Genomic DNA, 141,601 nt, shown 5'->3' on the forward strand with positions numbered 1-141,601 from the left:
ACTCGCTCTTCATTGGGCTCTTACAGCCTACCGGGAACATCCCTTACAAAGGGCTGTGAAACGCAGTTTCTTTGCAGGCCTGATCTGGCTGAAGTAGAACTTCTGCTCTGGGTGTGCTACATTGCTCTAGAGCTTCAAGGCACAAACTGCTGAATTGTTTCCAAAGACAGAGATAGGCCCCAAAGCATCTTGCTTCCAGCTCTATGGGAAGCTATGAAACAACTCGCTCTGCACAGTGTTCTTACAGCCTATGGGGAACATCCCTTACAAAGTCCTGTTGAACGCAGTTTCTTGTCAGGCCTGATCTGGCTGAAGTAGAACTTCTGCTGTGGGTGTGCTACATTGCCCTAGAGCTTCAAGGCACAAAGTGCTGAATTGTTTCCAAAGACAGAGATAGTCCCCAAAGCATCTTGCTTCCAGCTCTTTGGGAAGCTAAGAAACAACTCGCTCTGCATTGGGCTCTTACAGCCTACCGGGAACATCCCTTACAAAGGGCTGTGAAACGCAGTTTCTTTGCAGGCCTGATCTGGCTGAAGTAGAACTTCTGCTCTGGGTGTGCTACATTGCTCTAGAGCTTCAAGGCACAAACTGCTGAATTGTTTCCAAAGACAGAGATAGGCCCCAAAGCATCTTGCTTCCAGCTCTTTGGGAAGCTAAGAAACAACTCGCTCTGCATTGGGCTCTTACAGCCTACCGGGAACATCCCTTACAAAGGGCTGTGAAACGCAGTTTCTTTGCAGGCCTGATCTGGCTGAAGTAGAACTTCTGCTCTGGGTGTGCTACATTGCTCTAGAGCTTCAAGGCACAAACTGCTGAATTGTTTCCAAAGACAGAGATAGGCCCCAAAGCATCTTGCTTCCAGCTCTATGGGAAGCTATGAAACAACTCGCTCTGCACAGTGTTCTTACAGCCTATGGGGAACATCCCTTACAAAGTCCTGTTGAACGCAGTTTCTTGTCAGGCCTGATCTGGCTGAAGTAGAACTTCTGCTGTGGGTGTGCTACATTGCCCTAGAGCTTCAAGGCACAAAGTGCTGAATTGTTTCCAAAGACAGAGATAGTCCCCAAAGCATCTTGCTTCCAGCTCTTTGGGAAGCTAAGAAACAACTCGCTCTGCATTGGGCTCTTACAGCCTACCGGGAACATCCCTTACAAAGGGCTGTGAAACGCAGTTTCTTTGCAGGCCTGATCTGGCTGAAGTAGAACTTCGGCTCTGGGTGTGCTACATTGCTCTAGAGCTTCAAGGCACAAACTGCTGAATTGTTTCCAAAGACAGAGATAGGCCCCAAAGCATCTTGCTTCCAGCTCTATGGGAAGCTATGAAACAACTCGCTCTGCACAGTGTTCTTACAGCCTATGGGGAACATCCCTTACAAAGTCCTGTTGAACGCAGTTTCTTGTCAGGCCTGATCTGGCTGAAGTAGAACTTCTGCTGTGGGTGTGCTACATTGCCCTAGAGCTTCAAGGCACAAAGTGCTGAATTGTTTCCAAAGACAGAGATAGTCCCCAAAGCATCTTGCTTCCAGCTCTTTGGGAAGCTAAGAAACAACTCGCTCTGCATTGGGCTCTTACAGCCTACCGGGAACATCCCTTACAAAGGGCTGTGAAACGCAGTTTCTTTGCAGGCCTGATCTGGCTGAAGTAGAACTTCTGCTCTGGGTGTGCTACATTGCTCTAGAGCTTCAAGGCACAAACTGCTGAATTGTTTCCAAAGACAGAGATAGGCCCCAAAGCATCTTGCTTCCAGCTCTATGGGAAGCTATGAAACAACTCGCTCTGCACAGTGTTCTTACAGCCTATGGGGAACATCTCTTACAAAGTCCTGTTGAACGCAGTTTCTTGGCAGGCCTGATCTGGCTGAAGTAGAACTTCTGCTGTGGGTGTGCTACATTGCCCTAGAGCTTCAAGGCACAAAGTGCTGAATTGTTTCCAAAGACAGAGATAGTCCCCAAAGCATCTTGCTTCCAGCTCTTTGGGAAGCTAAGAAACAACTCGCTCTGCATTGGGCTCTTACAGCCTACCGGGAACATCCCTTACAAAAGGCTGTGAAACGCAGTTTCTTTGCAGGCCTGATGTGGCTGAAGTAGAACTTCTGCTGTGGGTGTGCTACATTGCCCTAGAGCTTCAAGGCACAAAGTGCTGAATTGTTTCCAAAGACAGAGATAGTCCCCAAAGCATCTTGCTTCCAGCTCTTTGGGAAGCTAAGAAACAACTCGCTCTGCATTGGGCTCTTACAGCCTACCGGGAACATCCCTTACAAAGGGCTGTGAAACGCAGTTTCTTTGCAGGCCTGATCTGGCTGAAGTAGAACTTCTGCTCTGGGTGTGCTACATTGCTCTAGAGCTTCAAGGCACAAACTGCTAAATTGTTTCCAAAGACAGAGATAGGCCCCAAAGCATCTTGCTTCCAGCTCTATGGGAAGCTATGAAACAACTCGCTCTGCACAGTGTTCTTACAGCCTATGGGGAACATCCCTTACAAAGTCCTGTTGAACGCAGTTTCTTGGCAGGCCTGATCTGGCTGAAGTAGAACTTCTGCTGTGGGTGTGCTACATTGCCCTAGAGCTTCAAGGCACAAAGTGCTGAATTGTTTCCAAAGACAGAGATAGTCCCCAAAGCATCTTGCTTCCAGCTCTTTGGGAAGCTAAGAAACAACTCGCTCTGCATTGGGCTCTTACAGCCTACCGGGAACATCCCTTACAAAGGGCTGTGAAACGCAGTTTCTTTGCAGGCCTGATCTGGCTGAAGTAGAACTTCTGCTCTGGGTGTGCTACATTGCTCTAGAGCTTCAAGGCACAAACTGCTGAATTGTTTCCAAAGACAGAGATAGGCCCCAAAGCATCTTGCTTCCAGCTCTATGGGAAGCTATGAAACAACTCGCTCTGCACAGTGTTCTTACAGCCTATGGGGAACATCCCTTACAAAGTCCTGTTGAACGCAGTTTCTTGTCAGGCCTGATCTGGCTGAAGTAGAACTTCTGCTGTGGGTGTGCTACATTGCCCTAGAGCTTCAAGGCACAAAGTGCTGAATTGTTTCCAAAGACAGAGATAGTCCCCAAAGCATCTTGCTTCCAGCTCTTTGGGAAGCTAAGAAACAACTCGCTCTGCATTGGGCTCTTACAGCCTACCGGGAACATCCCTTACAAAGGGCTGTGAAACGCAGTTTCTTTGCAGGCCTGATCTGGCTGAAGTAGAACTTCTGCTCTGGGTGTGCTACATTGCTCTAGAGCTTCAAGGCACAAACTGCTGAATTGTTTCCAAAGACAGAGATAGGCCCCAAAGCATCTTGCTTCCAGCTCTATGGGAAGCTATGAAACAACTCGCTCTGCACAGTGTTCTTACAGCCTATGGGGAACATCTCTTACAAAGTCCTGTTGAACGCAGTTTCTTGGCAGGCCTGATCTGGCTGAAGTAGAACTTCTGCTGTGGGTGTGCTACATTGCCCTAGAGCTTCAAGGCACAAAGTGCTGAATTGTTTCCAAAGACAGAGATAGTCCCCAAAGCATCTTGCTTCCAGCTCTTTGGGAAGCTAAGAAACAACTCGCTCTGCATTGGGCTCTTACAGCCTACCGGGAACATCCCTTACAAAAGGCTGTGAAACGCAGTTTCTTTGCAGGCCTGATGTGGCTGAAGTAGAACTTCTGCTGTGGGTGTGCTACATTGCCCTAGAGCTTCAAGGCACAAAGTGCTGAATTGTTTCCAAAGACAGAGATAGTCCCCAAAGCATCTTGCTTCCAGCTCTTTGGGAAGCTAAGAAACAACTCGCTCTGCATTGGGCTCTTACAGCCTACCGGGAACATCCCTTACAAAGGGCTGTGAAACGCAGTTTCTTTGCAGGCCTGATCTGGCTGAAGTAGAACTTCTGCTGTGGGTGTGCTACATTGCCCTAGAGCTTCAAGGCACAAAGTGCTGAATTGTTTCCAAAGACAGAGATAGTCCCCAAAGCATCTTGCTTCCAGCTCTTTGGGAAGCTAAGAAACAACTCGCTCTGCATTGGGCTCTTACAGCCTACCGGGAACATCCCTTACAAAGGGCTGTGAAACGGACTTTCTTTGCAGGCCTGATCTGGCTGAAGTAGAACTTCTGCTGTGGGTGTGCTACATTGCCCTAGAGCTTCAAGGCACAAAGTGCTGAATTGTTTCCAAAGACAGAGATAGTCCCCAAAGCATCTTGCTTCCAGCTCTTTGGGAAGCTAAGAAACAACTCGCTCTGCATTGGGCTCTTACAGCCTACCGGGAACATCCCTTACAAAGGGCTGTGAAACGCAGTTTCTTTGCAGGCCTGATCTGGCTGAAGTAGAACTTCTGCTCTGGGTGTGCTACATTGCTCTAGAGCTTCAAGGCACAAACTGCTGAATTGTTTCCAAAGACAGAGATAGGCCCCAAAACATCTTGCTTCCAGCTCTATGGGAAGCTATGAAACAACTCGCTCTGCACAGTGTTCTTACAGCCTATGGGGAACATCTCTTACAAAGTCCTGTTGAACGCAGTTTCTTGGCAGGCCTGATCTGGCTGAAGTAGAACTTCTGCTGTGGGTGTGCTACATTGCCCTAGAGCTTCAAGGCACAAAGTGCTGAATTGTTTCCAAAGACAGAGATAGTCCCCAAAGCATCTTGCTTCCAGCTCTTTGGGAAGCTAAGAAACAACTCGTTCTGCATTGGGCTCTTACAGCCTACCGGGAACATCCCTTACAAAGGGCTGTGAAACGCAGTTTCTTTGCAGGCCTGATCTGGCTGAAGTAGAACTTCTGCTGTGGGTGTGCTACATTGCCCTAGAGCTTCAAGGCACAAAGTGCTGAATTGTTTCCAAAGACAGAGATAGTCCCCAAAGCATCTTGCTTCCAGCTCTTTGGGAAGCTAAGAAACAACTCTCTCTGCATTGGGCTCTTACAGCCTACCGGGAACATCCCTTACAAAGGGCTGTGAAACACAGTTTCTTTGCAGGCCTGATCTGGCTGAAGTGGAACTTCTGCTGTGGGTGTGCTACATTGCCCTAGAGCTTCAAGGCACAAAGTGCTGAATTGTTTCCAAAGACAGAGATAGGCCCCAAAACATCTTGCTTCCAGCTCTATGGGAAGCTATGAAACAACTCGCTCTGCACAGTGTTCTTACAGCCTATGGGGAACATCTCTTACAAAGTCCTGTTGAACGCAGTTTCTTGGCAGGCCTGATCTGGCTGAAGTAGAACTTCTGCTATGGGTGTGCTACATTGCCCTAGAGCTTCAAGGCACAAAGTGCTGAATTGTTTCCAAAGACAGAGATAGTCCCCAAAGCATGTTGCTTCCAGCTCTTTGGGAAGCTAAGAAACAACTCGTTCTGCATTGGGCTCTTACAGCCTACCGGGAACATCCCTTACAAAGGGCTGTGAAACGCAGTTTCTTTGCAGGCCTGATCTGGCTGATGTAGAACTTCTGCTGTGGGTGTGCTACATTGCCCTAGAGCTTCAAGGCACAAAGTGCTGAATTGTTTCCAAAGACAGAGATAGTCCCCAAAGCATCTTGCTTCCAGCTCTTTGGGAAGCTAAGAAACAACTCGTTCTGCATTGGGCTCTTACAGCCTACCGGGAACATCCCTTACAAAGGGCTGTGAAACGCAGTTTCTTTGCCGGCCTGATCTGGCTGAAGTGGAACTTCTGCTGTGGGTGTGCTACATTGCCCTAGAGCTTCAAGGCACAAAGTGCTGAATTGTTTCCAAAGACAGAGATAGTCCCCAAAGCATCTTGCTTCCAGCTCTTTGGGAAGCTAAGAAACAACTCGCTCTGCATTGGGCTCTTACAGCCTACCGGGAACATCCCTTACAAAGGGCTGTGAAACGCAGTTTCTTTGCAGGCCTGATCTGGCTGAAGTAGAACTTCTGCTCTGGGTGTGCTACATTGCTCTAGAGCTTCAAGGCACAAACTGCTGAATTGTTTCCAAAGACAGAGATAGGCCCCAAAGCATCTTGCTTCCAGCTCTATGGGAAGCTATGAAACAACTCGCTCTGCACAGTGTTCTTACAGCCTATGGGGAACATCTCTTACAAAGTCCTGTTGAACGCAGTTTCTTGGCAGGCCTGATCTGGCTGAAGTAGAACTTCTGCTCTGGGTGTGCTACATTGCTCTAGCGCTTCAAGGCACAAAGTGCTGAATTGTTTCCAAAGACAGAGATAGTCCCCAAAGAATCTTGCTTCCAGCTCTTTGGGAAGCTAAGAAACAACTCGCTCTGCATTGGGCTCTTACAGCCTACCGGGAACATCCCTTACAAAGGGCTGTGAAACGCAGTTTCTTTGCAGGCCTGATGTGGCTGAAGTAGAACTTCTGCTGTGGGTGTGCTACATTGCCCTAGAGCTTCAAGGCACAAAGTGCTGAATTGTTTCCAAAGACAGAGATAGTCCCCAAAGCATCTTGCTTCCAGCTCTTTGGGAAGCTAAGAAACAACTCGCTCTGCATTGGGCTCTTACAGCCTACCGGGAACATCCCTTACAAAGGGCTGTGAAACGCAGTTTCTTTGCAGGCCTGATCTGGCTGAAGTAGAACTTCTGCTGTGGGTGTGCTACATTGCCCTAGAGCTTCAAGGCACAAAGTGCTGAATTGTTTCCAAAGACAGAGATAGTCCCCAAAGCATCTTGCTTCCAGCTCTTTGGGAAGCTAAGAAACAACTCGCTCTGCATTGGGCTCTTACAGCCTACCGGGAACATCCCTTACAAAGGGCTGTGAAACGGACTTTCTTTGCAGGCCTGATCTGGCTGAAGTAGAACTTCTGCTGTGGGTGTGCTACATTGCCCTAGAGCTTCAAGGCACAAAGTGCTGAATTGTTTCCAAAGACAGAGATAGTCCCCAAAGCATCTTGCTTCCAGCTCTTTGGGAAGCTAAGAAACAACTCGCTCTGCATTGGGCTCTTACAGCCTACCGGGAACATCCCTTACAAAGGGCTGTGAAACGCAGTTTCTTTGCAGGCCTGATCTGGCTGAAGTAGAACTTCTGCTCTGGGTGTGCTACATTGCTCTAGAGCTTCAAGGCACAAACTGCTGAATTGTTTCCAAAGACAGAGATAGGCCCCAAAACATCTTGCTTCCAGCTCTATGGGAAGCTATGAAACAACTCGCTCTGCACAGTGTTCTTACAGCCTATGGGGAACATCTCTTACAAAGTCCTGTTGAACGCAGTTTCTTGGCAGGCCTGATCTGGCTGAAGTAGAACTTCTGCTGTGGGTGTGCTACATTGCCCTAGAGCTTCAAGGCACAAAGTGCTGAATTGTTTCCAAAGACAGAGATAGTCCCCAAAGCATCTTGCTTCCAGCTCTTTGGGAAGCTAAGAAACAACTCGTTCTGCATTGGGCTCTTACAGCCTACCGGGAACATCCCTTACAAAGGGCTGTGAAACGCAGTTTCTTTGCAGGCCTGATCTGGCTGAAGTAGAACTTCTGCTGTGGGTGTGCTACATTGCCCTAGAGCTTCAAGGCACAAAGTGCTGAATTGTTTCCAAAGACAGAGATAGTCCCCAAAGCATCTTGCTTCCAGCTCTTTGGGAAGCTAAGAAACAACTCTCTCTGCATTGGGCTCTTACAGCCTACCGGGAACATCCCTTACAAAGGGCTGTGAAACACAGTTTCTTTGCAGGCCTGATCTGGCTGAAGTGGAACTTCTGCTGTGGGTGTGCTACATTGCCCTAGAGCTTCAAGGCACAAAGTGCTGAATTGTTTCCAAAGACAGAGATAGGCCCCAAAACATCTTGCTTCCAGCTCTATGGGAAGCTATGAAACAACTCGCTCTGCACAGTGTTCTTACAGCCTATGGGGAACATCTCTTACAAAGTCCTGTTGAACGCAGTTTCTTGGCAGGCCTGATCTGGCTGAAGTAGAACTTCTGCTATGGGTGTGCTACATTGCCCTAGAGCTTCAAGGCACAAAGTGCTGAATTGTTTCCAAAGACAGAGATAGTCCCCAAAGCATGTTGCTTCCAGCTCTTTGGGAAGCTAAGAAACAACTCGTTCTGCATTGGGCTCTTACAGCCTACCGGGAACATCCCTTACAAAGGGCTGTGAAACGCAGTTTCTTTGCAGGCCTGATCTGGCTGATGTAGAACTTCTGCTGTGGGTGTGCTACATTGCCCTAGAGCTTCAAGGCACAAAGTGCTGAATTGTTTCCAAAGACAGAGATAGTCCCCAAAGCATCTTGCTTCCAGCTCTTTGGGAAGCTAAGAAACAACTCGTTCTGCATTGGGCTCTTACAGCCTACCGGGAACATCCCTTACAAAGGGCTGTGAAACGCAGTTTCTTTGCCGGCCTGATCTGGCTGAAGTGGAACTTCTGCTGTGGGTGTGCTACATTGCCCTAGAGCTTCAAGGCACAAAGTGCTGAATTGTTTCCAAAGACAGAGATAGTCCCCAAAGCATCTTGCTTCCAGCTCTTTGGGAAGCTAAGAAACAACTCGCTCTGCATTGGGCTCTTACAGCCTACCGGGAACATCCCTTACAAAGGGCTGTGAAACGCAGTTTCTTTGCAGGCCTGATCTGGCTGAAGTAGAACTTCTGCTCTGGGTGTGCTACATTGCTCTAGAGCTTCAAGGCACAAACTGCTGAATTGTTTCCAAAGACAGAGATAGGCCCCAAAGCATCTTGCTTCCAGCTCTATGGGAAGCTATGAAACAACTCGCTCTGCACAGTGTTCTTACAGCCTATGGGGAACATCTCTTACAAAGTCCTGTTGAACGCAGTTTCTTGGCAGGCCTGATCTGGCTGAAGTAGAACTTCTGCTCTGGGTGTGCTACATTGCTCTAGAGCTTCAAGGCACAAACTGCTGAATTGTTTCCAAAGACAGAGATAGGCCCCAAAGCATCTTGCTTCCAGCTCTATGGGAAGCTATGAAACAACTCGCTCTGCACAGTGTTCTTACAGCCTATGGGGAACATCCCTTACAAAGTCCTGTTGAACGCAGTTTCTTGTCAGGCCTGATCTGGCTGAAGTAGAACTTCTGCTGTGGGTGTGCTACATTGCCCTAGAGCTTCAAGGCACAAAGTGCTGAATTGTTTCCAAAGACAGAGATAGTCCCCAAAGCATCTTGCTTCCAGCTCTTTGGGAAGCTAAGAAACAACTCGCTCTGCATTGGGCTCTTACAGCCTACCGGGAACATCCCTTACAAAGGGCTGTGAAACGCAGTTTCTTTGCAGGCCTGATCTGGCTGAAGTAGAACTTCTGCTCTGGGTGTGCTACATTGCTCTAGAGCTTCAAGGCACAAACTGCTGAATTGTTTCCAAAGACAGAGATAGGCCCCAAAGCATCTTGCTTCCAGCTCTTTGGGAAGCTAAGAAACAACTCGCTCTGCATTGGGCTCTTACAGCCTACCGGGAACATCCCTTACAAAGGGCTGTGAAACGCAGTTTCTTTGCAGGCCTGATCTGGCTGAAGTAGAACTTCTGCTCTGGGTGTGCTACATTGCTCTAGAGCTTCAAGGCACAAACTGCTGAATTGTTTCCAAAGACAGAGATAGGCCCCAAAGCATCTTGCTTCCAGCTCTATGGGAAGCTATGAAACAACTCGCTCTGCACAGTGTTCTTACAGCCTATGGGGAACATCCCTTACAAAGTCCTGTTGAACGCAGTTTCTTGTCAGGCCTGATCTGGCTGAAGTGGAACTTCTGCTGTGGGTGTGCTACATTGCCCTAGAGCTTCAAGGCACAAAGTGCTGAATTGTTTCCAAAGACAGAGATAGTCCCCAAAGCATCTTGCTTCCAGCTCTTTGGGAAGCTAAGAAACAACTCGCTCTGCATTGGGCTCTTACAGCCTACCGGGAACATCCCTTACAAAGGGCTGTGAAACGCAGTTTCTTTGCAGGCCTGATCTGGCTGAAGTAGAACTTCTGCTCTGGGTGTGCTACATTGCTCTAGAGCTTCAAGGCACAAACTGCTGAATTGTTTCCAAAGACAGAGATAGGCCCCAAAGCATCTTGCTTCCAGCTCTATGGGAAGCTATGAAACAACTCGCTCTGCACAGTGTTCTTACAGCCTATGGGGAACATCTCTTACAAAGTCCTGTTGAACGCAGTTTCTTGGCAGGCCTGATCTGGCTGAAGTAGAACTTCTGCTGTGGGTGTGCTACATTGCCCTAGAGCTTCAAGGCACAAAGTGCTGAATTGTTTCCAAAGACAGAGATAGTCCCCAAAGCATCTTGCTTCCAGCTCTTTGGGAAGCTAAGAAACAACTCGCTCTGCATTGGGCTCTTACAGCCTACCGGGAACATCCCTTACAAAGGGCTGTGAAACGCAGTTTCTTTGCAGGCCTGATCTGGCTGAAGTAGAACTTCTGCTCTGGGTGTGCTACATTGCTCTAGAGCTTCAAGGCACAAACTGCTGAATTGTTTCCAAAGACAGAGATAGGCCCCAAAGCATCTTGCTTCCAGCTCTTTGGGAAGCTAAGAAACAACTCGCTCTGCATTGGGCTCTTACAGCCTACCGGGAACATCCCTTACAAAGGGCTGTGAAACGCAGTTTCTTTGCAGGCCTGATCTGGCTGAAGTAGAACTTCTGCTCTGGGTGTGCTACATTGCTCTAGAGCTTCAAGGCACAAACTGCTGAATTGTTTCCAAAGACAGAGATAGGCCCCAAAACATCTTGCTTCCAGCTCTATGGGAAGCTATGAAACAACTCGCTCTGCACAGTGTTCTTACAGCCTATGGGGAACATCTCTTACAAAGTCCTGTTGAACGCAGTTTCTTGGCAGGCCTGATCTGGCTGAAGTAGAACTTCTGCTATGGGTGTGCTACATTGCCCTAGAGCTTCAAGGCACAAAGTGCTGAATTGTTTCCAAAGACAGAGATAGTCCCCAAAGCATGTTGCTTCCAGCTCTTTGGGAAGCTAAGAAACAACTCGTTCTGCATTGGGCTCTTACAGCCTACCGGGAACATCCCTTACAAAGGGCTGTGAAACGCAGTTTCTTTGCAGGCCTGATCTGGCTGATGTAGAACTTCTGCTGTGGGTGTGCTACATTGCCCTAGAGCTTCAAGGCACAAAGTGCTGAATTGTTTCCAAAGACAGAGATAGTCCCCAAAGCATCTTGCTTCCAGCTCTTTGGGAAGCTAAGAAACAACTCGTTCTGCATTGGGCTCTTACAGCCTACCGGGAACATCCCTTACAAAGGGCTGTGAAACGCAGTTTCTTTGCCGGCCTGATCTGGCTGAAGTGGAACTTCTGCTGTGGGTGTGCTACATTGCCCTAGAGCTTCAAGGCACAAAGTGCTGAATTGTTTCCAAAGACAGAGATAGTCCCCAAAGCATGTTGCTTCCAGCTCTTTGGGAAGCTAAGAAACAACTCGTTCTGCATTGGGCTCTTACAGCCTACCGGGAACATCCCTTACAAAGGGCTGTGAAACGCAGTTTCTTTGCAGGCCTGATCTGGCTGATGTAGAACTTCTGCTGTGGGTGTGCTACATTGCCCTAGAGCTTCAAGGCACAAAGTGCTGAATTGTTTCCAAAGACAGAGATAGTCCCCAAAGCATCTTGCTTCCAGCTCTTTGGGAAGCTAAGAAACAACTCGTTCTGCATTGGGCTCTTACAGCCTACCGGGAACATCCCTTACAAAGGGCTGTGAAACGCAGTTTCTTTGCCGGCCTGATCTGGCTGAAGTGGAACTTCTGCTGTGGGTGTGCTACATTGCCCTAGAGCTTCAAGGCACAAAGTGCTGAATTGTTTCCAAAGACAGAGATAGTCCCCAAAGCATCTTGCTTCCAGCTCTTTGGGAAGCTAAGAAACAACTCGCTCTGCATTGGGCTCTTACAGCCTACCGGGAACATCCCTTACAAAGGGCTGTGAAACGCAGTTTCTTTGCAGGCCTGATCTGGCTGAAGTAGAACTTCTGCTCTGGGTGTGCTACATTGCTCTAGAGCTTCAAGGCACAAACTGCTGAATTGTTTCCAAAGACAGAGATAGGCCCCAAAGCATCCTGCTTCCAGCTCTATGGGAAGCTATGAAACAACTCGCTCTGCACAGTGTTCTTACAGCCTATGGGGAACATCTCTTACAAAGTCCTGTTGAACGCAGTTTCTTGGCAGGCCTGATCTGGCTGAAGTAGAACTTCTGCTCTGGGTGTGCTACATTGCTCTAGAGCTTCAAGGCACAAACTGCTGAATTGTTTCCAAAGACAGAGATAGGCCCCAAAGCATCTTGCTTCCAGCTCTATGGGAAGCTATGAAACAACTCGCTCTGCACAGTGTTCTTACAGCCTATGGGGAACATCCCTTACAAAGTCCTGTTGAACGCAGTTTCTTGTCAGGCCTGATCTGGCTGAAGTAGAACTTCTGCTGTGGGTGTGCTACATTGCCCTAGAGCTTCAAGGCACAAAGTGCTGAATTGTTTCCAAAGACAGAGATAGTCCCCAAAGCATCTTGCTTCCAGCTCTTTGGGAAGCTAAGAAACAACTCGCTCTGCATTGGGCTCTTACAGCCTACCGGGAACATCCCTTACAAAGGGCTGTGAAACGCAGTTTCTTTGCAGGCCTGATCTGGCTGAAGTAGAACTTCTGCTCTGGGTGTGCTACATTGCTCTAGAGCTTCAAGGCACAAACTGCTGAATTGTTTCCAAAGACAGAGATAGGCCCCAAAGCATCTTGCTTCCAGCTCTTTGGGAAGCTAAGAAACAACTCGCTCTGCATTGGGCTCTTACAGCCTACCGGGAACATCCCTTACAAAGGGCTGTGAAACGCAGTTTCTTTGCAGGCCTGATCTGGCTGAAGTAGAACTTCTGCTCTGGGTGTTCTACATTGCTCTAGAGCTTCAAGGCACAAACTGCTGAATTGTTTCCAAAGACAGAGATAGGCCCCAAAGCATCTTGCTTCCAGCTCTATGGGAAGCTATGAAACAACTCGCTCTGCACAGTGTTCTTACAGCCTATGGGGAACATCCCTTACAAAGTCCTGTTGAACGCAGTTTCTTGTCAGGCCTGATCTGGCTGAAGTGGAACTTCTGCTGTGGGTGTGCTACATTGCCCTAGAGCTTCAAGGCACAAAGTGCTGAATTGTTTCCAAAGACAGAGATAGTCCCCAAAGCATCTTGCTTCCAGCTCTTTGGGAAGCTAAGAAACAACTCGCTCTGCATTGGGCTCTTACAGCCTACCGGGAACATCCCTTACAAAGGGCTGTGAAACGCAGTTTCTTTGCAGGCCTGATCTGGCTGAAGTAGAACTTCTGCTCTGGGTGTGCTACATTGCTCTAGAGCTTCAAGGCACAAACTGCTGAATTGTTTCCAAAGACAGAGATAGGCCCCAAAGCATCTTGCTTCCAGCTCTATGGGAAGCTATGAAACAACTCGCTCTGCACAGTGTTCTTACAGCCTATGGGGAACATCTCTTACAAAGTCCTGTTGAACGCAGTTTCTTGGCAGGCCTGATCTGGCTGAAGTAGAACTTCTGCTGTGGGTGTGCTACATTGCCCTAGAGCTTCAAGGCACAAAGTGCTGAATTGTTTCCAAAGACAGAGATAGTCCCCAAAGCATCTTGCTTCCAGCTCTTTGGGAAGCTAAGAAACAACTCGCTCTGCATTGGGCTCTTACAGCCTACCGGGAACATCCCTTACAAAGGGCTGTGAAACGCAGTTTCTTTGCAGGCCTGATCTGGCTGAAGTAGAACTTCTGCTCTGGGTGTGCTACATTGCTCTAGAGCTTCAAGGCACAAACTGCTGAATTGTTTCCAAAGACAGAGATAGGCCCCAAAGCATCTTGCTTCCAGCTCTTTGGGAAGCTAAGAAACAACTCGCTCTGCATTGGGCTCTTACAGCCTACCGGGAACATCCCTTACAAAGGGCTGTGAAACGCAGTTTCTTTGCAGGCCTGATCTGGCTGAAGTAGAACTTCTGCTCTGGGTGTGCTACATTGCTCTAGAGCTTCAAGGCACAAACTGCTGAATTGTTTCCAAAGACAGAGATAGGCCCCAAAGCATCTTGCTTCCAGCTCTATGGGAAGCTATGAAACAACTCGCTCTGCACAGTGTTCTTACAGCCTATGGGGAACATCCCTTACAAAGTCCTGTTGAACGCAGTTTCTTGTCAGGCCTGATCTGGCTGAAGTAGAACTTCTGCTGTGGGTGTGCTACATTGCCCTAGAGCTTCAAGGCACAAAGTGCTGAATTGTTTCCAAAGACAGAGATAGTCCCCAAAGCATCTTGCTTCCAGCTCTTTGGGAAGCTAAGAAACAACTCGCTCTGCATTGGGCTCTTACAGCCTACCGGGAACATCCCTTACAAAGGGCTGTGAAACGCAGTTTCTTTGCAGGCCTGATCTGGCTGAAGTAGAACTTCTGCTCTGGGTGTGCTACATTGCTCTAGAGCTTCAAGGCACAAACTGCTGAATTGTTTCCAAAGACAGAGATAGGCCCCAAATCATCTTGCTTCCAGCTCTATGGGAAGCTATGAAACAACTCGCTCTGCACAGTGTTCTTACAGCCTATGGGGAACATCTCTTACAAAGTCCTGTTGAACGCAGTTTCTTGGCAGGCCTGATCTGGCTGAAGTAGAACTTCTGCTGTGGGTGTGCTACATTGCCCTAGAGCTTCAAGGCACAAAGTGCTGAATTGTTTCCAAAGACAGAGATAGTCCCCAAAGCATCTTGCTTCCAGCTCTTTGGGAAGCTAAGAAACAACTCGCTCTGCATTGGGCTCTTACAGCCTACCGGGAACATCCCTTACAAAAGGCTGTGAAACGCAGTTTCTTTGCAGGCCTGATGTGGCTGAAGTAGAACTTCTGCTGTGGGTGTGCTACATTGCCCTAGAGCTTCAAGGCACAAAGTGCTGAATTGTTTCCAAAGACAGAGATAGTCCCCAAAGCATCTTGCTTCCAGCTCTTTGGGAAGCTAAGAAACAACTCGCTCTGCATTGGGCTCTTACAGCCTACCGGGAACATCCCTTACAAAGGGCTGTGAAACGCAGTTTCTTTGCAGGCCTGATCTGGCTGAAGTAGAACTTCTGCTCTGGGTGTGCTACATTGCTCTAGAGCTTCAAGGCACAAACTGCTGAATTGTTTCCAAAGACAGAGATAGGCCCCAAAGCATCTTGCTTCCAGCTCTATGGGAAGCTATGAAACAACTCGCTCTGCACAGTGTTCTTACAGCCTATGGGGAACATCCCTTACAAAGTCCTGTTGAACGCAGTTTCTTGGCAGGCCTGATCTGGCTGAAGTAGAACTTCTGCTGTGGGTGTGCTACATTGCCCTAGAGCTTCAAGGCACAAAGTGCTGAATTGTTTCCAAAGACAGAGATAGTCCCCAAAGCATCTTGCTTCCAGCTCTTTGGGAAGCTAAGAAACAACTCGCTCTGCATTGGGCTCTTACAGCCTACCGGGAACATCCCTTACAAAGGGCTGTGAAACGCAGTTTCTTTGCAGGCCTGATCTGGCTGAAGTAGAACTTCTGCTCTGGGTGTGCTACATTGCTCTAGAGCTTCAAGGCACAAACTGCTGAATTGTTTCCAAAGACAGAGATAGGCCCCAAAGCATCTTGCTTCCAGCTCTATGGGAAGCTATGAAACAACTCGCTCTGCACAGTGTTCTTACAGCCTATGGGGAACATCCCTTACAAAGTCCTGTTGAACGCAGTTTCTTGTCAGGCCTGATCTGGCTGAAGTAGAACTTCTGCTGTGGGTGTGCTACATTGCCCTAGAGCTTCAAGGCACAAAGTGCTGAATTGTTTCCAAAGACAGAGATAGTCCCCAAAGCATCTTGCTTCCAGCTCTTTGGGAAGCTAAGAAACAACTCGCTCTGCATTGGGCTCTTACAGCCTACCGGGAACATCCCTTACAAAGGGCTGTGAAACGCAGTTTCTTTGCAGGCCTGATCTGGCTGAAGTAGAACTTCTGCTCTGGGTGTGCTACATTGCTCTAGAGCTTCAAGGCACAAACTGCTGAATTGTTTCCAAAGACAGAGATAGGCCCCAAAGCATCTTGCTTCCAGCTCTATGGGAAGCTATGAAACAACTCGCTCTGCACAGTGTTCTTACAGCCTATGGGGAACATCTCTTACAAAGTCCTGTTGAACGCAGTTTCTTGGCAGGCCTGATCTGGCTGAAGTAGAACTTCTGCTGTGGGTGTGCTACATTGCCCTAGAGCTTCAAGGCACAAAGTGCTGAATTGTTTCCAAAGACAGAGATAGTCCCCAAAGCATCTTGCTTCCAGCTCTTTGGGAAGCTAAGAAACAACTCGCTCTGCATTGGGCTCTTACAGCCTACCGGGAACATCCCTTACAAAAGGCTGTGAAACGCAGTTTCTTTGCAGGCCTGATGTGGCTGAAGTAGAACTTCTGCTGTGGGTGTGCTACATTGCCCTAGAGCTTCAAGGCACAAAGTGCTGAATTGTTTCCAAAGACAGAGATAGTCCCCAAAGCATCTTGCTTCCAGCTCTTTGGGAAGCTAAGAAACAACTCGCTCTGCATTGGGCTCTTACAGCCTACCGGGAACATCCCTTACAAAGGGCTGTGAAACGCAGTTTCTTTGCAGGCCTGATCTGGCTGAAGTAGAACTTCTGCTGTGGGTGTGCTACATTGCCCTAGAGCTTCAAGGCACAAAGTGCTGAATTGTTTCCAAAGACAGAGATAGTCCCCAAAGCATCTTGCTTCCAGCTCTTTGGGAAGCTAAGAAACAACTCGCTCTGCATTGGGCTCTTACAGCCTACCGGGAACATCCCTTACAAAGGGCTGTGAAACGGACTTTCTTTGCAGGCCTGATCTGGCTGAAGTAGAACTTCTGCTGTGGGTGTGCTACATTGCCCTAGAGCTTCAAGGCACAAAGTGCTGAATTGTTTCCAAAGACAGAGATAGTCCCCAAAGCATCTTGCTTCCAGCTCTTTGGGAAGCTAAGAAACAACTCGCTCTGCATTGGGCTCTTACAGCCTACCGGGAACATCCCTTACAAAGGGCTGTGAAACGCAGTTTCTTTGCAGGCCTGATCTGGCTGAAGTAGAACTTCTGCTCTGGGTGTGCTACATTGCTCTAGAGCTTCAAGGCACAAACTGCTGAATTGTTTCCAAAGACAGAGATAGGCCCCAAAGCATCTTGCTTCCAGCTCTATGGGAAGCTATGAAACAACTCGCTCTGCACAGTGTTCTTACAGCCTATGGGGAACATCTCTTACAAAGTCCTGTTGAACGCAGTTTCTTGGCAGGCCTGATCTGGCTGAAGTAGAACTTCTGCTGTGGGTGTGCTACATTGCCCTAGAGCTTCAAGGCACAAAGTGCTGAATTGTTTCCAAAGACAGAGATAGTCCCCAAAGCATCTTGCTTCCAGCTCTTTGGGAAGCTAAGAAACAACTCGCTCTGCATTGGGCTCTTACAGCCTACCGGGAACATCCCTTACAAAAGGCTGTGAAACGCAGTTTCTTTGCAGGCCTGATGTGGCTGAAGTAGAACTTCTGCTGTGGGTGTGCTACATTGCCCTAGAGCTTCAAGGCACAAAGTGCTGAATTGTTTCCAAAGACAGAGATAGTCCCCAAAGCATCTTGCTTCCAGCTCTTTGGGAAGCTAAGAAACAACTCGCTCTGCATTGGGCTCTTACAGCCTACCGGGAACATCCCTTACAAAGGGCTGTGAAACGCAGTTTCTTTGCAGGCCTGATCTGGCTGAAGTAGAACTTCTGCTGTGGGTGTGCTACATTGCCCTAGAGCTTCAAGGCACAAAGTGCTGAATTGTTTCCAAAGACAGAGATAGTCCCCAAAGCATCTTGCTTCCAGCTCTTTGGGAAGCTAAGAAACAACTCGCTCTGCATTGGGCTCTTACAGCCTACCGGGAACATCCCTTACAAAGGGCTGTGAAACGGACTTTCTTTGCAGGCCTGATCTGGCTGAAGTAGAACTTCTGCTGTGGGTGTGCTACATTGCCCTAGAGCTTCAAGGCACAAAGTGCTGAATTGTTTCCAAAGACAGAGATAGTCCCCAAAGCATCTTGCTTCCAGCTCTTTGGGAAGCTAAGAAACAACTCGCTCTGCACAGTGTTCTTACAGCCTATGGGGAACATCTCTTACAAAGTCCTGTTGAACGCAGTTTCTTGGCAGGCCTGATCTGGCTGAAGTAGAACTTCTGCTGTGGGTGTGCTACATTGCCCTAGAGCTTCAAGGCACAAAGTGCTGAATTGTTTCCAAAGACAGAGATAGTCCCCAAAGCATCTTGCTTCCAGCTCTTTGGGAAGCTAAGAAACAACTCGTTCTGCATTGGGCTCTTACAGCCTACCGGGAACATCCCTTACAAAGGGCTGTGAAACACAGTTTCTTTGCAGGCCTGATCTGGCTGAAGTGGAACTTCTGCTGTGGGTGTGCTACATTGCCCTAGAGCTTCAAGGCACAAACTGCTGAATTGTTTCCAAAGACAGAGATAGGCCCCAAAACATCTTGCTTCCAGCTCTATGGGAAGCTATGAAACAACTCGCTCTGCACAGTGTTCTTACAGCCTATGGGGAACATCTCTTACAAAGTCCTGTTGAACGCAGTTTCTTGGCAGGCCTGATCTGGCTGAAGTAGAACTTCTGCTGTGGGTGTGCTACATTGCCCTAGAGCTTCAAGGCACAAAGTGCTGAATTGTTTCCAAAGACAGAGATAGTCCCCAAAGCATCTTGCTTCCAGCTCTTTGGGAAGCTAAGAAACAACTCGTTCTGCATTGGGCTCTTACAGCCTACCGGGAACATCCCTTACAAAGGGCTGTGAAACACAGTTTCTTTGCAGGCCTGATCTGGCTGAAGTGGAACTTCTGCTGTGGGTGTGCTACATTGCCCTAGAGCTTCAAGGCACAAAGTGCTGAATTGTTTCCAAAGACAGAGATAGGCCCCAAAACATCTTCCTTCCAGCTCTATGGGAAGCTATGAAACAACTCGCTCTGCACAGTGTTCTTACAGCCTATGGGGAACATCTCTTACAAAGTCCTGTTGAACGCAGTTTCTTGGCAGGCCTGACCTTGCTGAAGTAGAACTTCTGCTGTGGGTGTGCTACATTGCCCTAGAGCTTCAAGGCACAAAGTGCTGAATTGTTTCCAAAGACAGAGATAGTCCCCAAAGCATCTTGCTTCCAGCTCTTTGGGAAGCTAAGAAACAACTCGTTCTGCATTGGGCTCTTACAGCCTACCGGGAACATCCCTTACAAAGGGCTGTGAAACGCAGTTTCTTTGCAGGCCTGATCTGGCTGAAGTAGAACTTCTGCTGTGGGTGTGCTACATTGCCCTAGAGCTTCAAGGCACAAAGTGCTGAATTGTTTCCAAAGACAGAGATAGTCCCCAAAGCATCTTGCTTCCAGCTCTTTGGGAAGCTAAGAAACAACTCGCTCTGCATTGGGCTCTTACAGCCTACCGGGAACATCCCTTACAAAGGGCTGTGAAACGCAGTTTCTTTGCAGGCCTGATCTGGCTGAAGTGGAACTTCTGCTGTGGGTGTGCTACATTGCCCTAGAGCTTCAAGGCACAAAGTGCTGAATTGTTTCCAAAGACAGAGATAGTCCCCAAAGCATCTTGCTTCCAGCTCTTTGGGAAGCTAAGAAACAACTCGCTCTGCATTGGGCTCTTACAGCCTACCGGGAACATCCCTTACAAAGGGCTGTGAAACGCAGTTTCTTTGCAGGCCTGATCTGGCTGAAGTGGAACTTCTGCTGTGGGTGTGCTACATTGCCCTAGAGCTTCAAGGCACAAAGTGCTGAATTGTTTCCAAAGACAGAGATAGGCCCCAAAACATCTTGCTTCCAGCTCTATGGGAAGCTATGAAACAACTCGCTCTGCACAGTGTTCTTACAGCCTATGGGGAACATCTCTTACAAAGTCCTGTTGAACGCAGTTTCTTGGCAGGCCTGATCTGGCTGAAGTAGAACTTCTGCTATGGGTGTGCTACATTGCCCTAGAGCTTCAAGGCACAAAGTGCTGAATTGTTTCCAAAGACAGAGATAGTCCCCAAAGCATGTTGCTTCCAGCTCTTTGGGAAGCTAAGAAACAACTCGTTCTGCATTGGGCTCTTACAGCCTACCGGGAACATCCCTTACAAAGGGCTGTGAAACGCAGTTTCTTTGCAGGCCTGATCTGGCTGATGTAGAACTTCTGCTGTGGGTGTGCTACATTGCCCTAGAGCTTCAAGGCACAAAGTGCTGAATTGTTTCCAAAGACAGAGATAGTCCCCAAAGCATCTTGCTTCCAGCTCTTTGGGAAGCTAAGAAACAACTCGTTCTGCATTGGGCTCTTACAGCCTACCGGGAACATCCCTTACAAAGGGCTGTGAAACGCAGTTTCTTTGCCGGCCTGATCTGGCTGAAGTGGAACTTCTGCTGTGGGTGTGCTACATTGCCCTAGAGCTTCAAGGCACAAAGTGCTGAATTGTTTCCAAAGACAGAGATAGTCCCCAAAGCATCTTGCTTCCAGCTCTTTGGGAAGCTAAGAAACAACTCGCTCTGCATTGGGCTCTTACAGCCTACCGGGAACATCCCTTACAAAGGGCTGTGAAACGCAGTTTCTTTGCAGGCCTGATCTGGCTGAAGTAGAACTTCTGCTCTGGGTGTGCTACATTGCTCTAGAGCTTCAAGGCACAAACTGCTGAATTGTTTCCAAAGACAGAGATAGGCCCCAAAGCATCTTGCTTCCAGCTCTATGGGAAGCTATGAAACAACTCACTCTGCACAGTGTTCTTACAGCCTATGGGGAACATCTCTTACAAAGTCCTGTTGAACGCAGTTTCTTGGCAGGCCTGATCTGGCTGAAGTAGAACTTCTGCTCTGGGTGTGCTACATTGCTCTAGAGCTTCAAGGCACAAACTGCTGAATTGTTTCCAAAGACAGAGATAGGCCCCAAAGCATCTTGCTTCCAGCTCTATGGGAAGCTATGAAACAACTCGCTCTGCACAGTGTTCTTACAGCCTATGGGGAACATCTCTTACAAAGTCCTGTTGAACGCAGTTTCTTGGCAGGCCTGATCTGGCTGAAGTAGAACTTCTGCTCTGGATGTGCTACATTGCTCTAGCGCTTCAAGGCACAAAGTGCTGAATTGTTTCCAAAGACAGAGATAGTCCCCAAAGAATCTTGCTTCCAGCTCTTTGGGAAGCTAAGAAACAACTCGCTCTGCATTGGGCTCTTACAGCCTACCGGGAACATCCCTTACAAAGGGCTGTGAAACGCAGTTTCTTTGCAGGCCTCATCTGGCTGAAGTAGAACTTCTGCTCTGGGTGTGCTACATTGCCCTAGAGCTTCAAGGCACAAAGTGCTGAATTGTTTCCAAAGACAGAGATAGTCCCCAAAGCATCTTGCTTCCAGCTCTTTGGGAAGCTAAGAAACAACTCGCTCTGCATTGGGCTCTTACAGCCTACCGGGAACATCCCTTACAAAGGGCTGTGAAACGCAGTTTCTTTGCAGGCCTGTCTGGCTGAAGTGGAACTTCTGCTGTGGGTGTGCTACATTGCCCTAGAGCTTCAAGGCACAAAGTGCTGAATTGTTTCCAAAGACCGAGATAGTCCCCAAAGCATCTTGCTTCCAGCTCTTTGGGAAGCTAAGAAACAACTCGCTCTGCATTGGGCTCTTACAGCCTACCGGGAACATCCCTTACAAAGGGCTGTGAAACGCAGTTTCTTTGCAGGCCTGATCTGGCTGAAGTAGAACTTCTGCTCTGGGTGTGCTACATTGCTCTAGAGCTTCAAGGCACAAACTGCTGAATTGTTTCCAAAGACAGAGATAGGCCCCAAAGCATCTTGCTTCCAGCTCTATGGGAAGCTATGAAACAACTCGCTCTGCACAGTGTTCTTACAGCCTATGGGGAACATCTCTTACAAAGTCCTGTTGAACGCAGTTTCTTGGCAGGCCTGATCTGGCTGAAGTAGAACTTCTGCTGTGGGTGTGCTACATTGCCCTAGAGCTTCAAGGCACAAAGTGCTGAATTGTTTCCAAAGACAGAGATAGTCCCCAAAGCATCTTGCTTCCAGCTCTTTGGGAAGCTAAGAAACAACTCGCTCTGCATTGGGCTCTTACAGCCTACCGGGAACATCCCTTACAAAGGGCTGTGAAACGCAGTTTCTTTGCAGGCCTGATGTGGCTGAAGTAGAACTTCTGCTGTGGGTGTGCTACATTGCCCTAGAGCTTCAAGGCACAAAGTGCTGAATTGTTTCCAAAGACAGAGATAGTCCCCAAAGCATCTTGCTTCCAGCTCTTTGGGAAGCTAAGAAACAACTCGTTCTGCATTGGGCTCTTACAGCCTACCGGGAACATCCCTTACAAAGGGCTGTGAAACGCAGTTTCTTTGCAGGCCTGATCTGGCTGAAGTAGAACTTCTGCTGTGGGTGTGCTACATTGCCCTAGAGCTTCAAGGCACAAAGTGCTGAATTGTTTCCAAAGACAGAGATAGTCCCCAAAGCATCTTGCTTCCAGCTCTTTGGGAAGCTAAGAAACAACTCGCTCTGCATTGGGCTCTTACAGCCTACCGGGAACATCCCTTACAAAGGGCTGTGAAACGCAGTTTCTTTGCAGGCCTGATCTGGCTGAAGTAGAACTTCTGCTGTGGGTGTGCTACATTGCCCTAGAGCTTCAAGGCACAAAGTGCTGAATTGTTTCCAAAGACAGAGATAGTCCCCAAAGCATCTTGCTTCCAGCTCTTTGGGAAGCTAAGAAACAACTCGCTCTGCATTGGGCTCTTACAGCCTACCGGGAACATCCCTTACAAAGGGCTGTGAAACGCAGTTTCTTTGCAGGCCTGATCTGGCTGAAGTAGAACTTCTGCTGTGGGTGTGCTACATTGCCCTAGAGCTTCAAGGCACAAAGTGCTGAAATGTTTCCAAAGACAGAGATAGGCCCCAAATCATCTTGCTTCCAGCTCTATGCGAAGCTATGAAACAACTCGCTCTGCACAGTGTTCTTACAGCCTATGGGGAACATCTCTTACAAAGTCCTGTTGAACGCAGTTTCTTGGCAGGCCTGATCTGGCTGAAGTAGAACTTCTGCTGTGGGTGTGCTACATTGCCCTAGAGCTTCAAGGCACAAAGTGCTGAATTGTTTCCAAAGACACAGATAGTCCCCAAAGCATCTTGCTTCCAGCTCTTTGGGAAGCTAAGAAACAACTCGCTCTGCATTGGGCTCTTACAGCCTACCGGGAACATCCCTTACAAAGGGCTGTGAAACGCAGTTTCTTTGCAGGCCTGATCTGGCTGAAGTAGAACTTCTGCTGTGGGTGTGCTACATTGCCCTAGAGCTTCAAGGCACAAAGTGCTGAATTGTTTCCAAAGACAGAGATAGTCCCCAAAGCATCTTGCTTCCAGCTCTTTGGGAAGCTAAGAAACAACTCGCTCTGCATTGGGCTCTTACAGCCTACCGGGAACATCCCTTACAAAGGGCTGTGAAACGCAGTTTCTTTGCAGGCCTGATCTGGCTGAAGTAGAACTTCTGCTGTGGGTGTGCTACATTGCCCTAGAGCTTCAAGGCACAAAGTGCTGAATTGTTTCCAAAGACAGAGATAGTCCCCAAAGCATCTTGCTTCCAGCTCTTTGGGAAGCTAAGAAACAACTCGCTCTGCATTGGGCTCTTACAGCCTACCGGGAACATCCCTTACAAAGGGCTGTGAAACGCAGTTTCTTTGCAGGCCTGATCTGGCTGAAGTAGAACTTCTGCTGTGGGTGTGCTACATTGCCCTAGAGCTTCAAGGCACAAAGTGCTGAAATGTTTCCAAAGACAGAGATAGGCCCCAAATCATCTTGCTTCCAGCTCTATGGGAAGCTATGAAACAACTCGCTCTGCACAGTGTTCTTACAGCCTATGGGGAACATCTCTTACAAAGTCCTGTTGAACGCAGTTTCTTGGCAGGCCTGATCTGGCTGAAGTAGAACTTCTGCTGTGGGTGTGCTACATTGCCCTAGAGCTTCAAGGCACAAAGTGCTGAATTGTTTCCAAAGACAGAGATAGTCCCCAAAGCATCTTGCTTCCAGCTCTTTGGGAAGCTAAGAAACAACTCACTCTGCATTGGGCTCTTACAGCCTACCGGGAACATCCCTTACAAAGGGCTGTGAAACGCAGTTTCTTTGCAGGCCTCATCTGGCTGAAGTAGAACTTCTGCTGTGGGTGTGCTACATTGCCCTAGAGCTTCAAGGCACAAAGTGCTGAATTGTTTCCAAAGACAGAGATAGTCCCCAAAGCATCTTGCTTCCAGCTCTTTGGGAAGCTAAGAAACAACTCGTTCTGCATTGGGCTCTTACAGCCTACCGGGAACATCCCTTACAAAGGGCTGTGAAACGCAGTTTCTTTGCAGGCCTGATCTGGCTGAAGTAGAACTTCTGCTCTGGGTGTGCTACATTGCCCTAGAGCTTCAAGGCACAAAGTGCTGAATTGTTTCCAAAGACAGAGATAGTCCCCAAAGCATCTTGCTTCCAGCTCTTTGGGAAGCTAAGAAACAACTCGCTCTGCATTGGGCTCTTACAGCCTACCGGGAACATCCCTTACAAAGGGCTGTGAAACGCAGTTTCTTTGCAGGCCTGATCTGGCTGAAGTGGAAGTTCTGCTGTGGGTGTGCTACATTGCCCTAGAGCTTCAACGCACAAAGTGCTGAATTGTTTCCAAAGACAGAGATAGTCCCCAAAGCATCTTGCTTCCAGCTCTTTGGGAAGCTAAGAAACAACTCGCTCTGCATTGGGCTCTTACAGCCTACCGGGAACATCCCTTACAAAGGGCTGTGAAACGCAGTTTCTTTGCAGGCCTGATCTGGCTGAAGTGGAACTTCTGCTGTGGGTGTGCTACATTGCCCTAGAGCTTCAAGGCACAAAGTGCTGAATTGTTTCCAAAGACAGAGATAGTCCCCAAAGCATCTTGCTTCCAGCTCTTTGGGAAGCTAAGAAACAACTCGCTCTGCATTGGGCTCTTACAGCCTACCGGGAACATCCCTTACAAAGGGCTGTGAAACGCAGTTTCTTTGCAGGCCTGATCTGGCTGAAGTAGAACTTCTGCTCTGGGTGTGCTACATTGCCCTAGAGCTTCAAGGCACAAAGTGCTGAATTGTTTCCAAAGACAGAGATAGTCCCCAAAGCATCTTGCTTCCAGCTCTTTGGGAAGCTAAGAAACAACTCGCTGTGCATTGGGCTCTTACAGCCTACCGGGAACATCCCTTACAAAGGGCTGTGAAACGCAGTTTCTTTGCAGGCCTGATCTGGCTGAAGTAGAACTTCTGCTGTGGGTGTGCTACATTGCCCTAGAGCTTCAAGGCACAAAGTGCTGAATTGTTTCCAAAGACACAGATAGTCCCCAAAGCATCTTGCTTCCAGCTCTTTGGGAAGCTCAGAAAAAACTCGCTCTGCATTGGGCTCTTACAGCCTACCGGGAACATCCCTTACAAAGGGCTGTGAAACGCAGTTTCTTTGCAGGCCTGATCTGGCTGAAGTAGAACTTCTGCTCTGGGTGTGCTACATTGCCCTAGAGCTTCAAGGCACAAAGTGCTGAATTGTTTCCAAAGACAGAGATAGTCCCCAAAGCATCTTGCTTCCAGCTCTTTGGGAAGCTAAGAAGCAACTCGTTCTGCATTGGGCTCTTACAGCCTACCGGGAACATCCCTTACAAAGGGCTGTGAGACGCAGTTTCTTTGCAGGCCTGATCTGGCTGAAGTAGAACTTCTGCTGTGGGTGTGCTACATTGCCCTAGAGCTTCAAGGCACAAAGTGCTGAAATGTTTCCAAAGACAGAGATAGGCCCCAAATCATCTTGCTTCCAGCTCTATGGGAAGCTATGAAACAACTCGCTCTGCACAGTGTTCTTACAGCCTATGGGGAACATCTCTTACAAAGTCCTGTTGAACGCAGTTTCTTGGCAGGCCTGATCTGGCTGAAGTAGAACTTCTGCTGTGGGTGTGCTACATTGCCCTAGAGCTTCAAGGCACAAAGTGCTGAATTTTTTCCAAAGACAGAGATAGTCCCCAAAGCATCTTGCTTCCAGCTCTTTGGGAAGCTAAGAAACAACTCGTTCTGCATTGGGCTCTTACAGCCTACCGGGAACATCCCTTACAAAGGGCTGTGAAACGCAGTTTCTTTGCAGGCCTGATCTGGCTGAAGTAGAACTTCTGCTCTGGGTGTGCTACATTGCCCTACAGCTTCAAGGCACAAAGTGCTGAATTGTTTCCAAAGACAGAGATAGTCCCCAAAGCATCTTGCTTCCAGCTCTTTGGGAAGCTAAGAAACAACTCGTTCTGCATTGGGCTCTTACAGCCTACCGGGAACATCCCTTACAAAGGGCTGTGAAACGCAGTTTCTTTGCAGGGCTGATCTGGCTGAAGTAGAACTTTTGCTCTGGGTGTGCTACATTGCCCTAGAGCTTCAAAGCACAAACTGCTGAATTGTTTCCAAAGACAGAGATAGGCCCCAAAGCATCTTGCTTCCAGCTCTATGGGAAGCTATGAAACAACTCGCTCTGCACAGTGTTCTTACAGCCTATGGGGAACATCTCTTAAAAAGTCCTGTTGAACGCAATTTCTTGGCAGGCCTGATCTGGCTGAAGTAGAACTTCTGCTGTGGGTGTGCTACATTGCCCTAGAGCTTCAAGGCACAAAGTGCTGAATTGTTTCCAAAGACAGAGATAGTCCCCAAAGCATCTTGCTTCCAGCTCTTTGGGAAGCTAAGAAACAACTCGCTCTGCATTGGGCTCTTACAGCCTACCGGGAACATCCCTTACAAAGGGCTGTGAAACGCAGTTTCTTTGCAGGCCTGATCTGGCTGAAGTAGAACTTCTGCTCTGGGTGTGCTACATTGCCCTAGAGCTTCAAGGCACAAAGTGCTGAATTGTTTCCAAAGACAGAGATAGTCCCCAAAGCATCTTGCTTCCAGCTCTTTGGGAAGCTAAGAAACAACTCGCTGTGCATTGGGCTCTTACAGCCTACCGGGAACATCCCTTACAAAGGGCTGTGAAACGCAGTTTCTTTGCAGGCCTGATCTGGCTGAAGTAGAACTTCTGCTGTGGGTGTGCTACATTGCCCTAGAGCTTCAAGGCACAAAGTGCTGAATTGTTTCCAAAGACACAGATAGTCCCCAAAGCATCTTGCTTCCAGCTCTTTGGGAAGCTCAGAAAAAACTCGCTCTGCATTGGGCTCTTACAGCCTACCGGGAACATCCCTTACAAAGGGCTGTGAAACGCAGTTTCTTTGCAGGCCTGATCTGGCTGAAGTAGAACTTCTGCTCTGGGTGTGCTACATTGCCCTAGAGCTTCAAGGCACAAAGTGCTGAATTGTTTCCAAACACAGAGATAGTCCCCAAAGCATCTTGCTTCCAGCTCTTTGGGAAGCTAAGAAGCAACTCGTTCTGCATTGGGCTCTTACAGCCTACCGGGAACATCCCTTACAAAGGGCTGTGAGACGCAGTTTCTTTGCAGGCCTGATCTGGCTGAAGTAGAACTTCTGCTGTGGGTGTGCTACATTGCCCTAGAGCTTCAAGGCACAAAGTGCTGAAATGTTTCCAAAGACAGAGATAGGCCCCAAATCATCTTGCTTCCAGCTCTATGGGAAGCTATGAAACAACTCGCTCTGCACAGTGTTCTTACAGCCTATGGGGAACATCTCTTACAAAGTCCTGTTGAACGCAGTTTCTTGGCAGGCCTGATCTGGCTGAAGTAGAACTTCTGCTGTGGGTGTGCTACATTGCCCTAGAGCTTCAAGGCACAAAGTGCTCAATTTTTTCCAAAGACAGAGATAGTCCCCAAAGCATCTTGCTTCCAGCTCTTTGGGAAGCTAAGAAACAACTCGTTCTGCATTGGGCTCTTACAGCCTACCGGGAACATCCCTTACAAAGGGCTGTGAAACGCAGTTTCTTTGCAGGCCTGATCTGGCTGAAGTAGAACTTCTGCTCTGGGTGTGCTACATTGCCCTACAGCTTCAAGGCACAAAGTGCTGAATTGTTTCCAAAGACAGAGATAGTCCCCAAAGCATCTTGCTTCCAGCTCTTTGGGAAGCTAAGAAACAACTCGTTCTGCATTGGGCTCTTACAGCCTACCGGGAACATCCCTTACAAAGGGCTGTGAAACGCAGTTTCTTTGCAGGGCTGATCTGGCTGAAGTAGAACTTTTGCTCTGGGTGTGCTACATTGCCCTAGAGCTTCAAAGCACAAACTGCTGAATTGTTTCCAAAGACAGAGATAGGCCCCAAAGCATCTTGCTTCCAGCTCTATGGGAAGCTATGAAACAACTCGCTCTGCACAGTGTTCTTACAGCCTATGGGGAACATCTCTTAAAAAGTCCTGTTGAACGCAATTTCTTGGCAGGCCTGATCTGGCTGAAGTAGAACTTCTGCTGTGGGTGTGCTACATTGCCCTAGAGCTTCAAGGCACAAAGTGCTGAATTGTTTCCAAAGACAGAGATAGTCCCCAAAGCATCTTGCTTCCAGCTCTTTGGGAAGCTAAGAAACAACTCGTTCTGCATTGGGCTCTTACAGCCTACCGGGAACATCCCTTACAAAGGGCTGTGAAACGCAGTTTCTTTGCAGGCCTGATCTGGCTGAAGTAGAACTTCTGCTCTGGGTGTGCTACATTGCCCTAGAGCTTCAAGGCACAAAGTGCTGAATTGTTTCCAAAGACAGAGATAGTCCCCAAAGCATCTTGCTTCCAGCTCTTTGGGAAGCTAAGAAACAACTCGCTCTGCATTGGGCTCTTACAGCCTACCGGGAACATCCCTTACAAAGGGCTGTGAAACGCAGTTTCTTTGCAGGCCTGATCTGGCTGAAGTAGAACTTCTGCTCTGGGTGTGCTACATTGCCCTAGAGCTTCAAGGCACAAAGTTCTGAATTGTTTCCAAAGACAGAGATAGTCCCCAAAGCATCTTGCTTCCAGCTCTTTGGGAAGCTAAGAAACAACTCGTTCTGCATTGGGCTCTTACAGCCTACCGGGAACATCCCTTACAAAGGGCTGTGAAACGCAGTTTCTTTGCAGGCCTGATCTGGCTGAAGTAGAACTTCTGCTCTGGGTGTGCTACATTGCCCTAGAGCTTCAAGGCACAAAGTGCTGAATTGTTTCCAAAGACAGAGATAGTCCCCAAAGCATCTTGCTTCCAGCTCTTTGGGAAGCTAAGAAACAACTCGCTCTGCATTGGGCTCTTACAGCCTACCGGGAACATCCCTTACAAAGGGCTGTGAAACGCAGTTTCTTTGCAGGCCTGATCTGGCTGAAGTGGAACTTCTGCTGTGGGTGTGCTACATTGCCCTAGAGCTTCAAGGCACAAAGTGCTGAATTGTTTCCAAAGACAGAGATAGTCCCCAAAGCATCTTGCTTCCAGCTCTTTGGGAAGCTAAGAAACAACTCGCTCTGCATTGGGCTCTTACAGCCTACCGGGAACATCCCTTACAAAGGGCTGTGAAACGCAGTTTCTTTGCAGGCCTGATCTGGCTGAAGTAGAACTTCTGCTGTGGGTGTGCTACATTGCTCTAGAGCTTCAAGGCACAAACTGCTGAATTGTTTCCAAAGACAGAGATAGGCCCCAAAGCATCTTGCTTCCAGCTCTATGGGAAGCTATGAAACAACTCGCTCTGCACAGTGTTCTTACAGCCTATGGGGAACATCCCTTACAAAGGGCTGTGAAACGCAGTTTCTTTGCAGGCCTGATCTGGCTGAAGTGGAACTTCTGCTGTGGGTGTGCTACATTGCCCTAGAGCTTCAAGGCACAAAGTGCTGAATTGTTTCCAAAGACAGAGATAGTCCCCAAAGCATCTTGCTTCCAGCTCTTTGGGAAGCTAAGAAACAACTCGCTCTTCATTGGGCTCTTACAGCCTACCGGGAACATCCCTTACAAAGGGCTGTGAAACGCAGTTTCTTTGCAGGCCTGATCTGGCTGAAGTAGAACTTCTGCTCTGGGTGTGCTACATTGCTCTAGAGCTTCAAGGCACAAACTGCTGAATTGTTTCCAAAGACAGAGATAGGCCCCAAAGCATCTTGCTTCCAGCTCTATGGGAAGCTATGAAACAACTCGCTCTGCACAGTGTTCTTACAGCCTATGGGGAACATCCCTTACAAAGTCCTGTTGAACGCAGTTTCTTGTCAGGCCTGATCTGGCTGAAGTAGAACTTCTGCTGTGGGTGTGCTACATTGCCCTAGAGCTTCAAGGCACAAAGTGCTGAATTGTTTCCAAAGACAGAGATAGTCCCCAAAGCATCTTGCTTCCAGCTCTTTGGGAAGCTAAGAAACAACTCGCTCTGCATTGGGCTCTTACAGCCTACCGGGAACATCCCTTACAAAGGGCTGTGAAACGCAGTTTCTTTGCAGGCCTGATCTGGCTGAAGTAGAACTTCTGCTCTGGGTGTGCTACATTGCTCTAGAGCTTCAAGGCACAAACTGCTGAATTGTTTCCAAAGACAGAGATAGGCCCCAAAGCATCTTGCTTCCAGCTCTTTGGGAAGCTAAGAAACAACTCGCTCTGCATTGGGCTCTTACAGCCTACCGGGAACATCCCTTACAAAGGGCTGTGAAACGCAGTTTCTTTGCAGGCCTGATCTGGCTGAAGTAGAACTTCTGCTCTGGGTGTGCTACATTGCTCTAGAGCTTCAAGGCACAAACTGCTGAATTGTTTCCAAAGACAGAGATAGGCCCCAAAGCATCTTGCTTCCAGCTCTATGGGAAGCTATGAAACAACTCGCTCTGCACAGTGTTCTTACAGCCTATGGGGAACATCCCTTACAAAGTCCTGTTGAACGCAGTTTCTTGTCAGGCCTGATCTGGCTGAAGTAGAACTTCTGCTGTGGGTGTGCTACATTGCCCTAGAGCTTCAAGGCACAAAGTGCTGAATTGTTTCCAAAGACAGAGATAGTCCCCAAAGCATCTTGCTTCCAGCTCTTTGGGAAGCTAAGAAACAACTCGCTCTGCATTGGGCTCTTACAGCCTACCGGGAACATCCCTTACAAAGGGCTGTGAAACGCAGTTTCTTTGCAGGCCTGATCTGGCTGAAGTAGAACTTCTGCTCTGGGTGTGCTACATTGCTCTAGAGCTTCAAGGCACAAACTGCTGAATTGTTTCCAAAGACAGAGATAGGCCCCAAAGCATCTTGCTTCCAGCTCTTTGGGAAGCTAAGAAACAACTCGCTCTGCATTGGGCTCTTACAGCCTACCGGGAACATCCCTTACAAAGGGCTGTGAAACGCAGTTTCTTTGCAGGCCTGATCTGGCTGAAGTAGAACTTCTGCTCTGGGTGTGCTACATTGCTCTAGAGCTTCAAGGCACAAACTGCTGAATTGTTTCCAAAGACAGAGATAGGCCCCAAAGCATCTTGCTTCCAGCTCTATGGGAAGCTATGAAACAACTCGCTCTGCACAGTGTTCTTACAGCCTATGGGGAACATCCCTTACAAAGTCCTGTTGAACGCAGTTTCTTGTCAGGCCTGATCTGGCTGAAGTAGAACTTCTGCTGTGGGTGTGCTACATTGCCCTAGAGCTTCAAGGCACAAAGTGCTGAATTGTTTCCAAAGACAGAGATAGTCCCCAAAGCATCTTGCTTCCAGCTCTTTGGGAAGCTAAGAAACAACTCGCTCTGCATTGGGCTCTTACAGCCTACCGGGAACATCCCTTACAAAGGGCTGTGAAACGCAGTTTCTTTGCAGGCCTGATCTGGCTGAAGTAGAACTTCTGCTCTGGGTGTGCTACATTGCTCTAGAGCTTCAAGGCACAAACTGCTGAATTGTTTCCAAAGACAGAGATAGGCCCCAAAGCATCTTGCTTCCAGCTCTATGGGAAGCTATGAAACAACTCGCTCTGCACAGTGTTCTTACAGCCTATGGGGAACATCCCTTACAAAGTCCTGTTGAACGCAGTTTCTTGTCAGGCCTGATCTGGCTGAAGTAGAACTTCTGCTGTGGGTGTGCTACATTGCCCTAGAGCTTCAAGGCACAAAGTGCTGAATTGTTTCCAAAGACAGAGATAGTCCCCAAAGCATCTTGCTTCCAGCTCTTTGGGAAGCTAAGAAACAACTCGCTCTGCATTGGGCTCTTACAGCCTACCGGGAACATCCCTTACAAAGGGCTGTGAAACGCAGTTTCTTTGCAGGCCTGATCTGGCTGAAGTAGAACTTCTGCTCTGGGTGTGCTACATTGCTCTAGAGCTTCAAGGCACAAACTGCTGAATTGTTTCCAAAGACAGAGATAGGCCCCAAAGCATCTTGCTTCCAGCTCTATGGGAAGCTATGAAACAACTCGCTCTGCACAGTGTTCTTACAGCCTATGGGGAACATCCCTTACAAAGTCCTGTTGAACGCAGTTTCTTGGCAGGCCTGATCTGGCTGAAGTAGAACTTCTGCTGTGGGTGTGCTACATTGCCCTAGAGCTTCAAGGCACAAAGTGCTGAATTGTTTCCAAAGACAGAGATAGTCCCCAAAGCATCTTGCTTCCAGCTCTTTGGGAAGCTAAGAAACAACTCGCTCTGCATTGGGCTCTTACAGCCTACCGGGAACATCCCTTACAAAGGGCTGTGAAACGCAGTTTCTTTGCAGGCCTGATCTGGCTGAAGTAGAACTTCTGCTCTGGGTGTGCTACATTGCTCTAGAGCTTCAAGGCACAAACTGCTGAATTGTTTCCAAAGACAGAGATAGGCCCCAAAGCATCTTGCTTCCAGCTCTTTGGGAAGCTAAGAAACAACTCGCTCTGCATTGGGCTCTTACAGCCTACCGGGAACATCCCTTACAAAGGGCTGTGAAACGCAGTTTCTTTGCAGGCCTGATCTGGCTGAAGTAGAACTTCTGCTCTGGGTGTGCTACATTGCTCTAGAGCTTCAAGGCACAAACTGCTGAATTGTTTCCAAAGACAGAGATAGTCCCCAAAGCATCTTGCTTCCAGCTCTTTGGGAAGCTAAGAAACAACTCGCTCTGCATTGGGCTCTTACAGCCTACCGGGAACATCCCTTACAAAGGGCTGTGAAACGCAGTTTCTTTGCAGGCCTGATCTGGCTGAAGTAGAACTTCTGCTCTGGGTGTGCTACATTGCTCTAGAGCTTCAAGGCACAAACTGCTGAATTGTTTCCAAAGACAGAGATAGGCCCCAAAGCATCTTGCTTCCAGCTCTATGGGAAGCTATGAAACAACTCGCTCTGCACAGTGTTCTTACAGCCTATGGGGAACATCCCTTACAAAGTCCTGTTGAACGCAGTTTCTTGTCAGGCCTGATCTGGCTGAAGTAGAACTTCTGCTGTGGGTGTGCTACATTGCCCTAGAGCTTCAAGGCACAAAGTGCTGAATTGTTTCCAAAGACAGAGATAGTCCCCAAAGCATCTTGCTTCCAGCTCTTTGGGAAGCTAAGAAACAACTCGCTCTGCATTGGGCTCTTACAGCCTACCGGGAACATCCCTTACAAAGGGCTGTGAAACGCAGTTTCTTTGCAGGCCTGATCTGGCTGAAGTAGAACTTCTGCTCTGGGTGTGCTACATTGCTCTAGAGCTTCAAGGCACAAACTGCTGAATTGTTTCCAAAGACAGAGATAGGCCCCAAAGCATCTTGCTTCCAGCTCTTTGGGAAGCTAAGAAACAACTCGCTCTGCATTGGGCTCTTACAGCCTACCGGGAACATCCCTTACAAAGGGCTGTGAAACGCAGTTTCTTTGCAGGCCTGATCTGGCTGAAGTAGAACTTCTGCTCTGGGTGTGCTACATTGCTCTAGAGCTTCAAGGCACAAACTGCTGAATTGTTTCCAAAGACAGAGATAGGCCCCAAAGCATCTTGCTTCCAGCTCTTTGGGAAGCTAAGAAACAACTCGCTCTGCATTGGGCTCTTACAGCCTACCGGGAACATCCCTTACAAAGGGCTGTGAAACGCAGTTTCTTTGCAGGCCTGATCTGGCTGAAGTAGAACTTCTGCTCTGGGTGTGCTACATTGCTCTAGAGCTTCAAGGCACAAACTGCTGAATTGTTTCCAAAGACAGAGATAGGCCCCAAAGCATCTTGCTTCCAGCTCTATGGGAAGCTATGAAACAACTCGCTCTGCACAGTGTTCTTACAGCCTATGGGGAACATCCCTTACAAAGTCCTGTTGAACGCAGTTTCTTGTCAGGCCTGATCTGGCTGAAGTAGAACTTCTGCTGTGGGTGTGCTACATTGCCCTAGAGCTTCAAGGCACAAAGTGCTGAATTGTTTCCAAAGACAGAGATAGTCCCCAAAGCATCTTGCTTCCAGCTCTTTGGGAAGCTAAGAAACAACTCGCTCTGCATTGGGCTCTTACAGCCTACCGGGAACATCCCTTACAAAGGGCTGTGAAACGCAGTTTCTTTGCAGGCCTGATCTGGCTGAAGTAGAACTTCTGCTCTGGGTGTGCTACATTGCTCTAGAGCTTCAAGGCACAAACTGCTGAATTGTTTCCAAAGACAGAGATAGGCCCCAAAGCATCTTGCTTCCAGCTCTTTGGGAAGCTAAGAAACAACTCGCTCTGCATTGGGCTCTTACAGCCTACCGGGAACATCCCTTACAAAGGGCTGTGAAACGCAGTTTCTTTGCAGGCCTGATCTGGCTGAAGTAGAACTTCTGCTCTGGGTGTGCTACATTGCTCTAGAGCTTCAAGGCACAAACTGCTGAATTGTTTCCAAAGACAGAGATAGGCCCCAAAGCATCTTGCTTCCAGCTCTATGGGAAGCTATGAAACAACTCGCTCTGCACAGTGTTCTTACAGCCTATGGGGAACATCCCTTACAAAGTCCTGTTGAACGCAGTTTCTTGTCAGGCCTGATCTGGCTGAAGTAGAACTTCTGCTGTGGGTGTGCTACATTGCCCTAGAGCTTCAAGGCACAAAGTGCTGAATTGTTTCCAAAGACAGAGATAGTCCCCAAAGCATCTTGCTTCCAGCTCTTTGGGAAGCTAAGAAACAACTCGCTCTGCATTGGGCTCTTACAGCCTACCGGGAACATCCCTTACAAAGGGCTGTGAAACGCAGTTTCTTTGCAGGCCTGATCTGGCTGAAGTAGAACTTCTGCTCTGGGTGTGCTACATTGCTCTAGAGCTTCAAGGCACAAACTGCTGAATTGTTTCCAAAGACAGAGATAGGCCCCAAAGCATCTTGCTTCCAGCTCTTTGGGAAGCTAAGAAACAACTCGCTCTGCATTGGGCTCTTACAGCCTACCGGGAACATCCCTTACAAAGGGCTGTGAAACGCAGTTTCTTTGCAGGCCTGATCTGGCTGAAGTAGAACTTCTGCTCTGGGTGTGCTACATTGCTCTAGAGCTTCAAGGCACAAACTGCTGAATTGTTTCCAAAGACAGAGATAGGCCCCAAAGCATCTTGCTTCCAGCTCTATGGGAAGCTATGAAACAACTCGCTCTGCACAGTGTTCTTACAGCCTATGGGGAACATCCCTTACAAAGTCCTGTTGAACGCAGTTTCTTGTCAGGCCTGATCTGGCTGAAGTAGAACTTCTGCTGTGGGTGTGCTACATTGCCCTAGAGCTTCAAGGCACAAAGTGCTGAATTGTTTCCAAAGACAGAGATAGTCCCCAAAGCATCTTGCTTCCAGCTCTTTGGGAAGCTAAGAAACAACTCGCTCTGCATTGGGCTCTTACAGCCTACCGGGAACATCCCTTACAAAGGGCTGTGAAACGCAGTTTCTTTGCAGGCCTGATCTGGCTGAAGTAGAACTTCGGCTCTGGGTGTGCTACATTGCTCTAGAGCTTCAAGGCACAAACTGCTGAATTGTTTCCAAAGACAGAGATAGGCCCCAAAGCATCTTGCTTCCAGCTCTATGGGAAGCTATGAAACAACTCGCTCTGCACAGTGTTCTTACAGCCTATGGGGAACATCCCTTACAAAGTCCTGTTGAACGCAGTTTCTTGTCAGGCCTGATCTGGCTGAAGTAGAACTTCTGCTGTGGGTGTGCTACATTGCCCTAGAGCTTCAAGGCACAAAGTGCTGAATTGTTTCCAAAGACAGAGATAGTCCCCAAAGCATCTTGCTTCCAGCTCTTTGGGAAGCTAAGAAACAACTCGCTCTGCATTGGGCTCTTACAGCCTACCGGGAACATCCCTTACAAAGGGCTGTGAAACGCAGTTTCTTTGCAGGCCTGATCTGGCTGAAGTAGAACTTCTGCTCTGGGTGTGCTACATTGCTCTAGAGCTTCAAGGCACAAACTGCTGAATTGTTTCCAAAGACAGAGATAGGCCCCAAAGCATCTTGCTTCCAGCTCTATGGGAAGCTATGAAACAACTCGCTCTGCACAGTGTTCTTACAGCCTATGGGGAACATCCCTTACAAAGTCCTGTTGAACGCAGTTTCTTGGCAGGCCTGATCTGGCTGAAGTAGAACTTCTGCTGTGGGTGTGCTACATTGCCCTAGAGCTTCAAGGCACAAAGTGCTGAATTGTTTCCAAAGACAGAGATAGTCCCCAAAGCATCTTGCTTCCAGCTCTTTGGGAAGCTAAGAAACAACTCGCTCTGCATTGGGCTCTTACAGCCTACCGGGAACATCCCTTACAAAGGGCTGTGAAACGCAGTTTCTTTGCAGGCCTGATCTGGCTGAAGTAGAACTTCTGCTCTGGGTGTGCTACATTGCTCTAGAGCTTCAAGGCACAAACTGCTGAATTGTTTCCAAAGACAGAGATAGGCCCCAAAGCATCTTGCTTCCAGCTCTATGGGAAGCTATGAAACAACTCGCTCTGCACAGTGTTCTTACAGCCTATGGGGAACATCCCTTACAAAGTCCTGTTGAACGCAGTTTCTTGTCAGGCCTGATCTGGCTGAAGTAGAACTTCTGCTGTGGGTGTGCTACATTGCCCTAGAGCTTCAAGGCACAAAGTGCTGAATTGTTTCCAAAGACAGAGATAGTCCCCAAAGCATCTTGCTTCCAGCTCTTTGGGAAGCTAAGAAACAACTCGCTCTGCATTGGGCTCTTACAGCCTACCGGGAACATCCCTTACAAAGGGCTGTGAAACGCAGTTTCTTTGCAGGCCTGATCTGGCTGAAGTAGAACTTCTGCTCTGGGTGTGCTACATTGCTCTAGAGCTTCAAGGCACAAACTGCTGAATTGTTTCCAAAGACAGAGATAGGCCCCAAAGCATCTTGCTTCCAGCTCTATGGGAAGCTATGAAACAACTCGCTCTGCACAGTGTTCTTACAGCCTATGGGGAACATCTCTTACAAAGTCCTGTTGAACGCAGTTTCTTGGCAGGCCTGATCTGGCTGAAGTAGAACTTCTGCTGTGGGTGTGCTACATTGCCCTAGAGCTTCAAGGCACAAAGTGCTGAATTGTTTCCAAAGACAGAGATAGTCCCCAAAGCATCTTGCTTCCAGCTCTTTGGGAAGCTAAGAAACAACTCGCTCTGCATTGGGCTCTTACAGCCTACCGGGAACATCCCTTACAAAAGGCTGTGAAACGCAGTTTCTTTGCAGGCCTGATGTGGCTGAAGTAGAACTTCTGCTGTGGGTGTGCTACATTGCCCTAGAGCTTCAAGGCACAAAGTGCTGAATTGTTTCCAAAGACAGAGATAGTCCCCAAAGCATCTTGCTTCCAGCTCTTTGGGAAGCTAAGAAACAACTCGCTCTGCATTGGGCTCTTACAGCCTACCGGGAACATCCCTTACAAAGGGCTGTGAAACGCAGTTTCTTTGCAGGCCTGATCTGGCTGAAGTAGAACTTCTGCTGTGGGTGTGCTACATTGCCCTAGAGCTTCAAGGCACAAAGTGCTGAATTGTTTCCAAAGACAGAGATAGTCCCCAAAGCATCTTGCTTCCAGCTCTTTGGGAAGCTAAGAAACAACTCGCTCTGCATTGGGCTCTTACAGCCTACCGGGAACATCCCTTACAAAGGGCTGTGAAACGGACTTTCTTTGCAGGCCTGATCTGGCTGAAGTAGAACTTCTGCTGTGGGTGTGCTACATTGCCCTAGAGCTTCAAGGCACAAAGTGCTGAATTGTTTCCAAAGACAGAGATAGTCCCCAAAGCATCTTGCTTCCAGCTCTTTGGGAAGCTAAGAAACAACTCGCTCTGCATTGGGCTCTTACAGCCTACCGGGAACATCCCTTACAAAGGGCTGTGAAACGCAGTTTCTTTGCAGGCCTGATCTGGCTGAAGTAGAACTTCTGCTCTGGGTGTGCTACATTGCTCTAGAGCTTCAAGGCACAAACTGCTGAATTGTTTCCAAAGACAGAGATAGGCCCCAAAACATCTTGCTTCCAGCTCTATGGGAAGCTATGAAACAACTCGCTCTGCACAGTGTTCTTACAGCCTATGGGGAACATCTCTTACAAAGTCCTGTTGAACGCAGTTTCTTGGCAGGCCTGATCTGGCTGAAGTAGAACTTCTGCTGTGGGTGTGCTACATTGCCCTAGAGCTTCAAGGCACAAAGTGCTGAATTGTTTCCAAAGACAGAGATAGTCCCCAAAGCATCTTGCTTCCAGCTCTTTGGGAAGCTAAGAAACAACTCGTTCTGCATTGGGCTCTTACAGCCTACCGGGAACATCCCTTACAGAGGGCTGTGAAACGCAGTTTCTTTGCAGGCCTGATCTGGCTGAAGTAGAACTTCTGCTGTGGGTGTGCTACATTGCCCTAGAGCTTCAAGGCACAAAGTGCTGAATTGTTTCCAAAGACAGAGATAGTCCCCAAAGCATCTTGCTTCCAGCTCTTTGGGAAGCTAAGAAACAACTCTCTCTGCATTGGGCTCTTACAGCCTACCGGGAACATCCCTTACAAAGGGCTGTGAAACACAGTTTCTTTGCAGGCCTGATCTGGCTGAAGTGGAACTTCTGCTGTGGGTGTGCTACATTGCCCTAGAGCTTCAAGGCACAAAGTGCTGAATTGTTTCCAAAGACAGAGATAGGCCCCAAAACATCTTGCTTCCAGCTCTATGGGAAGCTATGAAACAACTCGCTCTGCACAGTGTTCTTACAGCCCATGGGGAACATCTCTTACAAAGTCCTGTTGAACGCAGTTTCTTGGCAGGCCTGACCTTGCTGAAGTAGAACTTCTGCTGTGGGTGTGCTACATTGCCCTAGAGCTTCAAGGCACAAAGTGCTGAATTGTTTCCAAAGACAGAGATAGTCCCCAAAGCATCTTGCTTCCAGCTCTTTGGGAAGCTAAGAAACAACTCGTTCTGCATTGGGCTCTTACAGCCTACCGGGAACATCCCTTACAAAGGGCTGTGAAACGCAGTTTCTTTGCAGGCCTGATCTGGCTGAAGTAGAACTTCTGCTGTGGGTGTGCTACATTGCCCTAGAGCTTCAAGGCACAAAGTGCTGAATTGTTTCCAAAGACAGAGATAGTCCCCAAAGCATCTTGCTTCCAGCTCTTTGGGAAGCTAAGAAACAACTCGCTCTGCATTGGGCTCTTACAGCCTACCGGGAACATCCCTTACAAAGGGCTGTGAAACGCAGTTTCTTTGCAGGCCTGATCTGGCTGAAGTGGAACTTCTGCTGTGGGTGTGCTACATTGCCCTAGAGCTTCAAGGCACAAAGTGCTGAATTGTTTCCAAAGACAGAGATAGTCCCCAAAGCATCTTGCTTCCAGCTCTTTGGGAAGCTAAGAAACAACTCGCTCTGCATTGGGCTCTTACAGCCTACCGGGAACATCCCTTACAAAGGGCTGTGAAATGCAGTTTCTTTGCAGGCCTGATCTGGCTGAAGTGGAACTTCTGCTGTGGGTGTGCTACATTGCCCTAGAGCTTCAAGGCACAAAGTGCTGAATTGTTTCCAAAGACAGAGATAGGCCCCAAAACATCTTGCTTCCAGCTCTATGGGAAGCTATGAAACAACTCGCTCTGCACAGTGTTCTTACAGCCTATGGGGAACATCTCTTACAAAGTCCTGTTGAACGCAGTTTCTTGGCAGGCCTGATCTGGCTGAAGTAGAACTTCTGCTATGGGTGTGCTACATTGCCCTAGAGCTTCAAGGCACAAAGTGCTGAATTGTTTCCAAAGACAGAGATAGTCAGCAAAGCATGTTGCTTCCAGCTCTTTGGGAAGCTAAGAAACAACTCGTTCTGCATTGGGCTCTTACAGCCTACCGGGAACATCCCTTACAAAGGGCTGTGAAACGCAGTTTCTTTGCAGGCCTGATCTGGCTGATGTAGAACTTCTGCTGTGGGTGTGCTACATTGCCCTAGAGCTTCAAGGCACAAAGTGCTGAATTGTTTCCAAAGACAGAGATAGTCCCCAAAGCATCTTGCTTCCAGCTCTTTGGGAAGCTAAGAAACAACTCGTTCTGCATTGGGCTCTTACAGCCTACCGGGAACATCCCTTACAAAGGGCTGTGAAACGCAGTTTCTTTGCCGGCCTGATCTGGCTGAAGTGGAACTTCTGCTGTGGGTGTGCTACATTGCCCTAGAGCTTCAAGGCACAAAGTGCTGAATTGTTTCCAAAGACAGAGATAGTCCCCAAAGCATCTTGCTTCCAGCTCTTTGGGAAGCTAAGAAACAACTCGCTCTGCATTGGGCTCTTACAGCCTACCGGGAACATCCCTTACAAAGGGCTGTGAAACGCAGTTTCTTTGCAGGCCTGATCTGGCTGAAGTAGAACTTCTGCTCTGGGTGTGCTACATTGCTCTAGAGCTTCAAGGCACAAACTGCTGAATTGTTTCCAAAGACAGAGATAGGCCCCAAAGCATCTTGCTTCCAGCTCTATGGGAAGCTATGAAACAACTCGCTCTGCACAGTGTTCTTACAGCCTATGGGGAACATCTCTTACAAAGTCCTGTTGAACGCAGTTTCTTGGCAGGCCTGATCTGGCTGAAGTAGAACTTCTGCTCTGGGTGTGCTACATTGCTCTAGAGCTTCAAGGCACAAACTGCTGAATTGTTTCCAAAGACAGAGATAGGCCCCAAAGCATCTTGCTTCCAGCTCTATGGGAAGCTATGAAACAACTCGCTCTGCACAGTGTTCTTACAGCCTATGGGGAACATCTCTTACAAAGTCCTGTTGAACGCAGTTTCTTGGCAGGCCTGATCTGGCTGAAGTAGAACTTCTGCTCTGGATGTGCTACATTGCTCTAGCGCTTCAAGGCACAAAGTGCTGAATTGTTTCCAAAGACAGAGATAGTCCCCAAAGAATCTTGCTTCCAGCTCTTTGGGAAGCTAAGAAACAACTCGCTCTGCATTGGGCTCTTACAGCCTACCGGGAACATCCCTTACAAAGGGCTGTGAAACGCAGTTTCTTTGCAGGCCTGATCTGGCTGATGTAGAACTTCTGCTGTGGGTGTGCTACATTGCCCTAGAGCTTCAAGGCACAAAGTGCTGAATTGTTTCCAAAGACAGAGATAGTCCCCAAAGCATCTTGCTTCCAGCTCTTTGGGAAGCTAAGAAACAACTCGTTCTGCATTGGGCTCTTACAGCCTACCGGGAACATCCCTTACAAAGGGCTGTGAAACGCAGTTTCTTTGCCGGCCTGATCTGGCTGAAGTGGAACTTCTGCTGTGGGTGTGCTACATTGCCCTAGAGCTTCAAGGCACAAAGTGCTGAATTGTTTCCAAAGACAGAGATAGTCCCCAAAGCATCTTGCTTCCAGCTCTTTGGGAAGCTAAGAAACAACTCGCTCTGCATTGGGCTCTTACAGCCTACCGGGAACATCCCTTACAAAGGGCTGTGAAACGCAGTTTCTTTGCAGGCCTGATCTGGCTGAAGTAGAACTTCTGCTCTGGGTGTGCTACATTGCTCTAGAGCTTCAAGGCACAAACTGCTGAATTGTTTCCAAAGACAGAGATAGGCCCCAAAGCATCTTGCTTCCAGCTCTATGGGAAGCTATGAAACAACTCGCTCTGCACAGTGTTCTTACAGCCTATGGGGAACATCTCTTACAAAGTCCTGTTGAACGCAGTTTCTTGGCAGGCCTGATCTGGCTGAAGTAGAACTTCTGCTCTGGGTGTGCTACATTGCTCTAGAGCTTCAAGGCACAAACTGCTGAATTGTTTCCAAAGACAGAGATAGGCCCCAAAGCATCTTGCTTCCAGCTCTATGGGAAGCTATGAAACAACTCGCTCTGCACAGTGTTCTTACAGCCTATGGGGAACATCTCTTACAAAGTCCTGTTGAACGCAGTTTCTTGGCAGGCCTGATCTGGCTGAAGTAGAACTTCTGCTCTGGATGTGCTACATTGCTCTAGCGCTTCAAGGCACAAAGTGCTGAATTGTTTCCAAAGACAGAGATAGTCCCCAAAGCATCTTGCTTCCAGCTCTTTGGGAAGCTAAGAAACAACTCGTTCTGCATTGGGCTCTTACAGCCTACCGGGAACATCCCTTACAAAGGGCTGTGAAACGCAGTTTCTTTGCCGGCCTGATCTGGCTGAAGTGGAACTTCTGCTGTGGGTGTGCTACATTGCCCTAGAGCTTCAAGGCACAAAGTGCTGAATTGTTTCCAAAGACAGAGATAGTCCCCAAAGCATCTTGCTTCCAGCTCTTTGGGAAGCTAAGAAACAACTCGCTCTGCATTGGGCTCTTACAGCCTACCGGGAACATCCCTTACAAAGGGCTGTGAAACGCAGTTTCTTTGCAGGCCTGATCTGGCTGAAGTAGAACTTCTGCTCTGGGTGTGCTACATTGCTCTAGAGCTTCAAGGCACAAACTGCTGAATTGTTTCCAAAGACAGAGATAGGCCCCAAAGCATCTTGCTTCCAGCTCTATGGGAAGCTATGAAACAACTCGCTCTGCACAGTGTTCTTACAGCCTATGGGGAACATCTCTTACAAAGTCCTGTTGAACGCAGTTTCTTGGCAGGCCTGATCTGGCTGAAGTAGAACTTCTGCTCTGGGTGTGCTACATTGCTCTAGAGCTTCAAGGCACAAACTGCTGAATTGTTTCCAAAGACAGAGATAGGCCCCAAAGCATCTTGCTTCCAGCTCTATGGGAAGCTATGAAACAACTCGCTCTGCACAGTGTTCTTACAGCCTATGGGGAACATCTCTTACAAAGTCCTGTTGAACGCAGTTTCTTGGCAGGCCTGATCTGGCTGAAGTAGAACTTCTGCTCTGGATGTGCTACATTGCTCTAGCGCTTCAAGGCACAAAGTGCTGAATTGTTTCCAAAGACAGAGATAGTCCCCAAAGAATCTTGCTTCCAGCTCTTTGGGAAGCTAAGAAACAACTCGCTCTGCATTGGGCTCTTACAGCCTACCGGGAACATCCCTTACAAAGGGCTGTGAAACGCAGTTTCTTTGCAGGCCTGATCTGGCTGAAGTAGAACTTCTGCTCTGGGTGTGCTACATTGCCCTAGAGCTTCAAGGCACAAAGTGCTGAATTGTTTCCAAAGACAGAGATAGTCCCCAAAGCATCTTGCTTCCAGCTCTTTGGGAAGCTAAGAAACAACTCGCTCTGCATTGGGCTCTTACAGCCTACCGGGAACATCCCTTACAAAGGGCTGTGAAACGCAGTTTCTTTGCAGGCCTGATCTGGCTGAAGTGGAACTTCTGCTGTGGGTGTGCTACATTGCCCTAGAGCTTCAAGGCACAAAGTGCTGAATTGTTTCCAAAGACAGAGATAGTCCCCAAAGCATCTTGCTTCCAGCTCTTTGGGAAGCTAAGAAACAACTCGCTCTGCATTGGGCTCTTACAGCCTACCGGGAACATCCCTTACAAAGGGCTGTGAAACGCAGTTTCTTTGCAGGCCTGATCTGGCTGAAGTAGAACTTCTGCTCTGGGTGTGCTACATTGCTCTAGAGCTTCAAGGCACAAACTGCTGAATTGTTTCCAAAGACAGAGATAGGCCCCAAAGCATCTTGCTTCCAGCTCTATGGGAAGCTATGAAACAACTCGCTCTGCACAGTGTTCTTACAGCCTATGGGGAACATCCCTTACAAAGTCCTGTTGAACGCAGTTTCTTGTCAGGCCTGATCTGGCTGAAGTAGAACTTCTGCTGTGGGTGTGCTACATTGCCCTAGAGCTTCAAGGCACAAAGTGCTGAATTGTTTCCAAAGACAGAGATAGTCCCCAAAGCATCTTGCTTCCAGCTCTTTGGGAAGCTAAGAAACAACTCGCTCTGCATTGGGCTCTTACAGCCTACCGGGAACATCCCTTACAAAGGGCTGTGAAACGCAGTTTCTTTGCAGGCCTGATCTGGCTGAAGTAGAACTTCTGCTCTGGGTGTGCTACATTGCTCTAGAGCTTCAAGGCACAAACTGCTGAATTGTTTCCAAAGACAGAGATAGGCCCCAAAGCATCTTGCTTCCAGCTCTATGGGAAGCTATGAAACAACTCGCTCTGCACAGTGTTCTTACAGCCTATGGGGAACATCTCTTACAAAGTCCTGTTGAACGCAGTTTCTTGGCAGGCCTGATCTGGCTGAAGTAGAACTTCTGCTGTGGGTGTGCTACATTGCCCTAGAGCTTCAAGGCACAAAGTGCTGAATTGTTTCCAAAGACAGAGATAGTCCCCAAAGCATCTTGCTTCCAGCTCTTTGGGAAGCTAAGAAACAACTCGCTCTGCATTGGGCTCTTACAGCCTACCGGGAACATCCCTTACAAAGGGCTGTGAAACGCAGTTTCTTTGCAGGCCTGATGTGGCTGAAGTAGAACTTCTGCTGTGGGTGTGCTACATTGCCCTAGAGCTTCAAGGCACAAAGTGCTGAATTGTTTCCAAAGACAGAGATAGTCCCCAAAGCATCTTGCTTCCAGCTCTTTGGGAAGCTAAGAAACAACTCGCTCTGCATTGGGCTCTCACAGCCTACCGGGAACATCCCTTACAAAGGGCTGTGAAACGCAGTTTCTTTGCAGGCCTGATCTGGCTGAAGTCGAACTTCTGCTGTGGGTGTGCTACATTGCCCTAGAGCTTCAAGGCACAAAGTGCTGAATTGTTTCCAAAGACAGAGATAGTCCCCAAAGCATCTTGCTTCCAGCTCTTTGGGAAGCTAAGAAACAACTCGCTCTGCATTGGGCTCTTACAGCCTACCGGGAACATCCCTTACAAAGGGCTGTGAAACGCAGTTTCTTTGCAGGCCTGATCTGGCTGAAGTGGAACTTCTGCTGTGGGTGTGCTACATTGCCCTAGAGCTTCAAGGCACAAAGTGCTGAATTGTTTCCAAAGACAGAGATAGTCCCCAAAGCATCTTGCTTCCAGCTCTTTGGGAAGCTAAGAAACAACTCGCTCTGCATTGGGCTCTTACAGCCTACCGGGAACATCCCTTACAAAGGGCTGTGAAACGCAGTTTCTTTGCAGGCCTGATCTGGCTGAAGTAGAACTTCTGCTGTGGGTGTGCTACATTGCCCTAGAGCTTCAAGGCACAAAGTGCTGAATTGTTTCCAAAGACAGAGATAGTCCCCAAAGCATCTTGCTTCCAGCTCTTTGGGAAGCTAAGAAACAACTCGCTCTGCATTGGGCTCTTACAGCCTACCGGGAACATCCCTTACAAAGGGCTGTGAAACGCAGTTTCTTTGCAGGCCTGATCTGGCTGAAGTAGAACTTCTGCTCTGGGTGTGCTACATTGCTCTAGAGCTTCAAGGCACAAACTGCTGAATTGTTTCCAAAGACAGAGATAGGCCCCAAAGCATCTTGCTTCCAGCTCTATGGGAAGCTATGAAACAACTCGCTCTGCACAGTGTTCTTACAGCCTATGGGGAACATCTCTTACAAAGTCCTGTTGAACGCAGTTTCTTGGCAGGCCTGATCTGGCTGAAGTAGAACTTCTGCTCTGGGTGTGCTACATTGCTCTAGAGCTTCAAGGCACAAACTGCTGAATTGTTTCCAAAGACAGAGATAGGCCCCAAAGCATCTTGCTTCCAGCTCTATGGGAAGCTATGAAACAACTCGCTCTGCACAGTGTTCTTACAGCCTATGGGGAACATCTCTTACAAAGTCCTGTTGAACGCAGTTTCTTGGCAGGCCTGATCTGGCTGAAGTAGAACTTCTGCTCTGGATGTGCTACATTGCTCTAGCGCTTCAAGGCACAAAGTGCTGAATTGTTTCCAAAGACAGAGATAGTCCCCAAAGAATCTTGCTTCCAGCTCTTTGGGAAGCTAAGAAACAACTCGCTCTGCATTGGGCTCTTACAGCCTACCGGGAACATCCCTTACAAAGGGCTGTGAAACGCAGTTTCTTTGCAGGCCTGATCTGGCTGAAGTAGAACTTCTGCTCTGGGTGTGCTACATTGCCCTAGAGCTTCAAGGCACAAAGTGCTGAATTGTTTCCAAAGACAGAGATAGTCCCCAAAGCATCTTGCTTCCAGCTCTTTGGGAAGCTAAGAAACAACTCGCTCTGCATTGGGCTCTTACAGCCTACCGGGAACATCCCTTACAAAGGGCTGTGAAACGCAGTTTCTTTGCAGGCCTGATCTGGCTGAAGTGGAACTTCTGCTGTGGGTGTGCTACATTGCCCTAGAGCTTCAAGGCACAAAGTGCTGAATTGTTTCCAAAGACAGAGATAGTCCCCAAAGCATCTTGCTTCCAGCTCTTTGGGAAGCTAAGAAACAACTCGCTCTGCATTGGGCTCTTACAGCCTACCGGGAACATCCCTTACAAAGGGCTGTGAAACGCAGTTTCTTTGCAGGCCTGATCTGGCTGAAGTAGAACTTCTGCTCTGGGTGTGCTACATTGCTCTAGAGCTTCAAGGCACAAACTGCTGAATTGTTTCCAAAGACAGAGATAGGCCCCAAAGCATCTTGCTTCCAGCTCTATGGGAAGCTATGAAACAACTCGCTCTGCACAGTGTTCTTACAGCCTATGGGGAACATCCCTTACAAAGTCCTGTTGAACGCAGTTTCTTGTCAGGCCTGATCTGGCTGAAGTAGAACTTCTGCTGTGGGTGTGCTACATTGCCCTAGAGCTTCAAGGCACAAAGTGCTGAATTGTTTCCAAAGACAGAGATAGTCCCCAAAGCATCTTGCTTCCAGCTCTTTGGGAAGCTAAGAAACAACTCGCTCTGCATTGGGCTCTTACAGCCTACCGGGAACATCCCTTACAAAGGGCTGTGAAACGCAGTTTCTTTGCAGGCCTGATCTGGCTGAAGTAGAACTTCTGCTCTGGGTGTGCTACATTGCTCTAGAGCTTCAAGGCACAAACTGCTGAATTGTTTCCAAAGACAGAGATAGGCCCCAAAGCATCTTGCTTCCAGCTCTATGGGAAGCTATGAAACAACTCGCTCTGCACAGTGTTCTTACAGCCTATGGGGAACATCTCTTACAAAGTCCTGTTGAACGCAGTTTCTTGGCAGGCCTGATCTGGCTGAAGTAGAACTTCTGCTGTGGGTGTGCTACATTGCCCTAGAGCTTCAAGGCACAAAGTGCTGAATTGTTTCCAAAGACAGAGATAGTCCCCAAAGCATCTTGCTTCCAGCTCTTTGGGAAGCTAAGAAACAACTCGCTCTGCATTGGGCTCTTACAGCCTACCGGGAACATCCCTTACAAAGGGCTGTGAAACGCAGTTTCTTTGCAGGCCTGATGTGGCTGAAGTAGAACTTCTGCTGTGGGTGTGCTACATTGCCCTAGAGCTTCAAGGCACAAAGTGCTGAATTGTTTCCAAAGACAGAGATAGTCCCCAAAGCATCTTGCTTCCAGCTCTTTGGGAAGCTAAGAAACAACTCGCTCTGCATTGGGCTCTCACAGCCTACCGGGAACATCCCTTACAAAGGGCTGTGAAACGCAGTTTCTTTGCAGGCCTGATCTGGCTGAAGTAGAACTTCTGCTGTGGGTGTGCTACATTGCCCTAGAGCTTCAAGGCACAAAGTGCTGAATTGTTTCCAAAGACAGAGATAGTCCCCAAAGCATCTTGCTTCCAGCTCTTTGGGAAGCTAAGAAACAACTCGCTCTGCATTGGGCTCTTACAGCCTACCGGGAACATCCCTTACAAAGGGCTGTGAAACGCAGTTTCTTTGCAGGCCTGATCTGGCTGAAGTGGAACTTCTGCTGTGGGTGTGCTACATTGCCCTAGAGCTTCAAGGCACAAAGTGCTGAATTGTTTCCAAAGACAGAGATAGTCCCCAAAGCATCTTGCTTCCAGCTCTTTGGGAAGCTAAGAAACAACTCGCTCTGCATTGGGCTCTTACAGCCTACCGGGAACATCCCTTACAAAGGGCTGTGAAACGCAGTTTCTTTGCAGGCCTGATCTGGCTGAAGTAGAACTTCTGCTGTGGGTGTGCTACATTGCCCTAGAGCTTCAAGGCACAAAGTGCTGAATTGTTTCCAAAGACAGAGATAGTCCCCAAAGCATCTTGCTTCCAGCTCTTTGGGAAGCTAAGAAACAACTCGCTCTGCATTGGGCTCTTACAGCCTACCGGGAACATCCCTTACAAAGGGCTGTGAAACGCAGTTTCTTTGCAGGCCTGATCTGGCTGAAGTAGAACTTCTGCTCTGGGTGTGCTACATTGCTCTAGAGCTTCAAGGCACAAACTGCTGAATTGTTTCCAAAGACAGAGATAGGCCCCAAAACATCTTGCTTCCAGCTCTATGGGAAGCTATGAAACAACTCGCTCTGCACAGTGTTCTTACAGCCTATGGGGAACATCTCTTACAAAGTCCTGTTGAACGCAGTTTCCTGGCAGGCCTGATCTGGCTGAAGTAGAACTTCTGCTGTGGGTGTGCTACATTGCCCTAGAGCTTCAAGGCACAAAGTGCTGAATTGTTTCCAAAGACAGAGATAGTCCCCAAAGCATCTTGCTTCCAGCTCTTTGGGAAGCTAAGAAACAACTCGTTCTGCATTGGGCTCTTACAGCCTACCGGGAACATCCCTTACAAAGGGCTGTGAAACGCAGTTTCTTTGCAGGCCTGATCTGGCTGAAGTAGAACTTCTGCTGTGGGTGTGCTACATTGCCCTAGAGCTTCAAGGCACAAAGTGCTGAATTGTTTCCAAAGACAGAGATAGTCCCCAAAGCATCTTGCTTCCAGCTCTTTGGGAAGCTAAGAAACAACTCGCTCTGCATTGGGCTCTTACAGCCTACCGGGAACATCCCTTACAAAGGGCTGTGAAACACAGTTTCTTTGCAGGCCTGATCTGGCTGAAGTGGAACTTCTGCTGTGGGTGTGCTACATTGCCCTAGAGCTTCAAGGCACAAAGTGCTGAATTGTTTCCAAAGACAGAGATAGGCCCCAAAACATCTTGCTTCCAGCTCTATGGGAAGCTATGAAACAACTCGCTATGCACAGTGTTCTTACAGCCTATGGGGAACATCTCTTACAAAGTCCTGTTGAACGCAGTGTCTTGGCAGGCCTGACCTGGCTGAAGTAGAACTTCTGCTGTGGGTGTGCTACATTGCCCTAGAGCTTCAAGGCACAAAGTGCTGAATTGTTTCCAAAGACAGAGATAGTCCCCAAAGCATCTTGCTTCCAGCTCTTTGGGAAGCTAAGAAACAACTCGTTCTGCATTGGGCTCTTACAGCCTACCGGGAACATCCCTTACAAAGGGCTGTGAAACGCAGTTTCTTTGCAGGCCTGATCTGGCTGAAGTAGAACTTCTGCTGTGGGTGTGCTACATTGCCCTAGAGCTTCAAGGCACAAAGTGCTGAATTGTTTCCAAAGACAGAGATAGTCCCCAAAGCATCTTGCTTCCAGCTCTTTGGGAAGCTAAGAAACAACTCGCTCTGCATTGGGCTCTTACAGCCTACCGGGAACATCCCTTACAAAGGGCTGTGAAACGCAGTTTCTTTGCAGGCCTGATCTGGCTGAAGTGGAACTTCTGCTGTGGGTGTGCTACATTGCCCTAGAGCTTCAAGGCACAAAGTGCTGAATTGTTTCCAAAGACAGAGATAGGCCCCAAAACATCTTGCTTCCAGCTCTATGGGAAGCTATGAAACAACTCGCTCTGCACAGTGTTCTTACAGCCTATGGGGAACATCTCTTACAAAGTCCTGTTGAACGCAGTTTCTTGGCAGGCCTGATCTGGCTGAAGTAGAACTTCTGCTCTGGATGTGCTACATTGCTCTAGCGCTTCAAGGCACAAAGTGCTGAATTGTTTCCAAAGACAGAGATAGTCCCCAAAGAATCTTGCTTCCAGCTCTTTGGGAAGCTAAGAAACAACTCGCTCTGCATTGGGCTCTTACAGCCTACCGGGAACATCCCTTACAAAGGGCTGTGAAACGCAGTTTCTTTGCAGGCCTGATCTGGCTGAAGTAGAACTTCTGCTCTGGGTGTGCTACATTGCCCTAGAGCTTCAAGGCACAAAGTGCTGAATTGTTTCCAAAGACAGAGATAGTCCCCAAAGCATCTTGCTTCCAGCTCTTTGGGAAGCTAAGAAACAACTCGCTCTGCATTGGGCTCTTACAGCCTACCGGGAACATCCCTTACAAAGGGCTGTGAAACGCAGTTTCTTTGCAGGCCTGATCTGGCTGAAGTGGAACTTCTGCTGTGGGTGTGCTACATTGCCCTAGAGCTTCAAGGCACAAAGTGCTGAATTGTTTCCAAAGACAGAGATAGTCCCCAAAGCATCTTGCTTCCAGCTCTTTGGGAAGCTAAGAAACAACTCGCTCTGCATTGGGCTCTTACAGCCTACCGGGAACATCCCTTACAAAGGGCTGTGAAACGCAGTTTCTTTGCAGGCCTGATCTGGCTGAAGTAGAACTTCTGCTCTGGGTGTGCTACATTGCTCTAGAGCTTCAAGGCACAAACTGCTGAATTGTTTCCAAAGACAGAGATAGGCCCCAAAGCATCTTGCTTCCAGCTCTATGGGAAGCTATGAAACAACTCGCTCTGCACAGTGTTCTTACAGCCTATGGGGAACATCCCTTACAAAGTCCTGTTGAACGCAGTTTCTTGTCAGGCCTGATCTGGCTGAAGTAGAACTTCTGCTGTGGGTGTGCTACATTGCCCTAGAGCTTCAAGGCACAAAGTGCTGAATTGTTTCCAAAGACAGAGATAGTCCCCAAAGCATCTTGCTTCCAGCTCTTTGGGAAGCTAAGAAACAACTCGCTCTGCATTGGGCTCTTACAGCCTACCGGGAACATCCCTTACAAAGGGCTGTGAAACGCAGTTTCTTTGCAGGCCTGATCTGGCTGAAGTAGAACTTCTGCTCTGGGTGTGCTACATTGCTCTAGAGCTTCAAGGCACAAACTGCTGAATTGTTTCCAAAGACAGAGATAGGCCCCAAAGCATCTTGCTTCCAGCTCTATGGGAAGCTATGAAACAACTCGCTCTGCACAGTGTTCTTACAGCCTATGGGGAACATCTCTTACAAAGTCCTGTTGAACGCAGTTTCTTGGCAGGCCTGATCTGGCTGAAGTAGAACTTCTGCTGTGGGTGTGCTACATTGCCCTAGAGCTTCAAGGCACAAAGTGCTGAATTGTTTCCAAAGACAGAGATAGTCCCCAAAGCATCTTGCTTCCAGCTCTTTGGGAAGCTAAGAAACAACTCGCTCTGCATTGGGCTCTTACAGCCTACCGGGAACATCCCTTACAAAGGGCTGTGAAACGCAGTTTCTTTGCAGGCCTGATCTGGCTGAAGTAGAACTTCTGCTCTGGGTGTGCTACATTGCCCTAGAGCTTCAAGGCACAAAGTGCTGAATTGTTTCCAAAGACAGAGATAGTCCCCAAAGCATCTTGCTTCCAGCTCTTTGGGAAGCTAAGAAACAACTCGCTCTGCATTGGGCTCTTACAGCCTACCGGGAACATCCCTTACAAAGGGCTGTGAAACGCAGTTTCTTTGCAGGCCTGATCTGGCTGAAGTGGAACTTCTGCTGTGGGTGTGCTACATTGCCCTAGAGCTTCAAGGCACAAAGTGCTGAATTGTTTCCAAAGACAGAGATAGGCCCCAAAACATCTTGCTTCCAGCTCTATGGGAAGCTATGAAACAACTCGCTATGCACAGTGTTCTTACAGCCTATGGGGAACATCTCTTACAAAGTCCTGTTGAACGCAGTGTCTTGGCAGGCCTGACCTGGCTGAAGTAGAACTTCTGCTGTGGGTGTGCTACATTGCCCTAGAGCTTCAAGGCACAAAGTGCTGAATTGTTTCCAAAGACAGAGATAGTCCCCAAAGCATCTTGCTTCCAGCTCTTTGGGAAGCTAAGAAACAACTCGTTCTGCATTGGGCTCTTACAGCCTACCGGGAACATCCCTTACAAAGGGCTGTGAAACGCAGTTTCTTTGCAGGCCTGATCTGGCTGAAGTAGAACTTCTGCTGTGGGTGTGCTACATTGCCCTAGAGCTTCAAGGCACAAAGTGCTGAATTGTTTCCAAAGACAGAGATAGTCCCCAAAGCATCTTGCTTCCAGCTCTTTGGGAAGCTAAGAAACAACTCGCTCTGCATTGGGCTCTTACAGCCTACCGGGAACATCCCTTACAAAGGGCTGTGAAACGCAGTTTCTTTGCAGGCCTGATCTGGCTGAAGTGGAACTTCTGCTGTGGGTGTGCTACATTGCCCTAGAGCTTCAAGGCACAAAGTGCTGAATTGTTTCCAAAGACAGAGATAGGCCCCAAAACATCTTGCTTCCAGCTCTATGGGAAGCTATGAAACAACTCGCTCTGCACAGTGTTCTTACAGCCTATGGGGAACATCTCTTACAAAGTCCTGTTGAACGCAGTTTCTTGGCAGGCCTGATCTGGCTGAAGTAGAACTTCTGCTCTGGATGTGCTACATTGCTCTAGCGCTTCAAGGCACAAAGTGCTGAATTGTTTCCAAAGACAGAGATAGTCCCCAAAGAATCTTGCTTCCAGCTCTTTGGGAAGCTAAGAAACAACTCGCTCTGCATTGGGCTCTTACAGCCTACCGGGAACATCCCTTACAAAGGGCTGTGAAACGCAGTTTCTTTGCAGGCCTGATCTGGCTGAAGTAGAACTTCTGCTCTGGGTGTGCTACATTGCCCTAGAGCTTCAAGGCACAAAGTGCTGAATTGTTTCCAAAGACAGAGATAGTCCCCAAAGCATCTTGCTTCCAGCTCTTTGGGAAGCTAAGAAACAACTCGCTCTGCATTGGGCTCTTACAGCCTACCGGGAACATCCCTTACAAAGGGCTGTGAAACGCAGTTTCTTTGCAGGCCTGATCTGGCTGAAGTGGAACTTCTGCTGTGGGTGTGCTACATTGCCCTAGAGCTTCAAGGCACAAAGTGCTGAATTGTTTCCAAAGACAGAGATAGTCCCCAAAGCATCTTGCTTCCAGCTCTTTGGGAAGCTAAGAAACAACTCGCTCTGCATTGGGCTCTTACAGCCTACCGGGAACATCCCTTACAAAGGGCTGTGAAACGCAGTTTCTTTGCAGGCCTGATCTGGCTGAAGTAGAACTTCTGCTCTGGGTGTGCTACATTGCTCTAGAGCTTCAAGGCACAAACTGCTGAATTGTTTCCAAAGACAGAGATAGGCCCCAAAGCATCTTGCTTCCAGCTCTATGGGAAGCTATGAAACAACTCGCTCTGCACAGTGTTCTTACAGCCTATGGGGAACATCCCTTACAAAGTCCTGTTGAACGCAGTTTCTTGTCAGGCCTGATCTGGCTGAAGTAGAACTTCTGCTGTGGGTGTGCTACATTGCCCTAGAGCTTCAAGGCACAAAGTGCTGAATTGTTTCCAAAGACAGAGATAGTCCCCAAAGCATCTTGCTTCCAGCTCTTTGGGAAGCTAAGAAACAACTCGCTCTGCATTGGGCTCTTACAGCCTACCGGGAACATCCCTTACAAAGGGCTGTGAAACGCAGTTTCTTTGCAGGCCTGATCTGGCTGAAGTAGAACTTCTGCTCTGGGTGTGCTACATTGCTCTAGAGCTTCAAGGCACAAACTGCTGAATTGTTTCCAAAGACAGAGATAGGCCCCAAAGCATCTTGCTTCCAGCTCTATGGGAAGCTATGAAACAACTCGCTCTGCACAGTGTTCTTACAGCCTATGGGGAACATCTCTTACAAAGTCCTGTTGAACGCAGTTTCTTGGCAGGCCTGATCTGGCTGAAGTAGAACTTCTGCTGTGGGTGTGCTACATTGCCCTAGAGCTTCAAGGCACAAAGTGCTGAATTGTTTCCAAAGACAGAGATAGTCCCCAAAGCATCTTGCTTCCAGCTCTTTGGGAAGCTAAGAAACAACTCGCTCTGCATTGGGCTCTTACAGCCTACCGGGAACATCCCTTACAAAGGGCTGTGAAACGCAGTTTCTTTGCAGGCCTGATCTGGCTGAAGTAGAACTTCTGCTCTGGGTGTGCTACATTGCCCTAGAGCTTCAAGGCACAAAGTGCTGAATTGTTTCCAAAGACAGAGATAGTCCCCAAAGCATCTTGCTTCCAGCTCTTTGGGAAGCTAAGAAACAACTCGCTCTGCATTGGGCTCTTACAGCCTACCGGGAACATCCCTTACAAAGGGCTGTGAAACGCAGTTTCTTTGCAGGCCTGATCTGGCTGAAGTGGAACTTCTGCTGTGGGTGTGCTACATTGCCCTAGAGCTTCAAGGCACAAAGTGCTGAATTGTTTCCAAAGACAGAGATAGTCCCCAAAGCATCTTGCTTCCAGCTCTTTGGGAAGCTAAGAAACAACTCGCTCTGCATTGGGCTCTTACAGCCTACCGGGAACATCCCTTACAAAGGGCTGTGAAACGGACTTTCTTTGCAGGCCTGATCTGGCTGAAGTAGAACTTCTGCTGTGGGTGTGCTACATTGCCCTAGAGCTTCAAGGCACAAAGTGCTGAATTGTTTCCAAAGACAGAGATAGTCCCCAAAGCATCTTGCTTCCAGCTCTTTGGGAAGCTAAGAAACAACTCGCTCTGCATTGGGCTCTTACAGCCTACCGGGAACATCCCTTACAAAGGGCTGTGAAACGCAGTTTCTTTGCAGGCCTGATCTGGCTGAAGTAGAACTTCTGCTCTGGGTGTGCTACATTGCTCTAGAGCTTCAAGGCACAAACTGCTGAATTGTTTCCAAAGACAGAGATAGGCCCCAAAACATCTTGCTTCCAGCTCTATGGGAAGCTATGAAACAACTCGCTCTGCACAGTGTTCTTACAGCCTATGGGGAACATCTCTTACAAAGTCCTGTTGAACGCAGTTTCTTGGCAGGCCTGATCTGGCTGAAGTAGAACTTCTGCTGTGGGTGTGCTACATTGCCCTAGAGCTTCAAGGCACAAAGTGCTGAATTGTTTCCAAAGACAGAGATAGTCCCCAAAGCATCTTGCTTCCAGCTCTTTGGGAAGCTAAGAAACAACTCGTTCTGCATTGGGCTCTTACAGCCTACCGGGAACATCCCTTACAAAGGGCTGTGAAACGCAGTTTCTTTGCAGGCCTGATCTGGCTGAAGTAGAACTTCTGCTGTGGGTGTGCTACATTGCCCTAGAGCTTCAAGGCACAAAGTGCTGAATTGTTTCCAAAGACAGAGATAGTCCCCAAAGCATCTTGCTTCCAGCTCTTTGGGAAGCTAAGAAACAACTCGCTCTGCATTGGGCTCTTACAGCCTACCGGGAACATCCCTTACAAAGGGCTGTGAAACGCAGTTTCTTTGCAGGCCTGATCTGGCTGAAGTGGAACTTCTGCTGTGGGTGTGCTACATTGCCCTAGAGCTTCAAGGCACAAAGTGCTGAATTGTTTCCAAAGACAGAGATAGTCCCCAAAGAATCTTGCTTCCAGCTCTTTGGGAAGCTAAGAAACAACTCGCTCTGCACAGTGTTCTTACAGCCTATGGGGAACATCTCTTACAAAGTCCTGTTGAACGCAGTTTCTTGGCAGGCCTGATCTGGCTGAAGTAGAACTTCTGCTCTGGGTGTGCTACATTGCTCTAGCGCTTCAAGGCACAAAGTGCTGAATTGTTTCCAAAGACAGAGATAGTCCCCAAAGAATCTTGCTTCCAGCTCTTTGGGAAGCTAAGAAACAACTCGCTCTGCATTGGGCTCTTACAGCCTACCGGGAACATCCCTTACAAAGGGCTGTGAAACGCAGTTTCTTTGCAGGCCTGATCTGGCTGAAGTAGAACTTCTGCTCTGGGTGTGCTACAAGGCTCTACAGCTTCAAGGCACAAACTGCTGAATTGTTTCCAAAGACAGAGATAGGCCCCAAAGCATCTTGCTTCCAGCTCTATGGGAAGCTATGAAACAACTCGCTCTGCACAGTGTTCTTACAGCCTATGGGGAACATCCCTTACAAAGTCCTGTTGAACGCAGTTTCTTGTCAGGCCTGATCTGGCTGAAGTAGAACTTCTGCTGTGGGTGTGCTACATTGCCCTAGAGCTTCAAGGCACAAAGTGCTGAATTGTTTCCAAAGACAGAGATAGTCCCCAAAGCATCTTGCTTCCAGCTCTTTGGGAAGCTAAGAAACAACTCGCTCTGCATTGGGCTCTTACAGCCTACCGGGAACATCCCTTACAAAGGGCTGTGAAACGCAGTTTCTTTGCAGGCCTGATCTGGCTGAAGTGGAACTTCTGCTGTGGGTGTGCTACATTGCCCTAGAGCTTCAAGGCACAAACTGCTGAATTGTTTCCAAAGACAGAGATAGGCCCCAAAGCATCTTGCTTCCAGCTCTATGGGAAGCTATGAAACAACTCGCTCTGCACAGTGTTCTTACAGCCTATGGGGAACATCCCTTACAAAGTCCTGTTGAACGCAGTTTCTTGTCAGGCCTGATCTGGCTGAAGTAGAACTTCTGCTGTGGGTGTGCTACATTGCCCTACAGCTTCAAGGCACAAAGTGCTGAATTGTTTCCAAAGACAGAGATAGTCCCCAAAGCATCTTGCTTCCAGCTCTTTGGGAAGCTAAGAAACAACTCGCTCTGCATTGGGCTCTTACAGCCTACCGGGAACATCCCTTACAAAGGGCTGTGAAACGCAGTTTCTTTGCAGGCCTGATCTGGCTGAAGTAGAACTTCTGCTCTGGGTGTGCTACATTGCTCTAGAGCTTCAAGGCACAAACTGCTGAATTGTTTCCAAAGACAGAGATAGGCCCCAAAGCATCTTGCTTCCAGCTCTATGGGAAGCTATGAAACAACTCGCTCTGCACAGTGTTCTTACAGCCTATGGGGAACATCTCTTACAAAGTCCTGTTGAACGCAGTTTCTTGGCAGGCCTGATCTGGCTGAAGTAGAACTTCTGCTGTGGGTGTGCTACATTGCCCTAGAGCTTCAAGGCACAAAGTGCTGAATTGTTTCCAAAGACAGAGATAGTCCCCAAAGCATCTTGCTTCCAGCTCTTTGGGAAGCTAAGAAACAACTCGCTCTGCATTGGGCTCTTACAGCCTACCGGGAACATCCCTTACAAAGGGCTGTGAAACGGACTTTCTTTGCAGGCCTGATCTGGCTGAAGTAGAACTTCTGCTGTGGGTGTGCTACATTGCCCTAGAGCTTCAAGGCACAAAGTGCTGAATTGTTTCCAAAGACAGAGATAGTCCCCAAAGCATCTTGCTTCCAGCTCTTTGGGAAGCTAAGAAACAACTCGCTCTGCATTGGGCTCTTACAGCCTACCGGGAACATCCCTTACAAAGGGCTGTGAAACGCAGTTTCTTTGCAGGCCTGATCTGGCTGAAGTAGAACTTCTGCTCTGGGTGTGCTACATTGCTCTAGAGCTTCAAGGCACAAACTGCTGAATTGTTTCCAAAGACAGAGATAGGCCCCAAAACATCTTGCTTCCAGCTCTATGGGAAGCTATGAAACAACTCACTCTGCACAGTGTTCTTACAGCCTATGGGGAACATCTCTTACAAAGTCCTGTTGAACGCAGTTTCTTGGCAGGCCTGATCTGGCTGAAGTAGAACTTCTGCTGTGGGTGTGCTACATTGCCCTAGAGCTTCAAGGCACAAAGTGCTGAATTGTTTCCAAAGACAGAGATAGTCCCCAAAGCATCTTGCTTCCAGCTCTTTGGGAAGCTAAGAAACAACTCGTTCTGCATTGGGCTCTTACAGCCTACCGGGAACATCCCTTACAAAGGGCTGTGAAACGCAGTTTCTTTGCAGGCCTGATCTGGCTGAAGTAGAACTTCTGCTGTGGGTGTGCTACATTGCCCTAGAGCTTCAAGGCACAAAGTGCTGAATTGTTTCCAAAGACAGAGATAGTCCCCAAAGCATCTTGCTTCCAGCTCTTTGGGAAGCTAAGAAACAACTCGCTCTGCATTGGGCTCTTACAGCCTACCGGGAACATCCCTTACAAAGGGCTGTTGAACGCAGTTTCTTGGCAGGCCTGATCTGGCTGAAGTAGAACTTCTGCTCTGGGTGTGCTACATTGCTCTAGCGCTTCAAGGCACAAAGTGCTGAATTGTTTCCAAAGACAGAGATAGTCCCCAAAGAATCTTGCTTCCAGCTCTTTGGGAAGCTAAGAAACAACTCGCTCTGCATTGGGCTCTTACAGCCTACCGGGAACATCCCTTACAAAGGGCTGTGAAACGCAGTTTCTTTGCAGGCCTGATCTGGCTGAAGTAGAACTTCTGCTCTGGGTGTGCTACAAGGCTCTACAGCTTCAAGGCACAAAGTGCTGAATTGTTTCCAAAGACAGAGATAGGCCCCAAAGCATCTTGCTTCCAGCTCTATGGGAAGCTATGAAACAACTCGCTCTGCACAGTGTTCTTACAGCCTATGGGGAACATCCCTTACAAAGTCCTGTTGAACGCAGTTTCTTGTCAGGCCTGATCTGGCTGAAGTAGAACTTCTGCTGTGGGTGTGCTACATTGCCCTAGAGCTTCAAGGCACAAAGTGCTGAATTGTTTCCAAAGACAGAGATAGTCCCCAAAGCATCTTGCTTCCAGCTCTTTGGGAAGCTAAGAAACAACTCGCTCTGCATTGGGCTCTTACAGCCTACCGGGAACATCCCTTACAAAGGGCTGTGAAACGCAGTTTCTTTGCAGGCCTGATCTGGCTGAAGTGGAACTTCTGCTGTGGGTGTGCTACATTGCCCTAGAGCTTCAAGGCACAAACTGCTGAATTGTTTCCAAAGACAGAGATAGGCCCCAAAGCATCTTGCTTCCAGCTCTATGGGAAGCTATGAAACAACTCGCTCTGCACAGTGTTCTTACAGCCTATGGGGAACATCCCTTACAAAGTCCTGTTGAACGCAGTTTCTTGTCAGGCCTGATCTGGCTGAAGTAGAACTTCTGCTGTGGGTGTGCTACATTGCCCTACAGCTTCAAGGCACAAAGTGCTGAATTGTTTCCAAAGACAGAGATAGTCCCCAAAGCATCTTGCTTCCAGCTCTTTGGGAAGCTAAGAAACAACTCGCTCTGCATTGGGCTCTTACAGCCTACCGGGAACATCCCTTACAAAGGGCTGTGAAACGCAGTTTCTTTGCAGGCCTGATCTGGCTGAAGTAGAACTTCTGCTCTGGGTGTGCTACATTGCTCTAGAGCTTCAAGGCACAAACTGCTGAATTGTTTCCAAAGACACAGATAGGCCCCAAAGCATCTTGCTTCCAGCTCTATGGGAAGCTATGAAACAACTCGCTCTGCACAGTGTTCTTACAGCCTATGGGGAACATCTCTTACAAAGTCCTGTTGAACGCAGTTTCTTGGCAGGCCTGATCTGGCTGAAGTAGAACTTCTGCTGTGGGTGTGCTACATTGCCCTAGAGCTTCAAGGCACAAAGTGCTGAATTGTTTCCAAAGACAGAGATAGTCCCCAAAGCATCTTGCTTCCAGCTCTTTGGGAAGCTAAGAAACAACTCGCTCTGCATTGGGCTCTTACAGCCTACCGGGAACATCCCTTACAAAAGGCTGTGAAACGCAGTTTCTTTGCAGGCCTGATGTGGCTGAAGTAGAACTTCTGCTGTGGGTGTTCTACATTGCCCTAGAGCTTCAAGGCACAAAGTGCTGAATTGTTTCCAAAGACAGAGATAGTCCCCAAAGCATCTTGCTTCCAGCTCTTTGGGAAGCTAAGAAACAACTCGCTCTGCATTGGGCTCTTACAGCCTACCGGGAACATCCCTTACAAAGGGCTGTGAAACGCAGTTTCTTTGCAGGCCTGATCTGGCTGAAGTAGAACTTCTGCTGTGGGTGTGCTACATTGCCCTAGAGCTTCAAGGCACAAAGTGCTGAATTGTTTCCAAAGACAGAGATAGTCCCCAAAGCATCTTGCTTCCAGCTCTTTGGGAAGCTAAGAAACAACTCGCTCTGCATTGGGCTCTTACAGCCTACCGGGAACATCCCTTACAAAGGGCTGTGAAACGGACTTTCTTTGCAGGCCTGATCTGGCTGAAGTAGAACTTCTGCTGTGGGTGTGCTACATTGCCCTAGAGCTTCAAGGCACAAAGTGCTGAATTGTTTCCAAAGACAGAGATAGTCCCCAAAGCATCTTGCTTCCAGCTCTTTGGGAAGCTAAGAAACAACTCGCTCTGCATTGGGCTCTTACAGCCTACCGGGAACATCCCTTACAAAGGGCTGTGAAACGCAGTTTCTTTGCAGGCCTGATCTGGCTGAAGTAGAACTTCTGCTCTGGGTGTGCTACATTGCTCTAGAGCTTCAAGGCACAAACTGCTGAATTGTTTCCAAAGACAGAGATAGGCCCCAAAACATCTTGCTTCCAGCTCTATGGGAAGCTATGAAACAACTCGCTCTGCACAGTGTTCTTACAGCCTATGGGGAACATCTCTTACAAAGTCCTGTTGAACGCAGTTTCTTGGCAGGCCTGATCTGGCTGAAGTAGAACTTCTGCTGTGGGTGTGCTACATTGCCCTAGAGCTTCAAGGCACAAAGTGCTGAATTGTTTCCAAAGACAGAGATAGTCCCCAAAGCATCTTGCTTCCAGCTCTTTGGGAAGCTAAGAAACAACTCGCTCTGCATTGGGCTCTTACAGCCTACCGGGAACATCCCTTACAAAGGGCTGTGAAACGCAGTTTCTTTGCAGGCCTGATCTGGCTGAAGTAGAACTTCTGCTGTGGGTGTGCTACATTGCCCTAGAGCTTCAAGGCACAAAGTGCTGAATTGTTTCCAAAGACAGAGATAGTCCCCAAAGCATCTTGCTTCCAGCTCTTTGGGAAGCTAAGAAACAACTCGCTCTGCATTGGGCTCTTACAGCCTACCGGGAACATCAATTACAAAGGGCTGTGAAACGCAGTTTCTTTGCAGGCCTGATCTGGCTGAAGTAGAACTTCTGCTCTGGGTGTGCTACATTGCTCTAGAGCTTCAAGGCACAAACTGCTGAATTGTTTCCAAAGACAGAGATAGGCCCCAAAACATCTTGCTTCCAGCTCTATGGGAAGCTATGAAACAACTCGCTCTGCACAGTGTTCTTACAGCCTATGGGGAACATCTCTTACAAAGTCCTGTTGAACGCAGTTTCTTGGCAGGCCTGATCTGGCTGAAGTAGAACTTCTGCTGTGGGTGTGCTACATTGCCCTAGAGCTTCAAGGCACAAAGTGCTGAATTGTTTCCAAAGACAGAGATAGTCCCCAAAGCATCTTGCTTCCAGCTCTTTGGGAAGCTAAGAAACAACTCGTTCTGCATTGGGCTCTTACAGCCTACCGGGAACATCCCTTACAAAGGGCTGTGAAACGCAGTTTCTTTGCAGGCCTGATCTGGCTGAAGTAGAACTTCTGCTGTGGGTGTGCTACATTGCCCTAGAGCTTCAAGGCACAAAGTGCTGAATTGTTTCCAAAGACAGAGATAGTCCCCAAAGCATCTTGCTTCCAGCTCTTTGGGAAGCTAAGAAACAACTCGCTCTGCATTGGGCTCTTACAGCCTACCGGGAACATCCCTTACAAAGGGCTGTGAAACGCAGTTTCTTTGCAGGCCTGATCTGGCTGAAGTGGAACTTCTGCTGTGGGTGTGCTACATTGCCCTAGAGCTTCAAGGCACAAAGTGCTGAATTGTTTCCAAAGACAGAGATAGGCCCCACAACATCTTGCTTCCAGCTCTATGGGAAGCTGTGAAACAACTCGCTCTGCACAGTGTTCTTACAGCCTATGGGGAACATCTCTTACAAAGTCCTGTTGAACGCAGTTTCTTGGCAGGCCTGACCTGGCTGAAGTAGAACTTCTGCTGTGGGTGTGCTACATTGCCCTAGAGCTTCAAGGCACAAAGTGCTGAATTGTTTCCAAAGACAGAGATAGTCCCCAAAGCATCTTGCTTCCAGCTCTTTGGGAAGCTAAGAAACAACTCGCTCTGCATTGGGCTCTTACAGCCTACCGGGAACATCCCTTACAAAGGGCTGTGAAACGCAGTTTCTTTGCAGGCCTGATCTGGCTGAAGTAGAACTTCTGCTCTGGGTGTGCTACATTGCTCTAGAGCTTCAAGGCACAAACTGCTGAATTGTTTCCAAAGACACAGATAGGCCCCAAAGCATCTTGCTTCCAGCTCTATGGGAAGATATGAAACAACTCGCTCTGCACAGTGTTCTTACAGCCTATGGGGAACATCCCTTACAAAGTCCTGTTGAACGCAGTTTCTTGGCAGGCCTGATCTGGCTGAAGTAGAACTTCTGCTGTGGGTGTGCTACATTGCCCTAGAGCTTCAAGGCACAAAGTGCTGAATTGTTTCCAAAGACAGAGATAGTCCCCAAAGCATCTTGCTTCCAGCTCTTTGGGAAGCTAAGAAACAACTCGCTCTGCATTGGGCTCTTACAGCCTACCGGGAACATCCCTTACAAAGGGCTGTGAAACGCAGTTTCTTTGCAGGCCTGATCTGGCTGAAGTAGAACTTCTGCTGTGGGTGTGCTACATTGCCCTAGAGCTTCAAGGCACAAAGTGCTGAATTGTTTCCAAAGACAGAGATAGTCCCCAAAGCATCTTGCTTCCAGCTCTTTGGGAAGCTAAGAAACAACTCGCTCTGCATTGGGCTCTTACAGCCTACCGGGAACATCAATTACAAAGGGCTGTGAAACGCAGTTTCTTTGCAGGCCTGATCTGGCTGAAGTAGAACTTCTGCTCTGGGTGTGCTACATTGCTCTAGAGCTTCAAGGCACAAACTGCTGAATTGTTTCCAAAGACAGAGATAGGCCCCAAAACATCTTGCTTCCAGCTCTATGGGAAGCTATGAAACAACTCGCTCTGCACAGTGTTCTTACAGCCTATGGGGAACATCTCTTACAAAGTCCTGTTGAACGCAGTTTCTTGGCAGGCCTGATCTGGCTGAAGTAGAACTTCTGCTGTGGGTGTGCTACATTGCCCTAGAGCTTCAAGGCACAAAGTGCTGAATTGTTTCCAAAGACAGAGATAGTCCCCAAAGCATCTTGCTTCCAGCTCTTTGGGAAGCTAAGAAACAACTCGTTCTGCATTGGGCTCTTACAGCCTACCGGGAACATCCCTTACAAAGGGCTGTGAAACGCAGTTTCTTTGCAGGCCTGATCTGGCTGAAGTAGAACTTCTGCTGTGGGTGTGCTACATTGCCCTAGAGCTTCAAGGCACAAAGTGCTGAATTGTTTCCAAAGACAGAGTCCCCAAAGCATCTTGCTTCCAGCTCTTTGGGAAGCTAAGAAACAACTCGCTCTGCATTGGGCTCTTACAGCCTACCGGGAACATCCCTTACAAAGGGCTGTGAAACGCAGTTTCTTTGCAGGCCTGATCTGGCTGAAGTGGAACTTCTGCTGTGGGTGTGCTACATTGCCCTAGAGCTTCAAGGCACAAAGTGCTGAATTGTTTCCAAAGACAGAGATAGGCCCCACAACATCTTGCTTCCAGCTCTATGGGAAGCTGTGAAACAACTCGCTCTGCACAGTGTTCTTACAGCCTATGGGGAACATCTCTTACAAAGTCCTGTTGAACGCAGTTTCTTGGCAGGCCTGACCTGGCTGAAGTAGAACTTCTGCTGTGGGTGTGCTACATTGCCCTAGAGCTTCAAGGCACAAAGTGCTGAATTGTTTCCAAAGACAGAGATAGTCCCCAAAGCATCTTGCTTCCAGCTCTTTGGGAAGCTAAGAAACAACTCGCTCTGCATTGGGCTCTTACAGCCTACCGGGAACATCCCTTACAAAGGGCTGTGAAACGCAGTTTCTTTGCAGGCCTGATCTGGCTGAAGTAGAACTTCTGCTCTGGGTGTGCTACATTGCTCTAGAGCTTCAAGGCACAAACTGCTGAATTGTTTCCAAAGACACAGATAGGCCCCAAAGCATCTTGCTTCCAGCTCTATGGGAAGATATGAAACAACTCGCTCTGCACAGTGTTCTTACAGCCTATGGGGAACATCCCTTACAAAGTCCTGTTGAACGCAGTTTCTTGGCAGGCCTGATCTGGCTGAAGTAGAACTTCTGCTGTGGGTGTGCTACATTGCCCTAGAGCTTCAAGGCACAAAGTGCTGAATTGTTTCCAAAGACAGAGATAGTCCCCAAAGCATCTTGCTTCCAGCTCTTTGGGAAGCTAAGAAACAACTCGCTCTGCATTGGGCTCTTACAGCCTACCGGGAACATCCCTTACAAAGGGCTGTGAAACGCAGTTTCTTTGCAGGCCTGATCTGGCTGAAGTAGAACTTCTGCTGTGGGTGTGCTACATTGCCCTAGAGCTTCAAGGCACAAAGTGCTGAATTGTTTCCAAAGACAGAGATAGTCCCCAAAGCATCTTGCTTCCAGCTCTTTGGGAAGCTAAGAAACAACTCGCTCTGCATTGGGCTCTTACAGCCTACCGGGAACATCAATTACAAAGGGCTGTGAAACGCAGTTTCTTTGCAGGCCTGATCTGGCTGAAGTAGAACTTCTGCTCTGGGTGTGCTACATTGCTCTAGAGCTTCAAGGCACAAACTGCTGAATTGTTTCCAAAGACAGAGATAGGCCCCAAAACATCTTGCTTCCAGCTCTATGGGAAGCTATGAAACAACTCGCTCTGCACAGTGTTCTTACAGCCTATGGGGAACATCTCTTACAAAGTCCTGTTGAACGCAGTTTCTTGGCAGGCCTGATCTGGCTGAAGTAGAACTTCTGCTGTGGGTGTGCTACATTGCCCTAGAGCTTCAAGGCACAAAGTGCTGAATTGTTTCCAAAGACAGAGATAGTCCCCAAAGCATCTTGCTTCCAGCTCTTTGGGAAGCTAAGAAACAACTCGTTCTGCATTGGGCTCTTACAGCCTACCGGGAACATCCCTTACAAAGGGCTGTGAAACGCAGTTTCTTTGCAGGCCTGATCTGGCTGAAGTAGAACTTCTGCTGTGGGTGTGCTACATTGCCCTAGAGCTTCAAGGCACAAAGTGCTGAATTGTTTCCAAAGACAGAGATAGTCCCCAAAGCATCTTGCTTCCAGCTCTTTGGGAAGCTAAGAAACAACTCGCTCTGCATTGGGCTCTTACAGCCTACCGGGAACATCCCTTACAAAGGGCTGTGAAACGCAGTTTCTTTGCAGGCCTGATCTGGCTGAAGTGGAACTTCTGCTGTGGGTGTGCTACATTGCCCTAGAGCTTCAAGGCACAAAGTGCTGAATTGTTTCCAAAGACAGAGATAGGCCCCACAACATCTTGCTTCCAGCTCTATGGGAAGCTGTGAAACAACTCGCTCTGCACAGTGTTCTTACAGCCTATGGGGAACATCTCTTACAAAGTCCTGTTGAACGCAGTTTCTTGGCAGGCCTGACCTGGCTGAAGTAGAACTTCTGCTGTGGGTGTGCTACATTGCCCTAGAGCTTCAAGGCACAAAGTGCTGAATTGTTTCCAAAGACAGAGATAGTCCCCAAAGCATCTTGCTTCCAGCTCTTTGGGAAGCTAAGAAACAACTCGCTCTGCATTGGGCTCTTACAGCCTACCGGGAACATCCCTTACAAAGGGCTGTGAAACGCAGTTTCTTTGCAGGCCTGATCTGGCTGAAGTAGAACTTCTGCTCTGGGTGTGCTACATTGCTCTAGAGCTTCAAGGCACAAACTGCTGAATTGTTTCCAAAGACACAGATAGGCCCCAAAGCATCTTGCTTCCAGCTCTATGGGAAGATATGAAACAACTCGCTCTGCACAGTGTTCTTACAGCCTATGGGGAACATCCCTTACAAAGTCCTGTTGAACGCAGTTTCTTGGCAGGCCTGATCTGGCTGAAGTAGAACTTCTGCTGTGGGTGTGCTACATTGCCCTAGAGCTTCAAGGCACAAAGTGCTGAATTGTTTCCAAAGACAGAGATAGTCCCCAAAGCATCTTGCTTCCAGCTCTTTGGGAAGCTAAGAAACAACTCGCTCTGCATTGGGCTCTTACAGCCTACCGGGAACATCCCTTACAAAGGGCTGTGAAACGCAGTTTCTTTGCAGGCCTGATCTGGCTGAAGTAGAACTTCTGCTGTGGGTGTGCTACATTGCCCTAGAGCTTCAAGGCACAAAGTGCTGAATTGTTTCCAAAGACAGAGATAGTCCCCAAAGCATCTTGCTTCCAGCTCTTTGGGAAGCTAAGAAACAACTCGCTCTGCATTGGGCTCTTACAGCCTACCGGGAACATCAATTACAAAGGGCTGTGAAACGCAGTTTCTTTGCAGGCCTGATCTGGCTGAAGTAGAACTTCTGCTCTGGGTGTGCTACATTGCTCTAGAGCTTCAAGGCACAAACTGCTGAATTGTTTCCAAAGACAGAGATAGGCCCCAAAACATCTTGCTTCCAGCTCTATGGGAAGCTATGAAACAACTCGCTCTGCACAGTGTTCTTACAGCCTATGGGGAACATCTCTTACAAAGTCCTGTTGAACGCAGTTTCTTTGCAGGCCTGATCTGGCTGAAGTAGAACTTCTGCTGTGGGTGTGCTACATTGCCCTAGAGCTTCAAGGCACAAAGTGCTGAATTGTTTCCAAAGACAGAGATAGTCCCCAAAGCATCTTGCTTCCAGCTCTTTGGTAAGCTAAGAAACAACTCGTTCTGCATTGGGCTCTTACAGCCTACCGGGAACATCCCTTACAAAGGGCTGTGAAACGCAGTTTCTTTGCAGGCCTGATCTGGCTGAAGTAGAACTTCTGCTGTGGGTGTGCTACATTGCCCTAGAGCTTCAAGGCACAAAGTGCTGAATTGTTTCCAAAGACAGAGATAGTCCCCAAAGCATCTTGCTTCCAGCTCTTTGGGAAGCTAAGAAACAACTCGCTCTGCATTGGGCTCTTACAGCCTACCGGGAACATCCCTTACAAAGGGCTGTGAAACGCAGTTTCTTTGCAGGCCTGATCTGGCTGAAGTGGAACTTCTGCTGTGGGTGTGCTACATTGCCCTAGAGCTTCAAGGCACAAAGTGCTGAATTGTTTCCAAAGACAGAGATAGGCCCTAAAACATCTTGCTTCCAGCTCTATGGGAAGCTATGAAACAACTCGCTCTGCACAGTGTTCTTACAGCCTATGGGGAACATCTCTTACAAAGTCCTGTTGAACGCAGTTTCTTGGCAGGCCTGACCTGGCTGAAGTAGAACTTCTGCTGTGGGTGTGCTACATTGCCCTAGAGCTTCAAGGCACAAAGTGCTGAATTGTTTCCAAAGACAGAGATAGTCCCCAAAGCATCTTGCTTCCAGCTCTTTGGGAAGCTAAGAAACAACTCGTTCTGCATTGGGCTCTTACAGCCTACCGGGAACATCCCTTACAAAGGGCTGTGAAACGCAGTTTCTTTGCAGGCCTGATCTGGCTGAAGTAGAACTTCTGCTGTGGGTGTGCTACATTGCCCTAGAGCTTCAAGGCACAAAGTGCTGAATTGTTTCCAAAGACAGAGATAGTCCCCAAAGCATCTTGCTTCCAGCTCTTTGGGAAGCTAAGAAACAACTCGCTCTGCATTGGGCTCTTACAGCCTACCGGGAACATCCCTTACAAAGGGCTGTGAAACGCAGTTTCTTTGCAGGACTGATCTGGCTGAAGTGGAACTTCTGCTGTGGGTGTGCTACATTGCCCTAGAGCTTCAAGGCACAAAGTGCTGAATTGTTTCCAAAGACAGAGATAGTCCCCAAAGCATCTTGCTTCCAGCTCTTTGGGAAGCTAAGAAACAACTCGCTCTGCATTGGGCTCTTACAGCCTACCGGGAACATCCCTTACAAAGGGCTGTGAAACGCAGTTTCTTTGCAGGCCTGATCTGGCTGAAGTGGAACTTCTGCTGTGGGTGTGCTACATTGCCCTAGAGCTTCAAGGCACAAAGTGCTGAATTGTTTCCAAAGACAGAGATAGGCCCCAAAACATCTTGCTTCCAGCTCTATGGGAAGCTATGAAACAACTCGCTCTGCACAGTGTTCTTACAGCCTATGGGGAACATCTCTTACAAAGTCCTGTTGAACGCAGTTTCTTGGCAGGCCTGATCTGGCTGAAGTAGAACTTCTGCTATGGGTGTGCTACATTGCCCTAGAGCTTCAAGGCACAAAGTGCTGAATTGTTTCCAAAGACAGAGATAGTCCCCAAAGCATCTTGCTTCCAGCTCTTTGGGAAGCTAAGAAACAACTCGCTCTGCATTGGGCTCTTAGCGCCTACCGGGAACATCCCTTACAAAGGGCTGTGAAACGCAGTTTCTTTGCAGGCCTGATCTGGCTGAAGTGGAACTTCTGCTGTGGGTGTGCTACATTGCCCTAGAGCTTCAAGGCACAAAGTGCTGAATTGTTTCCAAAGACAGAGATAGTCCCCAAAGCATCTTGCTTCCAGCTCTTTGGGAAGCTAAGAAACAACTCGCTCTGCATTGGGCTCTTACAGCCTACCGGGAACATCCCTTACAAAGGGCTGTGAAACGCAGTTTCTTGGCAGGCCTGATCTGGCTGAAGTAGAACTTCTGCTCTGGGTGTGCTACATTGCTCTAGAGCTTCAAGGCACAAACTGCTGAATTGTTTCCAAAGACAGAGATAGTCCCCAAAGCATCTTGCTTCCAGCTCTATGGGAAGCTATGAAACAACTCGCTCTGCACAGTGTTCTTACAGCCTATGGGGAACATCTCTTACAAAGTCCTGTTGAACGCAGTTTCTTGGCAGGCCTGATCTGGCTGAAGTAGAACTTCTGCTCTGGATGTGCTACATTGCTCTAGCGCTTCAAGGCACAAAGTGCTGAATTGTTTCCAAAGACAGAGATAGTCCCCAAAGAATCTTGCTTCCAGCTCTTTGGGAAGCTAAGAAACAACTCGCTCTGCATTGGGCTCTTACAGCCTACCGGGAACATCCCTTACAAAGGGCTGTGAAACGCAGTTTCTTTGCAGGCCTGATCTGGCTGAAGTAGAACTTCTGCTCTGGGTGTGCTACATTGCCCTAGAGCTTCAAGGCACAAAGTGCTGAATTGTTTCCAAAGACAGAGATAGTCCCCAAAGCATCTTGCTTCCAGCTCTTTGGGAAGCTAAGAAACAACTCGCTCTGAATTGGGCTCTTACAGCCTACCGGGAACATCCCTTACAAAGGGCTGTGAAACGCAGTTTCTTTGCAGGCCTGATCTGGCTGAAGTGGAACTTCTGCTGTGGGTGTGCTACATTGCCCTAGAGCTTCAAGGCACAAAGTGCTGAATTGTTTCCAAAGACAGAGATAGTCCCCAAAGCATCTTGCTTCCAGCTCTTTGGGAAGCTAAGAAACAACTCGCTCTGCATTGGGCTCTTACAGCCTACCGGGAACATCCCTTACAAAGGGCTGTGAAACGCAGTTTCTTTGCAGGCCTGATCTGGCTGAAGTAGAACTTCTGCTCTGGGTGTGCTACATTGCTCTAGAGCTTCAAGGCACAAACTGCTGAATTGTTTCCAAAGACAGAGATAGGCCCCAAAGCATCTTGCTTCCAGCTCTATGGGAAGCTATGAAACAACTCGCTCTGCACAGTGTTCTTACAGCCTATGGGGAACATCCCTTACAAAGTCCTGTTGAACGCAGTTTCTTGTCAGGCCTGATCTGGCTGAAGTAGAACTTCTGCTGTGGGTGTGCTACATTGCCCTAGAGCTTCAAGGCACAAAGTGCTGAATTGTTTCCAAAGACAGAGATAGTCCCCAAAGCATCTTGCTTCCAGCTCTTTGGGAAGCTAAGAAACAACTCGCTCTGCATTGGGCTCTTACAGCCTACCGGGAACATCTCTTACAAAGGGCTGTGAAACGCAGTTTCTTTGCAGGCCTGATCTGGCTGAAGTAGAACTTCTGCTCTGGGTGTGCTACATTGCTCTAGAGCTTCAAGGCACAAACTGCTGAATTGTTTCCAAAGACAGAGATAGGCCCCAAAGCATCTTGCTTCCAGCTCTATGGGAAGCTATGAAACAACTCGCTCTGCACAGTGTTCTTACAGCCTATGGGGAACATCTCTTACAAAGTCCTGTTGAACGCAGTTTCTTGGCAGGCCTGATCTGGCTGAAGTAGAACTTCTGCTGTGGGTGTGCTACATTGCCCTAGAGCTTCAAGGCACAAAGTGCTGAATTGTTTCCAAAGACAGAGATAGTCCCCAAAGCATCTTGCTTCCAGCTCTTTGGGAAGCTAAGAAACAACTCGCTCTGCATTGGGCTCTTACAGCCTACCGGGAACATCCCTTACAAAGGGCTGTGAAACGCAGTTTCTTTGCAGGCCTGATGTGGCTGAAGTAGAACTTCTGCTGTGGGTGTGCTACATTGCCCTAGAGCTTCAAGGCACAAACTGCTGAATTGTTTCCAAAGACAGAGATAGGCCCCAAAGCATCTTGCTTCCAGCTCTATGGGAAGCTATGAAACAACTCGCTCTGCACAGTGTTCTTACAGCCTATGGGGAACATCCCTTACAAAGTCCTGTTGAACGCAGTTTCTTGTCAGGCCTGATCTGGCTGAAGTAGAACTTCTGCTGTGGGTGTGCTACATTGCCCTAGAGCTTCAAGGCACAAAGTGCTGAATTGTTTCCAAAGACAGAGATAGTCCCCAAAGCATCTTGCTTCCAGCTCTTTGGGAAGCTAAGAAACAACTCGCTCTGCATTGGGCTCTTACAGCCTACCGGGAACATCCCTTACAAAGGGCTGTGAAACGCAGTTTCTTTGCAGGCCTGATCTGGCTGAAGTAGAACTTCTGCTCTGGGTGTGCTACATTGCTCTAGAGCTTCAAGGCACAAACTGCTGAATTGTTTCCAAAGACAGAGATAGGCCCCAAAGCATCTTGCTTCCAGCTCTATGGGAAGCTATGAAACAACTCGCTCTGCACAGTGTTCTTACAGCCTATGGGGAACATCCCTTACAAAGTCCTGTTGAACGCAGTTTCTTGTCAGGCCTGATCTGGCTGAAGTAGAACTTCTGCTGTGGGTGTGCTACATTGCCCTAGAGCTTCAAGGCACAAAGTGCTGAATTGTTTCCAAAGACAGAGATAGTCTCCAAAGCATCTCGCTTCCAGCTCTTTGGGAAGCTAAGAAACAACTCGCTCTGCATTGGGCTCTTACAGCCTACCGGGAACATCCCTTACAAAGGGCTGTGAAACGCAGTTTCTTTGCAGGCCTGATCTGGCTGAAGTAGAACTTCTGCTCTGGGTGTGCTACATTGCTCTAGAGCTTCAAGGCACAAACTGCTGAATTGTTTCCAAAGACAGAGATAGTCCCCAAAGCATCTTGCTTCCAGCTCTGTGGGAAGCTATGAAACAACTCGCTCTGCACAGTGTTCTTACAGCCTATGGGGAACATCTCTTACAAAGTCCTGTTGAACGCAGTTTCTTGGCAGGCCTGATCTGGCTGAAGTAGAACTTCTGCTCTGGGTGTGCTACATTGCCCTAGAGCTTCAAGGCACAAAGTGCTGAATTGTTTCCAAAGACAGAGATAGTCCCCAAAGCATCTTGCTTCCAGCTCTTTGGGAAGCTAAGAAACAACTCGCTCTGCATTGGGCTCTTACAGCCTACCGGGAACATCCCTTACAAAGGGCTGTGAAACGCAGTTTCTTTGCAGGCCTGATCTGGCTGAAGTAGAACTTCTGCTCTGGGTGTGCTACATTGCTCTAGAGCCTCAAGGCACAAACTGCTGAATTGTTTCCAAAGACAGAGATAGGCCCCAAAGCATCTTGCTTCCAGCTCTATGGGAAGCTATGAAACAACTCGCTCTGCACAGTGTTCTTACAGCCTATGGGGAACATCCCTTACAAAGTCCTGTTGAACGCAGTTTCTTGTCAGGCCTGATCTGGCTGAAGTAGAACTTCTGCTGTGGGTGTGCTACATTGCCCTAGAGCTTCAAGGCACAAAGTGCTGAATTGTTTCCAAAGACAGAGATAGTCCCCAAAGCATCTTGCTTCCAGCTCTTTGGGAAGCTAAGAAACAACTCGCTCTGCATTGGGCTCTTACAGCCTACCGGGTACATCCCTTACAAAGGGCTGTGAAACGCAGTTTCTTTGCAGGCCTGATCTGGCTGAAGTAGAACTTCTGCTCTGGGTGTGCTACATTGCTCTAGAGCTTCAAGGCACAAACTGCTGAATTGTTTCCAAAGACAGAGATAGGCCCCAAAGCATCTTGCTTCCAGCTCTATGGGAAGCTATGAAACAACTCGCTCTGCACAGTGTTCTTACAGCCTATGGGGAACATCCCTTACAAAGTCCTGTTGAACGCAGTTTCTTGTCAGGCCTGATCTGGCTGAAGTAGAACTTCTGCTGTGGGTGTGCTACATTGCCCTAGAGCTTCAAGGCACAAAGTGCTGAATTGTTTCCAAAGACAGAGATAGTCCCCAAAGCATCTTGCTTCCAGCTCTTTGGGAAGCTAAGAAACAACTCGCTCTGCATTGGGCTCTTACAGCCTACCGGGAACATCCCTTACAAAGGGCTGTGAAACGCAGTTTCTTTGCAGGCCTGATCTGGCTGAAGTAGAACTTCTGCTCTGGGTGTGCTACATTGCTCTAGAGCCTCAAGGCACAAACTGCTGAATTGTTTCCAAAGACAGAGATAGGCCCCAAAGCATCTTGCTTCCAGCTCTATGGGAAGCTATGAAACAACTCGCTCTGCACAGTGTTCTTACAGCCTATGGGGAACATCCCTTACAAAGTCCTGTTGAACGCAGTTTCTTGTCAGGCCTGATCTGGCTGAAGTAGAACTTCTGCTGTGGGTGTGCTACATTGCCCTAGAGCTTCAAGGCACAAAGTGCTGAATTGTTTCCAAAGACAGAGATAGTCCCCAAAGCATCTTGCTTCCAGCTCTTTGGGAAGCTAAGAAACAACTCGCTCTGCATTGGGCTCTTACAGCCTACCGGGTACATCCCTTACAAAGGGCTGTGAAACGCAGTTTCTTTGCAGGCCTGATCTGGCTGAAGTAGAACTTCTGCTCTGGGTGTGCTACATTGCTCTAGAGCTTCAAGGCACAAACTGCTGAATTGTTTCCAAAGACAGAGATAGGCCCCAAAGCATGTTGCTTCCAGCTCTATGGGAAGCTATGAAACAACTCGCTCTGCACAGTGTTCTTACAGCCTATGGGGAACATCCCTTACAAAGTCCTGTTGAACGCAGTTTCTTGTCAGGCCTGATCTGGCTGAAGTAGAACTTCTGCTGTGGGTGTGCTACATTGCCCTAGAGCTTCAAGGCACAAAGTGCTGAATTGTTTCCAAAGACAGAGATAGTCCCCAAAGCATCTTGCTTCCAGCTCTTTGGGAAGCTAAGAAACAACTCGCTCTGCATTGGGCTCTTACAGCCTACCGGGAACATCCCTTACAAAGGGCTGTGAAACGCAGTTTCTTTGCAGGCCTGATCTGGCTGAAGTAGAACTTCTGCTGTGGGTGTGCTACATTGCCCTAGAGCTTCAAGGCACAAAGTGCTGAATTGTTTCCAAAGACAGAGATAGTCCCCAAAGCATCTTGCTTCCAGCTCTTTGGGAAGCTAAGAAACAACTCGCTCTGCATTGGGCTCTTACAGCCTACCGGGAACATCCCTTACAAAGGGCTGTGAAACGCAGTTTCTTTGCAGGCCTGATCTGGCTGAAGTGGAACTTCTGCTGTGGGTGTGCTACATTGCCCTAGAGCTTCAAGGCACAAAGTGCTGAATTGTTTCCAAAGACAGAGATAGTCCCCAAAGCATCTTGCTTCCAGCTCTTTGGGAAGCTAAGAAACAACTCGCTCTGCATTGGGCTCTTACAGCCTACCGGGAACATCCCTTACAAAGGGCTGTGAAACGCAGTTTCTTTGCAGGCCTGATCTGGCTGAAGTAGAACTTCTGCTCTGGGTGTGCTACATTGCTCTAGAGCTTCAAGGCACAAACTGCTGAATTGTTTCCAAAGACAGAGATAGGCCCCAAAGCATCTTGCTTCCAGCTCTATGGGAAGCTATGAAACAACTCGCTCTGCACAGTGTTCTTACAGCCTATGGGGAACATCCCTTACAAAGTCCTGTTGAACGCAGTTTCTTGGCAGGCCTGATCTGGCTGAAGTAGAACTTCTGCTGTGGGTGTGCTACATTGCCCTAGAGCTTCAAGGCACAAAGTGCTGAATTGTTTCCAAAGACAGAGATAGTCCCCAAAGCATCTTGCTTCCAGCTCTTTGGGAAGCTAAGAAACAACTCGCTCTGCATTGGGCTCTTACAGCCTACCGGGAACATCCCTTACAAAGGGCTGTGAAACGCAGTTTCTTTGCAGGCCTGATCTGGCTGAAGTAGAACTTCTGCTGTGGGTGTGCTACATTGCTCTAGAGCTTCAAGGCACAAACTGCTGAATTGTTTCCAAAGACAGAGATAGGCCCCAAAGCATCTTGCTTCCAGCTCTATGGGAAGCTATGAAACAACTCGCTCTGCACAGTGTTCTTACAGCCTATGGGGAACATCCCTTACAAAGTCCTGTTGAACGCAGTTTCTTGTCAGGCCTGATCTGGCTGAAGTAGAACTTCTGCTGTGGGTGTGCTACATTGCCCTAGAGCTTCAAGGCACAAAGTGCTGAATTGTTTCCAAAGACAGAGATAGTCCCCAAAGCATCTTGCTTCCAGCTCTTTGGGAAGCTAAGAAACAACTCGCTCTGCATTGGGCTCTTACAGCCTACCGGGGACATCCCTTACAAAGGGCTGTGAAACGCAGTTTCTTTGCAGGCCTGATCTGGCTGAAGTAGAACTTCTGCTCTGGGTGTGCTACATTGCTCTAGAGCTTCAAGGCACAAACTGCTGAATTGTTTCCAAAGACAGAGATAGGCCCCAAAGCATCTTGCTTCCAGCTCTATGGGAAGCTATGAAACAACTCGCTCTGCACAGTGTTCTTACAGCCTATGGGGAACATCCCTTACAAAGTCCTGTTGAACGCAGTTTCTTGTCAGGCCTGATCTGGCTGAAGTAGAACTTCTGCTGTGGGTGTGCTACATTGCCCTAGAGCTTCAAGGCACAAAGTGCTGAATTGTTTCCAAAGACAGAGATAGTCCCCAAAGCATCTTGCTTCCAGCTCTTTGGGAAGCTAAGAAACAACTCGCTCTGCATTGGGCTCTTACAGCCTACCGGGAACATCCCTTACAAAGGGCTGTGAAACGCAGTTTCTTTGCAGGCCTGATCTGGCTGAAGTAGAACTTCTGCTCTGGGTGTGCTACATTGCTCTAGAGCTTCAAGGCACAAACTGCTGAATTGTTTCCAAAGACAGAGATAGGCCCCAAAGCATCTTGCTTCCAGCTCTTTGGGAAGCTAAGAAACAACTCGCTCTGCATTGGGCTCTTACAGCCTACCGGGAACATCCCTTACAAAGGGCTGTGAAACGCAGTTTCTTTGCAGGCCTGATCTGGCTGAAGTAGAACTTCTGCTCTGGGTGTGCTACATTGCTCTAGAGCTTCAAGGCACAAACTGCTGAATTGTTTCCAAAGACAGAGATAGGTCCCAAAGCATCTTGCTTCCAGCTCTATGGGAAGCTATGAAACAACTCGCTCTGCACAGTGTTCTTACAGCCTATGGGGAACATCCCTTACAAAGTCCTGTTGAACGCAGTTTCTTGTCAGGCCTGATCTGGCTGAAGTAGAACTTCTGCTGTGGGTGTGCTACATTGCCCTAGAGCTTCAAGGCACAAAGTGCTGAATTGTTTCCAAAGACAGAGATAGTCCCCAAAGCATCTTGCTTCCAGCTCTTTGGGAAGCTAAGAAACAACTCGCTCTGCATTGGGCTCTTACAGCCTACCGGGAACATCCCTTACAAAGGGCTGTGAAACGCAGTTTCTTTGCAGGCCTGATCTGGCTGAAGTAGAACTTCTGCTCTGGGTGTGCTACATTGCTCTAGAGCTTCAAGGCACAAACTGCTGAATTGTTTCCAAAGACAGAGATAGGCCCCAAAGCAGCTTGCTTCCAGCTCTATGGGAAGCTATGAAACAACTCGCTCTGCACAGTGTTCTTACAGCCTATGGGGAACATCTCTTACAAAGTCCTGTTGAACGCAGTTTCTTGGCAGGCCTGATCTGGCTGAAGTAGAACTTCTGCTCTGGGTGTGCTACATTGCCCTAGAGCTTCAAGGCACAAAGTGCTGAATTGTTTCCAAAGACAGAGATAGTCCCCAAAGCATCTTGCTTCCAGCTCTTTGGGAAGCTAAGAAACAACTCGCTCTGCATTGGGCTCTTACAGCCTACCGGGAACATCCCTTACAAAGGGCTGTGAAACGCAGTTTCTTTGCAGGCCTGATCTGGCTGAAGTAGAACTTCTGCTCTGGGTGTGCTACATTGCTCTAGAGCTTCAAGGCACAAACTGCTGAATTGTTTCCAAAGACAGAGATAGGCCCCAAAGCATCTTGCTTCCAGCTCTTTGGGAAGCTAAGAAACAACTCGCTCTGCATTGGGCTCTTACAGCCTACCGGGAACATCCCTTACAAAGGGCTGTGAAACGCAGTTTCTTTGCAGGCCTGATCTGGCTGAAGTAGAACTTCTGCTCTGGGTGTGCTACATTGCTCTAGAGCTTCAAGGCACAAACTGCTGAATTGTTTCCAAAGACAGAGATAGGCCCCAAAGCATCTTGCTTCCAGCTCTATGGGAAGCTATGAAACAACTCGCTCTGCACAGTGTTCTTACAGCCTATGGGGAACATCCCTTACAAAGTCCTGTTGAACGCAGTTTCTTGTCAGGCCTGATCTGGCTGAAGTAGAACTTCTGCTGTGGGTGTGCTACATTGCCCTAGAGCTTCAAGGCACAAAGTGCTGAATTGTTTCCAAAGACAGAGATAGTCCCCAAAGCATCTTGCTTCCAGCTCTTTGGGAAGCTAAGAAACAACTCGCTCTGCATTGGGCTCTTACAGCCTACCGGGAACATCCCTTACAAAGGGCTGTGAAACGCAGTTTCTTTGCAGGCCTGATCTGGCTGAAGTAGAACTTCTGCTCTGGGTGTGCTACATTGCTCTAGAGCTTCAAGGCACAAAGTGCTGAATTGTTTCCAAAGACAGAGATAGGCCCCAAAGCATCTTGCTTCCAGCTCTATGGGAAGCTATGAAACAACTCGCTCTGCACAGTGTTCTTACAGCCTATGGGGAACATCCCTTACAAAGTCCTGTTGAACGCAGTTTCTTGTCAGGCCTGATCTGGCTGAAGTAGAACTTCTGCTGTGGGTGTGCTACATTGCCCTAGAGCTTCAAGGCACAAAGTGCTGAATTGTTTCCAAAGACAGAGATAGTCCCCAAAGCATCTTGCTTCCAGCTCTTTGGGAAGCTAAGAAACAACTCGCTCTGCATTGGGCTCTTACAGCCTACCGGGAACATCCCTTACAAAGGGCTGTGAAACGCAGTTTCTTTGCAGGCCTGATCTGGCTGAAGTAGAACTTCTGCTCTGGGTGTGCTACATTGCTCTAGCGCTTCAAGGCACAAACTGCTGAATTGTTTCCAAAGACAGAGATAGGCCCCAAAGCATCTTGCTTCCCGCTCTTTGGGAAGCTAAGAAACAACTCGCTCTGCATTGGGCTCTTACAGCCTACCGGGAACATCCCTTACAAAGGGCTGTGAAACGCAGTTTCTTTGCAGGCCTGATCTGGCTGAAGTAGAACTTCTGCTCTGGGTGTGCTACATTGCTCTAGAGCTTCAAGGCACAAACTGCTGAATTGTTTCCAAAGACAGAGATAGGCCCCAAAGCATCTTGCTTCCAGCTCTATGGGAAGCTATGAAACAACTCGCTCTGCACAGTGTTCTTACAGCCTATGGGTAACATCCCTTACAAAGTCCTGTTGAACGCAGTTTCTTGTCAGGCCTGATCTGGCTGAAGTAGAACTTCTGCTGTGGGTGTGCTACATTGCCCTAGAGCTTCAAGGCACAAAGTGCTGAATTGTTTCCAAAGACAGAGATAGTCCCCAAAGCATCTTGCTTCCAGCTCTTTGGGAAGCTAAGAAACAACTCGCTCTGCATTGGGCTCTTACAGCCTACCGGGAACATCCCTTACAAAGGGCTGTGAAACGCAGTTTCTTTGCAGGCCTGATCTGGCTGAAGTAGAACTTCTGCTCTGGGTGTGCTACATTGCTCTAGAGCTTCAAGGCACAAACTGCTGAATTGTTTCCAAAGACAGAGATAGGCCCCAAAGCATCTTGCTTCCAGCTCTATGGGAAGCTATGAAACAACTCGCTCTGCACAGTGTTCTTACAGCCTATGGGGAACATCTCTTACAAAGTCCTGTTGAACGCAGTTTCTTGGCAGGCCTGATCTGGCTGAAGTAGAACTTCTGCTGTGGGTGTGCTACATTGCCCTAGAGCTTCAAGGCACAAAGTGCTGAATTGTTTCCAAAGACAGAGATAGTCCCCAAAGCATCTTGCTTCCAGCTCTTTGGGAAGCTAAGAAACAACTCGCTCTGCATTGGGCTCTTACAGCCTACCGGGAACATCCCTTACAAAGGGCTGTGAAACGCAGTTTCTTTGCAGGCCTGATCTGGCTGAAGTAGAACTTCTGCTCTGGGTGTGCTACATTGCTCTAGAGCTTCAAGGCACAAACTGCTGAATTGTTTCCAAAGACAGAGATAGGCCCCAAAGCATCTTGCTTCCAGCTCTTTGGGAAGCTAAGAAACAACTCGCTCTGCATTGGGCTCTTACAGCCTACCGGGAACATCCCTTACAAAGGGCTGTGAAACGCAGTTTCTTTGCAGGCCTGATCTGGCTGAAGTAGAACTTCTGCTCTGGGTGTGCTACATTGCTCTAGAGCTTCAAGGCACAAACTGCTGAATTGTTTCCAAAGACAGAGATAGGCCCCAAAGCATCTTGCTTCCAGCTCTATGGGAAGCTATGAAACAACTCGCTCTGCACAGTGTTCTTACAGCCTATGGGGAACATCCCTTACAAAGTCCTGTTGAACGCAGTTTCTTGTCAGGCCTGATCTGGCTGAAGTAGAACTTCTGCTGTGGGTGTGCTACATTGCCCTAGAGCTTCAAGGCACAAAGAGCTGAATTGTTTCCAAAGACAGAGATAGTCCCCAAAGCATCTTGCTTCCAGCTCTTTGGGAAGCTAAGAAACAACTCGCTCTGCATTGGGCTCTTACAGCCTACCGGGAACATCCCTTACAAAGGGCTGTGAAACGCAGTTTCTTTGCAGGCCTGATCTGGCTGAAGTAGAACTTCTGCTCTGGGTGTGCTACATTGCTCTAGAGCTTCAAGGCACAAACTGCTGAATTGTTTCCAAAGACAGAGATAGGCCCCAAAGCATCTTGCTTCCAGCTCTATGGGAAGCTATGAAACAACTCGCTCTGCACAGTGTTCTTACAGCCTATCGGGAACATCTGTTACAAAGTCCTGTTGAACGCAGTTTCTTGGCAGGCCTGATCTGGCTGAAGTAGAACTTCTGCTGTGGGTGTGCTACATTGCCCTAGAGCTTCAAGGCACAAAGTGCTGAATTGTTTCCAAAGACAGAGATAGTCCCCAAAGCATCTTGCTTCCAGCTCTTTGGGAAGCTAAGAAACAACTCGCTCTGCATTGGGCTCTTACAGCCTACCGGGAACATCCCTTACAAAGGGCTGTGAAACGCAGTTTCTTTGCAGGCCTGATCTGGCTGAAGTAGAACTTCTGCTGTGGGTGTGCTACATGTCCCTAGAGCTTCAAGGCACAAAGTGCTGAATTGTTTCCAAAGACAGAGATAGTCCCCAAAGCATCTTGCTTCCAGCTCTTTGGGAAGCTAAGAAACAACTCGCTCTGCATTGGGCTCTTACAGCCTACCGGGAACATCCCTTACAAAGGGCTGTGAAACGCAGTTTCTTTGCAGGCCTGATCTGGCTGAAGTAGAACTTCTGCTCTGGGTGTGCTACATTGCTCTAGAGCTTCAAGGCACAAACTGCTGAATTGTTTCCAAAGACAGAGATAGGCCCCAAAGCATCTTGCTTCCAGCTCTATGGGAAGCTATGAAACAACTCGCTCTGCACAGTGTTCTTACAGCCTATGGGGAACATCCCTTACAAAGTCCTGTTGAACGCAGTTTCTTGTCAGGCCTGATCTGGCTGAAGTAGAACTTCTGCTGTGGGTGTGCTACATTGCCCTAGAGCTTCAAGGCACAAAGTGCTGAATTGTTTCCAAAGACAGAGATAGTCCCCAAAGCATCTTGCTTCCAGCTCTTTGGGAAGCTAAGAAACAACTCGCTCTGCATTGGGCTCTTACAGCCTCCCGGGAACATCCCTTACAAGGGGCTGTGAAACGCAGTTTCTTTGCAGGCCTGATCTGGCTGAAGTAGAACTTCTGCTCTGGGTGTGCTACATTGCTCTAGAGCTTCAAGGCACAAACTGCTGAATTGTTTCCAAAGACAGAGATAGGCCCCAAAGCATCTTGCTTCCAGCTCTTTGGGAAGCTAAGAAACAACTCGCTCTGCATTGGGCTCTTACAGCCTACCGGGAACATCCCTTACAAAGGGCTGTGAAACGCAGTTTCTTTGCAGGCCTGATCTGGCTGAAGTAGAACTTCTGCTCTGGGTGTGCTACATTGCTCTAGAGCTTCAAGGCACAAACTGCTGAATTGTTTCCAAAGACAGAGATAGGCCCCAAAGCATCTTGCTTCCAGCTCTATGGGAAGCTATGAAACAACTCGCTCTGCACAGTGTTCTTACAGCCTATGGGGAACATCCCTTACAAAGTCCTGTTGAACGCAGTTTCTTGTCAGGCCTGATCTGGCTGAAGTAGAACTTCTGCTGTGGGTGTGCTACATTGCCCTAGAGCTTCAAGGCACAAAGTGCTGAATTGTTTCCAAAGACAGAGATAGTCCCCAAAGCATCTTGCTTCCAGCTCTTTGGGAAGCTAAGAAACAACTCGCTCTGCATTGGGCTCTTACAGCCTACCGGGAACATCCCTTACAAAGGGCTGTGAAACGCAGTTTCTTTGCAGGCCTTATCTGGCTGAAGTAGAACTTCTGCTCTGGGTGTGCTACATTGCTCTAGAGCTTCAAGGCACAAACTGCTGAATTGTTTCCAAAGACAGAGATAGGCCCCAAAGCATCTTGCTTCCAGCTCTATGGGAAGCTATGAAACAACTCGCTCTGCACAGTGTTCTTACAGCCTATGGGGAACATCTCTTACAAAGTCCTGTTGAACGCAGTTTCTTGGCAGGCCTGATCTGGCTGAAGTAGAACTTCTGCTGTGGGTGTGCTACATTGCCCTAGAGCTTCAAGGCACAAAGTGCTGAATTGTTTCCCAAGACAGAGATAGTCCCCAAAGCATCTTGCTTCCAGCTCTTTGGGAAGCTAAGAAACAACTCGCTCTGCATTGGGCTCTTACAGCCTACCGGGAACATCCCTTACAAAGGGCTGTGAAACGCAGTTTCTTTGCAGGCCTGATCTGGCTGAAGTAGAACTTCTGCTGTGGGTGTGCTACATTGCCCTAGAGCTTCAAGGCACAAAGTGCTGAATTGTTTCCCAAGACAGAGATAGTCCCCAAAGCATCTTGCTTCCAGCTCTTTGGGAAGCTAAGAAACAACTCGCTCTGCATTGGGCTCTTACAGCCTACCGGGAACATCCCTTACAAAGGGCTGTGAAACGCAGTTTCTTTGCAGGCCTGATCTGGCTGAAGTAGAACTTCTGCTGTGGGTGTGCTACATGTCCCTAGAGCTTCAAGGCACAAAGTGCTGAATTGTTTCCAAAGACAGAGATAGTCCCCAAAGCATCTTGCTTCCAGCTCTTTGGGAAGCTAAGAAACAACTCGCTCTGCATTGGGCTCTTACAGCCTACCGGGAACATCCCTTACAAAGGGCTGTGAAACGCAGTTTCTTTGCAGGCCTGATCTGGCTGAAGTAGAACTTCTGCTCTGGGTGTGCTACATTGCTCTAGAGCTTCAAGGCACAAACTGCTGAATTGTTTCCAAAGACAGAGATAGGCCCCAAAGCATCTTGCTTCCAGCTCTATGGGAAGCTATGAAACAACTCGCTCTGCACAGTGTTCTTACAGCCTATGGGGAACATCCCTTACAAAGTCCTGTTGAACGCAGTTTCTTGTCAGGCCTGATCTGGCTGAAGTAGAACTTCTGCTGTGGGTGTGCTACATTGCCCTAGAGCTTCAAGGCACAAAGTGCTGAATTGTTTCCAAAGACAGAGATAGTCCCCAAAGCATCTTGCTTCCAGCTCTTTGGGAAGCTAAGAAACAACTCGCTCTGCATTGGGCTCTTACAGCCTACCGGGAACATCCCTTACAAAGGGCTGTGAAACGCAGTTTCTTTGCAGGCCTGATCTGGCTGAAGTAGAACTTCTGCTCTGGGTGTGCTACATTGCTCTAGAGCTTCAAGGCACAAACTGCTGAATTGTTTCCAAAGACAGAGATAGGCCCCAAAGCATCTTGCTTCCAGCTCTATGGGAAGCTATGAAACAACTCGCTCTGCACAGTGTTCTTACAGCCTATGGGGAACATCTCTTACAAAGTCCTGTTGAACGCAGTTTCTTGGCAGGCCTGATCTGGCTGAAGTAGAACTTCTGCTGTGGGTGTGCTACATTGCCCTAGAGCTTCAAGGCACAAAGTGCTGAATTGTTTCCCAAGACAGAGATAGTCCCCAAAGCATCTTGCTTCCAGCTCTTTGGGAAGCTAAGAAACAACTCGCTCTGCATTGGGCTCTTACAGCCTACCGGGAACATCCCTTACAAAGGGCTGTGAAACGCAGTTTCTTTGCAGGCCTGATCTGGCTGAAGTAGAACTTCTGCTGTGGGTGTGCTACATTGCCCTAGAGCTTCAAGGCACAAAGTGCTGAATTGTTTCCAAAGACAGAGATAGTCCCCAAAGCATCTTGCTTCCAGCTCTTTGGGAAGCTAAGAAACAACTCGCTCTGCATTGGGCTCTTACAGCCTACCGGGAACATCCCTTACAAAGGGCTGTGAAACGCAGTTTCTTTGCAGGCCTGATCTGGCTGAAGTAGAACTTCTGCTCTGGGTGTACTACATTGCTCTAGAGCTTCAAGGCACAAACTGCTGAATTGTTTCCAAAGACAGAGATAGGCCCCAAAGCATCTTGCTTCCAGCTCTATGGGAAGCTATGAAACAACTCGCTCTGCACAGTGTTCTTACAGCCTATGGGGAACATCTCTTACAAAGTCCTGTTGAACGCAGTTTCTTGGCAGGCCTGATCTGGCTGAAGTAGAACTTCTGCTGTGGGTGTGCTACATTGCCCTAGAGCTTCAAGGCACAAAGTGCTGAATTGTTTCCAAAGACAGAGATAGTCCCCAAAGCATCTTGCTTCCAGCTCTTTGGGAAGCTAAGAAACAACTCGCTCTGCATTGGGCTCTTACAGCCTACCGGGAACATCCCTTACAAAGGGCTGTGAAACGCAGTTTCTTTGCAGGCCTGATCTGGCTGAAGTAGAACTTCTGCTGTGGGTGTGCTACATGTCCCTAGAGCTTCAAGGCACAAAGTGCTGAATTGTTTCCAAAGACAGAGATAGGCCCCAAAGCATCTTGCTTCCAGCTCTATGGGAAGCTATGAAACAACTCGCTCTGCACAGTGTTCTTACAGCCTATGGGGAACATCCCTTACAAAGTCCTGTTGAACGCAGTTTCTTGTCAGGCCTGATCTGGCTGAAGTAGAACTTCTGCTGTGGGTGTGCTACATTGCCCTAGAGCTTCAAGGCACAAAGTGCTGAATTGTTTCCAAAGACAGAGATAGTCCCCAAAGCATCTTGCTTCCAGCTCTTTGGGAAGCTAAGAAACAACTCGCTCTGCATTGGGCTCTTACAGCCTACCGGGAACATCCCTTACAAAGGGCTGTGAAACGCAGTTTCTTTGCAGGCCTGATCTGGCTGAAGTAGAACTTCTGCTCTGGGTGTGCTACATTGCTCTAGAGCTTCAAGGCACAAACTGCTGAATTGTTTCCAAAGACAGAGATAGGCCCCAAAGCATCTTGCTTCCAGCTCTATGGGAAGCTATGAAACAACTCGCTCTGCACAGTGTTCTTACAGCCTATGGGGAACATCCCTTACAAAGTCCTGTTGAATGCAGTTTCTTGTCAGGCCTGATCTGGCTGAAGTAGAACTTCTGCTGTGGGTGTGCTACATGTCCCTAGAGCTTCAAGGCACAAAGAGCTGAATTGTTTCCAAAGACAGAGATAGTCCCCAAAGCATCTTGCTTCCAGCTCTTTGGGAAGCTAAGAAACAACTCGCTCTGCATTGGGCTCTTACAGCCTACCGGGAACATCCCTTACAAAGGGCTGTGAAACGCAGTTTCTTTGCAGGCCTGATCTGGCTGAAGTAGAACTTCTGCTCTGGGTGTGCTACATTGCTCTAGAGCTTCAAGGCACAAACTGCTGAATTGTTTCCAAAGACAGAGATAGGCCCCAAAGCATCTTGCTTCCAGCTCTATGGGAAGCTATGAAACAACTCGCTCTGCACAGTGTTCTTACAGCCTATGGGGAACATCTGTTACAAAGTCCTGTTGAACGCAGTTTCTTGGCAGGCCTGATCTGGCTGAAGTAGAACTTCTGCTGTGGGTGTGCTACATTGCCCTAGAGCTTCAAGGCACAAAGTGCTGAATTGTTTCCAAAGACAGAGATAGTCCCCAAAGCATCTTGCTTCCAGCTCTTTGGGAAGCTAAGAAACAACTCGCTCTGCATTGGGCTCTTACAGCCTACCGGGAACATCCCTTACAAAGGGCTGTGAAACGCAGTTTCTTTGCAGGCCTGATCTGGCTGAAGTAGAACTTCTGCTGTGGGTGTGCTACATGTCCCTAGAGCTTCAAGGCACAAAGTGCTGAATTGTTTCCAAAGACAGAGATAGTCCCCAAAGCATCTTGCTTCCAGCTCTTTGGGAAGCTAAGAAACAACTCGCTCTGCATTGGGCTCTTACAGCCTACCGGGAACATCCCTTACAAAGGGCTGTGAAACGCAGTTTCTTTGCAGGCCTGATCTGGCTGAAGTAGAACTTCTGCTCTGGGTGTGCTACATTGCTCTAGAGCTTCAAGGCACAAACTGCTGAATTGTTTCCAAAGACAGAGATAGGCCCCAAAGCATCTTGCTTCCAGCTCTATGGGAAGCTATGAAACAACTCGCTCTGCACAGTGTTCTTACAGCCTATGGGGAACATCCCTTACAAAGTCCTGTTGAACGCAGTTTCTTGTCAGGCCTGATCTGGCTGAAGTAGAACTTCTGCTGTGGGTGTGCTACATTGCCCTAGAGCTTCAAGGCACAAAGTGCTGAATTGTTTCCAAAGACAGAGATAGTCCCCAAAGCATCTTGCTTCCAGCTCTTTGGGAAGCTAAGAAACAACTCGCTCTGCATTGGGCTCTTACAGCCTACCGGGAACATCCCTTACAAAGGGCTGTGAAACGCAGTTTCTTTGCAGGCCTGATCTGGCTGAAGTGGAACTTCTGCTGTGGGTGTGCTACATTGCCCTAGAGCTTCAAGGCACAAAGTGCTGAATTGTTTCCAAAGACAGAGATAGTCCCCAAAGCATCTTGCTTCCAGCTCTTTGGGAAGCTAAGAAACAACTCGCTCTGCATTGGGCTCTTACAGCCTACCGGGAACATCCCTTACAAAGGGCTGTGAAACGCAGTTTCTTTGCAGGCCTGATCTGGCTGAAGTGGAACTTCTGCTGTGGGTGTGCTACATTGCCCTAGAGCTTCAAGGCACAAAGTGCTGAATTGTTTCCAAAGACAGAGATAGGCCCTAAAACATCTTGCTTCCAGCTCTATGGGAAGCTATGAAACAACTCGCTCTGCACAGTGTTCTTACAGCCTATGGGGAACATCTCTTACAAAGTCCTGTTGAACGCAGTTTCTTGGCAGGCCTGATCTGGCTGAAGTAGAACTTCTGCTGTGGGTGTGCTACATTGCCCTAGAGCTTCAAGGCACAAAGTGCTGAATTGTTTCCAAAGACAGAGATAGTCCCCAAAGCATCTTGCTTCCAGCTCTTTGGGAAGCTAAGAAACAACTCGCTCTGCATTGGGCTCTTACAGCCTACCGGGAACATCCCTTACAAAGGGCTGTGAAACGCAGTTTCTTTGCAGGCCTGATCTGGCTGAAGTAGAACTTCTGCTGTGGGTGTGCTACATGTCCCTAGAGCTTCAAGGCACAAAGTGCTGAATTGTTTCCAAAGACAGAGATAGTCCCCAAAGCATCTTGCTTCCAGCTCTTTGGGAAGCTAAGAAACAACTCGCTCTGCATTGGGCTCTTACAGCCTACCGGGAACATCCCTTACAAAGGGCTGTGAAACGCAGTTTCTTTGCAGGCCTGATCTGGCTGAAGTAGAACTTCTGCTCTGGGTGTGCTACATTGCTCTAGAGCTTCAAGGCACAAACTGCTGAATTGTTTCCAAAGACAGAGATAGGCCCCAAAGCATCTTGCTTCCAGCTCTATGGGAAGCTATGAAACAACTCGCTCTGCACAGTGTTCTTACAGCCTATGGGGAACATCCCTTACAAAGTCCTGTTGAACGCAGTTTCTTGTCAGGCCTGATCTGGCTGAAGTAGAACTTCTGCTGTGGGTGTGCTACATTGCCCTAGAGCTTCAAGGCACAAACTGCTGAATTGTTTCCAAAGACAGAGATTGTCCCCAAAGCATCTTGCTTCCAGCTCCTTGGGAAGCTAAGAAACAACTCGCTCTGCATTGGGCTCTTACAGCCTACCGGGAACATCCCTTACAAAGGGCTGTGAAACGCAGTTTCTTTGCAGGCCTGATCTGGCTGAAGTAGAACTTCTGCTCTGGGTGTGCTACATTGCTCTAGAGCTTCAAGGCACAAACTGCTGAATTGTTTCCAAAGACAGAGATAGGCCCCAAAGCATCTTGCTTCCAGCTCTTTGGGAAGCTAAGAAACAACTCGCTCTGCATTGGGCTCTTACAGCCTACCGGGAACATCCCTTACAAAGGGCTGTGAAACGCAGTTTCTTTGCAGGCCTGATCTGGCTGAAGTAGAACTTCTGCTCTGGGTGTGCTACATTGCTCTAGAGCTTCAAGGCACAAACTGCTGAATTGTTTCCAAAGACAGAGATAGGCCCCAAAGCATCTTGCTTCCAGCTCTATGGGAAGCTATGAAACAACTCGCTCTGCACAGTGTTCTTACAGCCTATGGGGAACATCCCTTACAAAGTCCTGTTGAACGCAGTTTCTTGTCAGGCCTGATCTGGCTGAAGTAGAACTTCTGCTGTGGGTGTGCTACATTGCCCTAGAGCTTCAAGGCACAAAGTGCTGAATTGTTTCCAAAGACAGAGATAGTCCCCAAAGCATCTTGCTTCCAGCTCTTTGGGAAGCTAAGAAACAACTCGCTCTGCATTGGGCTCTTACAGCCTACCGGGAACATCCCTTACAAAGGGCTGTGAAACGCAGTTTCTTTGCAGGCCTTATCTGGCTGAAGTAGAACTTCTGCTCTGGGTGTGCTACATTGCTCTAGAGCTTCAAGGCACAAACTGCTGAATTGTTTCCAAAGACAGAGATAGGCCCCAAAGCATCTTGCTTCCAGCTCTATGGGAAGCTATGAAACAACTCGCTCTGCACAGTGTTCTTACAGCCTATGGGGAACATCTCTTACAAAGTCCTGTTGAACGCAGTTTCTTGGCAGGCCTGATCTGGCTGAAGTAGAACTTCTGCTGTGGGTGTGCTACATTGCCCTAGAGCTTCAAGGCACAAAGTGCTGAATTGTTTCCCAAGACAGAGATAGTCCCCAAAGCATCTTGCTTCCAGCTCTTTGGGAAGCTAAGAAACAACTCGCTCTGCATTGGGCTCTTACAGCCTACCGGGAACATCCGTTACAAAGGGCTGTGAAACGCAGTTTCTTTGCAGGCCTGATCTGGCTGAAGTAGAACTTCTGCTGTGGGTGTGCTACATTGCCCTAGAGCTTCAAGGCACAAAGTGCTGAATTGTTTCCAAAGACAGAGATAGTCCCCAAAGCATCTTGCTTCCAGCTCTTTGGGAAGCTAAGAAACAACTCGCTCTGCATTGGGCTCTTACAGCCTACCGGGAACATCCCTTACAAAGGGCTGTGAAACGCAGTTTCTTTGCAGGCCTGATCTGGCTGAAGTAGAACTTCTGCTCTGGGTGTACTACATTGCTCTAGAGCTTCAAGGCACAAACTGCTGAATTGTTTCCAAAGACAGAGATAGGCCCCAAAGCATCTTGCTTCCAGCTCTATGGGAAGCTATGAAACAACTCGCTCTGCACAGTGTTCTTACAGCCTATGGGGAACATCTCTTACAAAGTCCTGTTGAACGCAGTTTCTTGGCAGGCCTGATCTGGCTGAAGTAGAACTTCTGCTGTGGGTGTGCTACATTGCCCTAGAGCTTCAAGGCACAAAGTGCTGAATTGTTTCCAAAGACAGAGATAGTCCCCAAAGCATCTTGCTTCCAGCTCTTTGGGAAGCTAAGAAACAACTCGCTCTGCATTGGGCTCTTACAGCCTACCGGGAACATCCCTTACAAAGGGCTGTGAAACGCAGTTTCTTTGCAGGCCTGATCTGGCTGAAGTAGAACTTCTGCTGTGGGTGTGCTACATGTCCCTAGAGCTTCAAGGCACAAAGTGCTGAATTGTTTCCAAAGACAGAGATAGTCCCCAAAGCATCTTGCTTCCAGCTCTTTGGGAAGCTAAGAAACAACTCGCTCTGCATTGGGCTCTTACAGCCTACCGGGAACATCCCTTACAAAGGGCTGTGAAATGCAGTTTCTTTGCAGGCCTGATCTGGCTGAAGTAGAACTTCTGCTCTGGGTGTGCTACATTGCTCTAGAGCTTCAAGGCACAAACTGCTGAATTGTTTCCAAAGACAGAGATAGGCCCCAAAGCATCTTGCTTCCAGCTCTATGGGAAGCTATGAAACAACTCGCTCTGCACAGTGTTCTTACAGCCTATGGGGAACATCCCTTACAAAGTCCTGTTGAACGCAGTTTCTTGTCAGGCCTGATCTGGCTGAAGTAGAACTTCTGCTGTGGGTGTGCTACATTGCCCTAGAGCTTCAAGGCACAAAGTGCTGAATTGTTTCCAAAGACAGAGATAGTCCCCAAAGTATCTTGCTTCCAGCTCTTTGGGAAGCTAAGAAACAACTCGCTCTGCATTGGGCTCTTACAGCCTACCGGGAACATCCCTTACAAAGGGCTGTGAAACGCAGTTTCTTTGCAGGCCTGATCTGGCTGAAGTAGAACTTCTGCTCTGGGTGTGCTACATTGCTCTAGAGCTTCAAGGCACAAACTGCTGAATTGTTTCCAAAGACAGAGATAGGCCCCAAAGCATCTTGCTTCCAGCTCTTTGGGAAGCTAAGAAACAACTCGCTCTGCATTGGGCTCTTACAGCCTACCGGGAACATCCCTTACAAAGGGCTGTGAAACGCAGTTTCTTTGCAGGCCTGATCTGGCTGAAGTAGAACTTCTGCTCTGGGTGTGCTACATTGCTCTAGAGCTTCAAGGCACAAACTGCTGAATTGTTTCCAAAGACAGAGATAGGCCCCAAAGCATCTTGCTTCCAGCTCTATGGGAAGCTATGAAACAACTCGCTCTGCACAGTGTTCTTACAGCCTATGGGGAACATCCCTTACAAAGTCCTGTTGAACGCAGTTTCTTGTCAGGCCTGATCTGGCTGAAGTAGAACTTCTGCTGTGGGTGTGCTACATTGCCCTAGAGCTTCAAGGCACAAAGTGCTGAATTGTTTCCAAAGACAGAGATAGTCCCCAAAGCATCTTGCTTCCAGCTCTTTGGGAAGCTAAGAAACAACTCGCTCTGCATTGGGCTCTTACAGCCTACCGGGAACATCCCTTACAAAGGGCTGTGAAACGCAGTTTCTTTGCAGGCCTGATCTGGCTGAAGTAGAACTTCTGCTCTGGGTGTGCTACATTGCTCTAGAGCTTCAAGGCACAAACTGCTGAATTGTTTCCAAAGACAGAGATAGGCCCCAAAGCATCTTGCTTCCAGCTCTATGGGAAGCTATGAAACAACTCGCTCTGCACAGTGTTCTTACAGCCTATGGGGAACATCTCTTACAAAGTCCTGTTGAACGCAGTTTCTTGGCAGGCCTGATCTGGCTGAAGTAGAACTTCTGCTGTGGGTGTGCTACATTGCCCTAGAGCTTCAAGGCACAAAGTGCTGAATTGTTTCCCAAGACAGAGATAGTCCCCAAAGCATCTTGCTTCCAGCTCTTTGGGAAGCTAAGAAACAACTCGCTCTGCATTGGGCTCTTACAGCCTACCGGGAACATCCCTTACAAAGGGCTGTGAAACGCAGTTTCTTTGCAGGCCTGATCTGGCTGAAGTAGAACTTCTGCTGTGGGTGTGCTACATTGCCCTAGAGCTTCAAGGCACAAAGTGCTGAATTGTTTCCAAAGACAGAGATAGTCCCCAAAGCATCTTGCTTCCAGCTCTTTGGGAAGCTAAGAAACAACTCGCTCTGCATTGGGCTCTTACAGCCTACCGGGAACATCCCTTACAAAGGGCTGTGAAACGCAGTTTCTTTGCAGGCCTGATCTGGCTGAAGTAGAACTTCTGCTCTGGGTGTACTACATTGCTCTAGAGCTTCAAGGCACAAACTGCTGAATTGTTTCCAAAGACAGAGATAGGCCCCAAAGCATCTTGCTTCCAGCTCTATGGGAAGCTATGAAACAACTCGCTCTGCACAGTGTTCTTACAGCCTATGGGGAACATCTCTTACAAAGTCCTGTTGAACGCAGTTTCTTGGCAGGCCTGATCTGGCTGAAGTAGAACTTCTGCTGTGGGTGTGCTACATTGCCCTAGAGCTTCAAGGCACAAAGTGCTGAATTGTTTCCAAAGACAGAGATAGTCCCCAAAGCATCTTGCTTCCAGCTCTTTGGGAAGCTAAGAAACAACTCGCTCTGCATTGGGCTCTTACAGCCTACCGGGAACATCCCTTACAAAGGGCTGTGAAACGCAGTTTCTTTGCAGGCCTGATCTGGCTGAAGTAGAACTTCTGCTGTGGGTGTGCTACATGTCCCTAGAGCTTCAAGGCACAAAGTGCTGAATTGTTTCCAAAGACAGAGATAGTCCCCAAAGCATCTTGCTTCCAGCTCTTTGGGAAGCTAAGAAACAACTCGCTCTGCATTGGGCTCTTACAGCCTACCGGGAACATCCCTTACAAAGGGCTGTGAAACGCAGTTTCTTTGCAGGCCTGATCTGGCTGAAGTAGAACTTCTGCTCTGGGTGTGCTACATTGCTCTAGAGCTTCAAGGCACAAACTGCTGAATTGTTTCCAAAGACAGAGATAGGCCCCAAAGCATCTTGCTTCCAGCTCTATGGGAAGCTATGAAACAACTCGCTCTGCACAGTGTTCTTACAGCCTATGGGGAACATCCCTTACAAAGTCCTGTTGAACGCAGTTTCTTGTCAGGCCTGATCTGGCTGAAGTAGAACTTCTGCTGTGGGTGTGCTACATTGCCCTAGAGCTTCAAGGCACAAAGTGCTGAATTGTTTCCAAAGACAGAGATAGTCCCCAAAGCATCTTGCTTCCAGCTCTTTGGGAAGCTAAGAAACAACTCGCTCTGCATTGGGCTCTTACAGCCTACCGGGAACATCCCTTACAAAGGGCTGTGAAACGCAGTTTCTTTGCAGGCCTGATCTGGCTGAAGTAGAACTTCTGCTGTGGGTGTGCTACATTGCTCTAGAGCTTCAAGGCACAAACTGCTGAATTGTTTCCAAAGACAGAGATAGGCCCCAAAGCATCTTGCTTCCAGCTCTATGGGAAGCTATGAAACAACTCGCTCTGCACAGTGTTCTTACAGCCTATGGGGAACATCCCTTACAAAGTCCTGTTGAACGCAGTTTCTTGTCAGGCCTGATCTGGCTGAAGTAGAACTTCTGCTGTGGGTGTGCTACATTGCCCTAGAGCTTCAAGGCACAAAGTGCTGAATTGTTTCCAAAGACAGAGATAGTCCCCAAAGCATCTTGCTTCCAGCTCTTTGGGAAGCTAAGAAACAACTCGCTCTGCATTGGGCTCTTACAGCCTACCGGGAACATCCCTTACAAAGGGCTGTGAAACGCAGTTTCTTTGCAGGCCTGATCTGGCTGAAGTAGAACTTCTGCTCTGGGTGTGCTACATTGCTCTAGAGCTTCAAGGCACAAACTGCTGAATTGTTTCCAAAGACAGAGATAGGCCCCAAAGCATCTTGCTTCCAGCTCTATGGGAAGCTATGAAACAACTCGCTCTGCACAGTGTTCTTACAGCCTATGGGGAACATCTCTTACAAAGTCCTGTTGAACGCAGTTTCTTGGCAGGCCTGATCTGGCTGAAGTAGAACTTCTGCTGTGGGTGTGCTACATTGCCCTAGAGCTTCAAGGCACAAAGTGCTGAATTGTTTCCCAAGACAGAGATAGTCCCCAAAGCATCTTGCTTCCAGCTCTTTGGGAAGCTAAGAAACAACTCGCTCTGCATTGGGCTCTTACAGCCTACCGGGAACATCCCTTACAAAGGGCTGTGAAACGCAGTTTCTTTGCAGGCCTGATCTGGCTGAAGTAGAACTTCTGCTGTGGGTGTGCTACATTGCCCTAGAGCTTCAAGGCACAAAGTGCTGAATTGTTTCCAAAGACAGAGATAGTCCCCAAAGCATCTTGCTTCCAGCTCTTTGGGAAGCTAAGAAACAACTCGCTCTGCATTGGGCTCTTACAGCCTACCGGGAACATCCCTTACAAAGGGCTGTGAAACGCAGTTTCTTTGCAGGCCTGATCTGGCTGAAGTAGAACTTCTGCTCTGGGTGTACTACATTGCTCTAGAGCTTCAAGGCACAAACTGCTGAATTGTTTCCAAAGACAGAGATAGGCCCCAAAGCATCTTGCTTCCAGCTCTTTGGGAAGCTAAGAAACAACTCGCTCTGCATTGGGCTCTTACAGCCTACCGGGAACATCCCTGACAAAGGGCTGTGAAACGCAGTTTCTTTGCAGGCCTGATCTGGCTGAAGTAGAACTTCTGCTCTGGGTGTGCTACATTGCTCTAGAGCTTCAAGGCACAAACTGCTGAATTGTTTCCAAAGACAGAGATAGGCCCCAAAGCATCTTGCTTCCAGCTCTATGGGAAGCTATGAAACAACTCGCTCTGCACAGTGTTCTTACAGCCTATGGGGAACATCTCTTACAAAGTCCTGTTGAACGCAGTTTCTTGGCAGGCCTGATCTGGCTGAAGTAGAACTTCTGCTGTGGGTGTGCTACATTGCCCTAGAGCTTCAAGGCACAAAGTGCTGAATTGTTTCCAAAGACAGAGATAGTCCCCAAAGCATCTTGCTTCCAGCTCTTTGGGAAGCTAAGAAACAACTCGCTCTGCATTGGGCTCTTACAGCCTACCGGGAACATCCCTTACAAAGGGCTGTGAAACGCAGTTTCTTTGCAGGCCTGATCTGGCTGAAGTAGAACTTCTGCTGTGGGTGTGCTACATTGCCCTAGAGCTTCAAGGCACAAAGTGCTGAATTGTTTCCCAAGACAGAGATAGTCCCCAAAGCATCTTGCTTCCAGCTCTTTGGGAAGCTAAGAAACAACTCGCTCTGCATTGGGCTCTTACAGCCTACCGGGAACATCCCTTACAAAGGGCTGTGAAACGCAGTTTCTTTGCAGGCCTGATCTGGCTGAAGTAGAACTTCTGCTCTGGGTGTGCTACATTGCTCTAGAGCTTCAAGGCACAAACTGCTGAATTGTTTCCAAAGACAGAGATAGGCCCCAAAGCATCTTGCTTCCAGCTCTTTGGGAAGCTAAGAAACAACTCGCTCTGCATTGGGCTCTTACAGCCTACCGGGAACATCCCTTACAAAGGGCTGTGAAACGCAGTTTCTTTGCAGGCCTGATCTGGCTGAAGTAGAACTTCTGCTCTGGGTGTGCTACATTGCTCTAGAGCTTCAAGGCACAAACTGCTGAATTGTTTCCAAAGACAGAGATAGGCCCCAAAGCATCTTGCTTCCAGCTCTATGGGAAGCTATGAAACAACTCGCTCTGCACAGTGTTCTTACAGCCTATGGGGAACATCCCTTACAAAGTCCTGTTGAACGCAGTTTCTTGTCAGGCCTGATCTGTCTGAAGTAGAACTTCTGCTGTGGGTGTGCTACATTGCCCTAGAGCTTCAAGGCACAAAGTGCTGAATTGTTTCCAAAGACAGAGATAGTCCCCAAAGCATCTTGCTTCCAGCTCTTTGGGAAGCTAAGAAACAACTCGCTCTGCATTGGGCTCTTACAGCCTACCGGGAACATCCCTGACAAAGGGCTGTGAAACGCAGTTTCTTTGCAGGCCTGATCTGGCTGAAGTAGAACTTCTGCTCTGGGTGTGCTACATTGCTCTAGAGCTTCAAGGCACAAACTGCTGAATTGTTTCCAAAGACAGAGATAGGCCCCAAAGCATCTTGCTTCCAGCTCTATGGGAAGCTATGAAACAACTCGCTCTGCACAGTGTTCTTACAGCCTATGGGGAACATCTCTTACAAAGTCCTGTTGAACGCAGTTTCTTGGCAGGCCTGATCTGGCTGAAGTAGAACTTCTGCTGTGGGTGTGCTACATTGCCCTAGAGCTTCAAGGCACAAAGTGCTGAATTGTTTCCAAAGACAGAGATAGTCCCCAAAGCATCTTGCTTCCAGCTCTTTGGGAAGCTAAGAAACAACTCGCTCTGCATTGGGCTCTTACAGCCTACCGGGAACATCCCTTACAAAGGGCTGTGAAACGCAGTTTCTTTGCAGGCCTGATCTGGCTGAAGTAGAACTTCTGCTCTGGGTGTGCTACATTGCTCTAGAGCTTCAAGGCACAAACTGCTGAATTGTTTCCAAAGACAGAGATAGGCCCCAAAGCATCTTGCTTCCAGCTCTATGGGAAGCTATGAAACAACTCGCTCTGCACAGTGTTCTTACAGCCTATGGGGAACATCTCTTACAAAGTCCTGTTGAACGCAGTTTCTTGGCAGGCCTGATCTGGCTGAAGTAGAACTTCTGCTGTGGGTGTGCTACATTGCCCTAGAGCTTCAAGGCACAAAGTGCTGAATTGTTTCCCAAGACAGAGATAGTCCCCAAAGCATCTTGCTTCCAGCTCTTTGGGAAGCTAAGAAACAACTCGCTCTGCATTGGGCTCTTACAGCCTACCGGGAACATCCCTTACAAAGGGCTGTGAAACGCAGTTTCTTTGCAGGCCTGATCTGGCTGAAGTAGAACTTCTGCTGTGGGTGTGCTACATTGCCCTAGAGCTTCAAGGCACAAAGTGCTGAATTGTTTCCAAAGACAGAGATAGTCCCCAAAGCATCTTGCTTCCAGCTCTTTGGGAAGCTAAGAAACAACTCGCTCTGCATTGGGCTCTTACAGCCTACCGGGAACATCCCTTACAAAGGGCTGTGAAACGCAGTTTCTTTGCAGGCCTGATCTGGCTGAAGTAGAACTTCTGCTCTGGGTGTGCTACATTGCTCTAGAGCTTCAAGGCACAAACTGCTGAAGTGTTTCCAAAGACAGAGATAGGCCCCAAAGCATCTTGCTTCCAGCTCTATGGGAAGCTATGAAACAACTCGCTCTGCACAGTGTTCTTACAGCCTATGGGGAACATCCCTTGCAAAGTCCTGTTGAACGCAGTTTCTTGTCAGGCCTGATCTGGCTGAAGTAGAACTTCTGCTGTGGGTGTGCTACATTGCCCTAGAGCTTCAAGGCACAAAGTGCTGAATTGTTTCCAAAGACAGAGATAGTCCCCAAAGCATCTTGCTTCCAGCTCTTTGGGAAGCTAAGAAACAACTCGCTCTGCATTGGGCTCTTACAGCCTACCGGGAACATCCCTTACAAAGGGCTGTGAAACGCAGTTTCTTTGCAGGCCTGATCTGGCTGAAGTAGAACTTCTGCTGTGGGTGTGCTACATTGCTCTAGAGCTTCAAGGCACAAACTGCTGAATTGTTTCCAAAGACAGAGATAGGCCCCAAAGCATCTTGCTTCCAGCTCTATGGGAAGCTATGAAACAACTCGCTCTGCACAGTGTTCTTACAGCCTATGGGGAACATCCCTTACAAAGTCCTGTTGAACGCAGTTTCTTGTCAGGCCTGATCTGGCTGAAGTAGAACTTCTGCTGTGGGTGTGCTACATTGCCCTAGAGCTTCAAGGCACAAAGTGCTGAATTGTTTCCAAAGACAGAGATAGTCCCCAAAGCATCTTGCTTCCAGCTCTTTGGGAAGCTAAGAAACAACTCGCTCTGCATTGGGCTCTTACAGCCTACCGGGAACATCCCTTACAAAGGGCTGTGAAACGCAGTTTCTTTGCAGGCCTGATCTGGCTGAAGTAGAACTTCTGCTCTGGGTGTGCTACATTGCTCTAGAGCTTCAAGGCACAAACTGCTGAATTGTTTCCAAAGACAGAGATAGGCCCCAAAGCATCTTGCTTCCAGCTCTATGGGAAGCTATGAAACAACTCGCTCTGCACAGTGTTCTTACAGCCTATGGGGAACATCTCTTACAAAGTCCTGTTGAACGCAGTTTCTTGGCAGGCCTGATCTGGCTGAAGTAGAACTTCTGCTGTGGGTGTGCTACATTGCCCTAGAGCTTCAAGGCACAAAGTGCTGAATTGTTTCCAAAGACAGAGATAGTCCCCAAAGCATCTTGCTTCCAGCTCTTTGGGAAGCTAAGAAACAACTCGCTCTGCATTGGGCTCTTACAGCCTACCGGGAACATCCCTTACAAAGGGCTGTGAAACGCAGTTTCTTTGCAGGCCTGATCTGGCTGAAGTAGAACTTCTGCTGTGGGTGTGCTACATGTCCCTAGAGCTTCAAGGCACAAAGTGCTGAATTGTTTCCAAAGACAGAGATAGTCCCCAAAGCATCTTGCTTCCAGCTCTTTGGGAAGCTAAGAAACAACTCGCTCTGCATTGGGCTCTTACAGCCTACCGGGAACATCCCTTACAAAGGGCTGTGAAACGCAGTTTCTTTGCAGGCCTGATCTGGCTGAAGTAGAACTTCTGCTCTGGGTGTGCTACATTGCTCTAGAGCTTCAAGGCACAAACTGCTGAATTGTTTCCAAAGACAGAGATAGGCCCCAAAGCATCTTGCTTCCAGCTCTATGGGAAGCTATGAAACAACTCGCTCTGCACAGTGTTCTTACAGCCTATGGGGAACATCCCTTACAAAGTCCTGTTGAACGCAGTTTCTTGTCAGGCCTGATCTGGCTGAAGTAGAACTTCTGCTGTGGGTGTGCTACATTGCCCTAGAGCTTCAAGGCACAAAGTGCTGAATTGTTTCCAAAGACAGAGATAGTCCCCAAAGCATCTTGCTTCCAGCTCTTTGGGAAGCTAAGAAACAACTCGCTCTGCATTGGGCTCTTACAGCCTACCGGGAACATCCCTTACAAAGGGCTGTGAAACGCAGTTTCTTTGCAGGCCTGATCTGGCTGAAGTAGAACTTCTGCTGTGGGTGTGCTACATTGCTCTAGAGCTTCAAGGCACAAACTGCTGAATTGTTTCCAAAGACAGAGATAGGCCCCAAAGCATCTTGCTTCCAGCTCTATGGGAAGCTATGAAACAACTCGCTCTGCACAGTGTTCTTACAGCCTATGGGGAACATCCCTTACAAAGTCCTGTTGAACGCAGTTTCTTGTCAGGCCTGATCTGGCTGAAGTAGAACTTCTGCTGTGGGTGTGCTACATTGCCCTAGAGCTTCAAGGCACAAAGTGCTGAATTGTTTCCAAAGACAGAGATAGTCCCCAAAGCATCTTGCTTCCAGCTCTTTGGGAAGCTAAGAAACAACTCGCTCTGCATTGGGCTCTTACAGCCTACCGGGAACATCCCTTACAAAGGGCTGTGAAACGCAGTTTCTTTGCAGGCCTGATCTGGCTGAAGTAGAACTTCTGCTCTGGGTGTGCTACATTGCTCTAGAGCTTCAAGGCACAAACTGCTGAATTGTTTCCAAAGACAGAGATAGGCCCCAAAGCATCTTGCTTCCAGCTCTATGGGAAGCTATGAAACAACTCGCTCTGCACAGTGTTCTTACAGCCTATGGGGAACATCTCTTACAAAGTCCTGTTGAACGCAGTTTCTTGGCAGGCCTGATCTGGCTGAAGTAGAACTTCTGCTGTGGGTGTGCTACATTGCCCTAGAGCTTCAAGGCACAAAGTGCTGAATTGTTTCCCAAGACAGAGATAGTCCCCAAAGCATCTTGCTTCCAGCTCTTTGGGAAGCTAAGAAACAACTCGCTCTGCATTGGGCTCTTACAGCCTACCGGGAACATCCCTTACAAAGGGCTGTGAAACGCAGTTTCTTTGCAGGCCTGATCTGGCTGAAGTAGAACTTCTGCTGTGGGTGTGCTACATTGCCCTAGAGCTTCAAGGCACAAAGTGCTGAATTGTTTCCAAAGACAGAGATAGTCCCCAAAGCATCTTGCTTCCAGCTCTTTGGGAAGCTAAGAAACAACTCGCTCTGCATTGGGCTCTTACAGCCTACCGGGAACATCCCTTACAAAGGGCTGTGAAACGCAGTTTCTTTGCAGGCCTGATCTGGCTGAAGTAGAACTTCTGCTCTGGGTGTACTACATTGCTCTAGAGCTTCAAGGCACAAACTGCTGAATTGTTTCCAAAGACAGAGATAGGCCCCAAAGCATCTTGCTTCCAGCTCTTTGGGAAGCTAAGAAACAACTCGCTCTGCATTGGGCTCTTACAGCCTACCGGGAACATCCCTGACAAAGGGCTGTGAAACGCAGTTTCTTTGCAGGCCTGATCTGGCTGAAGTAGAACTTCTGCTCTGGGTGTGCTACATTGCTCTAGAGCTTCAAGGCACAAACTGCTGAATTGTTTCCAAAGACAGAGATAGGCCCCAAAGCATCTTGCTTCCAGCTCTATGGGAAGCTATGAAACAACTCGCTCTGCACAGTGTTCTTACAGCCTATGGGGAACATCTCTTACAAAGTCCTGTTGAACGCAGTTTCTTGGCAGGCCTGATCTGGCTGAAGTAGAACTTCTGCTGTGGGTGTGCTACATTGCCCTAGAGCTTCAAGGCACAAAGTGCTGAATTGTTTCCAAAGACAGAGATAGTCCCCAAAGCATCTTGCTTCCAGCTCTTTGGGAAGCTAAGAAACAACTCGCTCTGCATTGGGCTCTTACAGCCTACCGGGAACATCCCTTACAAAGGGCTGTGAAACGCAGTTTCTTTGCAGGCCTGATCTGGCTGAAGTAGAACTTCTGCTGTGGGTGTGCTACATTGCCCTAGAGCTTCAAGGCACAAAGTGCTGAATTGTTTCCAAAGACAGAGATAGTCCCCAAAGCATCTTGCTTCCAGCTCTTTGGGAAGCTAAGAAACAACTCGCTCTGCATTGGGCTCTTACAGCCTACCGGGAACATCCCTTACAAAGGGCTGTGAAACGCAGTTTCTTTGCAGGCCTGATCTGGCTGAAGTAGAACTTCTGCTCTGGGTGTGCTACATTGCTCTAGAGCTTCAAGGCACAAACTGCTGAATTGTTTCCAAAGACAGAGATAGGCCCCAAAGCATCTTGCTTCCAGCTCTTTGGGAAGCTAAGAAACAACTCGCTCTGCATTGGGCTCTTACAGCCTACCGGGAACATCCCTTACAAAGGGCTGTGAAACGCAGTTTCTTTGCAGGCCTGATCTGGCTGAAGTAGAACTTCTGCTCTGGGTGTGCTACATTGCTCTAGAGCTTCAAGGCACAAACTGCTGAATTGTTTCCAAAGACAGAGATAGGCCCCAAAGCATCTTGCTTCCAGCTCTATGGGAAGCTATGAAACAACTCGCTCTGCACAGTGTTCTTACAGCCTATGGGGAACATCCCTTACAAAGTCCTGTTGAACGCAGTTTCTTGTCAGGCCTGATCTGTCTGAAGTAGAACTTCTGCTGTGGGTGTGCTACATTGCCCTAGAGCTTCAAGGCACAAAGTGCTGAATTGTTTCCAAAGACAGAGATAGTCCCCAAAGCATCTTGCTTCCAGCTCTTTGGGAAGCTAAGAAACAACTCGCTCTGCATTGGGCTCTTACAGCCTACCGGGAACATCCCTGACAAAGGGCTGTGAAACGCAGTTTCTTTGCAGGCCTGATCTGGCTGAAGTAGAACTTCTGCTCTGGGTGTGCTACATTGCTCTAGAGCTTCAAGGCACAAACTGCTGAATTGTTTCCAAAGACAGAGATAGGCCCCAAAGCATCTTGCTTCCAGCTCTATGGGAAGCTATGAAACAACTCGCTCTGCACAGTGTTCTTACAGCCTATGGGGAACATCTCTTACAAAGTCCTGTTGAACGCAGTTTCTTGGCAGGCCTGATCTGGCTGAAGTAGAACTTCTGCTGTGGGTGTGCTACATTGCCCTAGAGCTTCAAGGCACAAAGTGCTGAATTGTTTCCAAAGACAGAGATAGTCCCCAAAGCATCTTGCTTCCAGCTCTTTGGGAAGCTAAGAAACAACTCGCTCTGCATTGGGCTCTTACAGCCTACCGGGAACATCCCTTACAAAGGGCTGTGAAACGCAGTTTCTTTGCAGGCCTGATCTGGCTGAAGTAGAACTTCTGCTCTGGGTGTGCTACATTGCTCTAGAGCTTCAAGGCACAAACTGCTGAATTGTTTCCAAAGACAGAGATAGGCCCCAAAGCATCTTGCTTCCAGCTCTATGGGAAGCTATGAAACAACTCGCTCTGCACAGTGTTCTTACAGCCTATGGGGAACATCTCTTACAAAGTCCTGTTGAACGCAGTTTCTTGGCAGGCCTGATCTGGCTGAAGTAGAACTTCTGCTGTGGGTGTGCTACATTGCCCTAGAGCTTCAAGGCACAAAGTGCTGAATTGTTTCCCAAGACAGAGATAGTCCCCAAAGCATCTTGCTTCCAGCTCTTTGGGAAGCTAAGAAACAACTCGCTCTGCATTGGGCTCTTACAGCCTACCGGGAACATCCCTTACAAAGGGCTGTGAAACGCAGTTTCTTTGCAGGCCTGATCTGGCTGAAGTAGAACTTCTGCTGTGGGTGTGCTACATTGCCCTAGAGCTTCAAGGCACAAAGTGCTGAATTGTTTCCAAAGACAGAGATAGTCCCCAAAGCATCTTGCTTCCAGCTCTTTGGGAAGCTAAGAAACAACTCGCTCTGCATTGGGCTCTTACAGCCTACCGGGAACATCCCTTACAAAGGGCTGTGAAACGCAGTTTCTTTGCAGGCCTGATCTGGCTGAAGTAGAACTTCTGCTCTGGGTGTGCTACATTGCTCTAGAGCTTCAAGGCACAAACTGCTGAAGTGTTTCCAAAGACAGAGATAGGCCCCAAAGCATCTTGCTTCCAGCTCTATGGGAAGCTATGAAACAACTCGCTCTGCACAGTGTTCTTACAGCCTATGGGGAACATCCCTTGCAAAGTCCTGTTGAACGCAGTTTCTTGTCAGGCCTGATCTGGCTGAAGTAGAACTTCTGCTGTGGGTGTGCTACATTGCCCTAGAGCTTCAAGGCACAAAGTGCTGAATTGTTTCCAAAGACAGAGATAGTCCCCAAAGCATCTTGCTTCCAGCTCTTTGGGAAGCTAAGAAACAACTCGCTCTGCATTGGGCTCTTACAGCCTACCGGGAACATCCCTTACAAAGGGCTGTGAAACGCAGTTTCTTTGCAGGCCTGATCTGGCTGAAGTAGAACTTCTGCTGTGGGTGTGCTACATTGCTCTAGAGCTTCAAGGCACAAACTGCTGAATTGTTTCCAAAGACAGAGATAGGCCCCAAAGCATCTTGCTTCCAGCTCTATGGGAAGCTATGAAACAACTCGCTCTGCACAGTGTTCTTACAGCCTATGGGGAACATCCCTTACAAAGTCCTGTTGAACGCAGTTTCTTGTCAGGCCTGATCTGGCTGAAGTAGAACTTCTGCTGTGGGTGTGCTACATTGCCCTAGAGCTTCAAGGCACAAAGTGCTGAATTGTTTCCAAAGACAGAGATAGTCCCCAAAGCATCTTGCTTCCAGCTCTTTGGGAAGCTAAGAAACAACTCGCTCTGCATTGGGCTCTTACAGCCTACCGGGAACATCCCTTACAAAGGGCTGTGAAACGCAGTTTCTTTGCAGGCCTGATCTGGCTGAAGTAGAACTTCTGCTCTGGGTGTGCTACATTGCTCTAGAGCTTCAAGGCACAAACTGCTGAATTGTTTCCAAAGACAGAGATAGGCCCCAAAGCATCTTGCTTCCAGCTCTTTGGGAAGCTAAGAAACAACTCGCTCTGCATTGGGCTCTTACAGCCTACCGGGAACATCCCTGACAAAGGGCTGTGAAACGCAGTTTCTTTGCAGGCCTCATCTGGCTGAAGTAGAACTTCTGCTCTGGGTGTGCTACATTGCTCTAGAGCTTCAAGGCACAAACTGCTGAATTGTTTCCAAAGACAGAGATAGGCCCCAAAGCATCTTGCTTCCAGCTCTATGGGAAGCTATGAAACAACTCGCTCTGCACAGTGTTCTTACAGCCTATGGGGAACATCTCTTACAAAGTCCTGTTGAACGCAGTTTCTTGGCAGGCCTGATCTGGCTGAAGTAGAACTTCTGCTGTGGGTGTGCTACATTGCCCTAGAGCTTCAAGGCACAAAGTGCTGAATTGTTTCCAAAGACAGAGATAGTCCCCAAAGCATCTTGCTTCCAGCTCTTTGGGAAGCTAGGAAACAACTCGCTCTGCATTGGGCTCTTACAGCCTACCGGGAACATCCCTTACAAAGGGCTGTGAAACGCAGTTTCTTTGCAGGCCTGATCTGGCTGAAGTAGAACTTCTGCTCTGGGTGTGCTACATTGCTCTAGAGCTTCAAGGCACAAACTGCTGAATTGTTTCCAAAGACAGAGATAGGCCCCAAAGCATCTTGCTTCCAGCTCTTTGGGAAGCTAAGAAACAACTCGCTCTGCATTGGGCTCTTACAGCCTACCGGGAACATCCCTGACAAAGGGCTGTGAAACGCAGTTTCTTTGCAGGCCTGATCTGGCTGAAGTAGAACTTCTGCTCTGGGTGTGCTACATTGCTCTAGAGCTTCAAGGCACAAACTGCTGAATTGTTTCCAAAGACAGAGATAGGCCCCAAAGCATCTTGCTTCCAGCTCTATGGGAAGCTATGAAACAACTCGCTCTGCACAGTGTTCTTACAGCCTACCGGGAACATCCCTTACAAAGGGCTGTGAAACGCAGTTTCTTTGCAGGCCTGATCTGGCTGAAGTAGAACTTCTGCTCTGGGTGTGCTACATTGCTCTAGAGCTTCAAGGCACAAACTGCTGAATTGTTTCCAAAGACAGAGATAGGCCCCAAAGCATCTTGCTTCCAGCTCTATGGGAAGCTATGAAACAACTCGCTCTGCACAGTGTTCTTACAGCCTATGGGGAACATCCCTTACAAAGTCCTGTTGAACGCAGTTTCTTGTCAGGCCTGATCTGTCTGAAGTAGAACTTCTGCTGTGGGTGTGCTACATTGCCCTAGAGCTTCAAGGCACAAAGTGCTGAATTGTTTCCAAAGACAGAGATAGTCCCCAAAGCATCTTGCTTCCAGCTCTTTGGGAAGCTAAGAAACAACTCGCTCTGCATTGGGCTCTTACAGCCTACCGGGAACATCCCTGACAAAGGGCTGTGAAACGCAGTTTCTTTGCAGGCCTGATCTGGCTGAAGTAGAACTTCTGCTCTGGGTGTGCTACATTGCTCTAGAGCTTCAAGGCACAAACTGCTGAATTGTTTCCAAAGACAGAGATAGGCCCCAAAGCATCTTGCTTCCAGCTCTATGGGAAGCTATGAAACAACTCGCTCTGCACAGTGTTCTTACAGCCTATGGGGAACATCTCTTACAAAGTCCTGTTGAACGCAGTTTCTTGGCAGGCCTGATCTGGCTGAAGTAGAACTTCTGCTGTGGGTGTGCTACATTGCCCTAGAGCTTCAAGGCACAAAGTGCTGAATTGTTTCCAAAGACAGAGATAGTCCCCAAAGCATCTTGCTTCCAGCTCTTTGGGAAGCTAAGAAACAACTCGCTCTGCATTGGGCTCTTACAGCCTACCGGGAACATCCCTTACAAAGGGCTGTGAAACGCAGTTTCTTTGCAGGCCTGATCTGGCTGAAGTAGAACTTCTGCTCTGGGTGTACTACATTGCTCTAGAGCTTCAAGGCACAAACTGCTGAATTGTTTCCAAAGACAGAGATAGGCCCCAAAGCATCTTGCTTCCAGCTCTATGGGAAGCTATGAAACAACTCGCTCTGCACAGTGTTCTTACAGCCTATGGGGAACATCTCTTACAAAGTCCTGTTGAACGCAGTTTCTTGGCAGGCCTGATCTGGCTGAAGTAGAACTTCTGCTGTGGGTGTGCTACATTGCCCTAGAGCTTCAAGGCACAAAGTGCTGAATTGTTTCCCAAGACAGAGATAGTCCCCAAAGCATCTTGCTTCCAGCTCTTTGGGAAGCTAAGAAACAACTCGCTCTGCATTGGGCTCTTACAGCCTACCGGGAACATCCCTTACAAAGGGCTGTGAAACGCAGTTTCTTTGCAGGCCTGATCTGGCTGAAGTAGAACTTCTGCTGTGGGTGTGCTACATTGCCCTAGAGCTTCAAGGCACAAAGTGCTGAATTGTTTCCAAAGACAGAGATAGTCCCCAAAGCATCTTGCTTCCAGCTCTTTGGGAAGCTAAGAAACAACTCGCTCTGCATTGGGCTCTTACAGCCTACCGGGAACATCCCTTACAAAGGGCTGTGAAACGCAGTTTCTTTGCAGGCCTGATCTGGCTGAAGTAGAACTTCTGCTCTGGGTGTGCTACATTGCTCTAGAGCTTCAAGGCACAAACTGCTGAATTGTTTCCAAAGACAGAGATAGGCCCCAAAGCATCTTGCTTCCAGCTCTATGGGAAGCTATGAAACAACTCGCTCTGCACAGTGTTCTTACAGCCTATGGGGAACATCCCTTACAAAGTCCTGTTGAACGCAGTTTCTTGTCAGGCCTGATCTGGCTGAAGTAGAACTTCTGCTGTGGGTGTGCTACATTGCCCTAGAGCTTCAAGGCACAAAGTGCTGAATTGTTTCCAAAGACAGAGATAGTCCCCAAAGCATCTTGCTTCCAGCTCTTTGGGAAGCTAAGAAACAACTCGCTCTGCATTGGGCTCTTACAGCCTACCGGGAACATCCCTTACAAAGGGCTGTGAAACGCAGTTTCTTTGCAGGCCTGATCTGGCTGAAGTAGAACTTCTGCTGTGGGTGTGCTACATTGCTCTAGAGCTTCAAGGCACAAACTGCTGAATTGTTTCCAAAGACAGAGATAGGCCCCAAAGCATCTTGCTTCCAGCTCTATGGGAAGCTATGAAACAACTCGCTCTGCACAGTGTTCTTACAGCCTATGGGGAACATCCCTTACAAAGTCCTGTTGAACGCAGTTTCTTGTCAGGCCTGATCTGGCTGAAGTAGAACTTCTGCTGTGGGTGTGCTACATTGCCCTAGAGCTTCAAGGCACAAAGTGCTGAATTGTTTCCAAAGACAGAGATAGTCCCCAAAGCATCTTGCTTCCAGCTCTTTGGGAAGCTAAGAAACAACTCGCTCTGCATTGGGCTCTTACAGCCTACCGGGAACATCCCTTACAAAGGGCTGTGAAACGCAGTTTCTTTGCAGGCCTGATCTGGCTGAAGTAGAACTTCTGCTCTGGGTGTGCTACATTGCTCTAGAGCTTCAAGGCACAAACTGCTGAATTGTTTCCAAAGACAGAGATAGGCCCCAAAGCATCTTGCTTCCAGCTCTATGGGAAGCTATGAAACAACTCGCTCTGCACAGTGTTCTTACAGCCTATGGGGAACATCTCTTACAAAGTCCTGTTGAACGCAGTTTCTTGGCAGGCCTGATCTGGCTGAAGTAGAACTTCTGCTGTGGGTGTGCTACATTGCCCTAGAGCTTCAAGGCACAAAGTGCTGAATTGTTTCCCAAGACAGAGATAGTCCCCAAAGCATCTTGCTTCCAGCTCTTTGGGAAGCTAAGAAACAACTCGCTCTGCATTGGGCTCTTACAGCCTACCGGGAACATCCCTTACAAAGGGCTGTGAAACGCAGTTTCTTTGCAGGCCTGATCTGGCTGAAGTAGAACTTCTGCTGTGGGTGTGCTACATTGCCCTAGAGCTTCAAGGCACAAAGTGCTGAATTGTTTCCAAAGACAGAGATAGTCCCCAAAGCATCTTGCTTCCAGCTCTTTGGGAAGCTAAGAAACAACTCGCTCTGCATTGGGCTCTTACAGCCTACCGGGAACATCCCTTACAAAGGGCTGTGAAACGCAGTTTCTTTGCAGGCCTGATCTGGCTGAAGTAGAACTTCTGCTCTGGGTGTACTACATTGCTCTAGAGCTTCAAGGCACAAACTGCTGAATTGTTTCCAAAGACAGAGATAGGCCCCAAAGCATCTTGCTTCCAGCTCTTTGGGAAGCTAAGAAACAACTCGCTCTGCATTGGGCTCTTACAGCCTACCGGGAACATCCCTGACAAAGGGCTGTGAAACGCAGTTTCTTTGCAGGCCTGATCTGGCTGAAGTAGAACTTCTGCTCTGGGTGTGCTACATTGCTCTAGAGCTTCAAGGCACAAACTGCTGAATTGTTTCCAAAGACAGAGATAGGCCCCAAAGCATCTTGCTTCCAGCTCTATGGGAAGCTATGAAACAACTCGCTCTGCACAGTGTTCTTACAGCCTATGGGGAACATCTCTTACAAAGTCCTGTTGAACGCAGTTTCTTGGCAGGCCTGATCTGGCTGAAGTAGAACTTCTGCTGTGGGTGTGCTACATTGCCCTAGAGCTTCAAGGCACAAAGTGCTGAATTGTTTCCAAAGACAGAGATAGTCCCCAAAGCATCTTGCTTCCAGCTCTTTGGGAAGCTAAGAAACAACTCGCTCTGCATTGGGCTCTTACAGCCTACCGGGAACATCCCTTACAAAGGGCTGTGAAACGCAGTTTCTTTGCAGGCCTGATCTGGCTGAAGTAGAACTTCTGCTGTGGGTGTGCTACATTGCCCTAGAGCTTCAAGGCACAAAGTGCTGAATTGTTTCCAAAGACAGAGATAGTCCCCAAAGCATCTTGCTTCCAGCTCTTTGGGAAGCTAAGAAACAACTCGCTCTGCATTGGGCTCTTACAGCCTACCGGGAACATCCCTTACAAAGGGCTGTGAAACGCAGTTTCTTTGCAGGCCTGATCTGGCTGAAGTAGAACTTCTGCTCTGGGTGTGCTACATTGCTCTAGAGCTTCAAGGCACAAACTGCTGAATTGTTTCCAAAGACAGAGATAGGCCCCAAAGCATCTTGCTTCCAGCTCTTTGGGAAGCTAAGAAACAACTCGCTCTGCATTGGGCTCTTACAGCCTACCGGGAACATCCCTTACAAAGGGCTGTGAAACGCAGTTTCTTTGCAGGCCTGATCTGGCTGAAGTAGAACTTCTGCTCTGGGTGTGCTACATTGCTCTAGAGCTTCAAGGCACAAACTGCTGAATTGTTTCCAAAGACAGAGATAGGCCCCAAAGCATCTTGCTTCCAGCTCTATGGGAAGCTATGAAACAACTCGCTCTGCACAGTGTTCTTACAGCCTATGGGGAACATCCCTTACAAAGTCCTGTTGAACGCAGTTTCTTGTCAGGCCTGATCTGTCTGAAGTAGAACTTCTGCTGTGGGTGTGCTACATTGCCCTAGAGCTTCAAGGCACAAAGTGCTGAATTGTTTCCAAAGACAGAGATAGTCCCCAAAGCATCTTGCTTCCAGCTCTTTGGGAAGCTAAGAAACAACTCGCTCTGCATTGGGCTCTTACAGCCTACCGGGAACATCCCTTACAAAGGGCTGTGAAACGCAGTTTCTTTGCAGGCCTGATCTGGCTGAAGTAGAACTTCTGCTCTGGGTGTGCTACATTGCTCTAGAGCTTCAAGGCACAAACTGCTGAATTGTTTCCAAAGACAGAGATAGGCCCCAAAGCATCTTGCTTCCAGCTCTATGGGAAGCTATGAAACAACTCGCTCTGCACAGTGTTCTTACAGCCTATGGGGAACATCTCTTACAAAGTCCTGTTGAACGCAGTTTCTTGGCAGGCCTGATCTGGCTGAAGTAGAACTTCTGCTGTGGGTGTGCTACATTGCCCTAGAGCTTCAAGGCACAAAGTGCTGAATTGTTTCCAAAGACAGAGATAGTCCCCAAAGCATCTTGCTTCCAGCTCTTTGGGAAGCTAAGAAACAACTCGCTCTGCATTGGGCTCTTACAGCCTACCGGGAACATCCCTTACAAAGGGCTGTGAAACGCAGTTTCTTTGCAGGCCTGATCTGGCTGAAGTAGAACTTCTGCTGTGGGTGTGCTACATTGCCCTAGAGCTTCAAGGCACAAAGTGCTGAATTGTTTCCAAAGACAGAGATAGTCCCCAAAGCATCTTGCTTCCAGCTCTTTGGGAAGCTAAGAAACAACTCGCTCTGCATTGGGCTCTTACAGCCTACCGGGAACATCCCTTACAAAGGGCTGTGAAACGCAGTTTCTTTGCAGGCCTGATCTGGCTGAAGTAGAACTTCTGCTCTGGGTGTGCTACATTGCTCTAGAGCTTCAAGGCACAAACTGCTGAATTGTTTCCAAAGACAGAGATAGGCCCCAAAGCATCTTGCTTCCAGCTCTATGGGAAGCTATGAAACAACTCGCTCTGCACAGTGTTCTTACAGCCTATGGGGAACATCCCTTACAAAGTCCTGTTGAACGCAGTTTCTTGTCAGGCCTGATCTGGCTGAAGTAGAACTTCTGCTGTGGGTGTGCTACATTGCCCTAGAGCTTCAAGGCACAAAGTGCTGAATTGTTTCCAAAGACAGAGATAGTCCCCAAAGCATCTTGCTTCCAGCTCTTTGGGAAGCTAAGAAACAACTCGCTCTGCATTGGGCTCTTACAGCCTACCGGGAACATCCCTTACAAAGGGCTGTGAAACGCAGTTTCTTTGCAGGCCTGATCTGGCTGAAGTAGAACTTCTGCTCTGGGTGTGCTACATTGCTCTAGAGCTTCAAGGCACAAACTGCTGAATTGTATCCAAAGACAGAGATAGGCCCCAAAGCATCTTGCTTCCAGCTCTTTGGGAAGCTAAGAAACAACTCGCTCTGCATTGGGCTCTTACAGCCTACCGGGAACATCCCTTACAAAGGGCTGTGAAACGCAGTTTCTTTGCAGGCCTGATCTGGCTGAAGTAGAACTTCTGCTCTGGGTGTGCTACATTGCTCTAGAGCTTCAAGGCACAAACTGCTGAATTGTTTCCAAAGACAGAGATAGGCCCCAAAGCATCTTGCTTCCAGCTCTATGGGAAGCTATGAAACAACTCGCTCTGCACAGTGTTCTTACAGCCTATGGGGAACATCCCTTACAAAGTCCTGTTGAACGCAGTTTCTTGTCAGGCCTGATCTGGCTGAAGTAGAACTTCTGCTGTGGGTGTGCTACATTGCCCTAGAGCTTCAAGGCACAAAGTGCTGAATTGTTTCCAAAGACAGAGATAGTCCCCAAAGCATCTTGCTTCCAGCTCTTTGGGAAGCTAAGAAACAACTCGCTCTGCATTTGGCTCTTACAGCCTACCGGGAACATCCCTTACAAAGGGCTGTGAAACGCAGTTTCTTTGCAGGCCTTATCTGGCTGAAGTAGAACTTCTGCTCTGGGTGTGCTACATTGCTCTAGAGCTTCAAGGCACAAACTGCTGAATTGTTTCCAAAGACAGAGATAGGCCCCAAAGCATCTTGCTTCCAGCTCTATGGGAAGCTATGAAACAACTCGCTCTGCACAGTGTTCTTACAGCCTATGGGGAACATCTCTTACAAAGTCCTGTTGAACGCAGTTTCTTGGCAGGCCTGATCTGGCTGAAGTAGAACTTCTGCTGTGGGTGTGCTACATTGCCCTAGAGCTTCAAGGCACAAAGTGCTGAATTGTTTCCCAAGACAGAGATAGTCCCCAAAGCATCTTGCTTCCAGCTCTTTGGGAAGCTAAGAAACAACTCGCTCTGCATTGGGCTCTTACAGCCTACCGGGAACATCCCTTACAAAGGGCTGTGAAACGCAGTTTCTTTGCAGGCCTGATCTGGCTGAAGTAGAACTTCTGCTGTGGGTGTGCTACATTGCCCTAGAGCTTCAAGGCACAAAGTGCTGAATTGTTTCCAAAGACAGAGATAGTCCCCAAAGCATCTTGCTTCCAGCTCTTTGGGAAGCTAAGAAACAACTCGCTCTGCATTGGGCTCTTACAGCCTACCGGGAACATCCCTTACAAAGGGCTGTGAAACGCAGTTTCTTTGCAGGCCTGATCTGGCTGAAGTAGAACTTCTGCTCTGGGTGTACTACATTGCTCTAGAGCTTCAAGGCACAAACTGCTGAATTGTTTCCAAAGACAGAGATAGGCCCCAAAGCATCTTGCTTCCAGCTCTATGGGAAGCTATGAAACAACTCGCTCTGCACAGTGTTCTTACAGCCTATGGGGAACATCTCTTACAAAGTCCTGTTGAACGCAGTTTCTTGGCAGGCCTGATCTGGCTGAAGTAGAACTTCTGCTGTGGGTGTGCTACATTGCCCTAGAGCTTCAAGGCACAAAGTGCTGAATTGTTTCCAAAGACAGAGATAGTCCCCAAAGCATCTTGCTTCCAGCTCTTTGGGAAGCTAAGAAACAACTCGCTCTGCATTGGGCTCTTACAGCCTACCGGGAACATCCCTTACAAAGGGCTGTGAAACGCAGTTTCTTTGCAGGCCTGATCTGGCTGAAGTAGAACTTCTGCTGTGGGTGTGCTACATTGCCCTAGAGCTTCAAGGCACAAAGTGCTGAATTGTTTCCAAAGACAGAGATAGTCCCCAAAGCATCTTGCTTCCAGCTCTTTGGGAAGCTAAGAAACAACTCGCTCTGCATTGGGCTCTTACAGCCTACCGGGAACATCCCTTACAAAGGGCTGTGAAACGCAGTTTCTTTGCAGGCCTGATCTGGCTGAAGTAGAACTTCTGCTCTGGGTGTGCTACATTGCTCTAGAGCTTCAAGGCACAAACTGCTGAATTGTTTCCAAAGACAGAGATAGGCCCCAAAGCATCTTGCTTCCAGCTCTATGGGAAGCTATGAAACAACTCGCTCTGCACAGTGTTCTTACAGCCTATGGGGAACATCCCTTACAAAGTCCTGTTGAACGCAGTTTCTTGTCAGGCCTGATCTGGCTGAAGTAGAACTTCTGCTGTGGGTGTGCTACATTGCCCTAGAGCTTCAAGGCACAAAGTGCTGAATTGTTTCCAAAGACAGAGATAGTCCCCAAAGCATCTTGCTTCCAGCTCTTTGGGAAGCTAAGAAACAACTCGCTCTGCATTGGGCTCTTACAGCCTACCGGGAACATCCCTTACAAAGGGCTGTGAAACGCAGTTTCTTTGCAGGCCTGATCTGGCTGAAGTAGAACTTCTGCTGTGGGTGTGCTACATTGCTCTAGAGCTTCAAGGCACAAACTGCTGAATTGTTTCCAAAGACAGAGATAGGCCCCAAAGCATCTTGCTTCCAGCTCTATGGGAAGCTATGAAACAACTCGCTCTGCACAGTGTTCTTACAGCCTATGGGGAACATCCCTTACAAAGTCCTGTTGAACGCAGTTTCTTGTCAGGCCTGATCTGGCTGAAGTAGAACTTCTGCTGTGGGTGTGCTACATTGCCCTAGAGCTTCAAGGCACAAAGTGCTGAATTGTTTCCAAAGACAGAGATAGTCCCCAAAGCATCTTGCTTCCAGCTCTTTGGGAAGCTAAGAAACAACTCGCTCTGCATTGGGCTCTTACAGCCTACCGGGAACATCCCTTACAAAGGGCTGTGAAACGCAGTTTCTTTGCAGGCCTGATCTGGCTGAAGTAGAACTTCTGCTCTGGGTGTGCTACATTGCTCTAGAGCTTCAAGGCACAAACTGCTGAATTGTTTCCAAAGACAGAGATAGGCCCCAAAGCATCTTGCTTCCAGCTCTATGGGAAGCTATGAAACAACTCGCTCTGCACAGTGTTCTTACAGCCTATGGGGAACATCTCTTACAAAGTCCTGTTGAACGCAGTTTCTTGGCAGGCCTGATCTGGCTGAAGTAGAACTTCTGCTGTGGGTGTGCTACATTGCCCTAGAGCTTCAAGGCACAAAGTGCTGAATTGTTTCCAAAGACAGAGATAGTCCCCAAAGCATCTTGCTTCCAGCTCTTTGGGAAGCTAAGAAACAACTCGCTCTGCATTGGGCTCTTACAGCCTACCGGGAACATCCCTTACAAAGGGCTGTGAAACGCAGTTTCTTTGCAGGCCTGATCTGGCTGAAGTAGAACTTCTGCTCTGGGTGTGCTACATTGCCCTAGAGCTTCAAGGCACAAAGTGCTGAATTGTTTCCAAAGACAGAGATAGTCCCCAAAGCATCTTGCTTCCAGCTCTTTGGGAAGCTAAGAAACAACTCGCTCTGCATTGGGCTCTTACAGCCTACCGGGAACATCCCTTACAAAGGGCTGTGAAACGCAGTTTCTTTGCAGGCCTGATCTGGCTGAAGTAGAACTTCTGCTCTGGGTGTACTACATTGCTCTAGAGCTTCAAGGCACAAACTGCTGAATTGTTTCCAAAGACAGAGATAGGCCCCAAAGCATCTTGCTTCCAGCTCTTTGGGAAGCTAAGAAACAACTCGCTCTGCATTGGGCTCTTACAGCCTACCGGGAACATCCCTGACAAAGGGCTGTGAAACGCAGTTTCTTTGCAGGCCTGATCTGGCTGAAGTAGAACTTCTGCTCTGGGTGTGCTACATTGCTCTAGAGCTTCAAGGCACAAACTGCTGAATTGTTTCCAAAGACAGAGATAGGCCCCAAAGCATCTTGCTTCCAGCTCTATGGGAAGCTATGAAACAACTCGCTCTGCACAGTGTTCTTACAGCCTATGGGGAACATCTCTTACAAAGTCCTGTTGAACGCAGTTTCTTGGCAGGCCTGATCTGGCTGAAGTAGAACTTCTGCTGTGGGTGTGCTACATTGCCCTAGAGCTTCAAGGCACAAAGTGCTGAATTGTTTCCAAAGACAGAGATAGTCCCCAAAGCATCTTGCTTCCAGCTCTTTGGGAAGCTAAGAAAAACTCGCTCTGCATTGGGCTCTTACAGCCTACCGGGAACATCCCTTACAAAGGGCTGTGAAACGCAGTTTCTTTGCAGGCCTGATCTGGCTGAAGTAGAACTTCTGCTGTGGGTGTGCTACATTGCCCTAGAGCTTCAAGGCACAAAGTGCTGAATTGTTTCCAAAGACAGAGATAGTCCCCAAAGCATCTTGCTTCCAGCTCTTTGGGAAGCTAAGAAACAACTCGCTCTGCATTGGGCTCTTACAGCCTACCGGGAACATCCCTTACAAAGGGCTGTGAAACGCAGTTTCTTTGCAGGCCTGATCTGGCTGAAGTAGAACTTCTGCTCTGGGTGTGCTACATTGCTCTAGAGCTTCAAGGCACAAACTGCTGAATTGTTTCCAAAGACAGAGATAGGCCCCAAAGCATCTTGCTTCCAGCTCTTTGGGAAGCTAAGAAACAACTCGCTCTGCATTGGGCTCTTACAGCCTACCGGGAACATCCCTTACAAAGGGCTGTGAAACGCAGTTTCTTTGCAGGCCTGATCTGGCTGAAGTAGAACTTCTGCTCTGGGTGTGCTACATTGCTCTAGAGCTTCAAGGCACAAACTGCTGAATTGTTTCCAAAGACAGAGATAGGCCCCAAAGCATCTTGCTTCCAGCTCTATGGGAAGCTATGAAACAACTCGCTCTGCACAGTGTTCTTACAGCCTATGGGGAACATCCCTTACAAAGTCCTGTTGAACGCAGTTTCTTGTCAGGCCTGATCTGTCTGAAGTAGAACTTCTGCTGTGGGTGTGCTACATTGCCCTAGAGCTTCAAGGCACAAAGTGCTGAATTGTTTCCAAAGACAGAGATAGTCCCCAAAGCATCTTGCTTCCAGCTCTTTGGGAAGCTAAGAAACAACTCGCTCTGCATTGGGCTCTTACAGCCTACCGGGAACATCCCTTACAAAGGGCTGTGAAACGCAGTTTCTTTGCAGGCCTGATCTGGCTGAAGTAGAACTTCTGCTCTGGGTGTGCTACATTGCTCTAGAGCTTCAAGGCACAAACTGCTGAATTGTTTCCAAAGACAGAGATAGGCCCCAAAGCATCTTGCTTCCAGCTCTATGGGAAGCTATGAAACAACTCGCTCTGCACAGTGTTCTTACAGCCTATGGGGAACATCTCTTACAAAGTCCTGTTGAACGCAGTTTCTTGGCAGGCCTGATCTGGCTGAAGTAGAACTTCTGCTGTGGGTGTGCTACATTGCCCTAGAGCTTCAAGGCACAAAGTGCTGAATTGTTTCCAAAGACAGAGATAGTCCCCAAAGCATCTTGCTTCCAGCTCTTTGGGAAGCTAAGAAACAACTCGCTCTGCATTGGGCTCTTACAGCCTACCGGGAACATCCCTTACAAAGGGCTGTGAAACGCAGTTTCTTTGCAGGCCTGATCTGGCTGAAGTAGAACTTCTGCTGTGGGTGTGCTACATTGCCCTAGAGCTTCAAGGCACAAAGTGCTGAATTGTTTCCAAAGACAGAGATAGTCCCCAAAGCATCTTGCTTCCAGCTCTTTGGGAAGCTAAGAAACAACTCGCTCTGCATTGGGCTCTTACAGCCTACCGGGAACATCCCTTACAAAGGGCTGTGAAACGCAGTTTCTTTGCAGGCCTGATCTGGCTGAAGTAGAACTTCTGCTCTGGGTGTGCTACATTGCTCTAGAGCTTCAAGGCACAAACTGCTGAATTGTTTCCAAAGACAGAGATAGGCCCCAAAGCATCTTGCTTCCAGCTCTATGGGAAGCTATGAAACAACTCGCTCTGCACAGTGTTCTTACAGCCTATGGGGAACATCCCTTACAAAGTCCTGTTGAACGCAGTTTCTTGTCAGGCCTGATCTGGCTGAAGTAGAACTTCTGCTGTGGGTGTGCTACATTGCCCTAGAGCTTCAAGGCACAAAGTGCTGAATTGTTTCCAAAGACAGAGATAGTCCCCAAAGCATCTTGCTTCCAGCTCTTTGGGAAGCTAAGAAACAACTCGCTCTGCATTGGGCTCTTACAGCCTACCGGGAACATCCCTTACAAAGGGCTGTGAAACGCAGTTTCTTTGCAGGCCTGATCTGGCTGAAGTAGAACTTCTGCTCTGGGTGTGCTACATTGCTCTAGAGCTTCAAGGCACAAACTGCTGAATTGTATCCAAAGACAGAGATAGGCCCCAAAGCATCTTGCTTCCAGCTCTTTGGGAAGCTAAGAAACAACTCGCTCTGCATTGGGCTCTTACAGCCTACCGGGAACATCCCTTACAAAGGGCTGTGAAACGCAGTTTCTTTGCAGGCCTGATCTGGCTGAAGTAGAACTTCTGCTCTGGGTGTGCTACATTGCTCTAGAGCTTCAAGGCACAAACTGCTGAATTGTTTCCAAAGACAGAGATAGGCCCCAAAGCATCTTGCTTCCAGCTCTATGGGAAGCTATGAAACAACTCGCTCTGCACAGTGTTCTTACAGCCTATGGGGAACATCCCTTACAAAGTCCTGTTGAACGCAGTTTCTTGTCAGGCCTGATCTGGCTGAAGTAGAACTTCTGCTGTGGGTGTGCTACATTGCCCTAGAGCTTCAAGGCACAAAGTGCTGAATTGTTTCCAAAGACAGAGATAGTCCCCAAAGCATCTTGCTTCCAGCTCTTTGGGAAGCTAAGAAACAACTCGCTCTGCATTTGGCTCTTACAGCCTACCGGGAACATCCCTTACAAAGGGCTGTGAAACGCAGTTTCTTTGCAGGCCTTATCTGGCTGAAGTAGAACTTCTGCTCTGGGTGTGCTACATTGCTCTAGAGCTTCAAGGCACAAACTGCTGAATTGTTTCCAAAGACAGAGATAGGCCCCAAAGCATCTTGCTTCCAGCTCTATGGGAAGCTATGAAACAACTCGCTCTGCACAGTGTTCTTACAGCCTATGGGGAACATCTCTTACAAAGTCCTGTTGAACGCAGTTTCTTGGCAGGCCTGATCTGGCTGAAGTAGAACTTCTGCTGTGGGTGTGCTACATTGCCCTAGAGCTTCAAGGCACAAAGTGCTGAATTGTTTCCCAAGACAGAGATAGTCCCCAAAGCATCTTGCTTCCAGCTCTTTGGGAAGCTAAGAAACAACTCGCTCTGCATTGGGCTCTTACAGCCTACCGGGAACATCCCTTACAAAGGGCTGTGAAACGCAGTTTCTTTGCAGGCCTGATCTGGCTGAAGTAGAACTTCTGCTGTGGGTGTGCTACATTGCCCTAGAGCTTCAAGGCACAAAGTGCTGAATTGTTTCCAAAGACAGAGATAGTCCCCAAAGCATCTTGCTTCCAGCTCTTTGGGAAGCTAAGAAACAACTCGCTCTGCATTGGGCTCTTACAGCCTACCGGGAACATCCCTTACAAAGGGCTGTGAAACGCAGTTTCTTTGCAGGCCTGATCTGGCTGAAGTAGAACTTCTGCTCTGGGTGTACTACATTGCTCTAGAGCTTCAAGGCACAAACTGCTGAATTGTTTCCAAAGACAGAGATAGGCCCCAAAGCATCTTGCTTCCAGCTCTATGGGAAGCTATGAAACAACTCGCTCTGCACAGTGTTCTTACAGCCTATGGGGAACATCTCTTACAAAGTCCTGTTGAACGCAGTTTCTTGGCAGGCCTGATCTGGCTGAAGTAGAACTTCTGCTGTGGGTGTGCTACATTGCCCTAGAGCTTCAAGGCACAAAGTGCTGAATTGTTTCCAAAGACAGAGATAGTCCCCAAAGCATCTTGCTTCCAGCTCTTTGGGAAGCTAAGAAACAACTCGCTCTGCATTGGGCTCTTACAGCCTACCGGGAACATCCCTTACAAAGGGCTGTGAAACGCAGTTTCTTTGCAGGCCTGATCTGGCTGAAGTAGAACTTCTGCTCTGGGTGTGCTACATTGCTCTAGAGCTTCAAGGCACAAACTGCTGAATTGTTTCCAAAGACAGAGATAGGCCCCAAAGCATCTTGCTTCCAGCTCTATGGGAAGCTATGAAACAACTCGCTCTGCACAGTGTTCTTACAGCCTATGGGGAACATCCCTTACAAAGTCCTGTTGAACGCAGTTTCTTGTCAGGCCTGATCTGGCTGAAGTAGAACTTCTGCTGTGGGTGTGCTACATTGCCCTAGAGCTTCAAGGCACAAAGTGCTGAATTGTTTCCAAAGACAGAGATAGTCCCCAAAGCATCTTGCTTCCAGCTCTTTGGGAAGCTAAGAAACAACTCGCTCTGCATTGGGCTCTTACAGCCTACCGGGAACATCCCTTACAAAGGGCTGTGAAACGCAGTTTCTTTGCAGGCCTGATCTGGCTGAAGTAGAACTTCTGCTGTGGGTGTGCTACATTGCTCTAGAGCTTCAAGGCACAAACTGCTGAATTGTTTCCAAAGACAGAGATAGGCCCCAAAGCATCTTGCTTCCAGCTCTATGGGAAGCTATGAAACAACTCGCTCTGCACAGTGTTCTTACAGCCTATGGGGAACATCCCTTACAAAGTCCTGTTGAACGCAGTTTCTTGTCAGGCCTGATCTGGCTGAAGTAGAACTTCTGCTGTGGGTGTGCTACATTGCCCTAGAGCTTCAAGGCACAAAGTGCTGAATTGTTTCCAAAGACAGAGATAGTCCCCAAAGCATCTTGCTTCCAGCTCTTTGGGAAGCTAAGAAACAACTCGCTCTGCATTGGGCTCTTACAGCCTACCGGGAACATCCCTTACAAAGGGCTGTGAAACGCAGTTTCTTTGCAGGCCTGATCTGGCTGAAGTAGAACTTCTGCTCTGGGTGTGCTACATTGCTCTAGAGCTTCAAGGCACAAACTGCTGAATTGTTTCCAAAGACAGAGATAGGCCCCAAAGCATCTTGCTTCCAGCTCTATGGGAAGCTATGAAACAACTCGCTCTGCACAGTGTTCTTACAGCCTATGGGGAACATCTCTTACAAAGTCCTGTTGAACGCAGTTTCTTGGCAGGCCTGATCTGGCTGAAGTAGAACTTCTGCTGTGGGTGTGCTACATTGCCCTAGAGCTTCAAGGCACAAAGTGCTGAATTGTTTCCCAAGACAGAGATAGTCCCCAAAGCATCTTGCTTCCAGCTCTTTGGGAAGCTAAGAAACAACTCGCTCTGCATTGGGCTCTTACAGCCTACCGGGAACATCCCTTACAAAGGGCTGTGAAACGCAGTTTCTTTGCAGGCCTGATCTGGCTGAAGTAGAACTTCTGCTGTGGGTGTGCTACATTGCCCTAGAGCTTCAAGGCACAAAGTGCTGAATTGTTTCCAAAGACAGAGATAGTCCCCAAAGCATCTTGCTTCCAGCTCTTTGGGAAGCTAAGAAACAACTCGCTCTGCATTGGGCTCTTACAGCCTACCGGGAACATCCCTTACAAAGGGCTGTGAAACGCAGTTTCTTTGCAGGCCTGATCTGGCTGAAGTAGAACTTCTGCTCTGGGTGTACTACATTGCTCTAGAGCTTCAAGGCACAAACTGCTGAATTGTTTCCAAAGACAGAGATAGGCCCCAAAGCATCTTGCTTCCAGCTCTTTGGGAAGCTAAGAAACAACTCGCTCTGCATTGGGCTCTTACAGCCTACCGGGAACATCCCTGACAAAGGGCTGTGAAACGCAGTTTCTTTGCAGGCCTGATCTGGCTGAAGTAGAACTTCTGCTCTGGGTGTGCTACATTGCTCTAGAGCTTCAAGGCACAAACTGCTGAATTGTTTCCAAAGACAGAGATAGGCCCCAAAGCATCTTGCTTCCAGCTCTATGGGAAGCTATGAAACAACTCGCTCTGCACAGTGTTCTTACAGCCTATGGGGAACATCTCTTACAAAGTCCTGTTGAACGCAGTTTCTTGGCAGGCCTGATCTGGCTGAAGTAGAACTTCTGCTGTGGGTGTGCTACATTGCCCTAGAGCTTCAAGGCACAAAGTGCTGAATTGTTTCCAAAGACAGAGATAGTCCCCAAAGCATCTTGCTTCCAGCTCTTTGGGAAGCTAAGAAACAACTCGCTCTGCATTGGGCTCTTACAGCCTACCGGGAACATCCCTTACAAAGGGCTGTGAAACGCAGTTTCTTTGCAGGCCTGATCTGGCTGAAGTAGAACTTCTGCTGTGGGTGTGCTACATTGCCCTAGAGCTTCAAGGCACAAAGTGCTGAATTGTTTCCAAAGACAGAGATAGTCCCCAAAGCATCTTGCTTCCAGCTCTTTGGGAAGCTAAGAAACAACTCGCTCTGCATTGGGCTCTTACAGCCTACCGGGAACATCCCTTACAAAGGGCTGTGAAACGCAGTTTCTTTGCAGGCCTGATCTGGCTGAAGTAGAACTTCTGCTCTGGGTGTGCTACATTGCTCTAGAGCTTCAAGGCACAAACTGCTGAATTGTTTCCAAAGACAGAGATAGGCCCCAAAGCATCTTGCTTCCAGCTCTTTGGGAAGCTAAGAAACAACTCGCTCTGCATTGGGCTCTTACAGCCTACCGGGAACATCCCTTACAAAGGGCTGTGAAACGCAGTTTCTTTGCAGGCCTGATCTGGCTGAAGTAGAACTTCTGCTCTGGGTGTGCTACATTGCTCTAGAGCTTCAAGGCACAAACTGCTGAATTGTTTCCAAAGACAGAGATAGGCCCCAAAGCATCTTGCTTCCAGCTCTATGGGAAGCTATGAAACAACTCGCTCTGCACAGTGTTCTTACAGCCTATGGGGAACATCCCTTACAAAGTCCTGTTGAACGCAGTTTCTTGTCAGGCCTGATCTGTCTGAAGTAGAACTTCTGCTGTGGGTGTGCTACATTGCCCTAGAGCTTCAAGGCACAAAGTGCTGAATTGTTTCCAAAGACAGAGATAGTCCCCAAAGCATCTTGCTTCCAGCTCTTTGGGAAGCTAAGAAACAACTCGCTCTGCATTGGGCTCTTACAGCCTACCGGGAACATCCCTTACAAAGGGCTGTGAAACGCAGTTTCTTTGCAGGCCTGATCTGGCTGAAGTAGAACTTCTGCTCTGGGTGTGCTACATTGCTCTAGAGCTTCAAGGCACAAACTGCTGAATTGTTTCCAAAGACAGAGATAGGCCCCAAAGCATCTTGCTTCCAGCTCTATGGGAAGCTATGAAACAACTCGCTCTGCACAGTGTTCTTACAGCCTATGGGGAACATCTCTTACAAAGTCCTGTTGAACGCAGTTTCTTGGCAGGCCTGATCTGGCTGAAGTAGAACTTCTGCTGTGGGTGTGCTACATTGCCCTAGAGCTTCAAGGCACAAAGTGCTGAATTGTTTCCAAAGACAGAGATAGTCCCCAAAGCATCTTGCTTCCAGCTCTTTGGGAAGCTAAGAAACAACTCGCTCTGCATTGGGCTCTTACAGCCTACCGGGAACATCCCTTACAAAGGGCTGTGAAACGCAGTTTCTTTGCAGGCCTGATCTGGCTGAAGTAGAACTTCTGCTGTGGGTGTGCTACATTGCCCTAGAGCTTCAAGGCACAAAGTGCTGAATTGTTTCCAAAGACAGAGATAGTCCCCAAAGCATCTTGCTTCCAGCTCTTTGGGAAGCTAAGAAACAACTCGCTCTGCATTGGGCTCTTACAGCCTACCGGGAACATCCCTTACAAAGGGCTGTGAAACGCAGTTTCTTTGCAGGCCTGATCTGGCTGAAGTAGAACTTCTGCTCTGGGTGTGCTACATTGCTCTAGAGCTTCAAGGCACAAACTGCTGAATTGTTTCCAAAGACAGAGATAGGCCCCAAAGCATCTTGCTTCCAGCTCTATGGGAAGCTATGAAACAACTCGCTCTGCACAGTGTTCTTACAGCCTATGGGGAACATCCCTTACAAAGTCCTGTTGAACGCAGTTTCTTGTCAGGCCTGATCTGGCTGAAGTAGAACTTCTGCTGTGGGTGTGCTACATTGCCCTAGAGCTTCAAGGCACAAAGTGCTGAATTGTTTCCAAAGACAGAGATAGTCCCCAAAGCATCTTGCTTCCAGCTCTTTGGGAAGCTAAGAAACAACTCGCTCTGCATTGGGCTCTTACAGCCTACCGGGAACATCCCTTACAAAGGGCTGTGAAACGCAGTTTCTTTGCAGGCCTGATCTGGCTGAAGTAGAACTTCTGCTGTGGGTGTGCTACATTGCTCTAGAGCTTCAAGGCACAAACTGCTGAATTGTTTCCAAAGACAGAGATAGGCCCCAAAGCATCTTGCTTCCAGCTCTATGGGAAGCTATGAAACAACTCGCTCTGCACAGTGTTCTTACAGCCTATGGGGAACATCCCTTACAAAGTCCTGTTGAACGCAGTTTCTTGTCAGGCCTGATCTGGCTGAAGTAGAACTTCTGCTGTGGGTGTGCTACATTGCCCTAGAGCTTCAAGGCACAAAGTGCTGAATTGTTTCCAAAGACAGAGATAGTCCCCAAAGCATCTTGCTTCCAGCTCTTTGGGAAGCTAAGAAACAACTCGCTCTGCATTGGGCTCTTACAGCCTACCGGGAACATCCCTTACAAAGGGCTGTGAAACGCAGTTTCTTTGCAGGCCTGATCTGGCTGAAGTAGAACTTCTGCTCTGGGTGTGCTACATTGCTCTAGAGCTTCAAGGCACAAACTGCTGAATTGTTTCCAAAGACAGAGATAGGCCCCAAAGCATCTTGCTTCCAGCTCTATGGGAAGCTATGAAACAACTCGCTCTGCACAGTGTTCTTACAGCCTATGGGGAACATCTCTTACAAAGTCCTGTTGAACGCAGTTTCTTGGCAGGCCTGATCTGGCTGAAGTAGAACTTCTGCTGTGGGTGTGCTACATTGCCCTAGAGCTTCAAGGCACAAAGTGCTGAATTGTTTCCCAAGACAGAGATAGTCCCCAAAGCATCTTGCTTCCAGCTCTTTGGGAAGCTAAGAAACAACTCGCTCTGCATTGGGCTCTTACAGCCTACCGGGAACATCCCTTACAAAGGGCTGTGAAACGCAGTTTCTTTGCAGGCCTGATCTGGCTGAAGTAGAACTTCTGCTGTGGGTGTGCTACATTGCCCTAGAGCTTCAAGGCACAAAGTGCTGAATTGTTTCCAAAGACAGAGATAGTCCCCAAAGCATCTTGCTTCCAGCTCTTTGGGAAGCTAAGAAACAACTCGCTCTGCATTGGGCTCTTACAGCCTACCGGGAACATCCCTTACAAAGGGCTGTGAAACGCAGTTTCTTTGCAGGCCTGATCTGGCTGAAGTAGAACTTCTGCTCTGGGTGTACTACATTGCTCTAGAGCTTCAAGGCACAAACTGCTGAATTGTTTCCAAAGACAGAGATAGGCCCCAAAGCATCTTGCTTCCAGCTCTTTGGGAAGCTAAGAAACAACTCGCTCTGCATTGGGCTCTTACAGCCTACCGGGAACATCCCTGACAAAGGGCTGTGAAACGCAGTTTCTTTGCAGGCCTGATCTGGCTGAAGTAGAACTTCTGCTCTGGGTGTGCTACATTGCTCTAGAGCTTCAAGGCACAAACTGCTGAATTGTTTCCAAAGACAGAGATAGGCCCCAAAGCATCTTGCTTCCAGCTCTATGGGAAGCTATGAAACAACTCGCTCTGCACAGTGTTCTTACAGCCTATGGGGAACATCTCTTACAAAGTCCTGTTGAACGCAGTTTCTTGGCAGGCCTGATCTGGCTGAAGTAGAACTTCTGCTGTGGGTGTGCTACATTGCCCTAGAGCTTCAAGGCACAAAGTGCTGAATTGTTTCCAAAGACAGAGATAGTCCCCAAAGCATCTTGCTTCCAGCTCTTTGGGAAGCTAAGAAACAACTCGCTCTGCATTGGGCTCTTACAGCCTACCGGGAACATCCCTTACAAAGGGCTGTGAAACGCAGTTTCTTTGCAGGCCTGATCTGGCTGAAGTAGAACTTCTGCTGTGGGTGTGCTACATTGCCCTAGAGCTTCAAGGCACAAAGTGCTGAATTGTTTCCAAAGACAGAGATAGTCCCCAAAGCATCTTGCTTCCAGCTCTTTGGGAAGCTAAGAAACAACTCGCTCTGCATTGGGCTCTTACAGCCTACCGGGAACATCCCTTACAAAGGGCTGTGAAACGCAGTTTCTTTGCAGGCCTGATCTGGCTGAAGTAGAACTTCTGCTCTGGGTGTGCTACATTGCTCTAGAGCTTCAAGGCACAAACTGCTGAATTGTTTCCAAAGACAGAGATAGGCCCCAAAGCATCTTGCTTCCAGCTCTTTGGGAAGCTAAGAAACAACTCGCTCTGCATTGGGCTCTTACAGCCTACCGGGAACATCCCTTACAAAGGGCTGTGAAACGCAGTTTCTTTGCAGGCCTGATCTGGCTGAAGTAGAACTTCTGCTCTGGGTGTGCTACATTGCTCTAGAGCTTCAAGGCACAAACTGCTGAATTGTTTCCAAAGACAGAGATAGGCCCCAAAGCATCTTGCTTCCAGCTCTATGGGAAGCTATGAAACAACTCGCTCTGCACAGTGTTCTTACAGCCTATGGGGAACATCCCTTACAAAGTCCTGTTGAACGCAGTTTCTTGTCAGGCCTGATCTGTCTGAAGTAGAACTTCTGCTGTGGGTGTGCTACATTGCCCTAGAGCTTCAAGGCACAAAGTGCTGAATTGTTTCCAAAGACAGAGATAGTCCCCAAAGCATCTTGCTTCCAGCTCTTTGGGAAGCTAAGAAACAACTCGCTCTGCATTGGGCTCTTACAGCCTACCGGGAACATCCCTTACAAAGGGCTGTGAAACGCAGTTTCTTTGCAGGCCTGATCTGGCTGAAGTAGAACTTCTGCTCTGGGTGTGCTACATTGCTCTAGAGCTTCAAGGCACAAACTGCTGAATTGTTTCCAAAGACAGAGATAGGCCCCAAAGCATCTTGCTTCCAGCTCTATGGGAAGCTATGAAACAACTCGCTCTGCACAGTGTTCTTACAGCCTATGGGGAACATCTCTTACAAAGTCCTGTTGAACGCAGTTTCTTGGCAGGCCTGATCTGGCTGAAGTAGAACTTCTGCTGTGGGTGTGCTACATTGCCCTAGAGCTTCAAGGCACAAAGTGCTGAATTGTTTCCAAAGACAGAGATAGTCCCCAAAGCATCTTGCTTCCAGCTCTTTGGGAAGCTAAGAAACAACTCGCTCTGCATTGGGCTCTTACAGCCTACCGGGAACATCCCTTACAAAGGGCTGTGAAACGCAGTTTCTTTGCAGGCCTGATCTGGCTGAAGTAGAACTTCTGCTGTGGGTGTGCTACATTGCCCTAGAGCTTCAAGGCACAAAGTGCTGAATTGTTTCCAAAGACAGAGATAGTCCCCAAAGCATCTTGCTTCCAGCTCTTTGGGAAGCTAAGAAACAACTCGCTCTGCATTGGGCTCTTACAGCCTACCGGGAACATCCCTTACAAAGGGCTGTGAAACGCAGTTTCTTTGCAGGCCTGATCTGGCTGAAGTAGAACTTCTGCTCTGGGTGTGCTACATTGCTCTAGAGCTTCAAGGCACAAACTGCTGAATTGTTTCCAAAGACAGAGATAGGCCCCAAAGCATCTTGCTTCCAGCTCTATGGGAAGCTATGAAACAACTCGCTCTGCACAGTGTTCTTACAGCCTATGGGGAACATCCCTTACAAAGTCCTGTTGAACGCAGTTTCTTGTCAGGCCTGATCTGGCTGAAGTAGAACTTCTGCTGTGGGTGTGCTACATTGCCCTAGAGCTTCAAGGCACAAAGTGCTGAATTGTTTCCAAAGACAGAGATAGTCCCCAAAGCATCTTGCTTCCAGCTCTTTGGGAAGCTAAGAAACAACTCGCTCTGCATTGGGCTCTTACAGCCTACCGGGAACATCCCTTACAAAGGGCTGTGAAACGCAGTTTCTTTGCAGGCCTGATCTGGCTGAAGTAGAACTTCTGCTGTGGGTGTGCTACATTGCTCTAGAGCTTCAAGGCACAAACTGCTGAATTGTTTCCAAAGACAGAGATAGGCCCCAAAGCATCTTGCTTCCAGCTCTTTGGGAAGCTAAGAAACAACTCGCTCTGCATTGGGCTCTTACAGCCTACCGGGAACATCCCTTACAAAGGGCTGTGAAACGCAGTTTCTTTGCAGGCCTGATCTGGCTGAAGTAGAACTTCTGCTCTGGGTGTGCTACATTGCTCTAGAGCTTCAAGGCACAAACTGCTGAATTGTTTCCAAAGACAGAGATAGGCCCCAAAGCATCTTGCTTCCAGCTCTATGGGAAGCTATGAAACAACTCGCTCTGCACAGTGTTCTTACAGCCTATGGGGAACATCCCTTACAAAGTCCTGTTGAACGCAGTTTCTTGTCAGGCCTGATCTGGCTGAAGTAGAACTTCTGCTGTGGGTGTGCTACATTGCCCTAGAGCTTCAAGGCACAAAGTGCTGAATTGTTTCCAAAGACAGAGATAGTCCCCAAAGCATCTTGCTTCCAGCTCTTTGGGAAGCTAAGAAACAACTCGCTCTGCATTTGGCTCTTACAGCCTACCGGGAACATCCCTTACAAAGGGCTGTGAAACGCAGTTTCTTTGCAGGCCTTATCTGGCTGAAGTAGAACTTCTGCTCTGGGTGTGCTACATTGCTCTAGAGCTTCAAGGCACAAACTGCTGAATTGTTTCCAAAGACAGAGATAGGCCCCAAAGCATCTTGCTTCCAGCTCTATGGGAAGCTATGAAACAACTCGCTCTGCACAGTGTTCTTACAGCCTATGGGGAACATCTCTTACAAAGTCCTGTTGAACGCAGTTTCTTGGCAGGCCTGATCTGGCTGAAGTAGAACTTCTGCTGTGGGTGTGCTACATTGCCCTAGAGCTTCAAGGCACAAAGTGCTGAATTGTTTCCCAAGACAGAGATAGTCCCCAAAGCATCTTGCTTCCAGCTCTTTGGGAAGCTAAGAAACAACTCGCTCTGCATTGGGCTCTTACAGCCTACCGGGAACATCCCTTACAAAGGGCTGTGAAACGCAGTTTCTTTGCAGGCCTGATCTGGCTGAAGTAGAACTTCTGCTGTGGGTGTGCTACATTGCCCTAGAGCTTCAAGGCACAAAGTGCTGAATTGTTTCCAAAGACAGAGATAGTCCCCAAAGCATCTTGCTTCCAGCTCTTTGGGAAGCTAAGAAACAACTCGCTCTGCATTGGGCTCTTACAGCCTACCGGGAACATCCCTTACAAAGGGCTGTGAAACGCAGTTTCTTTGCAGGCCTGATCTGGCTGAAGTAGAACTTCTGCTCTGGGTGTACTACATTGCTCTAGAGCTTCAAGGCACAAACTGCTGAATTGTTTCCAAAGACAGAGATAGGCCCCAAAGCATCTTGCTTCCAGCTCTATGGGAAGCTATGAAACAACTCGCTCTGCACAGTGTTCTTACAGCCTATGGGGAACATCTCTTACAAAGTCCTGTTGAACGCAGTTTCTTGGCAGGCCTGATCTGGCTGAAGTAGAACTTCTGCTGTGGGTGTGCTACATTGCCCTAGAGCTTCAAGGCACAAAGTGCTGAATTGTTTCCAAAGACAGAGATAGTCCCCAAAGCATCTTGCTTCCAGCTCTTTGGGAAGCTAAGAAACAACTCGCTCTGCATTGGGCTCTTACAGCCTACCGGGAACATCCCTTACAAAGGGCTGTGAAACGCAGTTTCTTTGCAGGCCTGATCTGGCTGAAGTAGAACTTCTGCTGTGGGTGTGCTACATTGCCCTAGAGCTTCAAGGCACAAAGTGCTGAATTGTTTCCAAAGACAGAGATAGTCCCCAAAGCATCTTGCTTCCAGCTCTTTGGGAAGCTAAGAAACAACTCGCTCTGCATTGGGCTCTTACAGCCTACCGGGAACATCCCTTACAAAGGGCTGTGAAACGCAGTTTCTTTGCAGGCCTGATCTGGCTGAAGTAGAACTTCTGCTCTGGGTGTGCTACATTGCTCTAGAGCTTCAAGGCACAAACTGCTGAATTGTTTCCAAAGACAGAGATAGGCCCCAAAGCATCTTGCTTCCAGCTCTATGGGAAGCTATGAAACAACTCGCTCTGCACAGTGTTCTTACAGCCTATGGGGAACATCCCTTACAAAGTCCTGTTGAACGCAGTTTCTTGTCAGGCCTGATCTGGCTGAAGTAGAACTTCTGCTGTGGGTGTGCTACATTGCCCTAGAGCTTCAAGGCACAAAGTGCTGAATTGTTTCCAAAGACAGAGATAGTCCCCAAAGCATCTTGCTTCCAGCTCTTTGGGAAGCTAAGAAACAACTCGCTCTGCATTGGGCTCTTACAGCCTACCGGGAACATCCCTTACAAAGGGCTGTGAAACGCAGTTTCTTTGCAGGCCTGATCTGGCTGAAGTAGAACTTCTGCTCTGGGTGTGCTACATTGCTCTAGAGCTTCAAGGCACAAACTGCTGAATTGTTTCCAAAGACAGAGATAGGCCCCAAAGCATCTTGCTTCCAGCTCTTTGGGAAGCTAAGAAACAACTCGCTCTGCATTGGGCTCTTACAGCCTACCGGGAACATCCCTTACAAAGGGCTGTGAAACGCAGTTTCTTTGCAGGCCTGATCTGGCTGAAGTAGAACTTCTGCTCTGGGTGTGCTACATTGCTCTAGAGCTTCAAGGCACAAACTGCTGAATTGTTTCCAAAGACAGAGATAGGCCCCAAAGCATCTTGCTTCCAGCTCTATGGGAAGCTATGAAACAACTCGCTCTGCACAGTGTTCTTACAGCCTATGGGGAACATCCCTTACAAAGTCCTGTTGAACGCAGTTTCTTGTCAGGCCTGATCTGGCTGAAGTAGAACTTCTGCTGTGGGTGTGCTACATTGCCCTAGAGCTTCAAGGCACAAAGTGCTGAATTGTTTCCAAAGACAGAGATAGTCCCCAAAGCATCTTGCTTCCAGCTCTTTGGGAAGCTAAGAAACAACTCGCTCTGCATTTGGCTCTTACAGCCTACCGGGAACATCCCTTACAAAGGGCTGTGAAACGCAGTTTCTTTGCAGGCCTTATCTGGCTGAAGTAGAACTTCTGCTCTGGGTGTGCTACATTGCTCTAGAGCTTCAAGGCACAAACTGCTGAATTGTTTCCAAAGACAGAGATAGGCCCCAAAGCATCTTGCTTCCAGCTCTATGGGAAGCTATGAAACAACTCGCTCTGCACAGTGTTCTTACAGCCTATGGGGAACATCTCTTACAAAGTCCTGTTGAACGCAGTTTCTTGGCAGGCCTGATCTGGCTGAAGTAGAACTTCTGCTGTGGGTGTGCTACATTGCCCTAGAGCTTCAAGGCACAAAGTGCTGAATTGTTTCCCAAGACAGAGATAGTCCCCAAAGCATCTTGCTTCCAGCTCTTTGGGAAGCTAAGAAACAACTCGCTCTGCATTGGGCTCTTACAGCCTACCGGGAACATCCCTTACAAAGGGCTGTGAAACGCAGTTTCTTTGCAGGCCTGATCTGGCTGAAGTAGAACTTCTGCTGTGGGTGTGCTACATTGCCCTAGAGCTTCAAGGCACAAAGTGCTGAATTGTTTCCAAAGACAGAGATAGTCCCCAAAGCATCTTGCTTCCAGCTCTTTGGGAAGCTAAGAAACAACTCGCTCTGCATTGGGCTCTTACAGCCTACCGGGAACATCCCTTACAAAGGGCTGTGAAACGCAGTTTCTTTGCAGGCCTGATCTGGCTGAAGTAGAACTTCTGCTCTGGGTGTACTACATTGCTCTAGAGCTTCAAGGCACAAACTGCTGAATTGTTTCCAAAGACAGAGATAGGCCCCAAAGCATCTTGCTTCCAGCTCTATGGGAAGCTATGAAACAACTCGCTCTGCACAGTGTTCTTACAGCCTATGGGGAACATCTCTTACAAAGTCCTGTTGAACGCAGTTTCTTGGCAGGCCTGATCTGGCTGAAGTAGAACTTCTGCTGTGGGTGTGCTACATTGCCCTAGAGCTTCAAGGCACAAAGTGCTGAATTGTTTCCAAAGACAGAGATAGTCCCCAAAGCATCTTGCTTCCAGCTCTTTGGGAAGCTAAGAAACAACTCGCTCTGCATTGGGCTCTTACAGCCTACCGGGAACATCCCTTACAAAGGGCTGTGAAACGCAGTTTCTTTGCAGGCCTGATCTGGCTGAAGTAGAACTTCTGCTGTGGGTGTGCTACATGTCCCTAGAGCTTCAAGGCACAAAGTGCTGAATTGTTTCCAAAGACAGAGATAGTCCCCAAAGCATCTTGCTTCCAGCTCTTTGGGAAGCTAAGAAACAACTCGCTCTGCATTGGGCTCTTACAGCCTACCGGGAACATCCCTTACAAAGGGCTGTGAAACGCAGTTTCTTTGCAGGCCTGATCTGGCTGAAGTAGAACTTCTGCTCTGGGTGTGCTACATTGCTCTAGAGCTTCAAGGCACAAACTGCTGAATTGTTTCCAAAGACAGAGATAGGCCCCAAAGCATCTTGCTTCCAGCTCTATGGGAAGCTATGAAACAACTCGCTCTGCACAGTGTTCTTACAGCCTATGGGGAACATCCCTTACAAAGTCCTGTTGAACGCAGTTTCTTGTCAGGCCTGATCTGGCTGAAGTAGAACTTCTGCTGTGGGTGTGCTACATTGCCCTAGAGCTTCAAGGCACAAAGTGCTGAATTGTTTCCAAAGACAGAGATAGTCCCCAAAGTATCTTGCTTCCAGCTCTTTGGGAAGCTAAGAAACAACTCGCTCTGCATTGGGCTCTTACAGCCTACCGGGAACATCCCTTACAAAGGGCTGTGAAACGCAGTTTCTTTGCAGGCCTGATCTGGCTGAAGTAGAACTTCTGCTCTGGGTGTGCTACATTGCTCTAGAGCTTCAAGGCACAAACTGCTGAATTGTTTCCAAAGACAGAGATAGGCCCCAAAGCATCTTGCTTCCAGCTCTTTGGGAAGCTAAGAAACAACTCGCTCTGCATTGGGCTCTTACAGCCTACCGGGAACATCCCTTACAAAGGGCTGTGAAACGCAGTTTCTTTGCAGGCCTGATCTGGCTGAAGTAGAACTTCTGCTCTGGGTGTGCTACATTGCTCTAGAGCTTCAAGGCACAAACTGCTGAATTGTTTCCAAAGACAGAGATAGGCCCCAAAGCATCTTGCTTCCAGCTCTATGGGAAGCTATGAAACAACTCGCTCTGCACAGTGTTCTTACAGCCTATGGGGAACATCCCTTACAAAGTCCTGTTGAACGCAGTTTCTTGTCAGGCCTGATCTGGCTGAAGTAGAACTTCTGCTGTGGGTGTGCTACATTGCCCTAGAGCTTCAAGGCACAAAGTGCTGAATTGTTTCCAAAGACAGAGATAGTCCCCAAAGCATCTTGCTTCCAGCTCTTTGGGAAGCTAAGAAACAACTCGCTCTGCATTGGGCTCTTACAGCCTACCGGGAACATCCCTTACAAAGGGCTGTGAAACGCAGTTTCTTTGCAGGCCTGATCTGGCTGAAGTAGAACTTCTGCTCTGGGTGTGCTACATTGCTCTAGAGCTTCAAGGCACAAACTGCTGAATTGTTTCCAAAGACAGAGATAGGCCCCAAAGCATCTTGCTTCCAGCTCTATGGGAAGCTATGAAACAACTCGCTCTGCACAGTGTTCTTACAGCCTATGGGGAACATCTCTTACAAAGTCCTGTTGAACGCAGTTTCTTGGCAGGCCTGATCTGGCTGAAGTAGAACTTCTGCTGTGGGTGTGCTACATTGCCCTAGAGCTTCAAGGCACAAAGTGCTGAATTGTTTCCAAAGACAGAGATAGTCCCCAAAGCATCTTGCTTCCAGCTCTTTGGGAAGCTAAGAAACAACTCGCTCTGCATTGGGCTCTTACAGCCTACCGGGAACATCCCTTACAAAGGGCTGTGAAACGCAGTTTCTTTGCAGGCCTGATCTGGCTGAAGTAGAACTTCTGCTCTGGGTGTGCTACATTGCTCTAGAGCTTCAAGGCACAAACTGCTGAATTGTTTCCAAAGACAGAGATAGGCCCCAAAGCATCTTGCTTCCAGCTCTATGGGAAGCTATGAAACAACTCGCTCTGCACAGTGTTCTTACAGCCTATGGGGAACATCTCTTACAAAGTCCTGTTGAACGCAGTTTCTTGGCAGGCCTGATCTGGCTGAAGTAGAACTTCTGCTGTGGGTGTGCTACATTGCCCTAGAGCTTCAAGGCACAAAGTGCTGAATTGTTTCCAAAGACAGAGATAGTCCCCAAAGCATCTTGCTTCCAGCTCTTTGGGAAGCTAAGAAACAACTCGCTCTGCATTGGGCTCTTACAGCCTACCGGGAACATCCCTTACAAAGGGCTGTGAAACGCAGTTTCTTTGCAGGCCTGATCTGGCTGAAGTAGAACTTCTGCTCTGGGTGTGCTACATTGCTCTAGAGCTTCAAGGCACAAACTGCTGAATTGTTTCCAAAGACAGAGATAGGCCCCAAAGCATCTTGCTTCCAGCTCTATGGGAAGCTATGAAACAACTCGCTCTGCACAGTGTTCTTACAGCCTATGGGGAACATCCCTTACAAAGTCCTGTTGAACGCAGTTTCTTGTCAGGCCTGATCTGGCTGAAGTAGAACTTCTGCTGTGGGTGTGCTACATTGCCCTAGAGCTTCAAGGCACAAAGTGCTGAATTGTTTCCAAAGACAGAGATAGTCCCCAAAGCATCTTGCTTCCAGCTCTTTGGGAAGCTAAGAAACAACTCGCTCTGCATTGGGCTCTTACAGCCTACCGGGAACATCCCTTACAAAGGGCTGTGAAACGCAGTTTCTTTGCAGGCCTGATCTGGCTGAAGTAGAACTTCTGCTCTGGGTGTGCTACATTGCTCTAGAGCTTCAAGGCACAAACTGCTGAATTGTTTCCAAAGACAGAGATAGGCCCCAAAGCATCTTGCTTCCAGCTCTATGGGAAGCTATGAAACAACTCGCTCTGCACAGTGTTCTTACAGCCTATGGGGAACATCTCTTACAAAGTCCTGTTGAACGCAGTTTCTTGGCAGGCCTGATCTGGCTGAAGTAGAACTTCTGCTGTGGGTGTGCTACATTGCCCTAGAGCTTCAAGGCACAAAGTGCTGAATTGTTTCCCAAGACAGAGATAGTCCCCAAAGCATCTTGCTTCCAGCTCTTTGGGAAGCTAAGAAACAACTCGCTCTGCATTGGGCTCTTACAGCCTACCGGGAACATCCCTTACAAAGGGCTGTGAAACGCAGTTTCTTTGCAGGCCTGATCTGGCTGAAGTAGAACTTCTGCTGTGGGTGTGCTACATTGCCCTAGAGCTTCAAGGCACAAAGTGCTGAATTGTTTCCAAAGACAGAGATAGTCCCCAAAGCATCTTGCTTCCAGCTCTTTGGGAAGCTAAGAAACAACTCGCTCTGCATTGGGCTCTTACAGCCTACCGGGAACATCCCTTACAAAGGGCTGTGAAACGCAGTTTCTTTGCAGGCCTGATCTGGCTGAAGTAGAACTTCTGCTCTGGGTGTGCTACATTGCTCTAGAGCTTCAAGGCACAAACTGCTGAATTGTTTCCAAAGACAGAGATAGGCCCCAAAGCATCTTGCTTCCAGCTCTATGGGAAGCTATGAAACAACTCGCTCTGCACAGTGTTCTTACAGCCTATGGGGAACATCCCTTACAAAGTCCTGTTGAACGCAGTTTCTTGTCAGGCCTGATCTGGCTGAAGTAGAACTTCTGCTGTGGGTGTGCTACATTGCCCTAGAGCTTCAAGGCACAAAGTGCTGAATTGTTTCCAAAGACAGAGATAGTCCCCAAAGCATCTTGCTTCCAGATCTTTGGGAAGCTAAGAAACAACTCGCTCTGCATTGGGCTCTTACAGCCTACCGGGAACATCCCTTACAAAGGGCTGTGAAACGCAGTTTCTTTGCAGGCCTGATCTGGCTGAAGTAGAACTTCTGCTCTGGGTGTGCTACATTGCTCTAGAGCTTCAAGGCACAAACTGCTGAATTGTTTCCAAAGAGAGAGATAGGCCCCAAAGCATCTTGCTTCCAGCTCTATGGGAAGCTATGAAACAACTCGCTCTGCACAGTGTTCTTACAGCCTATGGGGAACATCTCTTACAAAGTCCTGTTGAACGCAGTTTCTTGGCAGGCCTGATCTGGCTGAAGTAGAACTTCTGCTGTGGGTGTGCTACATTGCCCTAGAGCTTCAAGGCACAAAGTGCTGAATTGTTTCCCAAGACAGAGATAGTCCCCAAAGCATCTTGCTTCCAGCTCTTTGGGAAGCTAAGAAACAACTCGCTCTGCATTGGGCTCTTACAGCCTACCGGGAACATCCCTTACAAAGGGCTGTGAAACGCAGTTTCTTTGCAGGCCTGATCTGGCTGAAGTAGAACTTCTGCTGTGGGTGTGCTACATTGCCCTAGAGCTTCAAGGCACAAAGTGCTGAATTGTTTCCAAAGACAGAGATAGTCCCCAAAGCATCTTGCTTCCAGCTCTTTGGGAAGCTAAGAAACAACTCGCTCTGCATTGGGCTCTTACAGCCTACCGGGAACATCCCTTACAAAGGGCTGTGAAACGCAGTTTCTTTGCAGGCCTGATCTGGCTGAAGTAGAACTTCTGCTCTGGGTGTACTACATTGCTCTAGAGCTTCAAGGCACAAACTGCTGAATTGTTTCCAAAGACAGAGATAGGCCCCAAAGCATCTTGCTTCCAGCTCTATGGGAAGCTATGAAACAACTCGCTCTGCACAGTGTTCTTACAGCCTATGGGGAACATCCCTTACAAAGTCCTGTTGAACGCAGTTTCTTGTCAGGCCTGATCTGGCTGAAGTAGAACTTCTGCTGTGGGTGTGCTACATTGCCCTAGAGCTTCAAGGCACAAAGTGCTGAATTGTTTCCAAAGACAGAGATAGTCCCCAAAGCATCTTGCTTCCAGCTCTTTGGGAAGCTAAGAAACAACTCGCTCTGCATTGGGCTCTTACAGCCTACCGGGAACATCCCTTACAAAGGGCTGTGAAACGCAGTTTCTTTGCAGGCCTGATCTGGCTGAAGTAGAACTTCTGCTGTGGGTGTGCTACATTGCTCTAGAGCTTCAAGGCACAAACTGCTGAATTGTTTCCAAAGACAGAGATAGGCCCCAAAGCATCTTGCTTCCAGCTCTATGGGAAGCTATGAAACAACTCGCTCTGCACAGTGTTCTTACAGCCTATGGGGAACATCCCTTACAAAGTCCTGTTGAACGCAGTTTCTTGTCAGGCCTGATCTGGCTGAAGTAGAACTTCTGCTGTGGGTGTGCTACATTGCCCTAGAGCTTCAAGGCACAAAGTGCTGAATTGTTTCCAAAGACAGAGATAGTCCCCAAAGCATCTTGCTTCCAGCTCTTTGGGAAGCTAAGAAACAACTCGCTCTGCATTGGGCTCTTACAGCCTACCGGGAACATCCCTTACAAAGGGCTGTGAAACGCAGTTTCTTTGCAGGCCTGATCTGGCTGAAGTAGAACTTCTGCTCTGGGTGTGCTACATTGCTCTAGAGCTTCAAGGCACAAACTGCTGAATTGTTTCCAAAGACAGAGATAGGCCCCAAAGCATCTTGCTTCCAGCTCTATGGGAAGCTATGAAACAACTCGCTCTGCACAGTGTTCTTACAGCCTATGGGGAACATCTCTTACAAAGTCCTGTTGAACGCAGTTTCTTGGCAGGCCTGATCTGGCTGAAGTAGAACTTCTGCTGTGGGTGTGCTACATTGCCCTAGAGCTTCAAGGCACAAAGTGCTGAATTGTTTCCCAAGACAGAGATAGTCCCCAAAGCATCTTGCTTCCAGCTCTTTGGGAAGCTAAGAAACAACTCGCTCTGCATTGGGCTCTTACAGCCTACCGGGAACATCCCTTACAAAGGGCTGTGAAACGCAGTTTCTTTGCAGGCCTGATCTGGCTGAAATAGAACTTCTGCTGTGGGTGTGCTACATTGCCCTAGAGCTTCAAGGCACAAAGTGCTGAATTGTTTCCAAACACAGAGATAGTCCCCAAAGCATCTTGCTTCCAGCTCTTTGGGAAGCTAAGAAACAACTCGCTCTGCATTGGGCTCTTACAGCCTACCGGGAACATCCCTTACAAAGGGCTGTGAAACGCAGTTTCTTTGCAGGCCTGATCTGGCTGAAGTAGAACTTCTGCTCTGGGTGTACTACATTGCTCTAGAGCTTCAAGGCACAAACTGCTGAATTGTTTCCAAAGACAGAGATAGGCCCCAAAGCATCTTGCTTCCAGCTCTTTGGGAAGCTAAGAAACAACTCGCTCTGCATTGGGCTCTTACAGCCTACCGGGAACATCCCTGACAAAGGGCTGTGAAACGCAGTTTCTTTGCAGGCCTGATCTGGCTGAAGTAGAACTTCTGCTCTGGGTGTGCTACATTGCTCTAGAGCTTCAAGGCACAAACTGCTGAATTGTTTCCAAAGACAGAGATAGGCCCCAAAGCATCTTGCTTCCAGCTCTATGGGAAGCTATGAAACAACTCGCTCTGCACAGTGTTCTTACAGCCTATGGGGAACATCTCTTACAAAGTCCTGTTGAACGCAGTTTCTTGGCAGGCCTGATCTGGCTGAAGTAGAACTTCTGCTGTGGGTGTGCTACATTGCCCTAGAGCTTCAAGGCACAAAGTGCTGAATTGTTTCCAAAGACAGAGATAGTCCCCAAAGCATCTTGCTTCCAGCTCTTTGGGAAGCTAAGAAACAACTCGCTCTGCATTGGGCTCTTACAGCCTACCGGGAACATCCCTTACAAAGGGCTGTGAAACGCAGTTTCTTTGCAGGCCTGATCTGGCTGAAGTAGAACTTCTGCTGTGGGTGTGCTACATTGCCCTAGAGCTTCAAGGCACAAAGTGCTGAATTGTTTCCAAAGACAGAGATAGTCCCCAAAGCATCTTGCTTCCAGCTCTTTGGGAAGCTAAGAAACAACTCGCTCTGCATTGGGCTCTTACAGCCTACCGGGAACATCCCTTACAAAGGGCTGTGAAACGCAGTTTCTTTGCAGGCCTGATCTGGCTGAAGTAGAACTTCTGCTCTGGGTGTGCTACATTGCTCTAGAGCTTCAAGGCACAAACTGCTGAATTGTTTCCAAAGACAGAGATAGGCCCCAAAGCATCTTGCTTCCAGCTCTTTGGGAAGCTAAGAAACAACTCGCTCTGCATTGGGCTCTTACAGCCTACCGGGAACATCCCTTACAAAGGGCTGTGAAACGCAGTTTCTTTGCAGGCCTGATCTGGCTGAAGTAGAACTTCTGCTCTGGGTGTGCTACATTGCTCTAGAGCTTAAAGGTACAAACTGCTGAATTGTTTCCAAAGACAGAGATAGGCCCCAAAGCATCTTGCTTCCAGCTCTATGGGAAGCTATGAAACAACTCGCTCTGCACAGTGTTCTTACAGCCTATGGGGAACATCCCTTACAAAGTCCTGTTGAACGCAGTTTCTTGTCAGGCCTGATCTGGCTGAAGTAGAACTTCTGCTGTGGGTGTGCTACATTGCCCTAGAGCTTCAAGGCACAAAGTGCTGAATTGTTTCCAAAGACAGAGATAGTCCCCAAAGCATCTTGCTTCCAGCTCTTTGGGAAGCTAAGAAACAACTCGCTCTGCATTGGGCTCTTACAGCCTACCGGGAACATCCCTTACAAAGGGCTGTGAAACGCAGTTTCTTTGCAGGCCTGATCTGGCTGAAGTAGAACTTCTGCTCTGGGTGTGCTACATTGCTCTAGAGCTTCAAGGCACAAACTGCTGAATTGTTTCCAAAGACAGAGATAGGCCCCAAAGCATCTTGCTTCCAGCTCTATGGGAAGCTATGAAACAACTCGCTCTGCACAGTGTTCTTACAGCCTATGGGGAACATCTCTTACAAAGTCCTGTTGAACGCAGTTTCTTGGCAGGCCTGATCTGGCTGAAGTAGAACTTCTGCTGTGGGTGTGCTACATTGCCCTAGAGCTTCAAGGCACAAAGTGCTGAATTGTTTCCAAAGACAGAGATAGTCCCCAAAGCATCTTGCTTCCAGCTCTTTGGGAAGCTAAGAAACAACTCGCTCTGCATTGGGCTCTTACAGCCTACCGGGAACATCCCTTACAAAGGGCTGTGAAACGCAGTTTCTTTGCAGGCCTGATCTGGCTGAAGTAGAACTTCTGCTGTGGGTGTGCTACATTGCCCTAGAGCTTCAAGGCACAAAGTGCTGAATTGTTTCCAAAGACAGAGATAGTCCCCAAAGCATCTTGCTTCCAGCTCTTTGGGAAGCTAAGAAACAACTCGCTCTGCATTGGGCTCTTACAGCCTACCGGGAACATCCCTTACAAAGGGCTGTGAAACGCAGTTTCTTTGCAGGCCTGATGTGGCTGAAGTAGAACTTCTGCTGTGGGTGTGCTACATTGCCCTAGAGCTTCAAGGCACAAAGTGCTGAATTGTTTCCCAAGACAGAGATAGTCCCCAAAGCATCTTGCTTCCAGCTCTTTGGGAAGCTAAGAAACAACTCGCTCTGCATTGGGCTCTTACAGCCTACCGGGAACATCCCTTACAAAGGGCTGTGAAACGCAGTTTCTTTGCAGGCCTGATGTGGCTGAAGTAGAACTTCTGCTGTGGGTGTGCTACATCGCCCTAGAGCTTCAAGGCACAAAGTGCTGAATTGTTTCCAAAGACAGAGATAGTCCCCAAAGCATCTTGCTTCCAGCTCTTTGGGAAGCTAAGAAACAACTCGCTCTGCATTGGGCTCTTACAGCCTACCGGGAACATCCCTTACAAAGGGCTGTGAAACGCAGTTTCTTTGCAGGCCTGATCTGGCTGAAGTAGAACTTCTGCTGTGGGTGTGCTACATTGCTCTAGAGCTTCAAGGCACAAACTGCTGAATTGTTTCCAAAGACAGAGATAGGCCCCAAAACATCTTGCTTCCAGCTCTATGGGAAGCTATGAAACAACTCGCTCTGCACAGTGTTCTTACATCCTATGGGGAACATCTCTTACAAAGTCCTGTTGAACGCAGTTTCTTGGCAGGCCTGATCTGGCTGAAGTAGAACTTCTGCTGTGGGTGTGCTACATTGCCCTAGAGCTTCAAGGCACAAAGTGCTGAATTGTTTCCAAAGACAGAGATAGTCCCCAAAGCATCTTGCTTCCAGCTCTTTGGGAAGCTAAGAAACAACTCGTTCTGCATTGGGCCCTTACAGCCTACCGGGAACATCCCTTACAAAGGGCTGTGAAATGCAGTTTCTTTGCAGGCCTGATCTGGCTGAAGTAGAACTTCTGCTGTGGGTGTGCTACATTGCCCTAGAGCTTCAAGGCACAAAGTGCTGAATTGTTTCCAAAGACAGAGATAGTCCCCAAAGCATCTTGCTTCCAGCTCTTTGGGAAGCTAAGAAACAACTCGCTCTGCATTGGGCTCTTACAGCCTACCGGGAACATCCCTTACAAAGGGCTGTGAAACGCAGTTTCTTTGCAGGCCTGATCTGGCTGAAGTGGAACTTCTGCTGTGGGTGTGCTACATTGCCCTAGAGCTTCAAGGCACAAAGTGCTGAATTGTTTCCAAAGACAGAGATAGTCCCCAAAGCATCTTGCTTCCAGCTCTTTGGGAAGCTAAGAAACAACTCGCTCTGCATTGGGCTCTTACAGCCTACCGGGAACATCCCTTACAAAGGGCTGTGAAACGCAGTTTCTTTGCAGGCCTGATCTGGCTGAAGTGGAACTTCTGCTGTGGGTGTGCTACATTGCCCTAGAGCTTCAAGGCACAAAGTGCTGAATTGTTTCCAAAGACAGAGATAGGCCCGAAAACATCTTGCTTCCAGCTCTATGGGAAGCTATGAAACAACTCGCTCTGCACAGTGTTCTTACAGCCTATGGGGAACATCCCTTACAAAGTCCTGTTGAACGCAGTTTCTTGGCAGGCCTGATCTGGCTGAAGTAGAACTTCTGCTGTGGGTGTGCTACATTGCCCTAGAGCTTCAAGGCACAAAGTGCTGAATTGTTTCCAAAGACAGAGATAGTCCCCAAAGCATCTTGCTTCCAGCTCTTTGGGAAGCTAAGAAACAACTCGCTCTGCATTGGGCTCTTACAGCCTACCGGGAACATCCCTTACAAAGGGCTGTGAAACGCAGTTTCTTTGCAGGCCTGATCTGGCTGAAGTAGAACTTCTGCTCTGGGTGTGCTACATTGCTCTAGAGCTTCAAGGCACAAACTGCTGAATTGTTTCCAAAGACAGAGATAGGCCCCAAAGCATCTTGCTTCCAGCTCTATGGGAAGCTATGAAACAACTCGCTCTGCACAGTGTTCTTACAGCCTATGGGGAACATCCCTTACAAAGTCCTGTTGAACGCAGTTTCTTGTCAGGCCTGATCTGGCTGAAGTAGAACTTCTGCTGTGGGTGTGCTACATTGCCCTAGAGCTTCAAGGCACAAAGTGCTGAATTGTTTCCAAAGACAGAGATAGTCCCCAAAGCATCTTGCTTCCAGCTCTTTGGGAAGCTAAGAAACAACTCGTTCTGCATTGGGCTCTTACAGCCTACCGGGAACATCCCTTACAAAGGGCTGTGAAACGCAGTTTCTTTGCAGGCCTGATCTGGCTGAAGTGGAACTTCTGCTGTGGGTGTGCTACATTGCCTTAGAGCTTCAAGGCACAAACTGCTGAATTGTTTCCAAAGACAGAGATAGGCCCCAAAGCATCTTGCTTCCAGCTCTATGGGAAGCTATGAAACAACTCGTCTGCACAGTGTTCTTACAGCCTATGGGGAACATCCCTTACAAAGTCCTGTTGAACGCAGTTTCTTGTCAGGCCTGATCTGGCTGAAGTAGAACTTCTGCTGTGGGTGTGCTACATTGCCCTAGAGCTTCAAGGCACAAAGTGCTGAATTGTTTCCAAAGACAGAGATAGTCCCCAAAGCATCTTGCTTCCAGCTCTTTGGGAAGCTAAGAAACAACTCGCTCTGCATTGGGCTCTTACAGCCTACCGGGAACATCCCTTACAAAGGGCTGTGAAACGCAGTTTCTTTGCAGGCCTGATCTGGCTGAAGTAGAACTTCTGCTCTGGGTGTGCTACATTGCTCTAGAGCTTCAAGGCACAAACTGCTGAATTGTTTCCAAAGACAGAGATAGGCCCCAAAGCATCTTGCTTCCAGCTCTATGGGAAGCTATGAAACAACTCGCTCTGCACAGTGTTCTTACAGCCTATGGGGAACATCTCTTACAAAGTCCTGTTGAACGCAGTTTCTTGGCAGGCCTGATCTGGCTGAAGTAGAACTTCTGCTGTGGGTGTGCTACATTGCCCTAGAGCTTCAAGGCACAAAGTGCTGAATTGTTTCCAAAGACAGAGATAGTCCCCAAAGCATCTTGCTTCCAGCTCTTTGGGAAGCTAAGAAACAACTCGCTCTGCATTGGGCTCTTACAGCCTACCGGGAACATCCCTTACAAAGGGCTGTGAAACGCAGTTTCTTTGCAGGCCTGATCTGGCTGAAGTAGAACTTCTGCTCTGGGTGTGCTACATTGCTCTAGAGCTTCAAGGCACAAACTGCTGAATTGTTTCCAAAGACAGAGATAGGCCCCAAAGCATCTTGCTTCCAGCTCTTTGGGAAGCTAAGAAACAACTCGCTCTGCATTGGGCTCTTACAGCCTACTGGGAACATCCCTTACAAAGGGCTGTGAAACGCAGTTTCTTTGCAGGCCTGATCTGGCTGAAGTAGAACTTCTGCTCTGGGTGTGCTACATTGCTCTAGAGCTTCAAGGCACAAACTGCTGAATTGTTTCCAAAGACAGAGATAGGCCCCAAAGCATCTTGCTTCCAGCTCTATGGGAAGCTATGAAACAACTCGCTCTGCACAGTGTTCTTACAGCCTATGGGGAACATCCCTTACAAAGTCCTGTTGAACGCAGTTTCTTGTCAGGCCTGATCTGGCTGAAATAGAACTTCTGCTGTGGGTGTGCTACATTGCCCTAGAGCTTCAAGGCACAAAGTGCTGAATTGTTTCCAAAGACAGAGAGTCCCCAAAGCATCTTGCTTCAGCTCTTTGGGAAGCTAAGAAACAACTCGCTCTGCATTGGGCTCTTACAGCCTACCGGGAACATCCCTTACAAAGGGCTGTGAAACGCAGTTTCTTTGCAGGCCTGATCTGGCTGAAGTAGAACTTCTACTCTGGGTGTGCTACATTGCTCTAGAGCTTCAAGGCACAAACTGCTGAATTGTTTCCAAAGACAGAGATAGGCCCCAAAGCATCTTGCTTCCAGCTCTTTGGGAAGCTAAGAAACAACTCGCTCTGCATTGGGCTCTTACAGCCTACCGGGAACATCCCTTACAAAGGGCTGTGAAACGCAGTTTCTTTGCAGGCCTGATCTGGCTGAAGTAGAACTTCTGCTCTGGGTGTGCTACATTGCTCTAGAGCTTCAAGGCACAAACTGCTGAATTGTTTCCAAAGACAGAGATAGGCCCCAAAGCATCTTGCTTCCAGCTCTATGGGAAGCTATGAAACAACTCGCTCTGCACAGTGTTCTTACAGCCTATGGGGAACATCTCTTACAAAGTCCTGTTGAACGCAGTTTCTTGGCAGGCCTGATCTGGCTGAAGTAGAACTTCTGCTGTGGGTGTGCTACATTGCCCTAGAGCTTCAAGGCACAAAGTGCTGAATTGTTTCCAAAGACAGAGATAGTCCCCAAAGCATCTTGCTTCCAGCTCTTTGGGAAGCTAAGAAACAACTCGCTCTGCATTGGGCTCTTACAGCCTACCGGGAACATCCCTTACAAAGGGCTGTGAAACGCAGTTTCTTTGCAGGCCTGATCTGGCTGAAGTAGAACTTCTGCTGTGGGTGTGCTACATTGCTCTAGAGCTTCAAGGCACAAACTGCTGAATTGTTTCCAAAGACAGAGATAGGCCCCAAAGCATCTTGCTTCCAGCTCTATGGGAAGCTATGAAACAACTCGCTCTGCACAGTGTTCTTACAGCCTATGGGGAACATCCCTTACAAAGTCCTGTTGAACGCAGTTTCTTGTCAGGCCTGATCTGGCTGAAGTAGAACTTCTGCTGTGGGTGTGCTACATTGCCCTAGAGCTTCAAGGCACAAAGTGCTGAATTGTTTCCAAAGACAGAGATAGTCCCCAAAGCATCTTGCTTCCAGCTCTTTGGGAAGCTAAGAAACAACTCGCTCTGCATTGGGCTCTTACAGCCTACCGGGAACATCCCTTACAAAGGGCTGTGAAACGCAGTTTCTTTGCAGGCCTGATCTGGCTGAAGTAGAACTTCTGCTCTGGGTGTGCTACATTGCTCTAGAGCTTCAAGGCACAAACTGCTGAATTGTTTCCAAAGACAGA

The sequence above is a fragment of the Equus asinus genome, chromosome 2 (assembly GCF_041296235.1).
Source record: "Equus asinus isolate D_3611 breed Donkey chromosome 2, EquAss-T2T_v2, whole genome shotgun sequence".
NCBI classification, from domain to species: Eukaryota; Metazoa; Chordata; class Mammalia; order Perissodactyla; family Equidae; genus Equus; species Equus asinus.